At 48.4% G+C, this 142,779-nt stretch overlaps 3 protein-coding genes and 1 long non-coding RNA gene across 15 annotated transcripts; 1 reads left to right on the forward strand and 3 right to left on the reverse strand.

The window, feature by feature from the left end:
* Positions 1–12,344: 12,344 nt before the first annotated feature.
* On the reverse strand, positions 12,345–22,815 carry LOC134416524 (uncharacterized). Its single transcript, XR_010027294.1, has 4 exons — positions 22,451–22,815; positions 14,595–14,867; positions 13,633–13,742; positions 12,345–13,349 (listed from the first exon to the last, which is right to left on the reverse strand). It is a non-coding gene; the product is annotated as an uncharacterized LOC134416524 (long non-coding RNA).
* LOC134416523 (interferon-induced very large GTPase 1-like) lies at positions 21,616–85,572 on the forward strand. Of its 11 annotated transcripts, none has more exons than XM_063153236.1 (5): positions 21,616–21,755; positions 23,271–23,401; positions 24,087–24,213; positions 24,295–24,482; positions 50,631–59,503. In XM_063153236.1, exon 5 carries the CDS (start codon positions 50,633–50,635, stop codon positions 57,929–57,931), a length of 7,299 nt encoding a protein of 2,432 aa, XP_063009306.1. In that variant the 5' UTR covers positions 21,616–21,755; positions 23,271–23,401; positions 24,087–24,213; positions 24,295–24,482; positions 50,631–50,632; the 3' UTR covers positions 57,932–59,503. The 11 variants fall into 11 exon arrangements, 9 of the variants coding, with proteins under 9 accessions (XP_063009306.1, XP_063009308.1, XP_063009304.1 ...); XM_063153238.1 differs by having other exon boundaries at positions 24,090–24,213; XM_063153234.1 differs by lacking the exon at positions 23,271–23,401 and having other exon boundaries at positions 21,629–21,755.
* Positions 85,573–94,467: 8,895 nt separating this feature from the next.
* On the reverse strand, positions 94,468–124,283 carry SELENOI (selenoprotein I). 2 transcript variants are annotated; one of them, XM_063153244.1, is made up of 10 exons: positions 124,125–124,283; positions 109,603–109,671; positions 109,214–109,322; positions 106,941–107,015; positions 105,392–105,654; positions 103,477–103,585; positions 101,981–102,029; positions 101,410–101,590; positions 100,158–100,340; positions 94,468–98,474 (listed from the first exon to the last, which is right to left on the reverse strand). In XM_063153244.1, exons 1-10 carry the CDS (start codon positions 124,170–124,172, stop codon positions 98,358–98,360), a joined length of 1,203 nt encoding a protein of 400 aa, XP_063009314.1. In that variant the 5' UTR covers positions 124,173–124,283; the 3' UTR covers positions 94,468–98,357. The 2 variants fall into 2 exon arrangements, with proteins under 2 accessions (XP_063009314.1, XP_063009313.1); XM_063153243.1 differs by having other exon boundaries at positions 98,409–98,474; positions 124,125–124,274.
* A 6,998-nt stretch (positions 124,284–131,281) lies between these two features.
* LOC134416526 (interferon-induced very large GTPase 1-like) lies at positions 131,282–141,084 on the reverse strand. The gene is made up of 2 exons (XM_063153246.1): positions 140,901–141,084; positions 131,282–139,631 (listed from the first exon to the last, which is right to left on the reverse strand). Exon 2 carries the CDS (start codon positions 139,627–139,629, stop codon positions 132,337–132,339), a length of 7,293 nt encoding a protein of 2,430 aa, XP_063009316.1. The 5' UTR covers positions 139,630–139,631; positions 140,901–141,084; the 3' UTR covers positions 131,282–132,336.
* Positions 141,085–142,779: the final 1,695 nt, after the last annotated feature.

A 142,779-nucleotide genomic window follows, 5' to 3' on the forward strand; every position in this document is an offset into this window, starting at 1 on the left:
GTATCCAACTATCACAGTTTACAATATTATTACCAGCAGTCAGCACAAGAGTTAAGTGTCAGAGTCAACAAAAGTCACTCCTGCAACAGTGTTGACTCTGAGCCAACTCAAACCACAGCTGGTATGAAATTTGAACCATAGTTCAGTCATCTGACTCCAAAAGGATGGTATTACTTTCACCACTTTGCTACTGTAAAAAGCCTGATTTCTAGGAATTACCCCGCTGGCTCTGGAACAGAGATGTGAACCGGCCACCCAACGTAGAGCCAGGGCTGGATAAAAGGGGGCTGGGATGGGCTTCTTCCAGCCTGGGAGCTGCAGGGACCTGAGGGAGAAGGTAGGGGAAGGGGATGGGGATGGGGATGGGGATGGGGATGGGGATGGGGATGGGGATGGGGATGGGGATGGGGATGGGGATGGGGATGGGGATGGGGATGGGGATGGGGATGGGGATGGGGATGGGGATGAGCTGCAGGGCTGGGAGCCGGGAGCAGTCGGGAGCGGGATCTTGTTGCTCTCCTGCCTCCTGTTCCCTGTGCTTTGCCAGGGCTGGGGAGATGGCAGGGCAGGAGCAGAGGGGGCTGAGGGCAGCGGGTGGGCACTGTGCGCTCCGAGCGTGGGCTGCAGGAAGCCGCCTTTGCTGGCACCGCTTTGGGGAGCTCGGGGCAGCCGTGTGCGCTGCGGGGGCTGAGCTGGGAGGGCCCCGGGCTCAGAGCGGTGGGAGCGGAGTGGCGGGGGAAGGAGGAGGGATGCGGGGATGCAGGGGCACAGGGAAGGCTGCAGAGGCGCAGAGGCTGTCCCGAGAGCCGGCAGCGGGGCTGGCCGGGCACAGATGGCGAGCGCAGCCCCTTCCCTGCCGCCAGCCCGTGCCCGGCTGGGAAACGCTCCCCGCAGGCGGGGCTGACCCTGCCCGGCTCGGGCACCCCCAGCCCCGCGGTGGGGCCGAAAGGCTGCGTTTCCCTGAAGGCAGGAGCCGGGGGCAGCGTTCCTTTTCCTGCCCATGCAGGGAGGGTGGGATTCTCCTCTCTTACACTCTAAGCATCACCACCCCGAGCGCTCTGGTCCCTGGGACAGCCCCACAAAGGCAGCGGTTTTCCCAGAGCCCCTTTATTTGGTAGATAGGGACATGCGGTCGGAAGATTACATGATGTAACAGAAAGGCAGGACCCCCTGTTCCCCTAAGATAAGAAACCACCCTAGGAGGAATGTAGCCCCCCTAACAGTAGTAACTTTCCATTCCACCCCTGGTAACTTTCCACTCCTTACTAACCATAGATAGTAAAGGCAGACCGCCCTCTGACATAGAGAACCCCTTAGACTCTAAAACGAGAAGAGATAATAAACGCCTTTGACCATCCACCACATTGGTGTCTGTGTGCTTCATTGGCCCGAGCAACCCTGGAGAGTTTGGGTCGCTGTTCTGTTCCTCAGAACCAGGTCGCCTTGCCTTATATCAGAAGGCAACAACTGGTGCCGACACCCGGGACCCGATCAGCGCCCGGGGTTCGGGGAATGTGCCTGGACAGAGGACGGCGGCGGCCTCACAGCTGGCCTAGTGCAGCGGGAGGGACAACTCCGGACCAGCATGGACCATGGAAGCCATAGCGAAGGTCACAATCGAGATGCATGCACAATGGGGTATAGAATGTAAACTTAGAGATTTAACTCTCGCATTACCGAGACTGATTAAGCTTGGGGCTATAGAAAGCCCTATGGATATCCTACATGTGAAGGTTTGACACTGGCACAAGGCCAAATGCACCCATGAAAATACACTTTCTCTGGTGTCTGCTGTGAGATTTTTATCAGGAACAAACAAAGCAGGCTCTCACTTGAACAAAAGAAAAGTTTATTAACTAAACTACAAAAACAATTACTAAACTACACACAAAAGAAAAAGAAAACACAAGGAAAATGAAAACCTCACAAAAACACTCTCCTCCTCCTCTTCCCCCCGCTAAATTCCCAATACAATACATCTTCCAAAATCACCAATTGTGGGTCCAGCACCACCCTTTACAATGCTCAACTTTCAGTTCCTCAAGAGGAGAGGGAGCCCTTCTGTGTGTCATGGTGGCCTTTTCCGTCCTTGTTCTGGTGCTCTCACCACCGAACAAGAATCAGGGCTGCTTCCAGGGTTGTCTTTTTAAGGATGCTTTGTCCAGTTCCAGAAAAGCACAGTATCTCACCTTCTCACCTTTGGGACATCTGTCCCCCCCATATTTTTTATACCCCCTGGGGCCGAGGGGTACCCACACTGAATCTTCTTTGGCTCTGGGACATTTCTCCCCCTGGACTCAGTCTCTGTATCACACGGAAACATGGCTCTGTCCATGGCTACACAAAAGAGTCCAGCATAAAATGCCACTCCATCTTCTCCATTTTCCCAACATCTCTCACTCTCTCTCTCTCTGGTCCAGACCTTCATCACTCATCTAGGAAGGGTTAATGTTCTGTGAAGTTTTCATTGTCCATAAAGGGTTAAAAACTCCTCAAAGCAGCTGGACTCCTGGCTGCACGCCCCCCCCCCCCCCCGCCATCTCCTCAGCTGGGCTGCCTGCTGCACATATTTATTAAATTTCAAGGTAACGGCCACAAACACAGGCTGCATTCTCTCTCTCTCTGTCTGTCTACAACGGGGGGGAAACAGGCTGCCCATTGCTTCCCGGCATTTCTTTACTTCTTCCTTCCACCCTTGGGGGAGGGCCAGGCCTACCTCTCCCGGGCCGGGCCGCATGGCTTTTCCCCTCCCCCCGCCCAGCCAGCAACTGGGCCATGGGAGAGACCCAACTCCTACCTGCCGGAAATCCAAAGCCAGCCTGTCAGGGGGAGAGCCCTGCTTTTACCCTGTGTTCTCAGAGGTGGATCCAATGCCCAGGGGTTGGGCCAGATGGCAATATTCAAATCTGAGCACTCATTGGCCCTATCTACAGCATCCCAGAAATCCTGTTTCCAGGTCAAACCATGACACTACATTCAGGGGTGTGGGATAATTGTACAAAAGCTCTGGCTGAGGACACTATGTCCTCGGGCTCAGGGAAAGCCCTAAAATCGTGGGGCAGAGTTACCCAGGCTCTGCAAAAAGCTCGACAAGAGCAAGAAACCTGGAAAGCTGCGTGAACCTGCTTATTAGCCACGCCGCAGCTCGGGGTGGGCGCGGCGACACAAAATGCGGAGGGTTTTGATCTGGTCGGGCGCGCGGAGGTGCGATCGCCGGAACCCCCTCAGCGAGCGGACTCACCATCGGAGGGGGGAGAGCACGCACGGGCGTTCTGGCAGGGGCTCGCCGAGGAGACACGGAACGCGGCCAGATTGTAGGACCCCGTAGGGATCAGTAAAAACTCCCCCCCACCATATGCGTTTGAAAATGGCACCGAGCCACATGGTCAGGGCGGAAGGGAGGAGGTGGGGGGCGGAAATGCAGTCAGCCTGCTTAACAACGGGTGCGCGGGTGAGCAGGGAGAAGGGGCAGCCCCCACGGAGGAGCATAAGGCCAATCAGAGCGCTCTATTCAAATTAGGTCCTTATAGGGCAAGGACCTCTCCCAGCAGGAGGCGGGGGGACCCCAGGGGGAGAGAACGGCCCGACCCCCGCAGGAAGGGGCGGGGTCAGAGCCCGAGAAAAAGGCAGAGCAGCCCGGAAGTGTCAAGCCTGTTGACTTCCGGCTGGGATTCGGGCTCGAGCTCTGAGCTCGAGAGGGAATCGGAGGATTCCGATTCGGATTCTAGCTTTAACAGAGAGAGAGCAGCGGCATGTAAGGTCACTAGTCACAGTGCTCCGGCATGGGTGAAGGGGATATCAGAGAAAGACCGAACCCCGCTTACAAACTGGCGGAAAATAAAGATGGCTTGCGTGGAATGGGCCCCGTCTGCGACACTGGTGTTCCCAGTCCGTGGTGGGGGGGGCAGGTGGAAACCAAAGGACCGTTTCCCTAGTCAATCCAAATGATGTACAGGCAATTGTTAAAGCGATTGCGGATAAGGGAATTAATTCTGCCATGGTTTCCACACTCATTGACGGCCTTTTTGGTGGGGACGACATGCTTCCCTTTGATATTAAGCAGACGTGTAGAATGATTTTTGATGGGGCAGGGATGATAGTTTTTAAACAAGAGTGGGAAGACAATTGCACGAAGCAGCTAGCCTTGGTAACGGGAGCTGACCATCCACTGCACGGCTCCAGCATACAGAGGTTAATGGGAACAGACCCCACTATGATCACCCCCCAGGCGCAGGCTGAGGGCCTGCGGGCCCATGAGGTCATGACAACAGCCAGTGCTGCCCGAGAAGCCATCCGTGATGCTTCCAAAGTAGTAGCCAAACCCTCCCCATGGTCATCTATAAAACAGAGTGAGAGTGAGAGCTTCACTCAGTTTGTGGACAGGCTTCAGGCAGCTTTAGATTCCTCTGCATTACCCTCAGAGGCTAAGGGTCTGGTGCTGGCAGAGTGCCTACACCAGCAATGCAACTCAGCCACCAAGGACATTTTAAGATCACTGCCACAGGGGTCTAATATAGCTGCCATGATCAGACACGTTGCAAAGGAGGAACATCTAGCTCCCATCCAAGCAGCAGTTCACACTGCAATAACCAGTGTGATGGTATGCCTTAAGTGTGGCCAGGCAGGCCACTTGGCAGCAAACTGCCCCCAGCCAAGACACACACCAGCAGCTGCTCCACCACGCCAGGGGGGACTTAGGGAACCATGCTGGGCATGTGGAAGGAAGGGGCATTTAGCTAAGGAATGCAGATTCAGACCTCAGGGAAACGGGAGACGGAGGGGGCAGCCAGGCAGTATCCAGCCTCCTCCCACCTGGAACATGCAGCGGCCCAGCTACAACAACCCCTAGTGGGGCAGGGGACCCTCATACCCCATGCCCCCACAGGGAGCAGTCAATTTCGCATCCCTGCCTACAGTGCAATGGCAGAGCTATGCAGCACCGCCAGTAACACCTTCGCACCCCCCACCGCCACAAGCCGCACCCGTGTCACAGGGCCAGCAGGGGTTGCCCCAGAGCGGGACCCCTGGGTGGCCTTGGCCATGAAGATAGGGAAGGAACCCCTGATGGTGTGGGGGACATGCCGCCTTTACAGCAGTCAGGATCCCCATGTCATAGGGTTTTAGTTTTGGGCGGAGACGGGATCAGAATGCACAATTTTTCCCCAAGCACATTGGCCTGGACATTGGCAATTCAAAGAAGTCCCTCCAGTGAAATGAGTGGGAGGGCAGTCCCGGGCATGGAAAAGCACCCAGCTGGTGGCTATAAAACTCCACACAAAAAAGGGACCAGAACAGACAGTGGCAATCTATTCCTACATTTTGCAAAATTCTCCACCCCTGTTAGGAAGGGACGTCCTTTCCATGCTAGGATTCAGGATTACAAATTTATCATGAGGGCCACTGCTGTACACCCCCCGCTGCCAATCAAATTGACCTGGAAATCATCAGACCCCGTATGGGTCGAGCAGTGGCCCTTGACAGAGCCTTGAGCGGCAGCCTTGCTGGAACTGGTCGACCGCGAACTGCAAAAGGGTCACATAGAACCCTCCATCAGCCTATGGAACACCCCTGTATTTGTGATCCCCAAAAGGTCCGGAGAAGGCTATCGTCTCGTCCACGACCTGAGAGAAGTGAACAAGACGATCCAACCCATGGGTCCAGTTCAGACACTGCTACCCGCGAACTCAGCCATCCCCGAAGGGCAGCTATGCGCAGTGCTGGACATCAAGGACTGTTTCTTTTCGATACCCCTGCACCCTGAGGACAGAGAATGATTTGCCTTTTCCGTGGTGTTTCGAAACGGCGAGGGGCCCAACCTCCGCTTCCAATGGCAAGTATTACCACAGGGCCTTGTGGACAGTCCCACTCTATGCCAAATCACCGTGGACAAAGCACTGATGCCAGTCTGACGCTCCTATCCCACCGTGACCATCATTCAATACATGGACGACATCCTGGTCACAGCACCATCGGCAAGCCAAGTAGATCACCTGGTGTCCACAATCACGGAAATCCTTCAGGCCAACGGCTTCGAGATCGTGAGTGCAAAGATCAAGAGAGGACCCTGCGTGACCTTCTTGGGAGTAGGGATCACAAGCTCCTACGTGACCCCCCCCGAGGTGAAGGTCAGTCGAGACATCAAGATGCTCCACGACGTGCAACGCCTGGTGGGATCGCTGCAGTGGCTTCGCAACATCGTCCTGATTCCTCCCGAGGTCATGGGCCCTCTGTACGACCTCCTGAAAGGAAAGCACCCCTGGGAACCCAAGGAGCTGACGCCGCAAGCAACGAGCTCCCTCGACTTCATTGAAAGCCAGATGTCCACTGGCACACTTGCCAGGTGGAACCCAGCCGTGCCACTGGACCTATACGTCCACTTTACACAGAAGGGGGGAGTGGGAGCATTGGTCCAAGGACCTTCCGAGAAGGCCCGACCGATCCAATGGGTGGTCCTCGGAAGACCCGCTCGTGCATTCTCCCCAGGAATCGAATGCATCACAAACCTCATCATGAAAGGCAGGAAACTCGCCTTGGAAGACCTAGGAACTGAGCCGACAAGCATCCACCTTCCGTTTCCCAAGCAACCGACCACAGAGTCAGCCACAATATCGGAGTACCTGGCCCTTGCTCTCACCGGCTTCAGAGGAGAAATCTCCTATTCTGCCAGACCACCCTGGACTCAGCTGCTGACCATAGTCGACATGGACATGCCACCGAAGGTCAAGGACCGACCGCAGCCAGGACCAACGGTCTTCACAGACGCTTCCTCCATGACTTCAACCGCAGCAGCAGTGTGGCAGGCAGGAGAGCAATGGCACTGCGTCAGAGCGTGTGACCCCACACTGTCAGTGCAACAACTAGAGGCAGCAGCAGTGGTCTTGTCATGCGGACTCTTCCAAGACGAACACCTCAACATTGTAACGGACTCTATACTCATGGCAAGGCTCTGCCTAGCCATGGCAGGACCAGGAGTGTCAACATCAGCAGCAGCCCTAATGCTGGAAGAAGCGCTTTCCTCGCGACAGGGCACCGTGTCAGTCATCCACATCAACAGCCATGACCCAGCCAAAGGTTACTTCCAGATCGGCAACGACAAAGCAGACGCCGCAGCAAAAGGCGTATGGACGTTGCAGGAAGCTTGTCAACTGCATCATAGCCACACAGCACCCCAAAACTAACTCCAAGGCCACAATCCAGCACTGGCTGACAGCCATGGCTTGGCTTGGTATCCCCAAGCAGATCAAAACGGACAACGGTTCCAATTTCACCTCCAAACCAGTGCAAGAATTTGCCGCAAAATGGGGCATCACACTAGTGCAAGGTATCCTGTACAACAGTACCGGGCAGGCCATAGTAGAGAGAGAAAATCAGACCCTGAAAACCAAGCTAGAAGTGTTGGCAAAAGCAGAGGGCTTTGCCAATTCCATTCCCCCAGGAGATCAGGCACGTATGTTGGCAACCGCTTTGCTGGCACTGAATCAATTCCCTAGAGGAGATGAAACAAACAGTCCCGTTCAAAAACACTGGGCCAACCGAGCGCTAGAGGAGGCCCCGCAGGTGGTAATCAGAAATGAGCTAGGTGAATGGGAACAGGGCTGGAGGCTGATGCTCACGGGGCGAGGGTACGCAGCTGTCAAAAAGGACGGCAAAATCAGGTGGTGTCCACTTAAGTCAATCCAGCCCGACCTTCGCAACGAGCAGAATGAGACTGACAGGAATTGTGAGTTTCTGTTTACAGGACATGCTCGTGGGACGTCCTCGTGACGCGTACATCCCCATTCCAGAGGAAAGTGACAGACCACCAAGCCGTCAGGCAGCACCCGAGAGACCCGCACGGGTGAGGCCCAAGCATCAACGGTGTTTCTGTGTGATTTTGCTGTTGGGGCTTGTTGCCAGAGGGCAAGCCAGCCCAGACCACTACCTGCATCGGCCATTCAGGTGGGTCATGCAACACCTTAGTAGCGACAAGGTGCTCAAAGAAATCACCACACTGAACACCCCATCCTTCATGCTCCGCATCACCGACCTGTTTCCAGGACAACCAAAGGTAGACCCCAATTCCCCACATGCCACACACATGTACCTATCCTATTGGTGCCCAGCTTCAAACCCTGGGAAAAGCTACTGCAATCACCCAGGGTGGGGATATTGTGGGCACTGGGGCTGCGAAACCATTGTCACAGATGCCAGACTGTCGGGGCCTGGGTGGGATCCACAAGAGCCCGACAAATTCTGACAGTTCACCTATGCACCCAGCGGCTGCAAAACACCCGTCTTCCTCCAGGGAAGTTTTTATCAAAATCACCATAAAGTCCCAAAAATTTGGAAATGCACTGGTTACAACATGACGGTTTTGCAGCCAGATCACCCCAGCTGGGCCATAGGCAGAACGTGGACAGTAGTCCTTCAAGGGTCGAAAGAGAGGGTGAATGTGCCAATAATCAGGTTCCAACCGTCGGCACCCCGAGCGGTCGGACCCAACAAAGTGATTAAAAGTGTGCCGAAAGGGAGAAACGTAACCTACCCCAAAGCCTTACCCACAAGGGTCAGCAATGTCCCGACCGGCCATGCGGAAGCCTTTCAGATAGGCCGTTCAGCCGGGTTGGACTCAGACCCAGTCTTTCGTATGTTAGAAGTTACCTTTGTATCCCTGAACGAATCCAACCCTAACCTAACCGAATCCTGCTGGCTTTGTTATGATGTCAAACCCCCCTTTTACGAAGGAGTTGCTTTAAACACTCCCTTCAGTTACTCCACAGCCGACACCCCTCACCAGTGCAGATGGGATAGCCCTTGCAAAGGAATCACCCTGAGTCAAGTCACAGGCCGGGGCAGATGCTTTGGCAATGCAACCCTAGCTAGGCGGAGAGGCAACGTCTGCACCAAAGTAGTCAAGCCCAACAGGAAAAACAACAAGTGGGTAGTCCCATCCGCACCTGGGATGTGGGTTTGCCAGCGATCCGGAGTGAGTCCCTGTGTGTTCCCTGCCAAATTCGATGACTCTAATGACTTTTGTGTCCAAGTTCTGATTGTACCTAGGGTTCTGTACCATTCAGACGAAGAAGTGTACCACCTTTTCGAGGAACCCAGCCGGCTCCACAAAAGAGAAGTAATAACAGGTATAACTATCGCAATGCTGCTGGGCCTAGGAGCAGCCGGAACGGCCACGGGTGTCTCAGCCCTAGCAACCCAGCACCAAGGACTGTCCCAGCTGCAAATGACCATCGATGAGGACCTGCAAAGGATCTAGAAATCCATTTCCTTTCTAGAGAAGTCAGTCTCCTAACTCTCGGAAGTGGTCTTGCAGAACAGGCGAGGACTGGACCTCCTGTTCATGCAGCAAGGAGGCCTGTGTGCCGCCTTGAAAGAGGAGTGCTGCTTCTACGTGGACCACACGGGAGTCATAAGAGACTCCATGGCGGAACTCCGAAACAGACTGGCTCAGAGACAGAAAGACAGGGAAGCCCAACAGGGTTGGTTCAAGTCCTGGTTCAATCAATCACCATGGCTAACCACCCTGATTTGTACCCTAATAGGTCCATTGGCATTGCTGCTTCTAGCAGTTACCTTCGGACCATGCCTGCTGAACAAGCTAGGCTCATTCGTTCAGACCCGCCTAGAACGGACCAACATCCGGGTCATAGGCCGGCAACAAATGCTGTGAATTCAACCAGGGAACACTGCCAGTCACAAGGTCTTCTAAACTTGCCTGGCAAAAACTTACTCAGGTTTACCAAACCCCTTTCCCTTGTCAAACTACAACCTTATACCTCATTTCAGTGCCTATGTGTATGATTACCTCATTCATTTGTGAAAAAGGGTGGGGAAGATGTGGTAGATAGGGACAGGTGGTCGGAAGATTACGTGATGTAACGGAAAGGCAGGACCCCCTGTTCCCCTAAGATAAGAAACCACCCTAGGAGGAATGTAGCCCCCCTAACAGTAGTAACTTTCCATTCCACCCCTGGTAACTTTCCACTCCTTACTAACCATAGACAGTAAAGGCAGATCCCCTCTGACATAGAGAACCCCTTAGACTCTAAAACGAGAAGAGATAATAAACGCCTTTGACCGTCCACCACATTGGTGTCTGCCTGCTTCATTGGCCCGAGCGACCCTGGAGAGTTTGGGTCGCCGTGCTGTTCCTCAGAACCAGGTCGCCTTGCCTTATATCAGAAGGCAACACCTTTCCCTGAGGCAGGGCTGTGGAAAACACTCTCGGGGGGCTGTTCCTGTGAAACAGGGTGCAGGCATTCCCATGGCAGGTCCTGCTGCCAGCCTTGCTGCCTCCCTCCTTTGCTTATAAGGAGGAATTCGGTCCCGAGTTATACCCTGAATGTGCTCAGTGCCTCTCTGCAGGCACTGACACAGTCTCATGGGGAATTTTCCCTATTCCTGAAGCACTGGGAAGCCATGCAGGGAGTACCAAGGCTGCCTGGGGGCAGGTTCAGGGTGTGGCTGGGCTGGAGTTAATGTCGTCCAGGGCAGCCTCTGACTCCAGAGACTGAACCAGTCCTCGCTGTGCTCCAGTGGGAGAGAATCTGGAAAGGGAACAGGGCTGGGACAATGGTTCAAGTGGACAAGCTCCAGCAGTGACCCTGAGCCAGCATTTCCATCCTGAGCAGCCACCCTGCACTAAGGCTCGGCTGCCCAGGGAGCAGCTGGACATGTGCCCACAGAAAACAATTGGTGTCTGAAATCTTCCTGTGCTCTGCAAGCACACCCAGCTTTCCTCTGTTGCTGAACTGCCTTTATCTCGAGCCAGTGGATTTTCCTGTTTCTGCTGTCCTCATCCTGTCCCCATCCTGCTGGTGGGAGCACAGGAGCTGCTGGGGGGGCTCAGTGCCTGCTGGGATCCAAGTCCAGCGCTGCTTCTCCCCCTCTCCAGGGCCCTGAGCTCCCCCCCAGCAGCAGCTGCGTGCTGTGGGCAGGGGTGGGACAGGGCCCTGCTGCCCCATTAGCAGTGCTGTTCCCCTGGCTCTGCCCCCTCCTCACCTTGTCTGCTGCCTCCAGAGCACAGATGTTCCCTGCACAGCCTCTCACCCATCAGCACCTCCAAGCCCTTCTCCTCAGGGCTGCTCTCAATCCATTCTCTTCCCAGCTTGGGTCTGTGCCTGGAATTGCCCTGACCCAGGGGCAGCACCTGCACTTGGCCTTGGTGACTTTCAGGGGCTTTGCTCTGTCCCACCTCTCCAGCATGTCCAGCTTCCTTCTGGTGGGGGAACATGGATGTAGGTCCCAGGTGAATCCCTGCTCTGGTCACCTCCCCAGAAGAGCCCTGAGGAGTCTTTGCTGCCTGGGCAGTTGCCAGTGAAGGAAAAGGGTTGGCCTCCAGTGCTCCCTGGAATGAATCTGCCATGCTCATGGGTTGCTTTCTCCTGACTGCCTGCTCTTCTCCTTTAAGATTTTGGGGCCTTTCCTTCCTGCTGCTCTTCCTCCTGAGTTCTCAAGGGGTTCTCATCTTCTTCTCCACACCCTGCCGTGTACCCCAGGCCTGCCCCTGCTGCTGTGCTGTGTCCCCTGAGCTGGGGCCCTGAGCTGCCGGTGTCTGCTGAGAAGCCAAGGCTGGGATCAACAGGACCATCTGCTGTGAGGTGGGTGAGGGGAATCAGAGCCCACAGCCCTTGCACACATTGCCCAAATCTGCAGGGATTCCTGAGGGAAAGCTGCCCCTGAGGGCTCTGGAAGGGTGCAGGAGCCCTCAGATCTCTACCTGAGTCCAAGTCCCTGGGATTGATTCCTGTGCTGATAAGGGTCTTGTGGCCTTGGTGGAGTGGAAGCTGAATGCTCGGGAAGGGTTGGTGCATTAAATAAATCTCTCCAGTATCAAAGTGAATTGATACTGGCACAGTTCTCAGAGTTGTGTTACAGTGTTTTAAAGAAAATTGATTCACAAACACCAGAGGTTTATGTCCAAAATGAGACAGAGGAATCCTTTAACTTTATTCCAAGAAAGGGAGAGGCCATGGGGCATTTCTCCTGGGGTGTCTCAAAATTTCTAGGGGACACAGCCTCCTTTTTATCCTAATTTCCCAGCTACATTTCCTTCTCTTTCCACATTGGCTGAGGACCTTGAGACATACAGAATTCCCAAAACGCCTGATACCGACCCCCTTCTAATGTATACCCTCTCCTCCCTTCTTTTTTTCCTTGCATCTCTGTTCTTTTTCTCTAAATGCAGATATTTCACACAGTCTTGAGTGAATAATGGTCTGGGTCAATTAGTGGACTTCTATGGAATTCATGGTTCCCCCGCCATTGTCTCACAATCTGCTTTACGAGTAGGGAGTCATGATGGTTCATTTTACTGATCTCAGAGTGCAAAAACCAATACAGAAAGGGGATTTCAGCATCAATCAAAACAAATGCACCTTTATTGAATGAGCCCAGCAAATGCATTAAAGAAGTTAGGGACAGGAAAAGAATAGAAAAGAGAGGGGAGAAAGAGAGAGAGAGAGGAACATAGCTATCAAATGTAGAGATGAAGTCCTTTATACTCCAGCCAAAGGAATCCGGCTGTCACGTTGGGGAGATCACAAGAAATCTGGTTAACTCAAGGTTCTTTTATAGTCCATTGCTGAGAGGGGGGGAACAGATCTTATAACTGTTGAGGGGGAATAGATACAATAAAGAATAAGTCTATTGAAATCGCTGAGGGAGAAAGAAGGCATTGAAGATGGATACAGCCAGTCCATGTTCTCAGCAGTAGGCAAGAACCATTGTCTTCTTGGTCCAAAGGCCACACCTGCAGGCAACCATCTCACTTTAGTCAGGTGCGCTCCCCCACACACCTTCCCTGTGTTAGGGGTTTCAGTCTTGGTCATTGGGAGGGGGGATCTTCTCCATATAGGGGTTTCATGTCTCGGTCCTTGAGGGAGAGGCTTCTCCCATCTCAGTCCACCTGTCACAGTAGTTGAAAGGCAAATGAGGGGTCTTCCATGGAGAGACCACCAAAGGTTACCCCAGAAAAGTCCAAACAGGTCAAGAAGTAGGGAAATTCACAAGCTGTTTTCATGAAACATGTGCCAGCATATAGGGCGTGGTGTCCCCTAGGCAGGCCCTGCCAGAAGCAGTCACTGTAAACAAAGCTGAGAACAATCACTTGGCAGGCCAGAACTCTGCTCAGGGGTCTCGGGATTATTTGGCGTTCATCCACCACTGGCAGGCCAGAATTCTGAACAGGGTCCCAATGTCTGTCCTTGGGACGGTTGTGAGGCAAATGAGGGGAACTCCAGATCATCTCTATCACCAACCAGTGACTCACGACAGTTTTCAAGGGGTCTTCATGAGCAGGGTTCCATAGGGTCATTGCAAAGTCTTCAGGACTCGTTGAACATTGGTAGCATATCCTGGAAAACAGCGACAATATTTCAGAGAGAGAGAGAGAAAAGAAGAAAAAGAAAAGGTAGAAAAAGGGGGGAAAACCCCAAATATAATTAATTAAAACAATATTATTTTAAATTTTTTTTTTCAAATAATCAAAACAAATCACAAACAATCAAAAGCAATAAAGCCATAAACAAATACAATAAGTACTAATTAAAAATGAACAGTTACCAGGGTTTTCTGCCTGTTTTTCTTGATCTTTTCCAAAATTTCGATTAAGTCCTGATGGAGCAACAATTGTCTTACCAAAGTGAGGTTCATCCCAAGGGGAGTAGGCATCCGTTTGGGAATCAGTGCGTAGTTGGATTGTAAAAGGTAGTGAGAGGTAACTGGAGCTTCATAAGGAAAATCACATCCTGCAATTTTGGTAAAGTTACAAGCATAAAAATTTGAATGATTTTTAGTATCCACTACTATGTTTGCTACGAATGCAATATCACAAGCAGTTCTAAAGCATGCACACCCATTGCCTATGTATATCAGGACTGTTTCAGAAGTCTTGTTAGGATGAATTTCAAAGTGACAGATACTTTGCTCTGTGTCCAAACAAATGTCTTGAGCATTACTTTCTCAGATGAACCCTTGTTGTTTGTCACCGTTAGGTCGGACGTGACATACACGCGTAATCAGGGTCCAAGAAGAAAAATGTTTGTTATTCTGCGTGTTCTCCAGCTTATATACTTTTAACCAAGCATGATCTTAAGTCCATAGCTACATCACAATCACTTATAATATTCATTGGTGCAAAGACATTAACATCAATATAATTGGCAAAAGTTTTACAGAAATTTAAAAAGGCACGTACTCACATCTACTTATGCATGTAATCTAGTTTACAAAAATTTTCATGTATCTTTTCTAATCTGTTTCCATGCTGACGGCCTTGTCTTCTTCTTTGCTATGGATACACCCAAAAAATCATCAGTTGTTATTTCTTCTATTAACTTAGCTTTGCTTGCAGGCCAGCTGTCAAGCCCCTCCATACGACATGGATAATCTAGAAACCATTTTGGATTCCCAGTCCACACAGCAACCTCTAACTTCACCCTCTCAAAACGTGAAAACAACTAACTAAAAATAAGGGTCCAGGAGACTATCCCAAAGGACAGGGTATATTCCACAGCCAATTACACAATGTGGCTTTTAGGTTCCCCAAATCAAAATACCCATCCCTGCCTAAAGATCCCTCTCCACTGAGGGATACTCACCTTTAGTCTCCACCAGACAGAGGCACTGCAGATGAAGTTCCACTCCCTCAGACGGTCCTCAGTGCTTTAAGAATTCTCATCTCCACCCGCAGGAGCACTGCCAGGCAGAAACCAGCCTGCTACAACTTGGGTAGCTGATGGCCAAAGGGTTTAATTGTAATCCATAGACAAGCGCACAATCTCTTCATGGGGTCTGGTTTGCAAGAGGGGATCCTGAAAACACTTACGGATGATCAGCCTAGTGATAGCCTGGTGTTATTAGTGAAAGGGTGGCTGAAAAAGAAGAGACCAACCAACATTTCTATCCCACTATGGCTTCTCCCTTAGAAGATCCACAAAAAGTAAAGATGTAGGGAAACCCTGTTCTTCATCCCCAGTAGGTGAGCTGGAGGATGAAGGATGGCTTTTTTATCAGAAGGGTTACTAAAAACTCAAAAGGAGTTTTACTAATCACTTGTGCTATTGGTCTCTGTAAAGCCCCCACAACCGTTTTCACAGATATGGGGCACAAGTGTCCTCCCTCAAAGACGCTTTCTCAGGGGGCGTTGTACCCTTGAGTAAGAGTATATTTGTAGGGCATGCTTTGGGAGCACCCACAACTCCAAATGACAGCTAAAGAAACATGTTGGTTACTGGGGAAGGCAAAGCAATTGAAACCGCAAATTATTTTTGTCCTGAGTCTGAACATTAACGTGGGACATATGTAGTTGTTGGGGACACCCCTCAAATGGCCAGAAAAATCAAGGTGAGAGCTATAGCTCACATCTAATTAACCAGTGCAGGGAAGGGAATTGAGGGAGGTAAAGAATCATTTTCCCTCAGTTCATTATCATAAGGATCACACACTGTATTTTTAATAATTTCAAGGTGACCAGGACGGTTAGGCATACACAAAAATTGGTGGATTAGGCCCCTTTGTCCAAGTTTGAATTTTTATGGTTGGATTATCAGCCTTTTTTCCTTTTACTGCATCTCACCATCTACATTTGTCGTCTCTGACTAAGTTTTCCTTTGCATGTATTCAAAGGTGAATCTGTTGCTCCTGTATCTATCAAAAATCTTCACTCCCCAGCTTTTGTGCAACCCAGGGTTCAGCTGGGATTGTTCCTGGGTCCTCTTCATGCTACATCCCCATCAATTTGACCTCCTGCAGAGCTGGCTCTAACACTGAAGGATTCATTCTCTCTGCCTGAGGGCCTTCTTTATTCCTTGTATTTTGGTTTAGAGACAAATTTAGGAGAAAACATGTTGCAGCTGAGATAAACAGAGCATAGTTCGTGCAGCAACAGCAAATTTTATCAAGTGCAGTTCCTTTTTATAGGGTTTTCAAAAGTCCCATGGTTGATCCTGACTGGCTGAATTTGGATACCACCCAGCACACAGGCCAATGGCTGCTTGTGGGTATTGGCTGGCATCTGCTGTTTGAATTCTAACCCCCCCACACTTTTCTGTGCCTTCCTTCTAAGGATGTTTAGCTCTTTTCCCTAATGGCATAGACTTGTCAAGTTATAATTAGGGTTATCTCTAACTGTGAGGCCTCCAGGCCAGATGTTAGCCACCACATTTCCCCTGATTTTGTTTTTAAATACAAAGGCAGTGTCTGTCATTCCTCTGCAGAGCCCTTGCAGAAAGCATAACAAACATGGCATAAATTATAAGCCGAGTTATAATGAGCCTCTTCACCCAACTCAACAAGCCTAACCTTACCAGCCATTGGTCTATTCCACATATTTTCAAAAGATTTTACAAGCATGTCCAGGAGCTATCAAAAATGAGCGCAGTTTTGCAGGATGTACACCTGCTGCACACTGTTCACATATATGTTTGAACTGTTCAAACTTTAAAAAGCTACAAACAAGTTAACTCAAAAAACTATCAAAGGTAATATTCAAAATTGTAAGAGATAACATTCAAAAATCTGTCAGAAATAACACTTTGCTGTCTTGTTGCGGTTTGGTCTTACAGGTCATGTCCAGGTGTATAATTAAAAATTTACATGTCCTTTTGTTAGTAATGTCCTTAAATTAAATGACTCTTCAGGTTGAAGTGAAGAAATGGGTAGATTGTCTTACAATTGTTGACAGTATCCTACATCCGTTAACTGTCGGCCTGTTAGGTCATTTTGAATGCAATTGAAAATTTTAAGAACATCCAAGGCTTTCATGGGCCTTTCCCACACTCCCTCTTCTTTAACAACAATGACTTGAACATATTTCAACTCATTGAATTCTGAATAGTGTCCAACACAACATGCACTTTTTTCATTATGAACAGTAAAACAATAGATCTAATAAAACAAGAAGCACTACCGAACAAAAACCAACAGGAAATTTTACAAACAAATGTCTATTAATATCTGTTGAGAAAGTTTCTTAACATGAACAAATAACCAAAGGAATATGTATAATACACCTAAGAGACAAGGTGAAGTTCACATTCTAGATTTCAAATTTGTCACTTGTTACTAAATTTTGCAAGTGCACCATCAGTATACTTAGCATCATCGCTCAGTAGCAGTGGTACAAATAATGAACCTTTTCCTTTTGTTGAGAGTTTTGAAGTTCACTCTCTGGATGGGCTGATAGTCTTTTCAAAGGTAAGATGCACTGCTTTTGTAGTCAAATGTGCTCAAATCTTTTTTGGAAGAGCAGATTTTGGAAGATGTGAGCTATGAATAACCATATGTGCCTGTACCATTGTGTGTGAAATGACAGGCCAGTCAGCAACAATGAAAAAGGAAGGTGCTAATTTGCAGTGCACAAGGGCTAAATCAGTCATTCCAATTATTTCTAAACATGCTTATGGGTTGATTACACATCTTCAATCAATATGCTTTTTCAGAAAAAGTACATTGACATGACCTTAATGCTGCAGGACAAACCTTTTTGCTAATTAGGAGTTCCTGTTATTACCTGCCCATGCATAGTTTTTAACCTTTCTGTAATCTCCAGTGACCTCAGTTCTGTGATTATTGCATCTGCATACTTAGCTGCAAAAACCCAACATTAAAAATCCATGGTCATATTTTAATTCAAAAATAAGCAAACATGCAAATCAGTATTTCAGTGATAGACCTTGTAGGTTTAATCCTATTGCTGCCTTGTCCAGAAATCTGCTATTGACTTCAACAGGTGTTGGCATGAGTGCTTAGCCATGAATAAATATGAAGGGGAGTTGACAGGGATTTTTAGCATGAAAATGATTTTGCAGATATTGTAAACAGAAGTGACACTGTGGTGGCCAACACCTGGCCTGGAGGCCTCACAGTAATAGATCACCCTAATTATGTAACTCAACCAGTCTAAGCCATTAGGGAACCAGTCTAAGCTGTTAGGGACGCAGACAGCTATTGGCCAATAAGCTGGGTGGCACCTAAATTCAGCAATCAGGACCAACCATGCTGGGTTTTGAAAACTATATAAACTATATTCAATAAAAGTTGGCTGTTGCTGCATGAACCTTGTGTTTTGTGGCTGTCTCAACTGCAACATCAAGGTGGCAAGTACCCAGCCAGAATACTCTGAAACTGAAATTTGCTAATGAAACACCTTTCTTTCTACAAACCTAGCACTCAGACACCTCTCTAAGATCTTTGGAGTTCATGGAAACTTCTAGCACTTTCATTTATAATACCTTCAGTACTTTTATTGATATAACTCCCTGTTCATTATAACTTAAAGCTGTGAACACAAAGGCAATATTTAACTAGATGTGCTGTCTTTAGACACCACAATCAATGTTTTATAGTGGTCTACACTGCTCCAGTATATTTGGGAAAATAATATTTCCGCAAACCCGTGTGTCTGTTGTAGTTAATTACTGTGGTATCGTGTGAATGGATATATGTACAAAGCCTTGAGATAGAAAACATAAGTTCAGACTTTGTTAATTATTACTAGTAGATTAGGAGTGCTTTGATTGATCTGATTTTGTGGAGTTGTGGTATTTCTTATTTTACGGCAGTCTGTAAGATATAAACTCTCTCCCCACACATAATGCATGCTGTATTAGAAAATAGTTTGCCATGTCAGGTAGATGTACCATTAACAGCTTCCTCCTATTATTCACTCCACTTTCCTAACAACAGTATATGTAACCCTTAAAATCTTCAAACTGCCTCTCTTACTCAAAGGCTTGTTCCTGGGACATGTTCTTTCTCCAGCTGCAAATGGAGAGAATGCAAAACAGCTGATCATGCTTATGAGTGAAATACAGCAGACCACTTTTGTTATATATTTCATGATTTTGACATGGTCATTAGAGAAGACTGAAATCTAGTTAAACTAAATATGATATATGCATATAAATTCAACTGTAATATATAGAGCTGTATGTGACTGTTGATACTTACATGTTACTAAGATGTTATTAAATACAGTACATATTTTAAGGACAGCAGGTCTAGTAGAAGAGTTCACACATTTCCAGTATTCTCAGGGTGACAAATAAGGTATATACAACGTAGTTGTTGAAACCCTATGGACTAAGCAGTGTTACAGTAAGCCTTTGTTAAGGCTTCTTGCTGGTTTTAAAAGGTAGATTTTTCTTTAGGGAGATTGTCTAGTCGTATTGGTATGGTGGTGTTCACAGGGGTTCCAGGAAGAGGGAAGAGATGAGAATCTTACTCCAGGTTTCAGAATGCTTGATTTATTATTTGATGATATATATTATATTAAAACTATACTAAAAGAATAGAAGAGAGGATTTCATCAGAAGGCTTGCAAGCAAGGAGAAAGAAAGGAATGAATAACAAAATCCTATGTCTGACCAGAGAGAGACACAGCTGGACTGTGATTGGCCATTCATTAAAAACGACCACATGAGACCAATCACAGATGCACCTGTTGCATTCCACAACAGCAGATAATCATTGTTTACATTTTGTTCTGGAGGCCTCTCAGCTTCTCAGGAGAAAAAATCCTAGGGAAAAGATTTTTCATAAAACATGTCTGTGACATATTGGTTTCCCATTCCATTTGTGGAATCCACTTGCCTTCTTAATGTTGTAGAGCTGGGTAAGCATGCCAACGGCACAGTTTTTAAGTAAGGACGGTGAGCTTCTCCACCAGCTTCTGCTGGCTGGGCTGTAGAATGGACTGTGACACGCTGGCCCTCTACTGATCTCCAGGACAGTGGTTCTCAGCATGGCCGTGGTTGGCTCAGAGGGCTGTTTTGGCCTCCAACTGCAGACAGTGGTTGCTAGGTGATGTGGCGCCCATCCTGGGGCATCTCCTGGTGGGGTGCAGCTCTGCTCTGCTCTGCTGGTCCCCAGGGCTGCCCACAGTCAACAGGATCCCCAAGCCCCTCAGGGACTGGCTGCTGCAGCATCGCTCAGGCTTCTTGAGCCCTGGCTATGTATGGGCCATGGTGTGATGTCCTGCAGTCCCGGGTGCTGACAACCTCCCAACAGCACTTCTGGGTTCAGATGTTCTCAGCTCCACACTGATGCTTCCAATGCCAGGTACCACCTGACTTCCAGCTTTGACCTGCGCACTGAAGCTGTGAGTGGGCCTGCCAGGCAGTGGCTGGGCTGCCCAACCAGCCACAGGCACGGACGGGCCAAGTGAGTTAACAGCAACATGGGACGTGGAGTAAAGCAATGGCTCCTGCAGACACAGTGTGGGTGGTCCCAGGCACTGTACAGATGCACCCATGTGTGATGCAGACGCTGCCAGTGCTGGTGGCAGTGGGGGAGATCTGGCAGCAGCGCAGTGGGGTAGTGTCACAGGGATAAGGGGTTCTGAAAACTCATCCCTCAGCTTCTCACCTGTCCTCTCTACGCACACATCTGAGATGGCATTCATTCCCCCCGTGGCTTCACTTCATTCTCCATCCCTGCTGGATGTTCCAGCAGGCAGGGCCCGTGGCACCTCAGCTGTTGCTTTCATCTGTTTTAAGGTGGCCAGCACCAGCCACTGGGTCACTAAAAAGTGCTTATCAGTTGTGTCTAGTCCATGGCTCTTGCACCACACCAGCTTGCAGAGACACCTGACTAAAGTTACAGAAAATTTTGTACCATTTCCCACAGGAACACCCCATTCCTGGTGCTTGTCCTTTGATCCCTCCCACCCCAAATCCAGGGCATTTCCCTCCTGCCCTATGGCTTCTTGCTCCAGGGGGTACCGCAGCCTTGAGCCAGTGCTGAAGGAGAAAACACCCCACTGGGGCATCAGCATTTCTTCTATGCCAAAAGCAGAGGGATATTTTTGTAGCAGCCTGACCCCATGGCCTGGAACCCCAGATCCTGGATGCTGGCACCATCTGTGCCCTCTTCCTGAGCTGGAAAACATGATGGGAGCTGCTGGTGGCAACCCCTGTGCCATGGGACTTGCCCATGTTGTCCCCTCGGTATTAATAATGGATGCTCTGTGGGTTTGCCAGGATGGCTCTGGCTGCAGGAGCTGTGCTGGGGGTGCCGGTTTCCCATCTTCCTTCTTCTGGCCTTGCCCCAGCCCAGGGAATCTCCCTGGCCTGCATGAGCTCAGGGGCTGATGGCTTTGGACGTTGTCTCTGGTGTCCCTGGGCTGTTCCGAGCACAGAGCTGATGTGATGGCACCACCAAGCATCTCACCTGAACCCTCCTTTCCTCAGAGCTTGGGGTGTTCACCTGGAGAGGAGAAGGATCCAGGGAGAGCTCAGAGCCCCTTGCAGGGCCTGAAGGCACTCCAGGAGAGCTGCAGAGGGAATGGGGACGAGGCATGGAGGGACAGGACACAGGGAATGGCTTCCACTGCCAGAGGGCAGGGATGGATGGGATACTGGGAAAGAATTCCTCCCTGTAAGAGTGAATAGGCCTTGGCACAGGATGTCCAGTTCTGGGATTCCATAATCCAGGCTAAGGGGAGCAGGGTGGGTGGCTTCCAGCAAGGAGCTGAAGGCTCTGCCCAGCTCCTTCTGCCCTCCATGGAATCATAGAAACATTACGGACGGAAAAGACCTCCAACATGACCAAGTCCACCTCTTACAAGAAACATTTTCATCCCAAACCAGGCAGCAGCAGTGTACCTTTCCCATTGTTGCAGGAAAACACATGATTTCCTGGGAAGCAACTCCCTCACTGTTCCGATAAAAGGGGAAGCAGATTCCTCCTAAAGAGCTGGAGCTGTGTGAGCTGTGCGGGACTTCTACAAGCCTAGGAGCTGCAAGGCCCAGAGGGAGAAGGTAGGGGATGGGGATGGCCATGGGCATGGCCATGGGCATGGGCATGGGGATGAGCTGCGGGGCTGGGAGCCGGGAGCAGCCGGGAGCGGGATCTTGTTGCTCTCCTGCCTCCTGTTCCCTGTGCTTTGCCAGGGCTGGGGAGATGGCAGGGCAGGAGCAGAGGGGGCTGAGGGCAGCGGGCGGGCGCTGTGCGCTCCGAGCGTGGGCTGCAGGAAGCCGCCTTTGCTGGCACCGCTTTGGGCAGCTCGGGGGAGCCGTGTGCGCTGCGGGGGCTGAGCTGGGAGGGCCCCGGGCTCAGAGCGGAGGGAGCGGAGCGGCGGGGGAAGGAGGAGGGATGCGGGGATGGAGGGGCACAGGGAAGGCTGCAGAGGCGCACAGGCTGTCCCGAGAGCCGGCAGCGGGGCTGGCCGGGCACAGATGGCGAGCGGAGCCCCTTCCCTGCCGCCAGCCCGTGCCCGGCCGGGAAACGCTCCCCGCAGGCGGGGCCGACCCTGCCCGGCCCGGGCACCCCCAGCCCCGCGGTGGGGCCGGATGGCTGCGCTCCCCTGAAGGCAGGAGCCGGGGGGATCATTCCTTTTCTGCCCATGCAGGGAGGGTGGGATTTTCCTCTCTTAAAGTCTAAGCATCACCACCCCGAGCGCTCGGGTCCCTGGGACAGCCCCACAAAGGCAGCAGTGTTCCCAGAGCCCCTTTACCTGGGCCAGGGCTGCGGAAAACACTCCCGGGGGGCTGTTCCTGTGAAACGGGGTGCAGGCATTCCCATGGCAGGTCCTGCTGTCAGCCTTGCTGCCTCCCTCCTTTGCTTCCAAGGACGAATTCGGTTCCGAGTTACGCCCTGAACGTGTTTAGTGCCTCTCTGCAAGCACTGACACAGTCGCATGGGGCTCTTCCCCTTTTCCTGCAGCGCTGGGAAGCTGTGCGGGGAGTGCCAAGGCTGCCTGGGGGCAGGTTCAGGGTGTGGCTGGGCTGGAGTTGATGTTGTCCAGGGCAGCCTCTGGCTCCTGAGACTGAACCAGTCCTTGCAGTGCTCCATTTGGACAGAACTTGGGAGGGAACAGGGCTGGGACAAGTGGCTCAAGTAGACGAGCTCCAGCAGTGACCCTGAGCCAGCAGTTCCCATCCTGAGCAGCCATCCTGCACTGAGGTTCTGCTGCCCAGGGAGCAGTTGGACATGTGCCTGTGAAAAACGCCTATCACTTGTTTTTAGAATTTTAAAAATTTTAATAGTCATAAAAAGGTTATAAAATAGTAATATAATTAGAGTAATAAAAATTTTAACATTTGAGATTAGGACAATAAAAGACAATAAAAACAAAGCATTGCAGATGGTCCAGGTACCTTTTTCTGGGCAAAATAAGCCCAGAAAGGGACACATACTAACAGAGGGTTAACCCTTAAAAGTAATTGCGTGTTGCACATTCATACATCTCATTATGCCTCTCATGATGCATAAATTACATTCAAACCAAGAATTCTCTCTGATCAGTGTCAACTTCTTCCTCTTAATCCTGACAGCCTCTTCAGGACTGAGAGAGGCAGAAAGAAGTTAGTCTTCTGATAATGGAGCAATAAATTCTTTTTCTCTGAAAGATTTTGGTGTCTCATAGCTGCCATTTGGTGCGAGTACCTCATTCCTTTCTTAAAAGGTACATACATAGTTTCTATTTTAACTACAAAAGTTACATTTTAACTACAAAACTACATTTACCATACTATTAAAATGTTAATACAGCACTACTAATCAATACAACACAATACATGTAGTAAATATCTGTGTAGAGCCATATAATATGCATTTTTTACATTAACAAAGAAAACAATTGGTGTCTGAAATCCCTCCTGTGCTCTGCAAGCACACCCAGTTTCCTCTGCTGCTGAACTGCCTTTATCTCGAGCCAGTGGCTTTTCCTGTTTCTGCTGTCCCCATCCTGTCCCCATCCTGCTGGTGGGAGCACACGAGCTGCTGGGGGGGCTCAGTGCCTGCTGGGATCCAAGCCCAGCGCTGCTTCTCCCCCCTCTCCAGGGCCCTGAGCTTCCCCCCAGCAGCAGCTGCGTGATGTGGGCAGTGGTGGGACAGGGCCCTGCTGCCCCACTGGCAGTGCTGTTCCCCTGGCTCTGCCCCCTCCTCACCTTGTCTGCTGCCCCCAGAGCACAGATGTTCCCTGCACAGCCTCTCACCCATCAGCACCCCCAAGTCCTTCTCCTCAGGGCTGCTCTCAATCCATTCTCTTCCCAGCTTGTGTCTGGGCCTGGAATTGCCCTGACCCAGGGGCAGCACCTGCACTTGGCCTTGGTGACTTTCAGGGGCTTTGCTCTGTCCCACCTCTTCAGCAGGTCCAACTTCCTTCTGGTGGGAGAACATGGATGTAGGTCCCAGGTGAAACCCTGCTCTGATCACCTCCCCAGAAGAGCCCTGAGGAGTCTTTGCTGCCTGGGCAGTTGCCAGTGAAGGAAAAAGGTTGGCCTCCAGTGCTCCCTGGAATGAACCTGCCATGCTCATGGGTTGCTTTTTCCTGACTGCCTGCTCTTCTCCTTTAAGATTTTGGGGCCTCTCCTTCCTGCTGCTCTTCCTCCTGAGTTCTCAAGGGGTTCTCATCTTCTTCTCCACGCCCACCGTGTACCCCAGGCCAGCCCCTGCTGCTGTGCTGTGTCCCCTGAGCTGGGCCCTCGACTGCTGGTGTCTGCTGGGAAGCCAAGGCTGGGAGCAACGGGAGCATCTGCTGTGAGGTGGGTGAGGGGAATCAGAGCCCACAGCCTTTGCACACATTGCCCAAATCTGCAGGGATTCCTGAGGGAAAGCTGCCCCTGAAGGCTCTGGAAGGGTGCAGGAGCCCTCAGATCTATACCTGAATCTAAGCCCCTGGAACTGATTCCTGTGCTAGTAAGGGTCTTTGTGGCTTTGGTGGGATGGAAACTGAATGCTCGGGAAGGGTTGGTGCATTAAATAAATCTCCCCAGTATCCAAGTGAATTAATAGTGGCACAATTCTCAGAGTTGTGTTGCAGTGTTCTCAAGAAAATTGATTCACAAACGCCAGAGATTTATGTCCAGAATGAAACAAAGGAGCCCTGTAACTTCATTGCAATAAAGGGAGAGGCCATGGGGCATTTCCCCTGGGGTCTCTCAAAATTTCTAGGGGACACAGCCTTCTTTTTGTCCTTTTGAGCTGCATTTTCCTCTCTCTTTCCCCATTGACTGAGGAACTTGAGACATTCAGTCTTTCCAAAATGCCTGATACAGACCTCCTTCTAGTGTATACCCTCCTTCTTTTTTTTTCCTTGCATCCCTGTTATTTTTCTCTAAATGCAGATATTTCACACAGTCTTGAGTAACAATCTGTGTCAATTAGTGGACTGCCTGTGGAAATTGTGGTTCCCCCCATTGTGTCACAATCGGCTTTACGAGTAGGGAGTTATGATGGTTCATTTTACTGATCTCAGAGTGCAAAAACCAACACAGAAAGGGGATTGCAGCATCAATCAAAACAAATGCACCTTTATTGAATGAGCCCAGCAAATGCATTAAAATAGGGAAAGGAAAAGAATAGAAAAGAGGGGGAGGAAGAGAGAGAGAGAGAGGAATATAGCTACCAAACATAGAGACAAAGTCCTTTGTAGTCCAGCCGAAGGAATCTGCCTGTCACGTTGGGGAGATCACGAGAAATCTGGTTAACTCAAGGTTCTATTATAGTCCATTGCTGAGAGGGGGGGGAACAGATCTTATAACTGTTGAGGGGGAATAGATACAATAAAGAATAAGTCTATTGAAATCGCTGAGAGAGAAAGAAGGCATTGAAGATGGATACAGCCAGTCCATGTTCTCAGCAGTAGGCAAGAACCATTGTCTTCTTGGTCCAAAGGCCACACCTGCAGGCAACCATCTCACTTTAGTCAGGTGCGCTCCCCCACACACCTTCCCTGTGTTAGGGGTTTCAGTCTTGGTCATTGGGAGGGGGGATCTTCTCCATATAGGGGTTTCATGTCTCGGTCCTTGAGGGAGAGGCTTCTCCCATCTCAGTCCACCCGTCACAGTGGTTGAATGGCAGATGAGGGGTCTTCCATGGAGAGACCACCAAAAGTTACCCCAGAAAAGACCAAACAGTCCAAGAGGTGGGGAAATTAACAATTTTTTTTCACGAAACGGGTGCCAGCATACCCAGGGCGTGGTGTCCCCTTGGCAGGCCCTGCCAGAAGCAGTCACTGTAAACAAAGCTGTGAACAATCACTTGGCAGGCCAGAATTCTGCTCAGGGGCCTCGGGATTATTTGGCATTCATCCACCACTGGCAGGCCAGAATTTGGATCAGGGTCCTCAGGGTCCCGATGTCTGTCCTTGTGAATGTCATGAGGCAAATGAGGGGAACTCCAGACCATCTCTCTCACCAGCCGGTGACTCACGACTGTTTTCAAGGGGTCTTCATGAGCAGGGTTCTGCAGTGTCATTGCAAAGTCTTCAGGACTCGTTGTTGGTAGTACATCCCAGAAAAACCGCGATAGTATGTCAGAGAGAGAGAGAGAGAGAGAAAAGAAGGAAAACGTAGAAAAAGGGAAATAAAAAACAAATATAATTAATATTAATTAAAAAAATATTATTTTTTAAACAATTTTTCAAATAATCAAAAGCAAGAAAGCAATAAACAAATACAATAAGTATTAATTTAAAATATTTTTTTTCAAAACATTTCACTAAAAATCAAAAGTAATTTTCACAAATCATAAAAGAAAATAGAAGATTATTTCAAAACACACTCTAATTTATAATTGCCTTGAGTCAACAGTCTTGGGGATGTCCATATTGAAGAGGACATCAGCTAAGTTGTGTGCATTAATTATAGATGTTAATTTTGCTAACCATTTCATTGCTCTCCAATTCATAATGAATAAGATTGCCGATAAAATAAAACCAATCAAAACTAGAATCAAAAGGATAATGATGGGATAACACATATTGTTCAGGACACTTGTGGCAGTAGGCGACCACTCAAAAAGGGCATCCCACCACCTGTGCTTGACATCTTTCCTTACTCTTTCCATGGCACGGTGTATTTGTCTCACATTATGATGAACAGTTACCAGGGTCTTCTGTCTGTTTTTCTTGATCTTTTCCAAAATTTTGATTAAGTCCTTATGGAGCAACAATTGCTTTACCAAAGTGAGGCTCATCCCAATGGGAGTATCTCTGCTGGTCAGAGTGACACCAAGATAGGTTAGAAAGTCTCTTTTCCCAGCCCAGTGCTCGAAGAAGGAGTCAGAGCTCTTCAGTTCTCAGTCTGAAGGTTGTTTATTGTTTCTAATCTATAAAATTCTTTCTCCTGTCCTGCTGTGGTCTACTTAGCAGGACAGTCTGAGGCACTCTGCCCACCTCCGGGGTGGTGTTATCTTTTTATACTAAAAACTACCTATACACTATTTAGAATTACTTTCCAATACCTATCACCTCTGTTAGACAGTGAGCTCCTACTCTAAACCAATCTAAAAGTGCCAACATCACGGCAGAAGATGGCGGCCAAGAAGAAGAAAGAGAAAGGTTGGACATGCCGAGATTCCTCCATCTTGCCCCCTGAACTCCCATTCTAAAAACCCCACAAAATCTATTTTTCCACCTTGTAATAAATTCACTACCATTTCGTTTAAACTTTCATGGCTTGTACTTCTTCATATAAAGGTTTTTCATGGTTTGATGATGGCGCAATGTCAGTACCCCCATGAAAATACATTCTCCCTGGTGTCTGCTGTGAGATGTAACCAGAAATATAGAAAAGCATTGTCACAGACATTTTTTCATAAAATCCTCTCTTTGGGATTTTTCCTCTTCTGGGAAGCTGAGGCCTCAGAAGAAAAGTGTAAACAATTATTATCTGCTGATGTGAAATGCAATAGGTGCACCTGTGATTGGCTCATGTTCCATGTTTACAATTAAGGGCCAATCACAGGACCAAGCTCAGGGACAGATTCTCAGAGAGCTCTCTTGTTTTTAGATTTCTATTCTATTCTTAGCTTAGCAGCTTCTGCAACTTTTCTCTCTATTCTTTTTAGTATAGTCATAATGTATTATATATCATAAATTAATAAATCCAGCCTTCTGATCATGAAGCAAGATTCTTGTCTTCTCTCTCACCCTGAGGAGCCCTCATCAAGTCACTGCAATAGAGCAGGCTCCAACTTAGGAATAAAGAAGAGAAAACTTTATTAACTTACAACTATATGTAAAAAGAAACACACAGAAAGAATGAAAACCTTCCAAAAACAGTTCCTCCTCCCCCCCCCACCAAATTTCCAATACATCCATCCCTCAGATCACCAACCCTCAGTCCATCACCACCCTTTAGATAATCCATTCTCAGTTCATCAAGGGGTGAGGAGTCTCTCTTGCACCATAGGCTTCCCCTGGAAACAAAGTTGAGACCTCTTGTGTTTCCTGTCACTCATGGCATCGCCCAGTGATCATTGCCATCATGACATCTTCCTTCCATGTCCAGTGCTCTCATCACTGCACATGGACCAGGGCTACTTCTAGGGTTTTCCTTTTAAGGGTCCAGTTCCAAAAAAGAGCACAGGCTCTCACTTTCGGGACACCTGCCCCCCCAAATTTCACCCCCTGGGGCCGAGGGGTCTCAAAAACAGAGATCTTCTCTTCCACTGAAGATCAAGGGCACCAACCACCCTCCTCAACTGTTGTCTCTGTTCATGCACTCTCTCACCTAACATCACTGCACTCCCTTGGCTCCAAGTCATTGACTCACCCTAAATGCAGTCTCTGTGTCACAGGAAAAAAAATTGGTTCCATCCATGGCTATACAAGAAAGGTCCAGCCAAAGCCACTCCATCATCTCCTCCCACCTAAGATTCTTCTCCACTTCTCTCGTGGCCCATTTCCTCTTCTCTCATCTCTTATCTCTTCTCATTCAGCTCCAGGAGGATTAGCATTTGTAAGGTTTCCATTATGCAAGAAAAGGGTTAAAATCTCAGTCTCTGCTTGTCCAGAACTCCCATGTTGCCCTGTCAGGCACCTGCTCACCGTCCTTCTCCTTCTCAGCCAGCTGCTATCAAATTTCAAGGTGGCACAGGCACAGACACCAGCTCTCTCTCTCTCTCTCTCTCTCTCTCTCTCTCTCTCTCTCTCTCTCTCTCTCTCTCTCTCCTGGGGGGAGAGTGGCAGGGCGTATGGGGGGTGGCTGCCCGATGCCTCTCAGTGCTCCTCCACCCTTCTGTCCTCAAGGGCCTCTTCACCTCCTATCTCTGTCCAAGGCCCAGGACTACCTCACCCAGCTGCATGGCTTCCCCTCCCCTACCCAGCCGGCAGCAGCTGGGCAGGGGAGGTCTGACCTGTTTCCCCACCAGAACCCAAGAGAAAGTTTTCCTGGGAGTTCTCTTCTTTTAACCCCTGTGTTCTCAGAGGCGTATCCATGTCCCCAGTGGCCACACCAGGTGCCAATATTCAAATCTGAGCACCCATTGGTTAGACCACAGCATCCCAAAAAATTCACTTCCTCTCAAACCACGACAAGGTTGGTAATTTTTTTTTCCAAGGGCTACATCAAAGGCACAGGGGTCCTGGGCTCTGTGCCAAGGTCTCCAAGCCCCCTGACAGGGTCTTGCATCCTCCAGGGCAGCCAGAGGAATTTCCTGGGTTCCCACAAGAGTAGGCATTAGTTTGGGAATCAGTGTGTAGTTGGATTGTAAAAGGTAGTGAGAGGTAACTGGAGCTTCATAAAAAAAATCACATCCTGCAATTTCGGTAAAGTTACAAGCATAAAAATTTGAATGATTTTTAGTATCCACTACTATGTTTGCTACAAATACAATGTCACAAGCAGTTCTAAAGCATGCACACCCATTGCCTATGTATATCAGGACTGTTTCAGAAGTCTTGTTAGGATGAATTTCAAAGTGACAGATATTTTGCTCTGTGTCCAAACAAATGTCTTGAGCTATGACTTAATAACTTTCACAGATGAACCTTTGTTGTTTGTCACCGTTAGGTCAGACATGACATACACACATGGTCAGGGACCAAGAAGAAAAAAGTTTTTTATTCTGCATGTTCTCCAGCTTGTATACTCTTAACAAAGCATGATCTTAAGTCATTAACTACATCACAAGAACTGACTATATTCATTGGTGCAAAGCAATTAATGTCAATATAATTGGCAAAAGTTTTACAGAAATTTAAAAAGGCATGCATACACATCTACTTATGCATGTAGTGTAGCTTACAAAAATTTTCATGTATCTTTTCTAATCTGTTTCCATGCTGACGGCCTTGTCTTCTTCTTTGCTATGGATACACTCAGAAATCATCAATTGTTATTTCTTCTATTAACTCAGCTTTTCTTGCAGGCCAGCTGTCAATCCCCTCCATACTTCCCCCTTTTTGTATTTGAGTGACAAACACAGCTTACAAGGATTTTTGCAGGGCCTGATGCAAAAATCCAGGCAGACAAGAGAGACACAGAGCAATAATTACAATTCCAACAAAATTAACCATCCAGTCTTCAACAAGGCCTTAAGCCACCTAGTGATGCCTTAGCTTTTGAAAAAACTATTCAACTATCTGCATTTGTCATTTACTTTGAAGTGATTGACTCTCTTTCAAGTTTGCAATAGTTTTGTAGATTGATTTACTGTGATTTGATAAATTCATGCAACACATACTTTTAAAATTTTGGCATCCATGACCATGAGGTAACAATAAGAAATATACAGTTGCTTTGTTTTGCAATGTTGCATGTCTAATGTGGTTTACACCTAGCAGTAATCTACTTAAAGCCACAGATGTGTCATTGCTTTGCTTAGCAAGCCAACAACTAAGCTTATTTAAGGAAGATAGAGCATAAGCTGAAGCTACCCCAGGTGCAAAAATTGAAGCAGAAGTAATAGAAGCAGGTCTTCACAAAGCCCCTTAATCCTGGTATTGAGAAGCAAATTTATGCTGAAGCGATCGTTGCTTCTTGTTTTTTGATGCATTATTGCTATGTTGGGTGTCAATAGAGTTAACTGCTCCAAACTGCAGGGACTTTTTCTTATCTTTCTTGGAATACCAACTCAAGCACAATCACTACAGATTAAAAACACACTTTTTGATAGTTGCAAAGATACATCAAAGGCACATGATACATGATGTGAGGTATAGTTACACCACAAACTTGAATTTCTATGAATGTCTAGTGTTGTATTTACATCCTGAGACTGCCTTTCTGTTGTCTTGTCTTTTCCTTTGTAACTAAACATTGCACAAGCATCTATTTGCAATGATCTTAGTAATTCTAGCTCTTGTGGCTCAATGGAAACTTGAGGCAAGTGTACATAGATACTATCTTAGAAATTTATATTGTGTACAGGATTTATTGGTTTACAATTAAAAGCTTGTAAAGGATATACCTAGTTATTAAGAGGTACACTTACAAGACCACGTAGAGAATGGATTTTTAGGACTGGAAACTGACAGGCACAGCATGTCTTGATGTGTATCCTCAGCCAGTGTTACTCACACATTCCTTTTTCAGTTGTAGTGGAATCTTCCATTCTGTTCTATTGGAATAGGAATCCCAATATTACCAGTTATATTGTGCCTGGGCCAGTCTGACCCTTGCTGCTGGGCCAAAGGCAGCAAGTGCGGTGTATCACCCCAGAGATACCTTGGCTTGCTGGTGATTGCAGCTGGGCACTGAACAAGTCCAGGCTTGTTAGGAACCCCGTTTACCTCAGGAGGAAGATTTCAGACAATGGTGAAGAGAAAAAGGAGAGGATTCTGCTGGAGGGTTTAATGTCCAGAGGTTTATTCCATGGTTACAGAGGTCTGAACGTGAGGAGCTGCTCCAACAGAACCCCCGCATGGTCTGATCACCTTTTAAGCTCAGGGACAGGGGGAGGGGAGGTACAGGTGAGCCACCAACCAGGTGAGAGGGGCAGGGTCCCAGGGGAAGATGACACCCAGAAAGGCCAATGACCCCTGGGCCTGAGGGGCATCCTTTGAACTTGACCAACCACACAACGCCTTGCTGGAATGTTAGGCCTGATTGACAGGACTCCCTCAGCATGGGGGCAAGGGGGAAGGGAGAGAGATATAGGCACACCTGGGGAAGGGACCCGGAAGCTTAAGACACACCGCAACACTGTTCCCTCTGGTGCGTTCCAGATAAGGTTTAGCACAAGGAGTAGATATTTAATGTGGTCCATTTTTTGTAGAGACATAAGCATATCTCTTCTTCTAGGTTATTAAATTTACAGGACTGCTTCATTGACCACTAATTAGATTTCTCATTTGCACTTGAACAGGCTTTTGCAACTTAGATCTTTTTGAAATTAATGAGGAAAAATGAGAAAACAAAGGAAGAAGTTGTTTCTTTGTAGGATAAAAATTCAGCACATAAACTGCTTTGTTTAATTGTGCTTGGAGGGCTTTCTTTGCATTCTCTTTTTTTGTTTTTCAAGCTGATGCTTCAATGTGCCATGGGCACATTCCACAATAGCTTGTTTAGTGGAAGAATTAGGAATACTTGTACTATGTACAACATCTTAAGCAGCAAAAAAAAAAAAAAACAAACTTTGTTTTTTGAGAAGCATAACCAGATCTATTATTAGTCTTAATTTATTGAGGCACCCCTAAAACAGAAAAAGACTTTTGAAGTCACAAATAATATTTATAGCTTTTTCACTTGTATGTGCAGTTTCTACAATAGCATGAGAAAAGGTATCAATCGAAACACGTACATGTTTCAATCTCCCAAAATCTGCAATTTCAGTAATGTTTGTCTGCTAGAGTTGCAAAGCTTGCAACTTTCTGGGATTTGTTCTATAATACACAGGAACATGTGAACTTTCACAATCATGGCATGCAGTGATAATTGAATGAGCATTATTGTTACTAAGGCCAAATTGCAACTGCAGACTTTGAGCTCCTTGATGATAAAATTGATGAAACAAAATTGCTTGTTGTTTACGATTAGGAAATGTTAAAGCAGTATTGGCAACAAGAGCATTAGCTACAGTGTTCTTTTCAGTGAAAAATCTTGGTAAAGATGTGTGACTGTGAATGTGTACTACAAAATATAGTTTAGTGCATTTCTGGATTGTATTCTACAATTCCAGCAACACCTCAAATAAATGACAATGATTAACTTCAGATAAAACAACCTTATCTAACTTTTTGGTCAAATTTGTTACAAAAGCAGAATATGTGACAATGTTTACAGCTTGAGGGAACAACTGAAAAGCTGTTGTCATGGCTTGCAATTCAACAGTTTGAGGTGATCTTGTCTGAAATTTGATTACATGTTGCTAATTACTATTAACTTTCTAAGTTACTACAGCTTTTTTTGTTTTCCTAGGACCATCTGTAAAAACAGTTGGTCTATCCACAGGACTTTTCATGCTTCATTGCTTTTGACTAACAGGTACTTTTGGAAAATATTTTAACAAGGGATGACTTGGTAAATGATAAGACACCTGTCTTGTGAAAACAGCCATAGCTGCTTGCAACTGATAATTGTTGGAAAGATACCACTTAACATACTAATTCTGCACAGGCAAAACAATTTTTTTAGGATTTCAGCTTGACACATAATTTCTGAGCCTTAATAATAATTTCAGCAATCAATTCAAAAAGACTAGGAGCAGTTTTCACAGGTTTGGAAGGTATAAACAATCATTTTAAAATATGTAAAGGATATTTCTACTGATAATTTCATTGCACAAGAATTTCACAAGGAATTATCTTGTCAATCAGAATGAACACCTGCATTACTTGTGTCAGATCAATGCGAGAAATAAATTTCTTACACAGAGCTTTCTCAACCTTTTCAAGAACAGAAAGAGCTTCTGGGGTTAGCACATGGACATCAGTAGGATTGTCTGATTTCTTAAACATTTCAAAAAGAGGCTGTAATTGTGAATTAGTAATCTTAAATAAGGTTTTATTTAATTAATTAATTTTATTAATTTTTGCATATCAGTCAAATTTTTAACTTTGTTTTGTAATTGAATTTTTTCAGGTTTCATTTGTTTTTGAGACATAATGAGACCCAAATATTTCCAAGGTTTAACAGTTTGAATTTTCTTTGGAGTTAAACACAGGCAATAACTTTTTAAAGAAGTTATAGCAAAAGATTGCAAATCAGTTAACTGCTCTTGTTTTTTGGCTGCTAACAAAATATCATCTATGTAATGAAAACAATAGCAATTAGGAAATTTCTCTCTTACTGGAGACAATGTTTGTGTTACAAACTAATGACAGATAGTTGGAGAATTTTTCATTCTTTGGGAAAGAAATTTCCATTCATACCTTTGTGTTGGTTCACAATGTTTAATTGTGGGCACTGTAAATGCAAATTTTTCTTTGTCTTGTACAGCTAAGAGAATTGTGAAAAAACAATCTTTTAAATTCATCACAATAATTTTCTAGTTAATGGGAATCATAGTAGAGGATGGTAAACCAGGCTGTAAAGCTTTCATGGTAGCCATTACAGTATTATTTTGTCTCAAATCATGTACAAATCTCCACTTATCAGATTTTTTTTTTGTAACAAACACAGGAATGTTCCATGGATTGCATGAAGCTTCAATATGACTTACAATTAATTGTTCTTGAACCAAAGTTTGCAGAGAAATTAATTTTTCACCAGTCAGAGGCTACTGATTGACTCACACAGTGGACAACTAGGTTAAAGCAAGAGTGGGTTGCTGAACACTCTGTAACACAGTGAACTCTGTTAAAAATCCGTGGTAATGTTCACTTCCCATTGACTAAGACAATCCTGATTCCATATATTTGAAAGAGTAGAAGTAATAGATGGCTTTAAAGTTGCTTTTTGCTTTTCAGGATTTGTGATCAAAATATTGTTAAGTGAACTTCTACTGACTGTGGTGCCTTTTAGCTTAACAACCCCAGTGTCACTTGTTTGCACCGGCCACTGTGGTAGCCACGAGTGTAAAGACACAATTGTAATAGCAGCTTTCGTGTCCAGCAGACCATTCAATTTGAGGTCTTGCATTTTCAGAAGTCAAGGTGCACATTAATGTAGGTCGCTGAGCTTTCACTTGTTGTGCTTAGCAAACTTGGGGCGTCCTAGTAGATTTGAAGCTTCTAGTGGAATGTAGTTGATTTTCTGGTTTGGGAACACAATTTAAAAAAGGAACAATTTGAGCAAGACAAGTTCCTTTAGGTATAGTAACTGGTGGATAATTAGTTGAAATCATAGCACAAATTTGTCCTATGTAATTAGCATCAATTACTCCAATATGTGTATTAAGTCCTGTTAAAGTAGCACTTGATCTTCTAATTAAAAGAGCTCTGAGACTTTTACCAATAGGTCTCTATGTTTGCAAAGGTACTTTAACAACATCATGAGTATTAACAGTTATCATGTTGGTGGTGGGTATATCAATTCTTGCTGAGCTAATTGTTGCCTCTAAGCATTGTTCAGAAATGGATAACTTTGCAATGCTGGGAGGGCTTGTGGTTGCTGAGGTATTTGTGTCCATATGTGCCCCTTTGCGGTTTTTTTTCTTGATTTTTTGTAACAATTGTTCATTTGCATGGTATTTTGATTTACATCATTTAGCAAAGTGCTTATTTTTACTACATTGATTATAAGATTATAAGATTCATTTTAGACTTCACTTTTTGTTCAACATTTTTAGGATACTGTGATCGTAAATGACTTTGTTCTCTTCAGGAAAAATATTTTGGTGGAGGCCTTAGATCTGCTGCTAATGCAGTCATTTTAGGTTGAACTCTGCCAACTTTTGAATAGGCTGTGGCCATCTTAGGGACAGAGGGATGTCCTGGCAGCGCTTCAATAATTTTTTGGCAATCTTCATTTGCGTTATCTCTTGCCAACTGCTTATATAGAATTTGCCTTAAATTTTCACCTCTACTTGTTTTTTTAATTGCTGCAGCAATTTTTCAACAAATTGCAGAAAAGGCTCTTTAAGACTTTGTCCTATAGTGACATATTTTGCTTTTGGAGCTGCTATTTCCATTCTTTTAGTTATAGCACTCATACTTAATTGTTAAGCTTGTGTTAAAACTAGAGGATTTCACAGTGCTTATAAATCTGAATTAGAAGAAGGCCCTTGACTAAGCAAAATACCAACTCTTACAGCACGATGAGGGTTTTGCTGAGGTAGTTGCATATTATTTAAAGCTGTTTGCTCAGCTAATTGCTTTCAATTGTTTTGAAATACTCTATATTGTACTGGTTGAAACAAACTGTAGACAAATGAACAATATCATAAGGAGACAGCAAATCTGTATTATTAATACAAATTAATTGCATTACTTTAGTAGAATTAATACCAAATTTAGCTACTTTAGACTGAAGGTCTTGCACAATTTTCTATGCAAAAACCTCATTGTTATCATTTTGTCTTGATTAGGAATTGCTTTAAACACAGGAAAAGCTATTTTACAATGCATTATCAACATGAATATCAACAGCATCTGAGCCTTTTGGTGGGCTTATTTTTTTACTAAATTTCAGTCTCCTGTCTCAACTGCTTTCCTTTTAACACATTCCAAACACCGAAGACTGATGAACAATAATACAATAATTGTAACAACAAGTTACAATAATATGATCAGAAGGCAGAGTTTTTGAAACACTAAGCTTATTTGTATTACCAGTTTTACCAAGCTTATCTCTATTACCAGTTTTACAGCAAAGAGAAGTATATATTTATTCAGACTTTTTAATCTCTAGTTTTTTCTTCGTCACTATCAGAATCAGAAGACAAAGGAGGAGAAAGAGTTAATAGTTTCATTTGTTGGTGCAGTTCATAATTAGGAGCGAGCAAAGGAGGGGATGGCTCAATTTGTTTCTTTTTGAAGGTCATCTTAGCCAGTTGCTGTGCTGAAGACTCAGAGTTAGATTTAACATTAAGTTCAGCTAATTGCTGTGTAGCAGAAGGGTACGTGGATTTAAAGCCTTTTGAAGACGAGCACTAAGAAGCCTTATCAACTTTTTGCTCATTCCCTGTAGCACCAGACTTAGCAACAGTCTCTGCAAAAAAAAAAAAAAAAACAGCAGAACTCTCAGGCTGAGCTTCTCCCCTCTGCTGCTCCTCAGCAACTTCAAGTTCCTCCTCTGATTCTCCTTCTACTTCTTCCAAGTCTTTTTTATCTTGCTCCACTTTCCACTTCTTTAAGATGTTATAAAGCAAACTCCAAGTAGGAGATAGATCTGCAGTTGCTTTATCCCCATTCTGAATTATTTCCAAGAGTGTTTCTCCAACTTCTTTCTAAGCTCCAACACTAAAAGCAGTAGTTACATCAGTCTTAAAATTTTGAGACTTTGCCCAAATTAAAATACTACTCTGAGTGTAGTCCATTGTTTAAACTCTTTTTATTTTAAACAAAGATTTCCATGTAGATAAAACAATCTGTTAAATTTTCCTATTGTTCCTAGTGGCTCACCTTTTTTCCAAGTGTCAGAATCAGGTCTGGACTGGCAGCTGCACCCCTCTGCTCTCAGCTCGCTGGGTTCCGACCTCACTGCCCTGCGCCCAGCAGTTCCATCACATCGGGGTCACCAAAGGTCACAGTTAGGTTGGACGTGACATACACACATGATCAGGGTCCAAGAAGAAAAAAATTTTTTATTCTGCATGTTCTCCAGCTAATATACTCTTAACAAAGCATGATCTTAAGTTATTAACTACATCACAATAACTGATTATATTCATTGGTGCAAAGCAATTAATGTCAATATAATTGGCAAATTTTTACAGAAATTTAAAAAGCCATGCATACACGTCTACTTATGCACGTAGTGTAGCTTACAAAAATTTTCATGTATCTTTTCTAATCTGTTTCCATGCTGACGGTGTTGTCTTCTTCTTTGCTATGGATACACCCAAAAATCATCAATTGTTATTTCTTCTATTAACTCAGCTTTTCTTGCAGGCCAGCTCTCAAGCCCCTCCATATCACATAAATAACCTAGCACTCATTTTTCCAGTCCACAGAGCAACCTCTAACTTCACCCTCTCAAAACGTGAAAACATCTTACTAAAAATAAGGGTCCAGGAGACTGTCCCAAAGGTTAGGGTATATTCCACAGCCAACTACACAATGTGGCTTTTAGGTTCCCCAAGACAAAATACCCTTCTCTGCCTAAAGTTCCCTCTCCACTGAGGGATAATCACCTTTAGTCTCGACCAGACAGAGGCACTGCAGATGAAGTTCCGGTTCCAGAGACAGTCCTTGGTGCTTTAAGGATTCTCATCTTGCATTTGTCCAGGTTTAGAGCAAATCTGGGGGAAAATCCTCCAAAGGAGCTCCGGTGGGAAAAGCAGATCCAATTGGCCCCTCCGCCCCCAAACTGGTCCGGGAGGAAAAAATACTTCCTTGGAGAAAGGTGGAAAAAAACTGTTTATTAAACAATAAAACCAAAACAACATCAAACAATGAGACCCCTTGCCACTCTAAAAGAGATGACAAACTGAGAAAACCCCGGGCTGAAGCTCAGTTCACTCAGTCTCTGATCAATCCCTCCGGTGCTGGAATTGTCGCAGGCCAGGCCTGGCCAGGTAGGCCACAGTTGCAGCTGCCGGTGCTCTCCTGGGTGTTCAGTCCAGAGCAGTTTCAAGAGGTCCAAAGAAAAATGAAAAAAACAGTCCAAGGAACTTCTTTGCTTCAGCTAGCTAACACTAACTAAAAAGCAAAAGAAGAGCTCCGTCCCGCTGTCTGTCCATCCGCAGACAACGCAGTCAGGAGCAGAAATGTGGAGGAGTGAGTGCAGTGTCTGAAAACAAACTGCGCACATCTTCTCTCCCCACCCTTCACTCTCTGGAACACTCTTATGTCAACGGAAGGAGACCAGGACATCAATTAGATCATCACAGGCCTCATTTTATTGATCAGTACAGCAGGTTAAATACAGTTCATAATGAGCTTCATACATATTGCAAAAGTTGAGCTCAGGATTGGTTAGTTACATATCAGCAACTACGCTTACTTCTGCATTCTTATGGTTATACTTTTGATACTTTCTACATATTCTCAGGAAGAATCTCTCTTCCCTATCCTCATGTTGCGGCAAGGGCATTCTGTCCTTGCCTGTCAATGGTCACTGACTGCTGACTTCTCCCTTCAGCTTACTGACTGCTGACTTCCCTCTTTCAGCTTAACCAGCGGCATTATGTCAGCATGGCCTTTCTCAGCTAACCAATTATTAATAATACTCTCCACGCTCTTAAAGGTACAAAACTTATCATTCAACATTAACAGAATGAGACAATTGGGGATAAAAGCATCATGTAGTCCACCCAGGACATTCCACCCCTTATCCCCATATTGTCTGCTTACTGCTAAAACTAATATAAATTCTAACCCTACAAGTACATACATGATACATTATTATATACATTACATTATATACATCCATTATACAGCTATACACGGACAATGGTAATAACATTCAGCAAACAGTGATATTTACACAGGTTTTATCCAACAATCAGATCTCCCTGAGGTACACATCATGTTCTTCCATCTTTTTGCATTATCCACCATGTGCAACCTGGTCCCTGAGCAAAAACAACCCCATGAATGGGTTTGTCTGTATTCGAGGCAGGATTTATCCAAACTGTCTTCCCTAATAAACCTCTGACATGTACCACTGGGACTTTGTCTCCATCTACTCTCTGCAAAGGCTCAGATTCGGCAGGGCCCACTCGGTTAGTAGAGCCTCGGGTGTTAACTAACCAGGTGGCTTTTGCCAGATGCTGCTCCCAGTTTTTGAAAGATCCCCCACCTAATGCTTTCAATGTGGTTTTTAACAGTCCGTTGTACCTCTCCACTTTGCCTGCAGCTGGTGCATGGTAGGGGATAAGGTACACCCACTCAATGCCATGTTCCCTAGCCCAGGTGTTGAGAAGGCTGTTCTTGAAATGAATCCCATTGTCTGACTCGATCCTCTCAGGGGTACCATGTCTCCACAGGACTTGCTTTTCCAGGCCCAGGATGGTGTTCCGGGCCATAGCATGAGACACAGGGTAGGTTTCCAACCATCCAGTGGTGGCTTCCACAATGGTCAGCACATAGCGCTTGCCCTGGCGTGTCTGGGGCAGTGTGATGTAGTCAGTCTGCCAGGCCTCCCCATACTTGTACTTGGACCACCGCCCACCGTAACACAGGGGCTTCACTCGCTTGGCCTGCTTGATGGTAGCACATGTCTCACAGTCATGGATAACCTGAGAAATACTGTCCATGGTTAAATCCACCCCTCGGTCTCATGCCCACTTATAGGTGGCATCCCTGCCCTGATGGCCTGAGGCATCATGGGCCCATTGAGCTAGGAATAACTCTCCTTTCAGTTGCAAATCTAAGTCTATGTTTGACACCTCTATCTTTGCAGCCTGGTCTACTTGCTCATTGTTTTGGTGCTCCTCATTGGCTCTACTTTTGGGAACATGAGCATCCACATGGCAGACCTTCACAGGCAGCTTCCCTACCCTGGTAGCAATGTCTTTCCACTCTTCAGCAGCCCAAATTGGTTTTCCTCTATGCTGCCAGTTAGCCTCTTTCCACCTCTCCAGCCATCCCCACAGAGCATTGGCTGCCATCCATGAATCAGTGTAGAGGTAGAGCTTTGGCCACTTCTCTCTCTCAGCAATGTCTAGGGCCAGTTGAACAGCTTTCAATTCAGCAAGTTGGCTTGATCCACCTTCTCCTTCAGTGGCCTTGCCACCTGTCATGTGGGGCTCCATACGGCTGCTTTCCACTTCCGGTTCATCCCTACGATGTGGCAAGAACCATCAGTAAAGAGAGCGTATAATGTATCTTCTGCTGGCAGTTGGTTGTATGGTGGAGCTTCTTCAGCCCGTGTCACTTCTTGTTCCCCTTCATCAGCGAGACCAAAGTTTTCACCTTCTGGCCAGTTTGTATTTCCAGAATCCCAGGGCAATTCAGTTTTCCAACACGGGCGCACTGTGTGATAACAGCAATCCATTTGCTCCATGTAGCACTGGTGGCATGGTGCGTAGAGGGAACTTTTGCTTTGAACATCCACCCCAATACTGGTAGTCAGGGTGCCCGGAGTAGTTGTGCTTCAGTGCCTATTACCTCCGAGGCAGCCTGGACTCCTTCATAGGCAGTCAAGATTTCTTTCTCTGTTGGAGTATAATTGGCTTCAGACCCTCTGTAGCTACGACTCCAAAATCCCAGTGGTCGGCCTCAAGTCTCCCCAGGCACCTTCTGCCAAAGGCTCCAGGACAAGCCATGGTTCCTGGCTGCAGAGTAGAGCACGTTCTTCACCTCTGGTCCTGTCCTGACTGGGCCAAGGGCTACTGCATGAGCAATCTCCTGCTTGATCTGTGCAAAGGCTTGTTGCTGCTCAGGGCCCCAGTGGAAAGTGTTCTTCTTATGGGTGACCAGGTAGAGAGGGCTCACGATCTGACTGTATTCGGGAATATTCATCCTCTAAAAACCTATGGCACCTAGGAAAGCTTGTGTTTCTTTCTTGCTGGATGGTGGAGACATTGCTGTGATCTTGTTGATGACATTGGTGGGAATCTGACACCGTCCATCTTGCCACTTCACTCCCAGAAACTGGATCTCTTGAGCAGGTCCCTTGACTTTGCTCTTCTTGATGGCGAAGCCAGCTTTTAGGAGAATCTGGATGATTTCCTCCCCTTTCTCAAACACCTCTGCTGCTGTCTTCCCCCACACAATGATGTCATCAATATATTGCAGATGTTCTGGAGCCTCACCGTGTTCCAGTGCAGCCTGGATCAGTCCATGGCAGATGGTGGGGCTGTGCTTCCACCCCTGGGGCAGTCGGTTCCAGGTGTACTGCACGCCTCTCCAGGTGAAAGTAAACTGAGGCCTGCATTCTGCTGCCAGAGGAATGGAGAAAAATGCATTGGCAATATCTATAGTTGCGTACCACCTTGCTGCCTTGGACTCAAGCTCGTACTGGAGTTCCAGCATGTCCAGCACAGCAGCACTCAGTGGTGGAGTCACTTCCTTCAATGCATGATAGTCCACTGTCAATCTCCATTCTCCTTCAGATTTTCACACAGGCCAAATAGGACTGTTGAAGGGTGAGTGGGTCTTGCTGACCACCCCTTAGCTCTCCAGCTCACGGCTAATTTTGTGGATGGGGATCACAGCATCTTGATTTGTTTGGTACTGTCAGCGGTGCACTGTTGAGGTGACAATTGGTACTCGTTGTTCTTCCACCCTCAGGAGACCTACTGCAGATGGGCTTTCTGACAGTCCAGGGAAGCTGTTCAACTGCTTGAAACCCTCTGTCTCTACAGCAGCTATTCCAAATGCCCATCTGAGTCCCTTTGGGTCTCTGAAATACGCACTTCAGAGGAAGTCTATGCCTAAAATACATGGGGCCTCTGGGCCAGTCACAATAGGATGCTTCTTCCACTCATTTCCAGTCAGGCTCACCTCAGCTTCCACCACAGTAAAATCCTGTGATCTCCCTGTCACATCAGCAATAGAAACAGACTCTGTCCCCATATCTCGATGGGCTTAATGTACATTGTGCACCAGTGTCAACCAAAGCTTTGTGTTCTTGTGGTTCAGATGTGCCAGGCCAACAAATCCACACAGTCCAAAAAACACCGTTTTCCCCAGCTTCTACCTGGCTAGAGGCCGGGCCCCTCTAAGCCTGGTTATCCTTCTTTCCCTGGGCATATGCCTTGGCGGTTCCTTCAAGGGGAACAAAAATATTGTCATTATCATCATATGTGACATTTCGTTTTCTGGCCACTGGAAATGCTTCCCTTTTGGAACTTCCTCTCTGAGTCTTCAGTTCACGTACCCATTGTGCCAGAGTAGCGGTAGGTTTTCTATGCCATCTCTCCATGTCTTCTCCACAATCACGCAGGTAGAACCACAGCTCAGCTCGTGTACATTCTCTCGCCATCTGGGCAACATCTGCCTTGGGTACCAGAACCTCTGATCTGTACTGTCGAGACTTGGAGAAAGCCCTCTTTAATCTCCTCCCTCAGTTTCTTGTGACCCTCTTCCATCTTGTCTTCTAATTTTTGCAGATGTGTTTCCACCGCTGCAATTCTGGCATGTGTTGGGCCATGCATATGCTCGGAGCTTCTTTGCCATATCCAGCACAGTCTTCTCACCATCATCCCGCTTCATTATTGCTAAAGCAGAAGCGTATTCTCGTGGCCCAAGTCGTACAAATTTTCTCCACATCACAGGTGTGCATGGTACCAAGTCTGGATTTAGAGTGTTTCCATCATCTGAGAAGACAATCTCAGCCACTGCCATTTCCCTCAAGGGTTGAATCCCTTGTTCTATAGTTTTCTACTGGGTTTGCTGCATATAGAGATCGTCTGCACACAGGTATCTTTCTGCTACAATTCTCAGGACCCGTTCCCAGAGGCTGTGAGGGTTAGCCCCACTCATCATTTCTTGGTCAATGACAGGATCCTGTGACAGGATCCTGAATGCCTCGCTTCAGTGCCGTCCAGAATTGTAGCCTCGCCTGCAGCACCCCAGGGACGGACCAGCCAACTAATTATGGATTCATCAGGTCGTCGGGTGCGGCGAGGGTGTATCTGGCCTGGGTGGTCAGGGTCCGGCTAGCAGAGGGCAGGCCGACACCCCGCTGCAATCCAGTGCAAGCACCCCTTGGCGTCAGAGGGCCTCAGGCTGTGCTCGCCTGCAGACCGATCTCACCGCCAATGCAACTGGAAATAAGGAGCTGGACTCTCAATGGGGTTAAGTGTGGTTTAATGAACAACTCAAGACAGCATCCAGGGAGAAACCCCAGGGAGAGACCAAGAAATGGGGGTAAAACAAGGTTATAAAGGGGGTGGGTGTACAAAGGAGGGGTTTACATGGAACCAATCAGGAAGGGTGGAGGGACGAACTTAACATAACTGACATAAAGGGGAATCCAATGAATACAAAGTAGAGGAGGGGCCCCGGGACCACAGCCAAACACAACCCCCAGAGAGAAGACGACTCTGGAAAGTTGGGAGGACTGGGGGGTGATTGACTGGGCCCAGGGAGGGGAGAAAGTTTACTTATAAGGAGGAAAGGGGGAGGAGAAATTATATAACTTAGGTACCTGACACAATCAAGGGCAGGGGTAACCATAGTAACATAACTGACATTAGAGTTAATGGCGGGAAAACTGGGGAGGGCAGAACCATTTACATTGAACAGGGGGGACAATACATAAAATGAGGGAGTAATACAAGAAACTTAACAACATACTACAACCGTCGAGTGTAATCCTTCCTTAGGCCACGAAGGTACTTCACGGAATAAGACTCAATAGTTGTGTCTGATCTTGCACCTGCTGCTTTGACTCCTGATTTTATGGCAGGAGGCATCAAGGTTCCTTCTCCTGTATCACCCCCAGGAGCACTGCCATGCAGAAACCAGCCTGCTACAACTGGGGTAGCTAATGGCCAAAGGGTTTAATTGTAATCCACAGAGAAGCACACAATCTCTTCGTGGGGTCTGGGACCTGAGGGGAGGCTTCACATTGGGCTTCAACTGACACCGCACTGGAGTCCATGGCTAGCTCAGGAGCAATGCAGTGCCGTGAGTGGGGAATAGCTTCCCCTCAAAACAGAGAGGGCTGAACCTTAGAACCACCTCCTCTACCGCTCGAATGGTTGTCTGTGTCAGGGAGTGGACGAAAAAGGAGAGGTAGGCTTTTGGGAAATTCTAAGAAAAACTTATTCACCAAAGGGAACAGGAATTGAAGAGCCCCAAGCACCAGTGTGTTTGGGATTTTATACAGCACTAGAACTGGGGGTAGGTATGATCTCTAAACCAAAAGGGAATCCGAGAGGGAGGAGCAACAGGAGGGGAATACAATTCAGGGAATTGGGGGGTGGAATGGGAAGAAGGGGGTGGAGAGGGCAGGTCACATGGACCAATGGGGCATCGTACATTAGGGGAATTCCAGGGAGTAAAAACTGGCAGGGGAAGAGTTTGCAGGAGACTGACAGGAAAGGGTCCAGAACAGGGGGCAGAGTTTACAGTGATGGACAGGGAAGGCACTGGAATACTGGGTGGGGATTGCAATGATTGAAGGGTAAAAGGAGAGGGATATAACCTGGGAATAGGCCATCTTAGGGAAATACAAAATACAGGGGGTGAACTGGAACTGACTATTGACATGAACAATCTGTGAAATAAAAAGGCACCACAACAGCATCCCATTCTTTATTCTCTGATACTTTAAACATGCTCACCTTCAAGGTTGAAGCCTCTCTTTCCCAGCAGGCAGCATTGCTCTCTCTTCTTGGTTGCATGGTATGTTAGCACTTACATATATGTTTAATGGTCAACATAGCAATCCTTCTTCTGATCCGTATCTCAGCCAGTATACATGATGGTTCCTAATTTTCCTTCTGTTCCATTCTACTATGCAGTATTGAATTATTTTGAGCTTGTCCTCATTTCTGGTATTGGGGTCATTATTCTGCCAGGCTAGTTTCCTTCCCAGTGGGCTGTCTGGAGGTATATCTATTGGTACCTCCTCAATTTCTACTTCTCCCCTTGGGGATACCCTACTTACCCATAGTCCCATCCTGAAAGGCCAATCAAAGGTCTTCCCCCAACAGAGCCTTTCCAACCACAGGCTCTCCCAACAGAGCTCGTCTCCCCAGTCGGCTAACCACAAGCTCTCCCAGCAAGGCCCACCTTATTAAGATGAGAAAAGGAAAGGGGCGGGGTGTGGAAGGGAAACAAGGAAAGGATGCAAGACAAAGAAATAAAAGAGAGAAAAAATCTTTATCTCTCTTCCAAAAAGTGAATAAAACCTCGCCTATTAGGTCCAGGGGCCTCCATATCACTGGATTTTCCCTGCCGTTCCTCTCCTCCTCAGCTTGATGTTCTGGTCCCATGGACTTATCTCAGCAGGTATTACAGGGGAGTTGGTACAGCCCCGTGTCTGCCTTGATCCTCTCTCAGTGAGTGGTGGCCCTGGCCAGGTCCAGGCTCAGCAAGTGGCATCTTCGCCCTACTCCCCACTCAGCTCAGTCAGTGGCGGCTCCACCCTACTCCCCACTCAGCAAGCTGTGGCTCCGCTTCCAGCTCAGCAAGTGGTGTCTCTGCCCCACTCCCATTGCAGTGAGTGGCTGCTCCACCCCACTCCCCGCTCAGCAGCCATCCCACCATGACCCCAGCCTTGGCTGGCTCAGAAAATTATACATGAGTTGCACACCAAAGTCAGGCCCCACCCCAGGTGCTGCCTGAGCCGCCGCACTACATGGAGCCCTATATGGACTCCTATCACTTGCACAAGCGTGATCAGATGATCTCCAAATCCGGTAGCTCTCAACCTGGCCGCCCACGTGTTCTTGAGCACCCCTAAGTCTGGCAGCTCTCAACCTGGCTCCCCCAGGTGTTCTTGAGCACTCCTGAGTCCAGTAACTCTCAACCTAGCAACCCCCAGGTGTACTAAAGCCCCCCAAGTCCGGTGGCTCTCAACCTGGCACACCCCAGCTGTTCTCAAGCACTCCTGAGTCCGGTGACTCTCACACAGACTCCAAGCACACTCTCTGACTCTCACACGCATGCAAATACTCACAATTTCATCTGCCTTTTTGTCCCCTCCTTCTTTTTCATTATTTAGTCTTCTGCTGTCCCCAGGGGATACCTGCACTCACACTGGTCACAGTAGATCTCGACCAAGCTGCCAAAATTGTGGCAGGGTGCACTTCTCTTATCAAATCTCCTACAGCCACAGAGATGAAGTTTTTATTCCAGATAATAGACCATTTTGAGAAACAACTGCTTACTTTTAAAATTTCAAAGGTTTATTAAACCTTAATAAAAACTACAACAAAGGATGGATACGGAAAAGGTTTTCAACACTGGGAGCCCCCATGACTACCAGCCACGTGCTCCTCTTCAAAATGGATGCTCTCCCTTCTATATCTCTAGCCCCTCCTAGAGTCTTGTCAGTCAACTTCTTCCTTGCTGTCTAGTGGTAGAGATCATTTTCTTCCATCTTGACTGGAGGTCAGGTGTTACAATAGGAACAAGGCAACCCTCCCCAAATGCCCTGACTCCCAAGGCCATCCTGTGATACCACATGGGGGGTGGCAGTGGGACAGGATATATTACAGTAACATAATTATAACTAGACATATACATCTACAAAACTTCTCTTAGTATACACATAACGTACATCCCCTAATTGTGAGAGTCAACCATCTCATTACTCATCTATAACAAAAAGAAATTCAGTGTGACAAGAGGGACTTCCCCCTCGTGAGCCTGTGCTGGTTGTGACCCTGTGCTGGTTGTGACCCATGACTGACTCATCCTTCAGGGTTTTTTCAAACAAAAGGGACCAGCACTGATGAACCCCAGCAACTTCAGGACAGTTTTCCAGGGGCCCTGTGTAACTCACCCCTGAGAAGCCTGAAGTCTGCTCCCCACAAAGCCAGGGCTGAAGTTTTGCTATAATTTTTCCACCTGTCAGCAGAGATTTGATAGCTCCGTGGTGGCTGAAGCCAAGATGGCCACCAATGGGCACCAGCCTGATGAGACCTTCTGTGCTAATGAGCAGTAGATCACAAAGGGCACCTCTCTGAGTTGGCTCCCAAAGTCTCCAGTCTCTCCTGAAGGGACACCAGGATGTCCCAGGCACAGCTGTGGGCAGGGACAAGGTGGATTTTCCCCCTAGACTGGGGTGGCAGGAAGCAGCTCCTGGGAAGAGGCCAGAGAGGGGCGAGGGAGGGGCTGCGCTGGCAGCTGGAGCAGGAGTGTCGTGGCTTGACCGGAAATGGGACATCTGGGATATGTTGTTTTTGCTGTGGTTACCAATGGGTGTTCGGATTTTAAGATGAGCACCTGGTTTGACCAGTGGGGTATTGTAACCGCCTCTTGAGACTACAAACCCAAGGAGTTCAAAGCAGGGCTCTTGTCCTTCAGAGCCCTCTTGGGATTTCCGGCGTGAAGGGTTGGGCCTCCCTCCCCCAGCCCAGTTGCTGGCTGGGCTGGGGGAGGGGAAAGCCACGTGGCCCATTTACGGTAGGCCCGGATTCGGGGGAAGGGTGGGGGAGCATCGAGCGACCTGTTTATACCACCCCCCCCTTTTTTGGAGACAAAGAGAATGCAGCCTGTGCTGGAACTGTTATCTTGAATCTTGATATCATGTGCTGACAGCACGGCTGGGAGCAGAAGGGGGGGGCTGTGAGCAGCCCAGCTGCCTGGGAGAGCTTTTAACTCTTGTGGATAGTGAGAACGTCACTGAACATTACCTTTCCTAGGAAAGGGATAAGAGTGGAAGATGAAGGAAGAAACAGGCCAGTAAGGGGGTCTGGCAAAGAGAAAGAGAGATTTTGAAGGAATGGGGGAAGATGGAGTGGCAACTTTGCTGGACTCTTTTGTTGTAGATCCATGGACTGTTTCCTGGTGATACAGAGGCTGCATTGCAGGGGGAAGCGGAGGCTTGGAGCCAGGAGAGTTTGGTGTTGAGACCCCTCGGCCCCAGGGGGTATAGAAGAAATGGGGGGGACAAAGGTCCCAGAGATGAGACTGTGCTCTGCTTGGAACGAGACGAGGCATCCTTAAAATGGTCCACCCTGAAAGCAGGCCTCTGCCTCATCCCATGCCTGGTGGTGAGAGCACCTTGGCATGGAAAGGAGATGTCACGAGATAGCAGGACTCCGGGCGGTGCTAATTGTGATAAGAAGTCCGTGGTACAAGGAAGGACTCCGTCTACTCTTCATAAGCTGATGATTTGATTTTCTAAAGGGTGGTGCCAGACCGAATGTGGATAATTTTGGGAAATGAATTGTACTGGGATCTGGAGGAGGAGGGGGAAGTGTTTCTGTGTAGTTTTCATTCTCCTTGTGTTTTCTTTTTTTGTGTGTGTGTAGTTTAGTAATTGTGTGTAGTTTAGTTAATAAACTTTTCTTTATGTTTAAGCAGGAGCCTGCTTTGCTTATTCCTGCTCACATCTCATAGCGGATGTCAGGTAGAAGGTATACTCATGGGAGCTCTGGCTTTGCCAGGCCTAAACCATAACAAGGAGCACAGCTCAGAGACCCTGGGGGGCATGGGGGGGAGTGTGTCTGGGGAGTGTGGAGTGCCATGGGGGGAGTGTGTGAGCACTGCCTCCGGGTGCTGGGAGCAGCAGGCTGGGCCAGGCAGAGAGCAGGGCAGCCGTGGGCTGGGCAGAGGGTGCAGGATGCAGGCAGGGCTGTTGGATGGGCAGAGGGGCTGCGCCAGTGCTCCAGGGAGCCAGGAATGGCCCCGGCTGTCTGCCCTTGTGGATTGAGGAGTTCTGCGGCTGGAATGTGGGCAATGGTGAAGGCAGCACATTGTCCAGGGCAGGCTGTGTGGCTGAGTGAGTCTGTGTGTGTCTGTGTGTGTGCGTCTGTGTTTGTGTCTCTGTCTGTGTAGTCTCTGGAATACACACTCAGCTTCAGCATTGATCCTGCGAACAGGAAAGAAACAGGTACGTCCAGGGTGCTGGGAAGGAAACCCTGGCCCTTGTGCCATCCCAGGCCTGGCTCCAGCAGCCAACTGGGAGCAAGCCCCAGAGCCACAGCTGCTGCAGAGCCTCTGCCAGGAGCCCCTGACAACACCTTCACCTTGGGGTGAAGCAATACATGGAATACATAGACTCCACAACATGATGTAGTTATGACCTGGCTATGTACTGTCAGCGCCCGGCACAAGTGAGATACCTCTTGTGAAAAGTTGTGCCCCAAGCTGGTCTGAGCTACATTTTTATTCACAATGTGTTCCATATGCAATACATTACACAGCCTTTCCATGCATATTCACCCCTGGCCCTGCCTGTCCTCGCCTCCCATGATAGTTAGGTCCACACAATTCTGAGCATGCGTTGTTCACGATGGTGGTTGCACAGGGTTCTTTTGGTAGTCTCCGAGGCTGAAGGCTGTGGTCTTCCTCATGATTGAACTTTTGAACTTTTCTCCTTTGCACATGTCCTTTGGTCCCTTGGTGCTTATCCGAGTAAGTCTATTGATTTTGATCAGTTTGGACACAGAGGAGCTCTTTTATCTAGGTTTCTGGCATTTCTTGGTCTTCTCCTTGTCTTGGTTTGCAACAGGAGTCTGCTAAGGAAGGCGGGAGCCTCCCCTGAAATGGAGAATGTAAACCCTTCACAACCCTCCAAATTGCTATAAATTTTAAATTAAGGGGGCTCTCAGGCAAAAATATGCAGGCAGGAAATAACAGTTCTTTAATAGGGAAGAAAACATAAAAGAATAAAATAAACAAGGCAGTACACTAAAACAACACTGACAGAGTCAGAAATCAACCTGACACCCTGTGGGGTGTTGGTAGTAGTCCAAATGGAAATGTGGCTGCAGTCCTCCTGAAGTGTCAGGTGTGGCTCCACTGGAGCAAGGGGGTCGTCTAGAGAAGGATGTATTCTTCCTCCGAAGATCCAGTGGAAGAAGAGACAGCTGCTGTTCCTCTGGGGAATCCCATGGAGAAAGCTGTGCTGGTGTTTCAAAAACCTCTGGATGACATCTGGGTAGCAATGCTTGGCTCCTCCCTCTGGGTGGAGCATCTCACAAGGGGGTGCAGTCATGCAGTGAAATTCAATAGTCGGTTATCAGCAGATGTCCCCTCCAGAGGGAGGTGTGAATGTTGTCACTCAAAGAGAGAGATAAAGCAAGCTGCCACTTGACAAAAGATAATCTGCCATAAAGATGGTAATGGAAAACATCTTGCATTGCAATCTTCAACACTCCCAAAAGAGTTCTCTATTGCAAGAAGCTTCAGAAATTTGCATTTTCTCTGCCCTTTGTACCATGACAGATGTTTCTTAAGTAAAAGGCTAAAATTTTACAAGCTAAAATTTAAATGCTTAATTCATATTGCTAACTTAAGCAAACTCCTAAAACCTCCATTTCAAGGGAAAGTATCTGTTCTTCCTCCACAGTCATGGCTTCACAGGAGGACACACAGGAGGGGGATGCAATGACACAGCTCCTGGCAGAGGCATTCCAGAAGGAAGGACTGGATGCTGGATACTGGCTGCCCAAAGTGACACAGATCCTGGGAATCAAGTGCAGAGAAGCTCTGCAGCATCTTGAATATAAAGACTACCTCAGGCTGGAGTGTGAGGTACAGCACCCCTGGGAGAAAAAGGCACTCCAGAAACTCCTGAACATAACAGATGACAAAACATATAAGGAGATGCAGAGCCATAACTCAGAGAAGACAAAGCAGAGACAAGATGAAGCCAAACAAGCTCTGAAGGATCTGACAGAAATGCTCAACAGCCACAGCCACAGCCATCATGCTCTGAGGGAGAAAGCAGAGACTCTGTGGCGAGCCATGGATATTCCCAAAGAGTTCTGGCCACCACCAAAGAAACCCTTGGCAGATATGCTGGAGAGCATCCAGAAGCAGCTGGAGCAGCAGGAGCAGTCAGCAGGCAGTGGGAAGAACATCCCTGACACGGAAGTGCTGAGGCGGGCATCAGGGGGACTGGCCCTGCAGGGCATCTACAGAACCAGCAGACCTGAAGATGTGCTGGCAAAGCGAGAGCAGCTCCTCAGGGTTCCTGAGGGATTCCAACTTGCTGGTCCAGAGCAAGGATCGCTGCTTGAGAGGAAGGAGTTCTCCTCCTCTGCAGCAGAATCCACTTTCACCAAGTCCATGGAGCAGCTGGGGTTCAGCATGAGCATTTCTGCCAAATCCTCATTCTGGGGGATTAATCTGGGAGGGAGTGTAGATGACAGCAGCTCCTCGCAGTCACAGGACACCCACCAGTCCCACTCTGAGCAGAGCTACTTTTGCATCACCAAGTACCAGTACACCCCTCTGGCCTCCTGCTACTTCCAAAGGCATCAGCTTCGCCTCTCCGATGCGGCTCTGCGGGAGCTGCAAGACATGGAGCAGCTTTTGAGCTTCAGCTGGGAAGAAGACAACCCCACCTTTGTGAAGATGTGTGAGAGCTTCTTCAGGAGGTTTGGCTCCCACATAAACCAGGGTCCCCTCCACTTTGGGGGGATATTCTGGTGGAAGGCATCTACAGAAGGATTCCGAGCTGAGCAGCAGGAAGAGGTGAAACGACAAACATCTGAAGCACTGAACAGCTTTGTAGGGGCCAGCTGGGGTGACTTTGGGGCCAGTGTGGAAGGGAACCTGAATGTTTCCAAATCCATCTCCCAGCATTCTGTTTTGGGAAGAGCTGGAAAGAGTTCTCATACAGCAATTCAGCTCTATGTGGTCAACACAGGGGGCCCAGCAGACACAGCTTCCCTTCCTCTGTGGAAAATGGGGCTCGTGTCTGATAACACAACATGGTGCGTTATCGACCGTGGCTTTCAGCTGGTCCCAGTGTGGGACATTATCCTGTACAATCACTGCAGGGATTTTAGGTCTGTTGGTCAGATGAGCAGGGCCCTCAGGGCTGGGTACAAAGAGCTGACGAATCAGAGCATTGGCACTGTTTTTGGGGAGGAACTGGGCAGTGCAGTGCAAGAGGCCAGAGATTTCATGGCAGCTGTGAAGGCCTGGGAGGTGACAAAAGTGGATGAAAGGAAACTGCTAAGGCTGATGGAGCTAAAAGATGATCTGAGTGCAAAAACCAGGAGCCCCAGTGTGTGGATTAACGTGTGCCTGTCAGACAAAGCCCTGCAGGATTTCCTGGTGAACACTGTGCGGAGCTGCCAGAAGTCATCTCCAGAAAACACCACCTCTATCAAGGTAATGTTGAGGAGTCTCCTGAATCCTCATATCTACTCTGTCAAGGACTTCCCTGAGGCTTCCTTCATTAGGCAATGGGTCTTCCAGACTGAGCACCCACTTCCCAGATCTCCCAAAGTCTCTGAGCTTCAAGAGCTCATCAAAACACTGCAGCAAATGCAGGAGCACATCCATGCTGTCACCTATGCACCAGGAAGCTCTGCTTCTGCAGTTCGTGAAGCAAAGAGAGAAGCCACCCAGACCAGCAGCCTGGCAATTTATTCCTTACTCCAGTCTCTCCAGGAACAAGATCAGAAGCACATGGAACTGTTGGTGCTCTTGATTGTGACCAGCACAGGATACCAGGTGGAAAGCAGCACTTTTCAGCACCTCCTTGGACACCCAGAAATTCAGTACATGGCCAAGGAAATGGAAGAGGCACATGAGGAGTATGTGAACCTGAAGGAGCAAGATGCCGACAGAGCTGAGGCCTTCCTCCTGCTGACAGGTCTGACTGTGACACCCGAAAGTCAAAAGCTGTCCCCTGAGCAGAAGAGGGAGCGTTTGGTTTTCATGGAAGATCACATGAAAGGCTCGTGGTCCACACGGATAAAGAATCTCCTCCAAAAGCACAGTGGAGATGAAGACTGGGAGAGGCTGGAACACGACTTGGACTCTTTGATCAGTGGGGACTTGGATGACAAATGGGATGAACAGCGCATGCAGACCATATTCAGAGACCTAGAAGACACTTTTCCAACATCTGAGGTTTCCAGTCAGTCCCAATCCAGGTCAGACAGCAGCAAATCCAAAGAAACTGAAGCCATTGCAAACCAGGAGTTCCTCCAGCTGCTCAAGCGCCTTGAACTGGAAAGTCACTATCCAAGGAAAATGGGGATGGGAGATTTCCACACCATCTCCAAGATATCTCTGCAGGACAGCCAGCCCAGCCAGGACAAAGAACTGCCACTATACTTCATGCAAAAGCTGTTAACCATGGATTACCGGGTGAGGTACCTGACTTGCTGGGAAAGGAGCAACCCCAGCCTTCCACCCGTGCCACAAACCACAGAGCAAGAGAACCAACAATCAGACACCTTTGAAAACTTTCTTGATAAGCTGATGGACGCAGCTCCTATATGTGCAAGCAGGGACAGCCATGTGCACCCCATGGACCTGCAGATGGCCATTTTCCATTGTGCTGATGACTTCCTGAGACAGACCCTGGCAACCAAGCTGGCATTCTGCCAACTGGCGCTGCCTCTGCTGGTGCCCAACCCGAGCACTTCACGCATTGAGTTCCTGCTCTACACTCTCAGCCAAATCCAAAGGAGCTGGAAAGAGGTGGACAAGTCAGGAAAGCAGGCCCAAACAAAGAGTTTCAGCAACAAACTCATCTTTCAGGCAGAGACACCCATTGTGTCCTTCATCCGCATTGGCAGCTCGGAATCCTCTTCCAAGTCCCAGCTCCTCAATGCTCTGCTCAGCACACGCAAACACGACACTTTCTTCCACCGCCACTGCAGAGGCAGCACCAGAAAGCGTTTGCTGGTGGAAGGGGTGGTGGAGATCGCCTGGTACTGCCCCCGTGGAAGCTCTGATGACACCTTTGAACGCTGCGTGGCTTTCTGTAACCTGCATGGAGACGCCAGGGATCACGGAGCACAGATGCAGTTCCTGCAGGAGATATCTGCTGTCAGCGTGGCTCTTGTGTCTGACTGGGAGCACATGGACAACAGGGGGAAAAAGCTTCTGCAGGACCTGTGGCAGTCACAAAGGTCTTTTGTTTGTCTTCTCACAGAAAAAGAGAACATTGCAGCTGGACAAGCAAGCAAAAACATAACAATAGGGATTAAAAACAGAAATGCAGCAGAACTGGTGGAGCAGCTCACCAAGACAATTGCGAATCTCCTGGAAGGTTCTAATCCATGTTTCAGCCTGGATGCCTGTGTGGACAAAGCCCGTCAGCACGAATTTGTATTGGACGCAGATCAACCTGCGTGTGTGACAGCCAAAGAAAAGGCAAAGGAACTGATGGAGATTCTGAAGAAAGAGGAGCTGTCTGAGATCAAATCCCGGCTGCTGCCGCTTCAAGGAAAACTGTGGTACCAGTGGTGTCAAAAGGACAAAGAACTCACTCGCTTGCAGGAGAAGGGGAACAAGAGCATTGAGCATCATCGTAGCCAAATTGAAAATTACAAGAAAGCACTAAGAAGAAAGCAAGTTGAGCGGGCTTTCCCTCTCAACACACTGATGAAATCATTCCTTGGCTTTCTCCAGATCCAGCCAGCAGATACCAAGAAATACTTCCTGCACTGGATGAAGGTCTTTATGGACAAGCTGTCCTGTGGCCACATTGAAGAACTGAGGAGAGACTATCACAAGTTATGGTCTGAAATCCGTTCAAGAAAGAAAAGCAAGAAAAAAGCCAGGCTGAGTGATGAGTTCACCAGGGCCTTGGATGCCCTCTCTGATGAAATCAACAATTCATCCATTGGTCTGGAGCACTTTCTGAGGGAGGTAGGGCAGATTTATGAAGCTCTGCAATTTTTGAACACCACAAATGAGAGTTTTGTCAAATTGCCAGAAATTGCAGCAGATCTAATGGTTTCAGGGTATCCTGTGGAGCTGATGGATGGGGACACTTCTTACCTGCCCTTGCGCTGGGTGGGAGCAATCTTTGACAGCTTAATTGAGAGGCTGGGGGACAAACGAGTGTTTGTGCTCTCCGTGCTCGGCATCCAGAGCACAGGCAAGTCCACCCTGCTGAATGTCATGTTTGGTCTGCAGTTCAACGTCAGCGCAGGGAGATGCACCCGTGGGGCCTTCATGCAGCTCATCCCAGTGGGCGAGGAGCTGCAGCAAGACTTGGGCTTTGATTTTGTGCTGGTGGTTGACACAGAGGGACTTCGTGCCACCGAGATAGCCAATAAACACTCTCTGAACCATGACAACAAGCTGGCCACCTTTGTCATTGGTGTTGGCAACATGACTGTGATCAATATCTTTGGAGAAAATCCATCAGAAATGCAAGATGTTCTCCAGATTGCTGTTCAGGCTTTCCTGAGGATGAAGAAAGTCAATCTTTCCCCAAGCTGCCTCTTTGTCCACCAAAATGTGGGGGAAGCAACTGCCAAGGAGCGGAACATGGAAGGACAAAGGCGCTTACAGGAAAAGCTGGATGAAATGACTGTGGTAGCTGCTCAGCAGGAATTCTGCAATGTCTCCTCCTTCAGTGATGTCATTGGCTTTGATGTGAACACCCACATTCACTACTTTGCTCACCTGTGGGAAGGAGACCCCCCAATGGCACCACCCAACCCCACCTACAGCCAGAACGTCCAGCAACTCAAGAGCAAAATCCTCCAGGCTTCCAAGAAGCAGTCGCAGCACAACATTTTGAGGCTCTCGAGCCTGAAAGATCGTATTGGTGACCTCTGGAATGCTTTGCTGAATGAAAACTTTGTGTTCAGCTTCAAGAATTCCCTGGAGATTGCTGTGTACAGGAGACTGGAAAGTGCCTTTAGTCAGTGGACCTGGAGGCTGAGGAGTCACATCTTAGATGTACAGATGAGACTGGACAACAAAATTCGGAATGTGGATTTGCAGAATGTCACCAGAGAACACCTTGAAGGGTTGGTGCAAGAGACAAGTGATGCCATTGAGAAAGAAGTGGAAAAGTATTTCACGGAAGACACAGACTGTGAAACACTGGTCCAGTGGAAATCAAGCACAGAGCTGAAGCTGAAAGAACTAAAACAGACTCTTCTTCTTGAAACAAAAAAGAAATGTGAGAATCTCATTGAGCTACAGAAGGAGCAGAGGAAACTGGATGCAAGGAAGTTGGAATATGAAGATGAGCTCCTGAGAAGGAGTCGGGAGCTGGCTGTGAGTCTGAAAGGGAAGAGCCTCAGTGAGAGAGAACTGAAGGACAACTTTACTCATGTCTGGAACCAGTGGATTGCCCAAGTCTCCCCTGATGCTCCTCCTCCAGAAGAGGTGGATATTGATGCACAAATTGAAGATGTCCTTGTAGAGCATTTTAAGGAGCCACAGTTCCATGAACGGCTTAGGTCACTTCCCAGAGGATTTTCTTTTGACATGGAGAAGCATATCATGAAGATACGGCATTCAGGCTATATCCCAAATCCCAGGTGCACTCCTAGTTCAGGTGTTATCAACTTTCAGCACATCACGGACAACATCATTGCATGTGTGAAGACAAACATTGCTCAGAAGGAAGAGAAAAAATGCGATTACAGTCAAAATTTTATTCATGAAATACTCAATGAAGTACAGAAAGGTGTCAACTCTGTTCCCAGCAATGCATCCTGTACTTTTAACAGAGAGTACTGCATCGATTTGTCTCTATATCTGTGCACAATGGCAGCAGAAAGGTTTAAAGCCATGCACAAAGCATTCCGAAAGGCAAATGACCCAGTTGTGTACCTGAACAGCAAGAGAGAAGATTTCTTCCAATGTTTCCAAATTTCCTGCCAAGGAGCCACTTCTGTCACAACTTTTGCTGCCTCCCTTTGTGACAAGATTTACCCAGCTCTTTGCCGGGCAGTCTATGAGAGGACAGCTAAAGACATTGCTGAGGACATGCGGAACAATTTCCCAGATTTCCAGGGTAACAGAGCCAATCTGGAAGTTTGCATCCTGAGATACCTGGCAGAGCAAGAAAATTTTGAGCATTTCAAGCAGTACCTTCGCTCTCCACAAAAGTATTATGAGAGTTACATTGAGACACGAGTTAGAAGTCACTGTTTAGATGGGAGTAGGAGGCTGGGGAAATTTCTAGTTTTCTCACTTAAACATCCCTATCAAAACATCCGGTCAGCTGTTTCTTTATCAACCCAAATTGTCAAGGACAGAAAAGACAGAGGAGACAAAGTCTCTCTCTGGTTGGATGAATTTTGCAGGGAAATGACAGAGGTGATCAACTTGCCCAGAAGTGACCTGAAGGGCATTGAGCACCTGGAGGTCACAGACATTGAGTTCCTGAGCAGGGCCATGGCAGAAGCTCTGGATGACCTGAAGGAAAGGCTCAAGAAAGAATTTGCTGGTGCTGACCTGAGCTCATTTCCAAGGCAGCCTCACACCATCCTGACAGAGCATTTTTCAGGGTGCTGGGAGCAGTGTCCCTTTTGTGGGGCTGTCTGCACAAACACAATGCAGAATCACGATGGAGACCATCAGGTGGTCTTCCATCGCCCACAAGCTTTGAAGGGACACAAGTGGCATGGGAGAGACCAGCTGATCATTGATATTTGTTCCAGCGATGTTGCAAGTGATGGCTTATTCAGAGTTTATAGCAATAAATGGATCCCATACAAGAGATACCGTGATGCTGGACCCCCTTATTCCACTTGGAAAATTCTTCCTGACTCATCCATGCAGGCGTACTGGAAATGGTTTGTGTCTCATTTCAGGACACAGCTGGAAGCTCTGTACAAAGGGAAATTTAAGGGCAAAGGAGAAATCCCTGAGGGTTGGCTGAGAGTTACCAAGCAGGAAGCTCTGTCTGAGCTGGAGAAGCGTTAGGCCACATCCATGGGGAGGAAGAACTACAACAGCTTTGCAGTTTAGGAGAACTTTGTACCAGTCTCTCCACAAAATGCAATTACAATGATGACACTCTCAAGCCTTGTTTAGATAACGGCATCTAACTTTTCCCAAATTTGGTGAAATTATGTTACTGTGGCCGTCGCTCAGCATTGCCTCACTTCATGAGAAAGCCAGAATCCTCTTGCCTTCTTGTCTGATCTTCTTAAAGCGCCTTCTGAACCTCAAGAATTAGAAATTCTTGGTTCATTAGCAATGGAATTTTATGCTGAGTTTCAGTACCAGGGAGATCCAGAATTAAATGTTACTCCCCATCATCCTGTGTACAGAAACTCAAGCTTGTGGTGCAATTGTACAACCCCAGTGCCTCCTGAGGGTGAAATTGCTGACCTAGATGAGTCCCCACAGCAATTGCCAAAAAGATATTAGCTCATTTCTAGAGATAGAGCCTGGCAAGGCATCCCCTCTAAAATTAAAAGTGGCCCATGTAGCATTGGACATCTCACTGTGATAGCAGGTAATGTTAAAAAAAGCCATCAAGAGCAAACATAGAGGAAAAAGATTTGCCCAGCATTATGAAGAAAACTGTTATCGCAATTTCAAACCCTAGAGCCCTGCAAAATAACTTACATCAGCTTTATTTCTACCTCAACTTCCCTCAGGTGAGGCATTAGAACATTAGACCAATTGGGGTCTTGGCTCAGCAAAGTCAATACTGCTTCCATTGTAATTAGTAACATGATGACAGATGTTAGTGCTGTCAAAATGCAAACTTACAGAACAGAGCCGCCATCGATTTTCCTTTACTGGCACATAAACATAGTTGTGAGGATTTTGAAGGACTGTGTTTTATGAACTTGTCTGACTATTCAATGTCCATCCACAAATAATTTCAAAAACTGAGAGATTTTACAAATCAAATTAAAACAAGCAATAGATCATTGTTAGAAAACTGATTTCAGTTTTACACCTTAGCTAAAAGAACTTTGCAAAATAGGTTTATAGATATTGATTGCAATCATAGCAATGTTAGTAATAGTGCATTGTGTACTTCACTGTGCATGAAAAATTATGAACAAGGCCATCAAAAAAGTTTTTCTATCCAAGAGAGAGAGGAAATCTAAGGAATAGATTTGAGGAGAGTTCTCAAGACCTGACAAACGGCCCACATAGTATGCATCCATATGCAAACTTTGAGATAAAAATGCTAACTTAGAAATGCCATAGAATAAGACAGATATTGTTGGGAGAGAAATAGAGCTAGAAAAAAGTTTTGAAAGATTGCTTGCAAATAAGATTAGACACTTTAGAGAAACAGGATGATAAAAAATGCATTTTAAGAGCACCTACAAGGAGCAGTTTTAAATAATTGGCTTTAAGGAATCTACGGCATAATGCAGCAAAAAACTAATAAGCCGAGATATGCCTATAATGTTTTGTAATCAAGAAATAAATAGTCAGCTTCTAATTGTGATGGCGTGAATTGGAACCTCTGTATTGTCTCATCCTTCATATGAGAATAAAAAATGAATAAAATGTTTTTAAAAAGCCTCTCAGTTGCCCCATTTCTGAGTGAGAAAATGGCTAAAATCCAACACCTCAGAGGCAGTTTTCCTGCAGCAAGGAGGTGTGCTGCTTGCAGAAAGTGTTGCAGGGCCTGAGGCCAGCTCCACGCTGGCTGCAAGCTGGGCTGCTTGGCTTTTGGGTGCCATCCTTCCCTCCCTCATTGCAGCCTCCTGCATCAACTGAGGCCGTTCTCCCAGCAGGAGCTGTTGTGCCTGTGGCCTCAGGAGAGCAGTGACACGACCGCCCCAGGCTCAGGCAGTGCTTTCACTCCCTGTCTCAGGGGTGCTGTGTCTCTGTCCAGGGCAGCCGCTCCTGCTCAGGTGCCTGGGGCTGCTGCCCTTCCCTCCAGCCCTCAGCCCCAGCAGGAGCTGCTCCTGCCCTTGGCCCCTCTGCTGAACAAAAGCCTTTGGAGTCCCCCATGTGGAGAATCCTGTCTGCCAGCACCTTCTGCAGCAGCCCTTGGGGCAGTGCTGGTGCTGCCCAGGCAGGCTGGTGGCACCAGAGCCGTGCTCTGGAGAAGGTGGCACCAGCTGGCTCTGCCACAGGGAGCTGTGGGGGCTTTTGCTGTGCATGTGCTGCAACCCCGCTGGCAATGGGAGGGCCAAGCCCTTCCTGGAGAGCTGATGGAGGGCTGCTTCAGCCTTGTCCCCTGCAGGCTCTGCTAATAAAGGCGTTGATTTGGACTGCTCTGTGTCTCCTTTGTGTTCAAGGGAGCCACAGCTGGGGGTGACTCCAGCTCTGTGGACAGGCAGGGGACAGGGGGGTGGCACTGGGGGAGGGCGTGTGGCAGCAGAAGCTCTGTTCCATTCAGGGTCTCTGCTCCAGTAGTGGCTTTACTGTTGTGTCTTGATACCGTGAGATGTTTTGGGGTGGATTCCAGGATTCTGTCTGGGGTGTGGGAGCTGGTTTATGGCCACTTTTTTGGCTCCACATTTGAGGATAGCAGTTGTGTGTGTTACAGACAGCATTTGGCTCCTGCAGGGACATTGGTACAGTTTAGCTTGCCACCCTAGGTATGCCCAACTCCACTGCTCCAGCCCACTGCTCCGGGGATCCCCCCAGACTTTAGCCTCCTTGACCCATCTTAGGTGTGAAAAATATATATTATATGATTGGCTCTTCACAAATTTTAAAATTAATACTGTATCTGTTATGTTGAAAAGTTATATTGTATTAATTTCTTTTAAGTAGTGCTGTATTAATCTCAAGTAATGTAGTAAATATCGCTTTTAAGCTATAGCATATTATTAAAATAGAACCTATATGAGATAAGATACTTTTTGCAACTAACTCAGAAATTAAAAAAGATAACCATAAAATTCTTCACATTATCCTATCTAGATAAAAATAACAATGACACCAAAATCCCACTAAAATAATTATTACCTGCTTATTGAGAAAAGTCAAAAAAAGTTCAAAAATCCAAAAAAGTGAATTTACAAGACTGGGGGGGGGAGCTAAAATAAACAAAAACACCCTAATTTGAAAAGAATGTTTAAAACATATATAAGATATATGAATATACAATAAACTATTACTTCTAGAGAGTAATCCTTTATTAGCACAGTGTGCCTTTCACCAAAATACCATACACGCAGACATCCATAATTCTTTACTTTTTATTCTCTTGTCTTTTATGATTCTGATTTTTATTATCCTATTTTTTTTGTCCCAATTTTTATTTTCATTACTATTCAACTTTTAAAATTTTAACAAAAGTAAATAGCATTTTTCACATTAGGAAAGACAGACACCCGATGCCCACACCACACACAACCATCTGCCATCTTTTCCTCTTGCTTGAGCTCCCCATCACCATCTCCCAGCCACCACCTCTGGAGTTCTCCAAGCCCACTCCAAGCACTCCTTGACCCGCAGGGGAGCCATTGTGGCCCCTCCGCCTCGCTGGGAGCCAGCAGCGCCCCCTGGAGCCGCAGGGGAGTAACTGCAGCCTCTCTGCCTCGACTGAGCCAACAGCGCTCCCTGCTGGTTGTGGGTGTAACTACACCAAAGGGAAATTACTTGATGGGTGAGATAAGTCTGGTTTTGGTTGTTGGTTTTTTTGTTCCTGTTGTTGCTGTTGTTGTTGTTGTCTATTATCAATGCCTTCCAGAAGGGATGGGACTACTGTCAGGCTAAAAACAATTTATTACTCAGATAAACATCAGCCTCAAAGGTCGTCAGATTTTAAAGGAGTAAACAGTCAGCCATAGCTCAAAGTAGTCACAAGTTTCTTCGTTACTAGGCAATACATAACATTCTAATCCAATGGAAAGTTACCACAAAGTTTATTTTGTTTTTCTAACCTATCACCTTTCCTTAATTCTGCTGCACTGTGGATACTTTTATCCAATGGGCTACTATTACACGTACAAAGTTATGCTTCTATTAAAACATCTAAACTCTTAGCTTACTCTATACAAATATATTACTACACTATAGAACCCTTCATCATTTTCCCCAATATAGTTTCTCACTTAATTAAGGCATAGTCTTACTTACAACTATAGAAACATAAGTTTATAGGTTTATAATTTTTCTGTTTAATGTCTCTGTATTTTTATTTTTATATCAATCCAAGCTCCTTCCAAGGCTGTAAATCAAACCCTTCAGTGTCTATGGTAGTTTCTATCTTTCCATTTCCTACAGCTGTTGTTTGTCTTGTTACACCTATATCTATATCTAAATCTACATATCTGTATCTGTAGCTGAGGGCCAATGGGAACTGAGTACAATTGGTGCAGAGGAGAAGCAGCCAAATGGGGAACCTATGAGGCAACAGGGGTGGAGTACTGCAGTAATCCAGAACCAATAGAAGACAAGAGAAGGGGACCATTCCAGTGGGAGTACATATAAGGAAAAACAGCAGTTGAACTGGGTGAGCCTGCATTTGAGCCTGCAAATGCTTATGGGTGAGACCATTGTATTCAGAGGAGTGTGGCTCTTTGTCCCTGGTCACCTTTGCCCTGAGGTATTGCAGTTCCAAAGGAAGGCCCCTGGGCCCCCATAACTCCCCCCTTTTTGTTTTCTAAAAAGAAGGTTTCTGCCATAGAATTTTGCAGACATTTAGCAAAAATTGATTAAATTACCAACACAATAAACCAAGTCCACAGAACAGCCTTAATCAGAGATGAAGGGCAGCCATTCATCCCCCAGTCTTTGAAAAGTCCAGTGAGCCAGTTGTTGTTGTCTTCCATCTGGATCTTGTTTATTTGGTTTTTTAGCAGCTGGCTGCTGTGGTCTATTGACTCACTATGCAACAACAGGTTGAAACAACACATGCCTTCAAATGCCTGACAGCCATGGCCATGGCCAAGAAATTGAGGCTTGTCGGTGGAACCACTCGGCTGAAGGCATGAGGCATAGTGAGGAGCATCCAGATTTCTGCTGCAACAGCAACAAACAATGGCATCCTTTGTCTTTACCTAATTTAGTATCTGAAGGGTTGGGTGGCCTTAAAGAAAACAGATAAAGAGATTAAAAGGTTAGACTTAAATTCTGCTCCCACTAAACTTTCTACACTGTAAGCTAAGGATTTTAACATAGCCTATTAGAAGAAATATCTATCAGCGCTAAAATATAGTTTTTACAAATGTTTAGTCATATATCCTGGTTAGTGGTGTCTGATCTATCTTGGTCTTGGTCTGTGTGGTCAATGCTGCTTAGGAGACCTTCTGTCCTTCTCCTTCTTCTTTTCCAGGCTGCTGCTGTCTCTCTTAGGCTTTTATTCTGTTCTTCTGATGGTTGCTCTGGTGTTTGCCTTGCCATTTCCAGAAATGGTTTTATGTTTTTTGCTAGGATCCATCTTGGGCCTGCTGCTGTAGACACACAAGAATATCATCTCCCCCAAGTAATTAATGGGAAAGGTCCCATAATTTTTTTAGATTCAGAGTCTGTGATCAGCTAAGGTGCCTTTTCTTTTAATTGGGCTGCTGTCGAATTAGTAAAATGTCTGATGGCTGGGGGAGTTGTCTCCATAAATTAATTGTTCAAAAAGTTGAACACATAAAGGGCCTTCACCAATCTCGCAATGGGAGATGTTATCTGGACCCCCTCTCTATCTTGATCAAGGATCCTTTTGATGGAATTGTGGGCCCTGTCAACTATGGACTGGCCCGTGGTAGAGTGTGGTATGCCTGTGACATGTTTTATACCCTACTGGTCAGAAAACTGCTGGAATCAGTGCAAGCTATAAGGAGGACCATTACCCGTTTTAATAATCCTGTGGAACTCCTAAGGTGGAAAAAGGCTATAAAGTAACATTTTACCACATCTTTTGATTTTTCACCAGCATGGACAGATGTGAAAACCATACCAGAAAAGGTGTCAATTGAGACATGGATGTATTTTAGTCTCCCAAAAGGGGCAGAGTGTGTGATGTCTGACTGCCAGACCTGGAGACTCTGTAGTCCTCTTGCATTGACTCTAGCTCTGACAGAAGGAAGGGCATGTTCCTGACAATTTGGTCAGGTGGCTACAATGGATCTCGCCTGGTCTCAGGTAATTTTAAACATCCTGTCCAGTGAAGGAATGTCTTGATAGTAGAATTGGTGGCTGATCCTAGCCTGTTCGAAAACATTAGGTAGGATGTTTTGGACAACCACTGCTAGGGCATCTGCTCTAGCATTCCCTTCTGCTATAAATCCAGGAAGGGTAGTATGAGAGGTTGTGTGCGTGATATAGTGCAGGTGTTGTCTGTGAGACAAAAGATAAATGGGAAAGCAAATCATATAGCTGGGGATTACAAATGTCTTTTAAAATTGAATTCTCAGCCTGCTCACTACGCCATAGACATGTGCCAAACCAGTGATCAAATTAATAGGTTCTTTGAATTTGGAGAAGGTCCTAATGACTGCAGGCAATTCAGCAATTTTGGTAGACTTCTGAACGAATTCAATATCTGAGTCCCATTGATGGGTGTGGAGTCTTTCCACAGATTTGTGAGAGCTCCCAGAGCCTTCTGTGAAAACAGGGCCTTCAACAGTGTTTGGCTTTTTAGAAGTTTGGGGACCAAATTGAGAGCCAAAACAAACAGTTTGTGGTTTGGAAAATGACTAGAAATTTGTCCTGAGTAACTATCTAAGGCATATTGCAGTGGTTCAGATGCTTGAAGTAGCCAATTGAGGTGCTCTTGAATGAAAGGTAAGTATATATTATCAAGGTCTGTTCCTGCAAGGGAACATAGATGCTCTCTAGCTGTATTGATAAGTTGTACAATAACTTCTTGTGGGGTTGTTATCATTTTATTAGGTTGGTGTGATCTGAAAACCCATTCAATTATTATCAGGGGATCTGAGATAGTTGAGTCCCACTGAAACAATAATACATGGAATTTTGGATTTACACCAAGGATCGCCAGGGAGAAAGGTAAGTTAGGGTGGTATCTCTGTGCCTGTTTAGTTTGAATTGCCTGAGCTACATTTTATACAACTGCTTCAGCCTCCAGTGTAATGATCATAGGGAATGGAGTTCTTCACTGCCTTTAAGAAGCAGGAACAGTGGCACAAGATCTTCTGTGGTGATTCCCAGCAGCGAAAGTACCCAGCTGATGTTTCCGCAGAGTTGGTGGAGCTCTCACAGAGTCTTTGGGTTGTCCTTGAATTGCAGTGGTTGGGGTGTGATGGTTCTCTCTGTGATTTTTAGGCCGAGGTACTTCCAGGGGGCTGTCTTTTGGACTTTATCTTCTGCAATCTCAAAACCTTTCTCCTGGACCACAGTGATTAGTACTGCAGTGTCCAAAATAATTTGATCTTCTGCAGAAACTAATATATCGTCCATGTAATGAAAAATTATAGTATTAGGATGGCTTTTCTGGATGGGTCAGAGAATTTGGGCTCCAAGCACTGACAAATAGTCAGGCTTTTCTTCTTCATTCCTTGAGGCAATACGGTCCACTGTTATCCCTGTAAAGGGGCTTGTCAGTATAAAGAGGGCATGGAAAAGGCAAACCAGGAGACCGTCATCAGGGTGCAAGGGAATGTTATAAAAGCAGTCTGTTAGGTCTATAACAGCCATCTTCCAATCTTGAGGTAACATGGAGGCTGAGGGCAGGCCAGGCTGGAGGAGACCCATGTCCTTGATGACCTCATTGGTTTTCCTGAGTTCCTGCAGGAGCCACCACTTCTTTTTGCCTGGCTTTTGTATGACAAAGACAGGCGTATTCCAGGGGCTAGTAGATGGTACAGTGTGGCCCACAGGCAGCTGCTCCTGCATGAGGGACTGCAGAGCCTTTGACTTTCTGCCTGGGAGGGGCCACTGATCCACACATATGGGGTCGTTGGTCTTCCACATTAACTTAAGGGTGGCACACTTCTCAGTGGCCCCAGCTAGAAAAACTGTGGTGTTGATAGGACCTCTAGCCTTGTCCCCCACTGGGACAAGATGTCCCTTCCCCAAAGTGTTACTGGTGCCTGGGTGACAAATGGTCTTACTGTAGCGATTCTGCCCTCAGTACTTTCCACATAAATGGTACCTTGACTCTGAAAGCTGGTATTGGCTCCCCTAATGCTGGAAATCACCCCAGCAGCTGGAACCAGGGGCCATTCTTTTGGCCAATCAGAGCAGGAAATTATGGTGGTGTCAGCTCCTGTATCTAATAGTCCTGAAAGACATCTTTCTCCCTTTAGATGACAAAGCACACTTTAAAAAGGGGTTTTTTTGGCCCATGATCTGTGCCCACATCACCATTGGATCAACTGGTGTGGTGATCATGTCCAGTAGGAGGTAGGCTCTGGCTGTATCTACTGTTTTTGGAATGAAAAGGGGACAGTCTGAGCATAGAGCCTGGAGAGTTATCTCCTGCAAAGATGCCAAGGTGACTACCTCAGGTAGTATGGCAAGTCCCTCCATTCCTTCCTTGGTGTCACTTAAAATCAAAATGTCTCTGGGCTGTTCATCAGGGCCCATATTTGCCTGTTGGAATATGGTGAACATAAACATTGATTTGAACTGAAAAGGCGCTTGCCAGCTGCCTTCGGGTTCCAGGGCAGACCTGTCATTCATCAGTTCTGTGGTGATCAAGCCATCCCAATGGATATGAGAAGGTTGATGTGCTGGTTCTCCACGATGGTCAGGAGAGTAGGGTGTAGCAGGTTCGCATTTGGTGTCATCACGTGGGGCCTTTCTGCACTCTGTGTGGAATTTCCCGAAGGCCACCAGTTTTGCTGGTGTTGGAGAGTGTGTCGATGAGGGGGAAGTCAGGACAGTGGTTGTGACACCTAGAAGGTCTGTGGTTATAGCCTTTATTTTTACAGTTCTGTTGAAAATGTCCCATCTCTCCACATTTAAAACAAGGGCCTTTTCAATGTGTATGTCAGGGAATAACTTGGGATGCTACCAGCGCCTCTACTACACCCTGACTGGTAATCTTAGCTAGGCTGGCATCACAGTGTAAGGATGCCTTAAGGGTGCATGCCTCGACCATTTGTGCAATGGTAGGTTTTGGGTCAAGGGGTAGAGAGCATAAAATGTCTTTATAGGTGTTGCTAGCACTTGTTTCAGCAAGTTTAATAAGCAGTTCCTCCCTGACTTTTGGATGTCCAACTTGCTTCTCTATTGCTTGTGTAAGGTGGTCAATAAATTTTATAAAGGATTCCCAGGTCCCTGCCAAATGTCTGTGAATTCTAGAGTAGGTGTTGTTCCATAGGTGTCTACATGATAGCTGTCTTCTAACACAGCTCGGGGAAGGTCTATTGCTTGATCCTCAGGTTTAGTGAAATTCCCAGCCAGATGGTCTAGTGTTAGGTGTGCCGGCCCATCTTCTCTAGCATAGTCTTTTAATAGTTGTTGTAGTAAATTTTTTCCACATTCCTCCCCACAGAATAAATTCAGTGGGAGAGAGTAGGATGTGCATAAAATGGCACAGATCGTGAGGCATGAAAACATGTGTGGCAAAGACGGCATTTAACACATTATTAAAATATGGCGAGCCCCTCCCATGATCTTTTGCTGCTTTACAAAGATCTTTCATCTCCCTATGTGTGATAGCTTTCCACTGGGGATTAGCCCTGCTCTGGTACTGCACTGGTGCTGCTTGTATTTTTGCTACCAATTCCCAGTCCCCCTCTTCAGCTGCTAGCCTCCTCATCCTATGAGAAGAACCCTCAGGCTCATCCTCAAGGTTGGAGGAACTTTCACTCTCCTTTTCAGAAGAGAGAATTTGGTCTTTTGCTGAGAAGTGGGGCCTTTAGGTGACTGGCAAGGCCCAGTGTTGTGGGCCTTTGGTAGCCAAGATGGCTACCTTCCCTTTAACTTCCACTTTTGATGGTATGGGATCCAGAAGGGGCTGAGTTGGATGGGGCAGGGACAGCAGAATTAGACAAGGAAGCGGTGGATCCCTGTTGCAGAATGAGCCATTTGTCGGGTGCAGGGAAAACTTGGGGCTCAATATGAGTCATCAGCAAGCTCCATTTATTGAAGAGAGCATCAGACACTTATATAGCAAGTAATAAGCTCATGAATATTCTGTAATTTACACTGTCCATTGGCCACACCACAACATCACCTCTTCCCCACTCCTTAGGGGTTACATCTCTCTTTTCTCATGTCTCTTTCACTATTTGTTATCATACCACAACTAGGCCCAAGGGTACGCTATCTTGCAGGTGCAGGACTTGGAATTAGCCACAGCCTTGTACTTTTCCAACCTCTAGTCAGCTAAAATCCCAACAGATCCCAATGCAGGGGCAGTACCCAACACAGAGGCGGGACCCAACACAGGCGGACGACCCAATGAGAGAGCCAGGGGTGGAAGGGATCTTGACATGGCATCCGCCCCCCCGCAGGGGCTGGACTCCATTTTGTGAGCTATCAGAGGGGAATACAGGGAGGAGAGGTACTGGAGAATAGGTTAGAGTAGAATGCAAGCCTGTGTGATCAGTACAGACCTGGGTAGGGGGTAGAGAAGGAGGGGACATGGCAGATGGCAGGTGACTCATCTATGCTTTCCAGCAGTTTCCATCTCTCATCCTAACCTTGGGGTCAGTGGGTTTAGGAATGCAGAGGGCCGAGCACAAAAACTGGGATTGAATATTACTAGTTTGAATCCTTGAAAAACTCCATAAATCATATGAAAAATAGTGTAAAATTTTGTGACTCTTCTCACTCCCTGTATTGCAAAAAATGGACTGGGACTCTTTCCCTGAGTCCCAGAATGCTATTTGACGAACTGAACCAACAGAAGTGTCTGGGAACTCCTTAAACAGCCAATGAAAAAAAGGCTTCAAACTTCCCTTAGTAAAACTCTTCCCCTCTGAAATGAGAACTTCCCTAACCCAAACATATGCATCCCTCTCAGCTTTGGATACTTTATTCTCCATATCTGCCCCTGATGTAAAGGGTCACCCACCCACAAGACTAAAAAATCATGGAAGGATCCTGCACTCCAGGCAACTATCCCCCAACTCACTGGTCTGGTGGGTCTGGATGCCAGTGTTTCAAAATATCCCATGGGGTTTGTCAGTTGAGCCAGACCTCTTGCTGCTGGAGGGTGCCCTCTTTCCCTTCAGCAAGCCCCGATAAATCTCAGGTCCCACTTCAGGGTGGTGACTAACCTAAGGTGTCCTCTGTCCAGTGACGGTGGACGAGCTGGATCGTCACTGGAGTTGCACTTATAGACTTCTCAAAGAAGGTCCCTGTTCGGGTGGCCACTTGTTGCAGCGTGTCCACAAAGAGCCTCTGTGAGCAACCTGCACTCCCAGAGCCTGGAGCACGCTTGCTTAAACTGCTGACGAATGAGGCGAGAGATGGGTCTTTGTGTGGAACTCCAGACGTGGTTTATTGCGATGAAGAGGGTCCAGGGACAGAGACAAAATGGTCTGAGGACACAAGGTTTTATATGGGGGGAAAAGGGGTGGATCTGAGGGTCAAAGGCCAATGGGAACTGAGTAAAAGTGGCACAGAGGAGGGGCAGCCAAATGGGAACCAATGAGGCAACAGGTGCAGAGTATTGCAGTAAGCCAGAATCAACACGGGTCAGGAGAGGGGAGAATGTTCTAGGAAGAGTACATATAAGGAAAAAATGTCAGTTGAACTAGGTGATTGCAATAAAACCTGTTGCATTAACATGAGCTTGCAAATGCTTATGGGTGAGACGATTGTATTCAGAAGAATGTCTCTCTTTGACCCTGGTCAGCTTTGCCCTGAGGTATTACAGTTCTCATGGTAGGTCCCTGGGCCTCCACAGACTTATCTTTCTGTTCCTGGGTCCTTGACATCATTTCTTGTCCTTTTGTAGCCATTTCTTGATCTGTAGGCATGGCTGCTACCTGCATCCCCTTGATCTCCTGAATAAGTTGCACTAAGCAAGGGATCACACTTGGTAAAAAGACGAGAGTTGCTGCAGCACATAACAGGAAAGAAAGCATTTGGTAATTACAAATTAAAAGAAAGCCACCAGGTAATTACAAAAGCATGTCCATTCCCATCCTTTCCATATTTGGACTGGTACCTGAGCTAACTTTCTTATTCCCTTTGTTATTGGTTTCAACACTTTTCCATTGTCATCTATTTGCAAACAGCAGTTTGAGTCATTTAATTTGCCACACACTCCCCCTTCTTCTGCTAATAGATAATGTAACACCATCGGATGCTGAAATTTTGCATTCCTCATCTGAGTGGATTGGCCAGTAATATCAAGTATCAGCAATGGACAGAGGCGAGGAGACTGAGTGGTGGTCTGAACCCGAATTTATTGTGGACTACATATGCTTATATACTATTCTAGGAATGCCAGTAATTTTCTACTACAACGACTGGGGTAATCATCGTATAAAAAAAGTTATCCATTTTGCAACACTTCTTGCTTGTAGAAGTTGATTCAATCTTCTTTCTTGATTCAATCTTCTTGAAATCTTCAAAGCGCTGTTTGTCCTTGCCATGGCACCCTGATTACCAAATCTTTAATGCTAATCAGGTCCAAAGTACAACAGTCAAGGGCTGTAGCTGTCTGGTTGGTTATTATTTCAAAGGCAGCTTGTAACCTAATTATACAATCTAAATTATAAATGGGTTCTCTGGCACCCAATATTAATTCATTAGGATTCCATGTGCCTGGTCCATTGTGTTGTTTGATTCACTCAGGAGGCCATTCATCTTTTCCCCACTTTTGGGTGCTCCCTTCAGCCAGGGCTTCATCAATTGACTCCTTTTCTCTAATTAGATCATTATATACCTTGATTCTTAACTGATTTCCCCGAAGTTGGGGTATCAGAAAGAACAATGGTTTAATATACACTACATAGCATATTCCTACATAACATATTCCTGACCACTTTGGAGATAATCTGCGAGAGGCATGTGAAGTGGTTTTGGTTCACCTATCCAAGTTTCCTGGACAATGCACCAATTCAATGTAGTGGGTTTAGTACTGGCCAAACACCAGTACACCCACTAGGATTATTTACTCATTTTCTGCTGTGAGATAAGGATTAGGAGGAGAGCAAAGCAGGCTCAAAACTTTAAAGGGTATAAAAAATTTTATTAACAGAACTAAAACAAGAAATGAGAAGAAATCAGAATAAACCTTCAGAATACCTCTTTTCCCCCCACCTCCTCTTTTCTTTCCCACTCACAATGTAGAGATAAAACCTGGGATATTCAGTCAGTTTACCATCTCTAAAATAGTCTTTTTTCAGTTCTCTTAGGGAGAGGAGTCTCTCTTGCCATGCCACGGAGACTCCTCCATAAGAAACAGCTCTTTGTGGCTTCAGTGCTACAGCAAATCAGCCACCTGGGAAAGAAAAATCTGTTTCCAGTGTGAAAGTCCCTCCCAATGCCTTGCAGCTTTCCCACAGCTGCTTTGACAGGCCATGTCAACTTATGGGGTCCTGTTTTAAGGATGAGCTGTTCTAGCATAAAAGCAAAAGCTCTTGTGAGAAGAGATGCTCACTTTTAAAAATTTAAAAGGTTTATTAAGGCCTTATCAAAATACAACAGAAGACTGAATAAGGAAAACTACAGTGCTGGGAACAAAAGATTCAACCACCATGCGCTTGCCTACAAAATGCATGCTCCGCCTTTTATACCTCTAGCTCCTCCCAAATGCTTGTCAATGACTCCTTCTTCCCTGTCTAGTGGTGGAGATCACTTTCTTACATCTTGATTGGAGGTCAAGTGTTGCCATAGTAACAAGCCAACCCTTCCAAATGCCCTGACTACTAAGGCATCCCATGATAACAACACAAGGGAGAGGGGAAACATAACTGTACCTCTACAAAACTCCTCTTAACATATACATAGTATTCACTCCTTAACTGTGAGAGTCAACTATCACATTACTCATCTATAACATTCTCTTCCTCCATCTCTGGGAAACAGAGGCTTTCTTCTTCTGTTCCTGGGGCAAGGTTTCTCATGTCTCTCATTTCTCTCTGTTTAAGCTTCTCATTGGATCACAGCTGCTTCAACATCTACTTGGTTCAACACGAATGCCTCTGTTCATGGCTGTAGTTAGAATGCTACATCCCCCCAATACATTACATAAGCTACAGGGGGAAAATAAGTGTGATATATCAGTCATATAGGCTTCACCATAGACTTACAGGAGAATTTCAGCCCAAGATTAAGGCATCTCTTCATTCTTCTCCTGTCTGGAATTTGACCCCTCTTAACTGACCATACTGGTGTCTCTATGTCATTCTCTCCATATGCCTTCACCATTCCTTTCCTCTGACTCAGGAGAAGATTGGCACCTGCAGGTGTATCTCTTCTTAAATGGGATTCTACGGCACTGGAACAATTAATCTTACCTGGGCCTTGCATTAGGAAATGGCCTTTTGCTGTTGGTCACATTATCTCTGCCGGGCAGTGGCCAGAGCTGTTCACAGTGGAGGATTTTTTTTGATGGCTGCACTGTAGGGGGAAGTGGCTAAGAGTTCAACAGCCAGGCTATGGCTCAGTGGCAGCGTGCCACAGGCTGATGGCTTCCCCTGCCTGGTACTTGTGGATGAAACTCAGCAGCAGCAGAATTTCAGCAAGTACCTGGGCTGGGGCTTAGGAGAGCCAGCCTGACCTGGCCAGCACTGCAGAAAAGCAGGGCCTGGCCCAGCCCCGACAGCCCTCCAAAGCAAAACCAGCATGCCTAGGTAGGGTCCAGGTGTCTGCTCAAAGGCTGGAAAGTAGGAGAGCTTTTCGCCAGGTTTGTTTGTTTTTAAATGCGATTTCACAGAGGCATGTCCGGACTTCTTAAGTGGTTTAACAAGGTGTCAATATTCAAAACTAACCAGGTGATTAGTTCTGTTGAGTCAGGAGTCAGCAGTCTTCAGAGAGAATCACTTCTGAAACTGATGGATTTTCTCTTTAACTAAAAACCAAGCAATGTTAAACCATGATAACATGTTGGCCACAAATCCAAAAATGCCCTTTCAGAGCCAGGTCCCATTGGCAAAGGGGCCTTCCCAATTTTCATCATTAATTGGTGGGTCAAAAGACTTGCTTGCTTTCTGGGCCGAGTGGTTCCCCAACAATAGTTGCCCCACCATAAGAATCACAGTATTTGCATTTCCAAGCTCCCACATGAAGTTTCCACCTGCAGTTACATCCCATATCTGTTCTGCTGGATCTGGACCAGAACTTATTAAAAAGAGTTCAAGTTCCATTCCAGTGTTGCCCCTTCCACTGACAGTCGCACACAACATGTGTCCTACTTGTGGAATTATCCTGGGGACAGCTTAAAAACAAGTGGTAAAAAATTATCTTTCCCCACTGCTTTGTAGCCTTCAAAATCCCTTCAGTAATTATGGTGGGAACACCTTACCCAGCTACCATTAGTGAGCTTAACATGCATTTGATTCCAGTTGCCTCAATATTTAGAACAATTGTAAGGAGGGTACTGGGGATCCAACGGTCTAAACCCAAAGATAAAGTCCAGTCACAAACACTTTTTCTGACATACACGTCTCCTGTTCTATTTAGATGATAAATGCCTCTTTCAGAAAAATTAAGCTGCCATGGACTTTCTTCCTCATCCCAAAATCCCATTCCATCATGGACGGCACTCAGGGTGCTGACCCACCATGTAGGCTCTACTGGGCTGGCCACCCATGGCCACTCTTCATATCCTCCTTGCCCTCTACAGACCCAACAATTATCCTTTAAGGGTAAAGGATTTTGCTACTTCTTCTTCTTCTTCTGGGACTAAAAAACTATTCTCCCATCTCTGGCTCAAACCTAACTGACAATATAAAGGTAAAATCATTAAGAAAAACATTCTAATGGTGTAATCTCATTTCCTAATCTAAATCTCATGTTGTCTTCCACACCATCTGCAGTGAGTGAAAGCACAGAAAGAACTCAACATAAAGAAAACAATGACAGTGAGGATTGGCCCCCAATGACTGGAGATCCGAGAGGAGGGATGCCCACACATCTATTTAAGCACGCACTCTGTGGGTAGTCACACAGGGTTTCCCCTGATGTCGACCTACTGGCTACGGCTCCAGTCAACTCCTGTGGAGTGCCAGTCACAGCCTCCCATCCCTCTCTTCCAGATGAGATGTCCAAACTTCTGGGGTTTTAGAGACCCTGATGCAAATGTGATGGGTCTATCTGAGTTCAGGTGTCTTGACAGCTGTTTCTGTAGTCAACAACACTTGGAAAGGTCCAAACCACTTTGCCATAAGTGGTGCTTCTTTCCACTCCTTAACTGCAACCTAGTCTCCTGGCTGGATGTTATGAGCAGTGGATGGCTTTGCACCGTTTTAGTTACACAAAAACCTTTTTCTACATCCTGGGTTTTGCAAAGGTCTATAATACAAAACATTCATCATACTATTATTTCAATGAGTGATAGATAGATGTTATATTCATTACTCTACCATTCCTATGAGCAATACAGTGCATCCTTAAACTGATAGATTATATTAACAAGCAGCTAAAAATAGTTGTAATTTGTACTATTTTTATATATTTATCATCACTAATGTGAAAAACACATATTATATTATATTATATTATATTATAGGCTTTTCACAAATAATAAAATTAATAATATATATGTTATGTTAGAAAGTTATCCTGTATTCACCTTTTTAAGTAATGTAGTAAATATAGTTTTTAAGTTATACCATAATATTAAAATAAACACTATGTGATATAAAATACTTTTTATACTAACTCAAAGAATAAATAAAATAACTAAGAAATTCTTCACATTAAAATAATGACAACAAAACACTAAAATCTCAAAAAAAATTGTTACTTCCTAATCAAGACAGTTCAAACTTCTTCCAGAATTCAAGGGGCCAAAAGATTAATTTACAAGATGAGGAGGGGAAGTTATTAATAAACAAAAAAATCTACTTTTTAAAAAGAATATTTAAATCATGTATGAAATATATGAATATACAATGAGCTATTGCTTTTAAAAATTAATCCTTTGTTAACAACGCATATTCTGGAGCAGAACAAAACACCCAGATCCACAATTCTTTACTTTTTATTGTCCTTTATTATCCTAAATGTAATTATCCAAATTCTTATTGCCCTAGTTGTTATTACTATTTTTATAACTATTTTATTACTGTTATTTTTTTAAAATTTTAACACAAGTGAATAATGTTTTTCATAACTAATAACATGCAAAAGCTAATACATAAATGCAAAAGCCAATATTATGCAATCATTTTTCACATCCAGTCACTCATTAAAGCGCACCAGGATGTCCCAGGCACAGCTGTGGACAGGGACAAGGTGGATTTTCCCCCTGCACTGGGGTGGGCCCCTGAGGGTGCCAGGAAGCAGCTCCTGGGAAGAGGCCGGAGAGGGGCGAGGGAGGGGCTGTGCTGGCAGCTGGAGCAGGAGCACAGCTCAGACCCCATGGGGGGCATGGGGGGAGTGTGTCTGGGGAGTGTGGGGTGCCATGGGGGGAGTGTGTGAGCGCTGCCTCCGGGTGCTGGGAGCAGCAGGCTGGGCCAGGCAGCGAGCAGGGCACCCGTGGGCTGGGCAGAGGGTGCAGGATGCAGGCAGGGCTGTTGGATGGGCAGAGGGGCTGTGCCAGTGCTCCAGGGAGCCAGGAATGGCCCCGGCTGTCTGCACTTGTGGATTGAGGAGTTCTGCTGGGAGGATGTGGGCGATGGTGAAGGCAGCACCTTGTCCAGGGCAGGTTGTGTGGCTGGGTGAATCTGTGTGCGTTTCTCTGTGTGTGTGCGCGTCTGTGTGTGTCTGCATGTGTATCTTCAAGACTTTGTCTCTGTGTCTGCATGTGTGTGCCTGTGTCTGTGTCTCTGTATTGTCTCTAGGATACACACTCAGCTACAGGGTTGATGCTGCAAACAGGAAAGCAACAGGCACATCCAGGGTGCTGGGAAGGAGACCCTGGTGAAGCAATATGCAGAATAAATAGACTCCACAACCTGATGTAGTTATGAAGTGGGTATATATTGTCAATGCCTGCCAAAAGCAAGATACATCTTTTGAAAACTTGTGCCCTGAGCCTCAGTCTGACCCATACCTTTATTCACAAAGGTGTTCCATATGGAATACATTACACAACCTTTCCATGCATATTCAACCCCTGGCCGTGCCTGTTCTCGCCTCACATGGTAATTGGATGCACGCCCTTCTGAGCATGCATTGTTTGCTCTAGTGGTCACATGGGGGTCTCTCGGTGGTCTCTGAGGCTGAAGATTGTGGTCTTCCTCATGACTGAACTTTTGAACTTTTCTCCTTCACGTGTGCACATTTGGTCCCTTGGTGATTATCTGAGTACATCTGTTGACCTTCATCAGCTTGGAGACAGAGGAGTCCCTTTATCTGGGTTCTTTGCATCCCTTAGTCTCCTCTGGTATTGTTCTTTCTGCAAGAAGCTTCAGAAATTTGCATTTTCCTATGCCCTGTACCATGGAAGAGGTTTCTATTTAAGAAACCTCTTCCATGGTACAGGGCATAGGTTAAAATTCAACACATAGTTCAACACTATAAACTTTAAATCCTTAATTCATAATGCTAACTCAAGCGAACTCCAAAAATCTCTGTTTCACTGCCACTTGTGCCATCCAAGGCCTGGCTCCAGCAGCCTGGTGGGAGCAATCCCCAGGGCTGTAGCTGCTGCAGAGCCTCTGCCAGTAGCCTGGGGCCTCTGAAAACACCTTAGGCAATGTCTCTGTTCTTCCTCCACAGCCATGGCTACACAGAAGGAGGATGCAAAGGCCCAGCTCCTGGCAGAGGCATTCCAGAAGGAAGGAACGGATGCTGAATACTTGCTGCCCAAACTGACACAGATCCTGGGAATCAACTGCAGAGAATCCCTGCAACATCAGGAATGTAAAGACTACTTCAGGCTAGAGTGTAAGTCAAGGCACCCCTGGGAGAAAAAGGCCTTCGAGAAACTCCTGAACGAAACGTGCAGGGAGATGCAAAAGCATAACTCAGAGATAACAAAGCAGAGACAAGATAAGGTCAAAAAAGCTCTGAAGTATCGGACAGAAATGCTCAACATCCATAGCCAGGATGCTCTGAGTAAGAAAGCAGAGACTCGGTGGCGAGCCATGGATATTCCCAAAGAGTTCTGGCCAGCACCAAAGAAACCCTTGACAGATATGCTGGAGAGCATCCAGAAGCAGCTGGAGCAGCAGGAGCAGTCAGCAGGCAGGAGGCAGAACATCCCTGACAAGGAGGTGCTGAGGAGGGCGTCAGGGGGACTGGCCCTGCAGGGCATCTACAGAACCAGCAGACCTGAAGATGTGCTGGCAAAGCGAGAGCAGCTCCTCAGGGTTCCTGAGGGGTTCCAGCTCACTGGTCCAAAGCACGGATCGCTGCTTGAGAGGAAGGAGTTCTCCTCCTCTGCGGAAGAATCCACTTTCACCAAGTCCATGGAGCAGCTGGGCTTCAGCATGAGCGGTTCTGTCTGGGGGATTAATCTGGGAGGGAGTGTAGATAAGAGCAGCTCCTCGCAATCAGAGGACACCCTCCAGTCCCACTCTGAGCAGAGCTACTTTTGCATCACCAAGTACCAGTACATCCCTCTGGCCTCCTGCTACTTCCAAAGGCATCAGCTTTGCCTCTCGGATGCAGCTCTGCAGGAGCTGCAAGGCATGGAGGAGCAAGTTTTGAGCTTCAGCTGGGAAGAAGACAAACCCACCTTGGTGAAGATGTGTGAGAGCTTCTTCAGCAGGTTTGGCTCCCACATAAACCAGGGTCCCATCCACTTTGGGGGGATATTCTGGTGGAAGGCATCTACAGAAGGATTCCAACCTGAGCAGCGGGAAGAGGTGAAGCGACAAACATCTGAAGCACTGAACAGCTTTGATGGGTCCAGATGGGGTGGCTTCAGGGCCAATGTAGAAGGGACCCAGGATGTTTCCAAATCCAACTCAAAGGCTTCTGTCCTGAGGAGAGCTGGAAAGAGTTCTCATACAGCAATTCAGCTCTATGTGGCCAACACAGGGGGCCCAGCAGACACAGCTTCCCTTCCTCAATGGAAAACGGGGCTCGTGTCTGATAACACAACGTGGTGCGTTATCGACCGTGGCTTTGAGCTGATCCCAGTGTGGGACATCATCCTGTACAATCACTGTGGGGATTTTAAGTCTATTCTTCAGATGAGAAGAACCCTCAGGGCTGGGTACGAAGCGCTGACGAATCAGAGTATTGGCACCGTTTTTGGAGAGAAACAGGGCAGTGTAGTGCAAGAGGCCAGAGATTTCATGGCAGCTGTGAAGGCCTGGGAGGTGACAAAAGTGGATGAAAGGAAGCTGCTCATGCTGATGGAGCTAAAAGATGATCTGAGTGCAAAAACCAAAAACCCCAGTGTGTGGATCAACGTGTGCCTGTCAGACAAAGCCCTGCAGAACTTCCTGGTGAACACTGTGCGGAGATGCCAGGAGTCACCTCCAGAAAACACCACCACTATCAAGGTAATGTTGAGGAGTCTCCTGGATCCTCATGTCTATTCTGTCAAGGACTTCCCTGAGGCTTCCTTCATTATGAAATGGATCATCAAGACTGAGCACCCGCTTCCCAGATCTCCCAAAGTCTCTGAGCTTCAAGAACTCATCAAAACACTGCAGCAAATGCAGGAGCATATCCATGCTGTCACCTGCGCACCAAGAAGCTCTGCTTCTGACGTTCATGAAGCAAAGATAGAAGCCACCCTGACCAGCAGCCTGGCAATTTATTCCTTACTCCAGTCTCTCCAGGAACAGGCTCAGAAGGACATGGAACTGTTGGTGCTCTTGATTGTGACGAGCACAGGATACCAGGTGGAAAGCAGCACTTTTCAGCACCTCCTTGGACACCCAGAAATTCACTACATGGCCAAGGAAATGGAAGTGGCACATGCAGAGTACATGAACCTGAAGGAGCAAGATCCCAACAGAGCTGAGGCCTTCCTCCTGCTGACGGGTCTGACTGTGACACCTGAAAGTCAAGAGCTGTCCCCTGAGCAGAAGAGGGAGCGTTTGGTTTTCATGGAAGATCACATGAAAGGCTTGTGGTCCACACGGATAAAGAATCTCCTCCAAAAGCACAGTGGAGACGAAGACTGGGATAGGCTGGAACAGGACTTGGACTCCTTGATCAATGGCTGCTTGGATGACAAATGGGATGAACAGAGGATGCAGAACATACTCAGCGACCTAGAAGACACTTTTTCAACACCCGAGGTTTCAAGTCAGTCCCAATCCAAGTCCGAGAGCTGTGAATTCAAAGAAAATGAAGCCATTGCAAACCAGGAGTTCCTCCAGCTGCTCCAGCACCTTGGATTGGAAAGTCACTATCCAAGGAAAATGGGGATGGGAGATTTCCACACCATCTCCAAGACATCTCTGCAAGACAGCCAGCCCAGCCAGGACACAGAACTGCCATTATACTTCTTGCAAAAGCTGTTAACCATGGATTACCGGGTGAGGTACCTGACTTGCTGGGAAAGGAGCAATCCCGGCCTTGTACCCATGCCACAAACCACAGAGCAAGAGAGACAACAATCAGACTCCTTTGAAAACTTTCTTAATAAGCTGATGGAAGCAGCTCCTGAATGTGCAAGCAGGGACAGCCATGTGCACCCCATGGACCTGCAGATGGCCATTTTCCATTGTGCTGATGACTTCCTGAGACAGACCCTGGCAACCAAGCTGGCGTTCTGCCAACTGGCGCTGCCTCTGCTGGTGCCCAACCCAAGCACTTCACGCATTGAGTTCCCACTCTACGCCCTCAGCCAAATCCAAAGGAGCTGGAAAGAGGTGGACAAGTCAGGAAAGCAGGCCCAAACTAAGACTTACAGCAACAAACTCATCGTTCAAGCACAGACACCCATCGTGTCCTTCATCCGCATTGGCAGCTCGGCCTCCTCTTCCAAGTCCCAGCTCCTGAATGCTCTGCTCAGCAAACACAAACACGACACTTTCTTCCACCGCCACTGCAGAGGCAGCACCAGAGAGCGTTTGCTGGTGGAAGGGCTGGTGGAGATTGCCTGGTACTGCCCCCGTGGAAGCTCTGATGACACCTTTGAGTGCTGCGTGGCTTTCTGTAACCTGCATGGAGATGCCAGGGATCACGGAGCACAGCTGCAGTTCCTGCAGGAGATATCTGCTGTCAACGTGGCTCTTGTGTCTGATTGGGAGCACATGGACAACAGGGGGAAAAAGCTTCTGGAGGACCTGTGGCAGTCACAAAGGCCTTTGGTTTTTCTTCTCACGGAAAAAGAGAACATTGCAGCTGGACAAGCCAGCAAAAACATAACAATAGGGATTAAAAACAGAAATGCAGCAGAACTGGTGGAGCAGCTCACCAACACAATTGCAAATCTCCTGGAAGGTTCTAATCCATGTTTCAGCCTGGATGCCTGTGTGGACAAAGCTCGCCAGCATGGATTCATAGTGGATGCAGATCAACCTGCGTGCGTGACAGCCAAAGCAAAGGCAAAGGAGCTGGTGGAGCTTCTGAAGAAAGAGAAGCTGTCTGAGATCAAATCCCGGCTGCTGCCACTTCAAGGAAAACTGTGGTACCAGTGGTGCCAAAAGGACAAAGAACTCACTCGCTTGCAAGAGAAGAGGAACAAGAGCATTGAGCATCATCACAGCCAAATTGAACATGAGAAGAAAGCAATAAGAAGAAAGCAGCTTGAACAAGCTTTCCCTCTCAACGCACTGATGAAATCATTCCTTGGATTTCTCCAGGCCCAGCCAGCAAACACCAAGAAATACTTCCTGCACTGGATGAAGGTCTTCATGCATGACCTGTCTTTTGGCTTGCTTGAAGAACTGAGGAGAGACTATCACAAGTTATGGTCTGAAATCCGTTCAAGAAAGAAAAGCAAGAAAAAAGCCATGCTGAATGCGGAGTTGCTGAGTCGCTTGGATGCCCTCTCTGATGAAATCAATGATTCATCCATCGGCCTGGAGCACCTCTTGAGAGAAGTAGGGCAGATTTTTGAAGCTCTGCAATTAATGAACTCCACTAATGACAATTTCGTCAAACTTCCAGAACTTGCAGTAGATCTCATGGTCTCAGGATACCCTGTGGAGTTGATGGATGGGGACGCTTCTTACCTGCCCTTGCGCTGGGTGGGAGCAATCTTTGACAGCTTAATTGAGAGGCTGGGGGACAAACGAGTGTTTGTGCTCTCCGTGCTCGGCATCCAGAGCACAGGCAAGTCCACCCTGCTGAATGCCATGTTTGGTCTGCAGTTCAACGTCAGCGCAGGGAGATGCACCCGCGGAGCCTTCATGCAGCTCATCCCAGTGGCAGAGGAGCTGCAGCAAGACTTGGGCTTTGATTTTGTGCTGGTGGTTGACACTGAGGGACTTCGTGCCATCGAGATGGCCAATAAACAGTCCCTGAACCATGATAACGAGTTGGCCACCTTTGTCATTGGTATTGGCAACATGACTGTGATCAATATCTTTGGAGAAAATCCATCAGAAATGCAAGATGTTCTCCAGACAGCTATGCAGGCTTTCCTGAGGATGAAGCAAGTCAATCTTTCCCCAAGCTGCCTCTTTGTCCACCAAAATGTGGGGGAAGCAACTGCCAAGGTGCAGAACAAGGAAGGACAAAGGCGTTTGCAAGAAAAGCTGGATGAAATGACTGTGGTAGCTGCTCAGCAGGAATTCTGTGATGTCTCCTCCTTCAGTGATGTCATCAACTTTGATGTGAACACCCACATTCACTACTTTGCTCACCTGTGGGAAGGAGACCCCCCAATGGCACCACCCAACCCCACCTACAGCCACAATGTCCGGCAACTCAAGAGCAAAATCCTCCAGGCTGCCAAGAAGCAGTCACAGCGCAGCATTTTGAGGCTCTCAAGTCTGAAAGATCGTATTGGTGACCTCTGGAATGCTTTGCTGAATGAAAACTTTGTGTTCAGCTTCAAGAATTCCCTGGAGATTGCTGTATACAGGAGACTGGAAAGTGCCTTTAGTCAGTGGACCTGGAGGCTGAGGAGTCACATCTTAGATGTACAGATGAGACTGGACAACAAAATTCGGAATGGGGACTTGCAGAATGTAACCACAGAACACCTTGAAGGGTTGGTGCAAGAGACAAGTGATGCCATTGAGAAAGAAGTGGAAAAGTATTTCAGGGAGGACAAAGACTGTGAAACACTGGTCCAGTGGAAATCAAGCACAGAGCTGAAGCTGAAAGAACTAAAAGAGACTCTTCTTCTTGAAACAAAAAAGAAATGTGAGAATCTCATTGAGCTACAGAAGGAGCAGAGGAAACTGGATGCAAGGAAGTTGGAATATGAAGATGAGCTCCTGAGAAGGAGTCGGGACCTGGCTGTGACTCTGAAAGGGAAGAGCCTCAGTGAGAGAGAACTGAAGGACAACTTTACTCTTGTCTGGAACCAGTGGATTGCTGAAGTCTCCTGTGCTGCTTGTCCTCTGGAACAGGTGGATATTGATGCAGAAATTGAAGATGTCCTTCTAGAGCACTTTAAGGAGCCGGGTATCCATGCACAGATCATGTCATTTCCCAGAGGCAAAGGATTTTCTTTTGATCCAGAGAAACACATCATGAAGAAAAAGATTTTTGGTGTTATCCCAGCTCCCAGGAGCATTTCCACTGCTGATATGTTCAACTTTCAGCACATCACGGACAGCATCATAACATGTGTGAAGGCAAACATTGCTAAGAAGGAAGAGGAAAAAAGAGATTACAGTCAAAATTATATTCATGAAATACTCAATGAAGTACAGAAAGGTGTCAACTCTGTTCCCAGCAATGCAACCTGTACTTTTAACAGAGAGTACTGCATCGATTTGTCTCTGTATCTGTGCACAATGGCAGCAGAAAGGTTTAAAGCCATGCACAAAGCATTCCAAAAGGCAAATGACCCAGTTGTGTACCTGAACAGCAAGAGAGAAGATTTCTTCCAATGTTTCCAAATTTCCTGCCAAGGAGCCACTTCTGTCACAACTTTTGCTGCCTCCCTTTGTGACAAGATTGAACGAGCTCTTAGCCAGGCAGTCTATGAGAGGACAGCCAAAGCCATAGCTGAGGACATGCAGGGCAAATTCCCAGATTTCCAGGGCAGCAGAGCCAATCTGGAAGTTTGTATCCTCAGATACCTGGCAGAACAGGAAAATTTTGAGTATTTTAAATGTTACATTATGCATCCGAAGGAATGTTTTCAGAAATACATTGCGATACAAGTTCAGCGTTACTGTTCAGACGAGAACAGGAGGCTGAAGAAGTTTTTAGATTACTCCCTTAATTATATCTATCAAAACATCCTGTCAGCTGTTTCTTTATCAACCCAAACTGTCAAAGACAGAAAAGACAGAGAAGACAAAGTCTCTCTTTGGCTGGATGAATTTTGTAGGCAACTGACAGAGGTGATCAACTTGCCCAGAAGTGACCTGAAGGCCATCGAGCACCAGGAGGTCACAGACATTGAGTTCCTGAGCAGTGCCATGGCAGAAGCTCTGGATGACCTGAGGGAAAGGCTCATGAAAGAACTGGCTGGTGCTGACCTGAGCTCATTTCCAAGGCAGCCTCACACCATCCTGGCAGAGCATTTTTCAGGGTGCTGGGAGCAGTGTCCCTTTTGTGGGGCTGTCTGCACAAACACAATGCAGAATCACGATGGAGACCATCAGGTGGTCTTCCATCGCCCACGAGCTTTGATGGGAACCATGTGGCATGGCACAGACCAGCTGGCCATTGATATTTGTTCCAGCCTTGTTACAACTAATCTCAAATTTGTGTTTGATAACAGCAAATGGATCCCCTACAAGAGATACCGGGATGCTGGACCTCCTTTTTCCACTTGGAATATTCTTCCTGATTCATCCATGCAGGCGTACTGGAAATGGTTTGTGTCTCATTTCAGGACACAGCTGGAAGCTTTGTATAATGGGAAATTTCAGGGCAAAGGAGAAATCCCTGAGGTGTGGCGGAGAATTACCAAGGAGGAAGCTCTGTCTGAGCTGGAGAAACGTTAGGCCACATCCTTGGGTAGGAAGAACTACAACAGCTTTGAGTTTAGGAGAACTTTGTACAAGGCTCTCAACATAATGCAGTTACAATGATGATGCTCTCAAACCACGTTCAGATAATAGCATCTAATTTTTCCCAAATTTGGTGAAATAAGGCACATTATTGCGGTCTTCACTCAGCAATTCCTTCGCTTCATGAAAAAGCCAGAATCCTCCTGCCTTCTTGCCATAAATATGTCCCTTGTCTTTGTCCTAGAGCCAAACCAAATCCGCTCCTTGGGACAATCGGCCTTGTGGCCAAGGCTGAGCCCAAGGGCAGGGATGGGGAAAGGCAGCACTCAAAGCACCCCTTGGATCAGCTTCGGTGAGACAAGAAGGGACAGTGCCCCAAAGGCAGTTTTCCTGCAGCAAGGACCTGTCCTGCTCAGAGAAATGGCCTGCAGAACCTGACACCAGTTCCACGCTGGCTGCAAGCTGGGCTGCTTGGCTTTTGGGTGTCATCCTTCCCTCCCTCATTGCAGCCTCCTGCATCAACTGAGGCTGTTCTCCCAACAGGAGCTGTTGTGCCTGTGGCCTCAGGAGAGCAGTGACACGACCGCCCCAGGCTCAGGCAGTGCTTTCACTCCCTGTCTCAGGGGTGCTGTGTCTCTGTCCAGGGGAGCTGCTCCTGCTCGGGTGCCTGGGGCTGCTGCCCTTCCCTCCAGCCCTCAGCCCCAGCAGGAGCTGCTCCTGCCCTTGGCCCCTCTGCTGAACAAAAGCCTTTGGAGTGCCCCATGTGGAGAATCCTGTCTTCCAGCACCTTCCGCAGCAGCCCTCAGGGCAGTGCTGGTGCTGCCCAGGCAGGCTGGTGGCACCAGAGCCGTGCTCTGGAGAAGGTGGCACCAGCTGGCTCTGCCCCAGGGAGCTGTGGGGGCTTTTGCTGTGCAGGTGCTGAAACCCCGCTGGCAATGGGAGGGCCAAGGCCTTCCTGGAGAGCTGCTGAAGGGCTGCTTCAGCCTCATCCCCTGCAGGCTCTGTGTGAAAAATGCATATTATGTCATTGGCTCTTTGCAAATATTAAAATGAACACTATATGTGTTATGTTGGAAAGTTATGTTGTATTAATCTCTTTTAAGTAGTGTGGTAAGTATAAATTTTAGGCTATAACATAATATAAAATAGAAACGATGTGATGGAAGATGCTTTTCTGACTATCTCAAGGAATGGTTAAAGCATCAAGAAATTCTTTATGTAGAGATAACAGTAACACGACACCAAAAGCTCCAAGAGAAGAATTATTGCCTCCTTATTGGGAAGAACCAGACTTTGAGCGACCAAGATGATTGATTTACAAGATGAGTGGGGGAGTTGACAATAACCAGAAAAGACCCTTTGTTTGAAAATTATTTTTGCATCATGTATGAGATACATGAATATGCAACAGGCTAATGCTTTTAAGGATTGATCCTTTGTTAGCGAGGTGTGGTTTTGCTTGGCAGAAAGAGTAAAATGCACCCAGATGTCTGTAACTCTTTACTTTTTATTGTCTTCTATTGTCCTACTCTGATTATCCAAATGCTTATTGCTCTAATTTGTTATTACTATTTTCATAGGTATTTTATTACTATTAAACTTGGAAAATTTTAAAACAAGTGATTGGCGTTTTTCACACTCTGCTAATAAAGGAGTTGATTTGGACTGCTCTGTGTCTCCTTTGTGTTCAGGGGAGCCGCAGCTGGAAGTGACTCCAGCTCTGTGTGCCACAGACAGGCAGGGGACAGGGGGGTGAAAAATACATATTATATGTATTGGCTTTTCGCAAATATTGAAATGAATACTATATGTGTTATGTTGCAAAGTTATACTATATTAATCTCTTTTAAGTAGTCCTGTGTTAATCTCTTTTAAGCAGTGTAGTAAATACAGCTTTTACGCTGTAGAATAATATTAAAATAGAAACTATATAAGATACTTTTTGTAACTAACTCAAATATTTAAAAATATAGCAAAGAAATTCTTCACATAATCCTATCTAGATAAAAACAACGACACCAAAATCCCAAGAAAATTATTATTACCTGCTTATCGAGAAAAATCAAACTTCCAAAAACCAAATAACTGAATTTACAAGAAGGGGTCGGGGGCAAGCTAAAATAAACAAAACCACTCTAATTTGAAAAGAATATTTAAATCATATATAAGATAAATGAATATACCATAAACTATTACTTTTAGAGAGTAATCCTTTATTAGAAAAGTGTGCCTTTTAGCAAAATACCAAACATCCAGACATCCATAATTCTTTTCTTTTTTTGTCTCTTATTCTCTTTTTTATCCCAATTTTTATTATCCTAATTTTTATTGTCCCAATTTTAATTTCTATTTTAATTACTAATACATTTTTAAAATTTTAACAAAAGTAAATAGCATTTTTTGCATTAGGAAAGACAGGCACCCGATGCCCACACCACACGTGACCATCTCCCATCTTTTCCCCTTATTTGAGATCCCAATCACCATCCACCATCTCCAGAGGTTTGTGAGCCCACTCCAAGCACCCCTGGAGCCGCAGGGGAGCCATTGTGGCCGCTCCACCTCGCTGGGAACCAGCAGCGCCCCCTGGAGCCACGGGGGCGTCACTGCAGCCTCTCTGCCTCGACTGAGCCAACAGCGCTCCCTGCTGGTTGTGGGTGTAACTACACCAAAGGGAAATTACTTGATGGGTGAGAAAAGGCTGGTTTTGGTTGGTGGTTTTTTGTTCCTCTTGTTGCTCTTTATTATCGATGCCTTACAGAAGGGATGGGACTACTGTCAGGCAAAAAACAGTTTTATTACACAGATAAACATCAGCCTCAAAATTCAACAGATTTTAATGGAGTAAACCGTCGGCCATTGGTCAAAGTAGTCACAAGTTTCTTCATTGCAAGGCAAAACATGACTTTCTCATCCAATGGAAAGTTGTCACAAAGTTTATTTTGTTTTTCTAACCTATCACCTTTACTTCATTCTGCTGCACTGTGGATACTTTTATCCAATGGGCAACTATTACACATACGCAGTTATACTCCTATTATAACATCTAAACTCTTAGCTTACTCTATACAAATGCATTACTACATTATAAAACCCTTCACCATTTTACCCAATGCAGTTTCTCACTTACTTAAGGCATATTCTTACTTACAACTATAGAAACATGAGTTTATAATTTTTCTGTTTCATGTCTGTGTACTTTTGTTTTTACATCAATTCAAGCTTCTTCCAAGGCTCCAAATCAAACCCTTCAGTGTCTGTGGTAGTTTCTATCTTTCCATTTCGTACAGCTGTAGTTGCTTGTCTTGTTATCTATATTTATGCCTATGTCTATGTGTGTGTATATATATATATATATATATATATATATATGTATATATATATATATATATATATATATATATATATATATATACACATATCTATATCCCTATCTGTAGATCTCCTAGTAAAGAACATATATTCCTTTTCCCACATCTTTGCCTAGAAGCCCAGTAATTCCAAAGTTATAATAATCTGGAGTGAGGGGTTCATCTTTCCATTCCAGGAAGTTTCTCACCTCCCTTGGTACACATCTCTGTTAAACTAGGACACTCCTATTTTTCCAGCTTCAAGACAACACTCTCATGTAGATCAGGCTGCATAAAATCTTTCAGGCTTTTTCCTCCCTGATAACCGCATGACATTTTTAGGTACTACACCACCATCCTTCTGCTGTACTGGATGATGGTGCTGTGAGAAATAAATTGACATACAATACTCCATCCCATTTTCCTACCCAGTGACAAAACAACATTAATTATAATAAAGTGTTATATATGAAACCATCATTTGGTTATTTTTCTTCATTGTCTAATGCATAAATTGGCTATCAATGTTTACAGTATTCAACCAATTGCTTTCCTGCCAAGGAATCTCCACCCACCCCCTTTCCCCAGTGTTTCAATTTACAGCACAAAGGGAAGTTCTTTAGAATTCCCCCTTCAACGGATTGACCTGATCCCATGATACAAAACTACAGCAATATAAAATTTACCATTCACACACCACAGAGCTTGAAACAGGCACCTGTGTAAGCTCCCTACACAACAGCCAGCACAGTTTTCTGCACCTTGGGAGGGAAGACTACTGCAACTCAAAATGTGCCTTCCCTTTACTCTTCCTTTTAATCCAATCCTGTGAGGATTTTCCACCATGATTCTGGACAAGTGCACCCTTCATCCCGTTTAGTAATGCTGTAAAATTCCAGGGGCCTTGCCCTGAACTCACCAGATCTAGAGAATGGAGGATCTCCCCAAAAAAGTATTTGGTAAGTGCCGGAGTCCTTTCAATCCTGTGAGACCACAGAGTGTCAGAAGCACTGTCCTGTCTGATTCACCAGAAACTGTCACCAAAAGAAGCCCTCCAAACCCCAGTGTGCATTAAGAAGCAGCATCACTTCATTGCAGCACTGGTTGCAGGGGGATAACCCCACCTAAAGTACCTACCTGCCTCAAGGGGTTACAGGTGCTTATTAACCTGAAATATCCATACTCATTACATAGGTGGTTAGAGGAGATTCCAGGATCTTCCTTATACGTTTGCAGTTTTTTATTTTGCCTTGGTGTCTTCTTGGGGGGTCCTTGGGGTTCCTTGGTGATTTTCCATAGATGATGTTTTTTGCCCAGGTTATGTAAAGCTGCCAAAGGTGTTCCTGAACCAAATGGGTTGGGGTGGTTTGACTTGTTCCAGAGCTCTCAGCATTCCACCACGATTACATAACTTTCCATTGGTCCTGAGTTCTGCATAAGTGATTTACAAGAAGGTTGGACATCAGAAGGAAATTCTTCCTGGAAAGGGTGGTCAGGCCTTGGAAGGGGTTGCCCAGGGAGTTTTGGAGTGAGTGTCCATCCGTGGAGGTGTCCTAGGAAGGACCGGCTATGGCATTCAGTGCTCTGGGCTGGTGACAAGGTGTGCATCAGTCACGGGTTGGACTTGGTCTCAGAGGTCTTTTCCAACCTAAATAATTCTGTAATTCTGTGATCCTGTATATGCAGATTTCATTCAAGCTGATCTGTTCCATGGCTTTTCTGGGCACCAACATCAGGGTGACAAATCTGTACTTTCCTGGATCCTTCTTTCAGCCCTCTTGTTGATGGGTGTTGCACTGCCCCACCTCCAGTTTTCTGGGACCTCACTAGTGAGCCAGGATGGATAATAAATGATGGAGCATGGCTTGGGGAGCTCTTCTATCAGCTCCCTCAGCTTCCTGGGATGAATTTGATCCAGCCCTGTAGACTTTTAAGTGTCTCAGCAGGTCACCAATTGCCTCCTTCTGGATTACAGGGGATCTGTTCTGCTCCCCATCCCTTGCTGCCTGCTCAGAGACCCATTACAGGATTGTTGGTCTTAATATTAAAGACTGAGGCAAAAAAGGCATTAAGTACCTCACCCTTTTCCTCTTCTTTGGTGAGAATGATCCCTTCTGCGTCCCAAAAAAAAGGATGGAAATTTTCCTTGGCTCTCGTTTAGTTGTTGATATATTTATAAAATTGCTCCTTGTTACTGCGAAAAACGCTAATCACTTGTTTTAAAGTTTTAAAAGTTTAATAGAAATAAAATGGTTACAAAAACAGTAATTAAAATTGGAGCAATAAGAATTTCACAATCAGACTTAGGACAATAAAGATCAAATATGGACATCTGGATGCTTCCTGGGCAATTAAACCCCAAAAGCCCACTCATTAACAAAGGAATAACCCTTAAAAGCAATAGCCTGTTGCATATTCATATGTCACACATTATGCATAAATTCTTTTTAAACAAAGGGTCTTCTCTGGTTATTGTCAACTTCTCCTCCTTAATCCTATTGGCGCCTCAGAAACGAGGAGGTGTAAGAAAGTTTGTCTTTTCCAATAAGGAGGCAATAATTCTTCTATTGGTGATTTAGGTGTTTTGTTGCTGTTATCTCTGTGTGAAGAATTTCTTTATCTTATAGTTAGTTTAAAAACATATCTCACAATGCATAATTTCTGTTTTAACATTATGTTATAACCTGAAACTATATTTACCACACTATTTAAAAAAGGTCAATACAGTAACATCAATTATTACAACATAATATCTGCAAAGAGCCAACCATATAATATGGACTTTTCACATTACCTTTCCCAGCAGTGCCCAGGCTGATCTTTCGCCTTTTAAATTTTCTCTCTGCATGACCTAAGAAGATTCTTGCACTCTTCCCATGCTCTCTGTCCCTTCTTCTGAAACAGTTCTCCTGAGTTCCAAGCTCCATGTTCAGCCAGGCTGGTCTCCTCCCCCTCTTGCTCATCTTTTGATGAGCAGCTCCTGTGCCTTGAAGTTTTCCTTCTTAAAGCACATCCAGCCCTCCTGAACCCTTCTGAGGTGTCACACTACAACAAGTCCCGGAGAGCAATTGGTGTTTTCAGGGTCTGGAGCACACCTGTTAAAAGGAGCTAAGAAAGAAAGATGAAGGACAAGTCTCTGTTTGGAGAACCAAGGGCTGTCGACCACTTTGAAGCGGGTCCAGAAAAGACCCAGAAGAGCCGAGGGCAGAGGGCTAAATATGGGGGAAAGGGGGTGGATCTGATGGAGAAGGGCCAATGGAAACAGGGAAAAATGGTGCAGGGGAGGGGCAGCAAATAGAAGAACCAATGAGATGATGGGGAGGAGCACTGCAGCAAACTGGGGCCAATAGGGATTGAGAAAGGGGAGAAGATTCTAGGGGATATACATATAGGGTGAATGGGGGGCTGGGCTGGGCTGGGCTGGAACAACTGGGAGAACCAATGAAACTTGAAATATTAACGTGTCCCTGCAGAGGCCCACGGGGGGGGAAGCTGTTCTCACCCAGCCTTGGAGGGAGGTTTCTCCTAGCCTTTTTCTGCTCCTCAAGGACTGAGGTGTTGTAGCCTTTGTGGTAGGCTTTTGAGCCCCCACTCCTCAATTAAAGATTATTTCCCAAGGGACTTTCTGAATCAGTATCCTAAACAAGACAAAGCCCATCCCCTGGAAGTTGAGGGTTTTGTTGAAGTTCAAGGTTTTGTTAAAGCTTCTCCTTATTTCATGGAGAATTGAAAACTTCAGTCAATTCATGGTCACTGTGCCCAGTGTGAAAAGTGTGTATTTTATGATTGGCATTTTGCAAATAATCAAATTAGTATTATATGTGTTATGTTAGAAAGTTACGCTGTATTAATTTTTTTCAGTAGTGTGTTAAATGTAGTTTTAAGTTATAATGTTAAAATAGAAACTATGCCATGTAAGATATTTTTTAAAGAGAGGAATGAGGTACTCTCACTGAGATAGCAGCTGCAAACACCTAAGTCTTTCAGAGAAAAAGAATTTATTGCTCCATTATCAGAAGAAACAAACTTCTTCCTCCCTTGCTCAGCCCTGAAGATGCAGTTAGAATTAAGAGGAAGAAGTTGACACTGACCAGACAGAATCCTTTGTTTGAATGGAACTTATGCATCATGTATGAGATGTATGAATATGCAACAGGTTATTGTTTTTAAGGTATCCTCTGTTAATGGATGTCCTTTTTCTGGCTTATTTTGCCCAGAAGAAGGTACCAGGGCTGACCATAGCTCTTTGTTTTTATTGTCTCCTATTGTCCTAATCATAATTGTCCAAATTTTTATTACTCTAATTTTATTACTATTTTATAACCATTTTATAACTATTAAACTTTTAAAATGTTAAAAACAAGTGATTGGTGTTTTTCACAATGGCCTTCCCCTGATTCTTACCTGTAGCCACTGGACCTTATGGAGCATCCAAGGCCAGATTGGACAGGGCTTGGAGCCCCCTGGGATGGTGGAAGGTGTCCCTGCCCGTGCAGGGGTGGGATGAGATGAGCTTTCAGCTCCCTTTTCACCCCACCCATTGTATCAATTGATGATTCAGTGACAGTCAGGAGGTGCTAACACAGGATCGCCCTCCTGCCTCTCCCAGAGCTGCAAACATCCCTGCGCAGGCAGGGCTGGAATCCGTCCCTCATCTTCGGGTACCTCGATTCCTACAGCAGGAATCCTGCAGTGCTCCTGCAGCCCTAGGGCTGTCACCAGGAGGGTGGGAGCATCCCCGGGAAGGTGGGAGCAGCCCCGGGAAGGTGGGAACAGCCCCTGGGAGGGTGGGAGCTGTCCTGGGAAGATGGGAGCAGCTCCGGAAGGGTGAGAGCAGCTCCGGGAAGAATGGTAGCAATCCTGAGAGAGTGGGAGCATTCCCGAGAGGGTGGGAGCTGCCCTATGAAGATGGGAGCAGCCTCGGGAAGGTAGGAGCAGTCCCAGGAGGGTGTGAGTAGCTCCATGAAGGTGGAAACAGCCCTGGAAAGGTGGGACCAACCCCCGGAAAGTGGGAGCATTCCTGAGAGAGTGGGAGCAGCCCCGGGAAGAATGGGAGCAATCCCGAGAAGGTGGGAGCATTCCTGGGAAGGTGGGAGGAGCCTCGGATAGGTGGGAGCAATCCCGAGAAGGTGAAAGCAGCCCTGAGAAGGTGGGAGCATTTCTGAGAGGGTGAGAGCAGCCCCGGGAAGGTGGGAGCAGTCCCAGAAGGGTGTGAGTAGCCCCATGAAGGTGGGAACAGCCTTGGGAAGGTGGAAGCATCCCCGGGAAGGTGTGAGCATCCCCAAGAGGGTGGGAGCAATCTCAGGAGGTTGGGAGATGTCCTGGGAGGGTGGGAGCAGCCCCATGAAAGTGGGAGCTTTCCCGACAGGGTAGGAGCGTTCCCGAGAGAATGGGAGATTCTTGAGAGGGTGGGAGCAGCCTCGGGAAGGTGGGAGCATTCCCAGGAAGGTGGGAGCTGGTCTGGGAAGGTGGGAGCAGCCTCGGGAAGGAGGGAGCAACCCCGGGAGAGTGGGAGCAGCCCCAGCAAGATGGGAGCAGCCTCGGGAACGTGGGAGCAGCCTCGGGAAGGTGGGAGCAGCCGCAGGAGGTTGGGAGATGTCCTGGGAGAGTGCGAGCAGCCCTGGGAAGGTGGGAGCAGCCCCATGAAGATGGAAGCAGCCTCGGGAACGTGGGAGCAGCCTCGGGAAGGTGGAAGCATTCCTGAGAGGGTGGGAGCATCCCCGGGAGAGTGGGAGCAGCCCCGAGAGGGTGGGAGCAGACCTGGGAAGGTGGGAGCAGCCCGCGCTGCCGGCGCCCGGTGCGCTGCCGAAACCTATTGTCAGTCGCAATCCCTTAATTCCATTACACCTACCGCAGCAATCCGCTTAGGGGAAGCCGTGGAGAGGATGAGGAAGGAGGAGGCATGGTTTAAATACACCTAGGCTTTATCCCGGGGGGAAGCGCACGGCCCAGGGCACGGGAGAGGCCGCAGGGCTCCTGGGCTCTGCTCAGGGCTGGCTGAGTCAAGGGGTTAAATTAGAAATATAATTAGTAAAAATCATATACTGTGATTAGAGCTTAACAAGGAAATCAGTCAATACCAGGTGGGGATAACGGAAACAAGGTTGGGAATGACAGGTGAAGCATTCCAAGTGTGCAGGAGCCATAAGTACCACTGGCTTCTAAGAATGAGAGGAGGTTTGGAGCAGCAAGTCAAGAAGCCCTGCCAACTTGAAAAGGGTGAAGAGTTTACCATGAGGAAGATGTCTTACTTCCTCCCCAGAAGCCCACTGACCCAATTAAAGAGGACAATTGCACAGCCATAATGGATATTCAGCTAATTATATTACAAAGCATAATGATTATGTATTATGCATCCTTAGAAACACCTTGGATGTGTAAAACCTTTTCTGTAGAGAGAGCAGGAGTCTGCAACTCCTCATGCATGGGTTTGGAAACGATTCCACATGCATCCAGCACTGTAATAAATACAATGTATTATTTCTTTTATTACTAATAATACTATTAATTAATAACTAATAATAATACTATTTATCACTATTTATTACTTCTTTTCAACTTTAATTAGTTGAAGAGTTGTCTGTGCTTCACTGGCCCCCAGCCTGCAGCCTGCTCTGCTGCTCTTGGGACCTTCACACCCTGTCACTGCTGTCACCTGTGTCCCTTCTGCTGCTCCCCAGCCTGGCTGTTCCCTCACATCCTGCAGATGTGTTCTGAGAACTGGAGCCCCTCTGCTCTGGAGCCAGGCTGGGAGAGCTGGGGGTGCTCACCTGGACGGGAGAAGGATCCAGGGAGAGCTCAGAGCCCCTGGCAGGGCCTGAAGGGGCTCCAGGAGAGCTGCAGAGGGACTGGGGACAAGGATGGAGGGACAGGAGCCAGGGAATGGCTCCCACTGCAGAGGGCAGGGCTGGATGGGATCTTGTGAATTGTTCCCTGTGAGGGTGGGCAGGGGCTGGCACAGGGTGCCCAGAGCAGCGGGGGCCACCCCTGGATCCCTGGCAGTGCCCAGGCCAGGTTGGACAGAGCTGGGAGCAGCCTAGGACAGTGGAAGGTGTCCCTGCCCATGGAATGAGCTGGCCCTGAGCATCCCTTCCCACCCAAATCACTCTGCCACTTGCTGAATCCATCTCTGCTCACTGCCCTCCAGCCCATTCCCCGCTCCACCTTTTCCTCTTCACCACGTTCAGCAGAAAAAAAAGACAAACACCAGTAAAAGGTGTGGAAAATTTTATTCTTTACTGAACTTTATTAGTTTTCTGTTTGGCTTAAACACAATAAATATTTCAGCAGTAGCATTGAACAGACTGGAATTCACACCCACTGCAGTACCTGAACCCCCAGACTCTGGACTCTGGGAAAGCCATCGGGGCCCCTGGGATCACAGCACCTCACTGGGGGCCACTGCCAGCACAGTGTCCCCTTCAGCCCAAGGGACAGGAGCAGGAGCGTGTCCCTGCTGGCAGGGAGGGATGGGGGCAGATTTTGAGGTCTCCAACCAGCTCTGACCAAATGGGCTCTGTGGGTGCTGTGGGCTGAGGCAAATTACCCCAAAAACTTCTGCTCCTGGGGCAGGGATGGATGACCCAGCCACTTCCTTGGAGATCAGTCTGGGGACTTCTCCAGCCAGGTCTGACCACACCTGGATGGGCCAGAGGGTCTTTTCCACAAGCAAAGAGGTCAGCATAGCTCCCATTGTCACCATGGAATCACTGGGGTTGGAAAAGCCCTCTGAGCCCATCAAGTCCAGCCATTCCCAGCACAACCAAGGCCAAAGTGCTGTCCCATGTCCCCAAGTGCCACATCCACAGGGCTTTTAAATCCCTCCACAGCTGTGCCAGGGATGGACAGCCCTTTCCATGAAGGAATTGTTCCCAATATCCAACCTGAACCTCCCCTGGCACAGCTTGAGGCCATTTCCCCTTGTCCTGTCCTTGTCCCACCAAGAGCAGCCTCTGTGTCACCTCAGCCACTGCTTTGACACAGCTCACAGGTAGAGGTGGGTAAAACCAGGAGGAGCCAAGGCTGGTTTCCCAAAAGCACCTCTTCCCTAAGGACTTTCCAGCTCTGTCAGAAATAGGCATGGATGCTCTCAGGGAAGAGTTCAGGGCCCTCACTGGATCAAACCAGCTCTGTCTGACTGCCAGCTGCAGATCCTTGACAGGCCAGAAGGTGACACCAGGCCAGCTCTGTTTAAGGAGCTTAAAGATGTTCCCAGAGCCTCGGGAGCTCCCACTTCCAGTGCACTGCTCCCAGCTCTGGCAAAGCCTTGGGGCAGGGGGATATGAGGAGAGGCAGCTGTGACCAACAAGAGGAGAGCTGGAGAGAGCCTGGAGGGACAGGACCCAGGGAATGGCTCCCACTGCCAGAGGGCAGGGCTGGATGGGATATTGGGAATGAGGAATTGTGCCCTGGCAGGGTGGGCAGGCCCTGGCACAGGGTGCCCAGAGCAGCTGGGGCTGCCCCTGGATCCCTGGAAGGGTTCCAGGCTTGGAGCAACCTCTCCCTGGAAGAAGAGACAACACAGCTCAGCTCTGGGGCACCAGGCAGGAGGAGCTGAGGAGCCAGGGCCTGCCCTCCCCATCCCCAGGAGCACACCCCATGGGAAGGACAGAGCCCAGCCAGTGACCACCAGCACAGAACATCCCCCTCAGGGGCTGTTACCCAGGAACACTTTAATACTTAACACCCAAACCCATGGTGGGCAATAGAAGGGCTGGTTCTCAGCTGCCACACAAGGTTTGGTCTCTATTTTTTTTCTATTCCTCTCTCAGAATCCAGGGGCAAAAATCACTGGATTTCTAAGAGCAAAGGAGAACTCCCCTCCCCAGCAGTTGCCTGGGCACTGGGATGGGCTCTGCCCCATCCCTGTCCCCACCAGGTACAAGCCAGGCCAAACCCCAGTGCTGATTTAAGGAGATTTTTTTCTACTTTCAAGGTGCAATAAATTAAGGCACCAAAGAGCCAGAACTCCCCCAAGATAAAGCCTGTGCAGAGGAAGCAGTTCCAGTTTTGGAGAGGGATGTTCTTCCTATACACCAAGACTTAAGCTCAGACAACTCCTCCCAGCCTCAGCAGCATCCCAGTCCCCAGGGGCCAGTGATGGCCATGGGAAGAGACAGGACAAGGCAAGTGCCAGGTTTGGGAGCCCAGAGTTCAGCTGGAAGCCTGAGGGAACAGCTCAGTTCTTCCCTGCTTGGGCAAACACAAAACTAGACAGAAAATCATCCAACATACACATTTTTCAGTGTTGCCAGCCCAGCTCTGCTATCTGAACAAGTCCCACAGGAAGCTGTGTCCCAGCTGAAGATTCCCTCTAATTCCTGTGCGAGCAGGATTTAAATTTATCTCCATAATTCTATTTCATTAAATAGCAGGATTCAAAAACTCAGGTGCAGCCCAAGTCATTTATCCATGGAGGGTTTGTTTTTTTTTTTTTTTTTGTACAACATCAGTAAAATGGATTGGAGGAAGCTACTTTATTAAATAAACTCCAAAAACCATCAGCCCCCTCTCCCAGCCCCGCTGCAGCCACAGGGACACGTGAGATCCAGAGCCTCCCACGAGGGATGGCAGCCCTGGGAAGGGCCCAGTTTGCTCCTCACAGGCTGCACTGTGACCAGGGGCTGACCAGGGGTGACCAAGACTGACCAAGGGCTGACCAGGGGCTGCCCAAGCAACCCGTGAACTCACGAGCTCAACCTCAGGGCTTCCAGTCTTGGCATGACAGTGATTCCATTTCCAAAAGAAAAAGCATTAAATAGCAGTTACACGTTGAAGGCTTCCCAGAGCAGGAAGAGGCTTCCCCTGCAGAAGGAAATTGCTCTGACCAAGCTGTCAGATGCCCCACGTTGCACAACAATCAGTGTCTGAAGGAATTTGTTCCCATGGTAGTTCCACCTGCACGATTGGCTGTGCTTGTTCTCTTCCGGATGCAGCCTTTCCAGAGCCTGGGTTTAAGCTACACTCTTCATTCAAGCACAGGTCTTCATTGAATCAAGCCAACAGGAAAGAAAATCAGCATTCAGTCTTCACCACCCCACTCGAAGAAGTCAATTATAAAAACAAATTAAAAAATAGAATCAACGCAAACACATCTCTGACAAGTGGACAGTAAACGAAGAGATGCCTGGATGAGACACGCGGGTGCTGGGGACAAAGAGAGGGAGATCTGAAAGGTTCCCCACCCCTGGGAGCACCCTGAAGGTGCACACACAATCAACACCGGGCTTCAGGTGCTTCTCCCAGCGGAGGAATTGCAGTTGGGAAGGGCCAGGCTGTTCCTGGCTGTGGAAAAGGGGCTCAGGCAGCAGGAAAGGACCCATAGAGCCGACCCATGACAGCAAATCCATGATGGCAGGAATGGCGAGAGCTTGGCTCTGTAGTCTCACCCCCAGACCCCATTCCCAGACTGGGAACACACATGGACACTCAGGAACGTGTCAAATGTGGTCCCAGGTACCACACAATGTGCAGAAGCCACATTCCCACTCCTATGGGAAACTGAGCCCTGATTTTCCAAGCCCCCCATTTAGGATTGAACCACAAGCTTTGAGTGTCTTTTTTCCTCCCCTTAAAAAAAAAAAAGAAAAAGACAACAAAGGTACTAGCAAGTGTTTGCCCAAAAGCAGGAAGGCAGGACAGAATGTGGGAGAACTGTCACCATCTGCTCCCAAAGTACCAGCCCAGCACAGGGGCTGCCCAGACAGCAGCACAGGGGACAGCCAGGAACTACTCCCACCACCAGGATGTCCCCCTGCCCTCGGAAGAATCAGCTGCGTTGCTTTTGGTGTCAGGCCAAGGTGCTTTGCTCAGGTAAAGCCTTTGCATCCCCAAGCAGCTTTCCCTGAGCAAGGGCCGGAGTCAGAGGCTTCTCTGGGAACATTCAGCTGGTCTAAGGTACAGTAACAGCGACCTGGAAAGGCTCCTCCTCCTCCAGCTCCACCCAAAACCCGAAGCTTGCAGGGATGGAAGAGCAGCAGGAGCCGCCCCGGCCCGGCCCCGCCCCGGCTGCAGCGGATCCCGCGTGTCCTTGGCCCTGTCCAGAGGATAGTTTGATCTGTGGTGATGGCTGAAGTATTTACAGGTATTTGCAGCAGGTATTTACAGTCCTTCTGCAGCCCGCAGGCCGATTTTCTCCTCCTCTGCTCCCAGTCAGTCCGGAGTGGGCTTGCGTAGGGAGAAGGGCCGGATGTTGAAGTGCCTGCTCAGCTGGCTCACCTGGGGAAGGCAGACACGGGATTGGGTTATCCTGGATCCCGGGGGTTTACCCCGGCTCCCAGGCATGAGCAGCAGAGCAGGCAGAGCCCCAGACCTTTGTTCCCACCAAGGCCCTGCCAGCCACTGTGCCCAGCCCACCCCTGCCCAGCTTCATCCCTATCCCAGGCACTGCTTCCTCAGGGAACAGCCCTGCTCCCTTCCCAACCTTCCCAAACAACATCTGGGAGCAGTGCTCATCCTCTGCTTTTCCCCTCCACAGGGGCAGGAGTTGGGAATGCTGAGCCCAGACCTGCAGGATTTTACCCTCCTCCTTCATTACTCTGTTTAAATTCATTTGATCATCTCAGATATCTCTATAAAATATTCCTGAATCCATTCAAAGTCAGAGCTGGATAATTTACTTCCTGCAAAAGGAGGCTGAGCTTGACACAGTCAGGGCAGAGGCTTTAATCCTAATCATTCTCCCCAAATTCAGAGCAGGGATTAAGCCCCAATCCCAAAGCCTTTAAAGGCTCTTCAGCTCAAAGTGAAGAGGAGCTGGCACAGATGGGCCCTTGGAAAGGCAGAGGGAGGGAAAGAGGGAGCAGAGAGGAGCAGAGCACTGGGAATCTCCCAGGAGGGCATGGGCAGGAGGATTACACCACCAGCTCAGCCCCATCTCCAGCTGTGATTCCAAGACCAAATTTATTTAAGCTTCTTAGTAATTCAAATCCTTCTTGCCCAGAAGCCTCATTACACTAATTGGAAAGACAAGGCAACCTGGCTATTACTCCTTGGCTGTAATTACAGCTGGGACACGACTCCACGGGCTCTGGGGTGGAACTGGGGCTCCCAGGGGAAGGGGCTTCCCAAGGAGGGTGTCCCCACTTCAGCTGGGACACGTGGCCCCTTGTCCTCCTTCCTCAGCAGCTTCCCAGCGGGACTATGGGCTTCTCCAAGTTTGTTCTGTTAATCCAAACTCAGAGCATGAGGAGGAAACCAATCCCTGGATCTGTGCACAGATGGACAGGAGGAAGGGAGGCCCTGGAGCTGCTGTGCTCCCACTTCCCCCAGCAGAAAATCCCCACTGCAGCCTGGCTCTCTCAGCACCTTGGAGACCTCAGTGGGAGATTCAGAGCCCCTTGCAGGGCCTGAAGGGGCTCCAGGAGGGCTGCAGGGGGACTGGGGACAAGGCATGGAGGGACAGGACCCAGGGAATGGCTCCCAGTGCCAGAGAGCAGGGCTGGATGGGATCTTGGGAATGAGGAATTGTGCCCTGGCAGGGTGGGGAGGGGCTGGGATGGAATTCCCAGAGCAGCTGTGGCTGTCCCTGGACCCCTGGCAGTGTCCCAGGCCAGGTTGGACACTGGGGTTGGAGCACCCTGGGACAGTGGAATGTGTCCCTGCCACGGCAGGGGTGGCACTGGATGGGCTCTGAGGTCACTCCCAACCCAAATTCCTGGATTTTGTGCTTGGTTTCCCACTCATCTGACACACCCCAGAGGAAGGACAGCCCTTGCCACATCCTGTGCAGTCCCCTTCAATCCCATACAACCTCCCCAAGCCTCCCACAAGGAATCCACCCCAAATCCCACAGGGTTCACAGAACCATTCCCAGCCATATTCCCAGTTTCACACAGAGCACTCCCTGCCCCAAGCAGCAGCACTCCCAGCCACAGCCCAGCCCCAGGAGGTGCCACCTACCACGACCACTCCGTAGTGGATGTGTGCCAGGGTGAGGAAGGCTGTCAGCAGGTACAGCAGGAGCGTTTCACTGCCTGGAGCCAGCCCAGACACCACCAGGAGCAGCACGGCCGCGATGGGCAGCAGCATCCAGTTGAGGGGCTGGCACCGTGTGCTGCTCATCTGGCACACGATCAGCTGGCACTGGGGGGACAGGGACAGAGCCTGAGCCTGCTGTGGGCTCTGGGAGCAACAGATGTTTGTCCCCAGAGCAGAGGGGATGGTCACTTGTGTGATCTGTGACACTGTCCCCTGTGCTGGCACTGCTGGGGCACCTCCAGTGCTGGGGGCAGCTCTGGGCCCCTCCTGCCAGGAGAGACCTGGAGGGGCTGGAGCGTGTCCAGGGAAGGGAACGGAGCTGGGAAGGGAATGGAGCCCCAGGAGAGGCTGAGGGAGCTGGGAAGGGAATGGAGCCCCAGGAGAGGCTGAGGGAGCTGGGAAGGGAATGGAGCCCCAGGAGAGGCTGAGGGAGCTGGGAAGGGAATGGAGCCCCAGGAGAGGCTGAGGGAGCTGGGAAGGGAATGGAGCCCCAGGAGAGACCTGGAGGGGCTGGAGCTGGGAAGGGAATGGAGCCCCAGGAGGGGCTGAGGGAGCTGGGAAGGGAATGGAGCCCCAGGAGAGGCTGAGGGAGCTGGGAAGGGAATGGAGCCCCAGGAGGGGCTGAGGGAGCTGGGAAGGGGCTCAGCCTGGAGAAAAGGAGGCTCAGGGGGGACCTTGTGGCTCTGCACAAGTCCCTGACAGGAGGGGACAGCCAGGGGGGGTCAGGCTCTGCTCCCAGGGAACAGGGACAGGATAAGGGGAAATGGCCCAGGCTGGGCCAGGGCAGGCTCAGGGTGGACATCAGGAGGAATTTCCCCATGGAAAGGGTTGTTAAACATTGGAAAAGGCCCAAGGGGCAGTGGTGGAGTCCCATCTCTAGAGGGGTTTCAAAACCCCCTGGATGTGGCACCTGGAGCAGGGGTGACCTTGGCAGTGCTGGGGGACAATTGGACTCAGTGGTCTCAGAGGGTTTCTCCAACCTTAACATTCCCATTATTCTACCACTAGGCAGCTAAATTAAATTTTGACCAAAAATGTAGCCCTCCCATTTTAAGTTTATCCCCAAAAGGAGGCAGGAACTCCTTTCCCATGAGCACTTTGCTGCTCACAGCACATGTGGAAACTCAATTTAACCAATTCTGCAGTCCCTCAAGCATAAAGCAGAAGCTCTTACAGAGATGTTGGCAAAGGCTGTTCCAACCATGAAATAGAAGAGCCTGGGCTGAACCTCCAGGATGTCAGTGGGGGACAGGAAGATCCAGGTGGTGCAGAGCAGGAACAGCAACACCGGGGACACCAGGGGCAGCAGGATTTCATACACTGAGTGGTGCTTCAAGGTGTTATTTTTATAGGCCCTGAAACACAAGCAAAGAAATGAAAATGCATGGAATGACTGAGAAATCCCTGGTGCTGCCTGCAGTAAGTACCTGAAGGAGCTCCAGGAGCTGCAGAGGGACTGGAGTGATAGGACAAGGGGGAATAATTTCCCACTGACAAAGGGTAGAGATGGATGGGATGTTGGGAATTAGGAATTCTTGGTTGTGCGGGTGGTGAGACCCTGGCACAGGGTGCCCAGAGCAGCTGTGGCTGCCCCTGGATCCCTGGCAGTGCCCAAGGCCAGGCTGGACAGAGCCTGAAGCACCCTGGGACAGTGGGAGCTGTCCCTGCCCATGGCAGGGGGTGGCACAGGATGAATTTTCCACCCCCTTCCCACCCAAACCCTGCTGGGATTCTACAAAACTCACTTGTAGAAGTTGTACAGGCTCATGGGCAGGGTCACAGTGAGGGCACAGGCTGGAAGAGAAAAGTGCCACGTTAGTGCCCCGGGGCACAGGGGACACCCCATGCACCCCGAACAGGAGGCTCTGGCTGGGCTCTGCTTTAAATTCCCTGCACCAAAAATAGCTCCTGGTGCCCCAGGAATAGCTCAGCACATTTGGAAGAAGCTGCTCTCAAGTCTGGCCCAAGAGCAGTAATTAAAAGTTAAAGTCTGCTGTAAGTTGAAGACATTTCCATTTGAAAGGGCTGCATTAAGGAGCTCGGGTTTTGTGCTTTTAAACAGTGACAAAGCTTAATTATAATACAACTCTAATGACACAGGAGTGCACACTCCTCAAATGACATGGCTGGGCACAAAAGTTTTCACAAGAAAGACAATTTGCTGTTTCTCTGGCTGTGTGCAGACATTTCCAGTGGCCACGTTGCCAAAAAGTTGTCATTTAACTGGATAAATGATACAAAGCACCCAAATAACTGAAAAATCCTGACCTAAATCAGAACCATCAACATTATCCATGATATTCCAGCACAACTCCTTCCCTGTTTATCCAGCAGAAGGTATGTGAACAGAGCTGGAAATATTCCTGCTTTAATAACCCAGCTCCTCTCCCCCGTGTGGGAACTGGGCTCAATTTCTCATATAGGAAAAGCACATTCATTATTCATGTCAAGTCACAGCTGTCAAAGGAAAGCTGGGAACATCTACCTGATAAAAGTGCAAGTACATTTAACACACCAATTAACTCAAAATTAAGCAATTACAAAGAACACCTGAAGGGAAACAGAAAATAAACGGAGCAGAACTTGTGATTTAGGCAATGGCATTGAACAACATCAGCTCAGCTCTACCCTTTGCAGTGGCTTATTTTGACTGACCACACTCAGAGAGTGAGGCTGGGCCTTTATTTCAAATTTTTTATAATTATTATTATAATGATGTAATGTTCAGGTGGGTGGATGGAGGGCAGGATCCCCAAACAGCAGAGCTCCCACCCACCTCCATGGCTGCAACCTCCCTCCCACGCTGTGTTTGGGCTCTGGGGTGAGGGGGAGCCCCAGAGCAGCAAAACAAAAGTGTCCTGACCCCTCCAAACCAGCCCAAGGCTGGGGAGGCTCCACTGACAGCCAGGTCCCACCACCCCCTGCACATTGGGCTTTATCCCCTGGAAACTCTGGGTTTACCACACTGGTTTTACCCCCAGGCTCTCACTGAGGACAAACTAAGCTTGTCTGGAGTGAAGTCAGCCCAGGCAGAGCAGAGTTAAGTTCTCCAAAATAACTCTGCAGGAGACAACCCTGTTTTGAAATCCTGGGAAAGGTTTTCAGGCTGTGAGAACACCCTCAATTAGTCACTTCAACAACAGCCCGGGGGCAGCAAACAGAGCAGTGTTAGCAGGTCATTAGCAGGGGTTTGGGAAAAAGGTGAAGTTTAAAAGACAGGCTTCAACATGGAGTTTCTTACCAATAATCATTGCAGTGAATAGGTCTCTATATAAGAAATTAAACAGGAAAGGTGCATACCAGGCCTCAACTCCCACAAAGGCTGTCACTATGTAGACAATTGAAATGGTCTGAAAGAAAGCACAGGACAAGCAGGGGTGAGAAATGAGATGGGCAAGTCTGGCAGCACCTGGCTCCAGGGAAAGGCAGCTCTAAGCTATGACATGTTCAGTCCTACCCACCAGCAGGAAGGAGAAAAATAAAGCAAATCCACAAATACCCCACGTTACCAGGTGTAGGAAGGAAGATCTGCTGAGAAGGGATTGGATTGGGCAGTGCCCGTCCCCTGTGCTGGCACTGCTGGGGCACCTCCAGTGATGGGGGCAGCTCTGGGCCCCTCCTGCCAGGAGAGACCTGGAGGGGCTGGAGCTGGGAAGGGAACGGAGCTGGGAAGGGAATGGAGCCCCAGGAGGGGCTGAGGGAGCTGGGAAGGGAATGGAGCCCCAGGAGGGGCTGAGGGAGCTGGGAAGGGGCTCAGCCTGGAGAAAAGGAGGCTCAGGGGGGAACTTGTGGCTCTGCACAAGTCCCTGACAGGAGGGGACAGCCAGGGAACAGGGACAGGCCAAGGGGAAATGGCCTCAGGCTGGGCCAGGGTTGGACATCAGGAGGAATTTCTGCATGGAAAGGGTGCTCAGGCCTGGCAGGGGCTGCCCAGGGACATGGTGGAGTCACATCCCTGGAGGAATATAAAAACCACGTGGAAGTGGCACTTGGGGCCATGGGCCAGCGGTGGCCTTGGCAGTGCTGAGGACAAGGCTGGACTCGATGGTCTCAGAGGGTTTTTCCAACCTCACTGATTCCATGAGGAGGACATGAGCAGGAGCTGCAGGAGAGATGCCCCAGCACAGCCTTGAACTCTCGAGGTGACCACAGCACAGGTTTTACACAAGTTGCAGTGACCCTGGAGGGGTCATTCAGGGACTCTTCCTTATCCATCAGCTGCTGGATTACAGGGAGAAGCTCACCAGGGCTATTTCAGCTTTAATAGTCCCCTGAAGCTGGGTGGAACACGCTGCTCTGCCCTCCACCCCTGCCTTTCTCCAGCAGGCAGCTCAAAGACCTGGGTTAAGCAACATTTTGGGAGAAAGGATCAGAGTACAGTCAGGGCCCAGCTCTGGTCTGCTTGTAGTAGGAGAAATGATTATTCCAATTAACGCAGCTGCATTAATTGAACTCTCCTTCCAACTCGTTGCATTTCCCACCCAGCATCTGACAAACCAGAGGATAAATAAATGGACATAAGATAATCAGGTAAAAGGAAGAAGCTTTTTTACAATGAGGGTGGTTGCCCAGAGAAGCTGTGGCTCCCTCATCCCTGGAAATGTCCAAGGCCAGGCTGGACAAAGCTTGGAGCAGCCTGGGCTGGAGGAAGGCACTGCCAGGTGAGCTGCCTCATCCCCAGGTCCCAGTTCTCTTCAGGAAGAGCTTCCTGCAGAGAATTCCTTAAGGAGGGATGGACACACCAACACCCCACGGGTCCATCACCATCAGTCTCCACACCCACTGCCCAGGGACCATGGTCTGGAGGGGCACCTCCCCAGGGATCTTTGCTACAGGAACAGCAATTAACAAGCCAATTACCTCTGCTGAATTTTTGAGCAAGATCCTGCCAGTGCCAAAAGGCATCCCAAACTTCCAGGCTTTACCCACACTGGTACCACGTGGGGAACTACATAAAGCAACCATTCTAGTGGGCAAAACATGCAGGAAGCAGGGAGAGGAGAGCCAAGACCATGTCCATCCTTCAAGCCTTGTTTGTCATGGAGAGTCCCTGTCCATGGACTGACTCCATGACTGACAATGCTTTGGATCCACAGCAGGACACACCCCTCAGTGGGCAGCACTGCACCCAGCAGCTTCTCAGGGCGTCAACTCACCACCTGGCTGACGTCATATCCCCAGGGCAGGAAGAGAATCCCTGTGTTATACTTCTCCCAGTGGGAGAGGATGAAGGAAAACAAGACCACCCACAGCAGGAGGTAGAGCACGAAGACGCTGACGCCGGTGGAGCCCCGGCCGAAGGTGGAGTACACGGTGACCACAAAGTACACGCAGGCCCAGCTGTCCAGGCCGTGGTCAAAGAGCTCTCCCAGGGGGGTGCTGGAGTTGGTCCGGCGTGCCTGCTTCCCATCAACACCATCTGGGAAGAGGGAGAGAAAAATGGATGATGTGTTAGTCTTTGAGCCAGGGCTTAGGAGCTCTCAGAGAAATACATCACACCTGAGATAGCTCAGATACCCAGAACGGCATAAAATTAGCAGGATGGCTTCTGAGGTAGTGTTGGAAACAGAAAAAGGTTTAATAAAAGGCAAAATAACAAAGCTCTTATGGAGAAAAAATGAGCCAGGGGCAAGAGGTTCTTGCTCCTGCTAAAACACCCCACATCCTTTGTTTTCTTCTTTATCTAGTGAATTACCTAGGTGGGACTTCTTGGCCTCTGTCTAATCAGACAGTCCCAGGTTTGAGTGGAAGTCCAAAAGGTCCTATGAGGTGTCTTTTGTACCAAATTGGGAGAGAAACTTCTGGGCTTTTTGCATTTTTAGGCAGACAAAGGATAATTTAGTTACTCCATCAACAGGGGGCACATTCCTACACATGGAGCTCTCCTGGACACTCCACACAAAGCAGTGGGCCAGGGAAGAGCAGCTTTCCCCACCTCCACCCTCAATAAGTGAGTGGACTTCCCACTCCTGCTCCATGGGAGGCTGGAAATGGAACAGTCAATTGAGATTATATTTATTTCGTTGTATTTCCTTTATATTCCTTAGAGCAGCCTCTTCCTGTGCCTAAAGGAGGTCCAAGAGAGCTGGAGAGGGACTTGAGACAAGGGATGGAGGAACAGGACACAGGGAATGGCTTCAAAGTGGAAAAGGGGAAATTTGGGTGGGATATTGGGAAGGAATTGTTGGCTGTGAGGCCTTGGCACAGGTTGGCCAGAAAAGCTGTGGCTGCCCCTGGATCCCTGGAAGTGTCCAAGGCCAGGTTGGATGGAGGTTGGAGCAACCTGGTGTTGGATTAGGCATGTTTACACAGGCATGTTTTGTTTGTTTACAAACAAATACATACTATGTGAACCTTTATCAGACTTTAAGAATTCTCTACAAATTCATTTCCCACATTTGGGATAGTGGAAAGTGTCCCTGCCCATAGCAGGGGGTAGAACCAGAGGATTTTGCAGGTCCTTTCCAACCCAAACCATTCTGTGATTCTATGATTATTTAGAGCAGACCCAAGACAGAGTTTCAAAGTTCATCTCAAAGTCAGTTCCAGTTTCCTCCTTTCCCATCAGATGCCCAGGGACAACTTCCTTGTCTCCACATTGCAAAGCAGCTCCCAGAAACTGCTGGGAGCACACAATATAACACTTCCCATGGGGAGAGAGGGAACACAATCACAGCATGAGTGGGTGACCCTGAAAACTCTTACCTAACGTGTAGGCCATGAAGTTGAGGAGCCCCACCACGATCCACACACCATTTGGAACATGCTGGTGATCAGGAGCTGCAGGGATCAGACAGACCAGAGTCAGGACAGTTCAGGATGTGCTTCCTGAGGGTTTATTTTGGCCCAAAAAGCACAGCCACGAGGACTCAAACAGTGAATCCGGGATGTGAGCTTTGCATGATGTGATGGCAGAGCTGCCCCATATCAGCTCATGTAACCAGGTCAGTGAGGACTTTGCCTTTCAGGATATATTATCTGTCCTTTGCTCCCAGCTCTCTGAAATCATGGGATCTGAGAACTGGGGCCAGTTCTGCAGTGCCACTGCAGGCTGTGTGGAAGTGTGTGCAGAGGACACTCCTCAGTCAGTCACTGGCTCACAGAGCATCAAGTGGAGCCTCTTTGATGTGGCAACTCCCTGCCCCCGCAGGAACATGCCAGGATTCCCCGCCCAGTCTCCAGTCCCATCCTGCCAATGGAAACCGAGCTCTTCCCTAACAGCACCTCCACCTCCTCCAGCACGGCTCAGGCAGGGAGCCAGCAGAGCTGGCTGCACCTCACCCCATGCCCACACTCGTGCAGCAAGGCTTTGTGAATTTCCTCGGATCACACCTTCAATTTCTCCTCTGATGGACAATGTTATATTTTGTATCATGAGAAAAATGGAATGAATGTGAACATGATCCAGATTCAAGCTACTACCCAAAATAAAACCCAATCTGGGACTTTCAGCATGCTGATTAATACCCACACTGTGTTGGTTGTGGTAGAAGCAGAGTAACAATTCATTCTTCTTGTCCAGCACCTTTCTCCCCTGTTAATATTTATTTCCTAATGGATATCGTGGTAGACTGCAATCAGGGAGCCCAAAGAGAAGGGCAGAAGAGGCATGGATCCTTGGCAGCAGGAGGGCACAGGGAGGTCTCTGGGGGAACAGTGAAATGCCACCTCCTGTTTCCTCAGGGCAGCAGGATGGTGCCCTTCAGCAGCAAAGGGAAGGAGGGTACCACATCTGCAAAGCCATCCAAGGAGGAGGGAAGGCACAAAATTCTGGAGCAGCACTAGGAGAAGTTCTCTCTCCGAGCAGGACATGCAAAACATGTATGTGAAAGGGTCCCATGCTATCAGCTTCTCCATCCTTCCAAAGCCAATTTTTGAGAGGCTGGGAGAGTTGGGGATGTCCAGCCTGGAGAACAGAAGGCTCCAGAGAATTCTCAGAGTCCCTTCCAGGGCCTAAAGAGCATCCAGGAGGGCTAGAGAGGGTGGAACAAGGGGGAATAGATTCGCACTGCCAGAGGGCAGGGATGGATGGGACACTGGGGCTTGGAGCAACCTGGGATAGTGGAAGGTGTCCCTGCCCCTGGCAGGAGGTGGGACTAGATGGGCTTTAAGGTTCCTTCAACCCAAACCATTCTGGGATTCCATGATTCTGGATGTCTGATGCCCTGGGGGTTTTCACCTTGAGCTACTGACAGCTTTTGCTCCCATGGCTCATGGATCTTTACAACCCAAACCCTGGCCAACAGCCACCTGAACCTTCAACAGCTTTGACTTATCTACCAATAAAGGCAATCCCAAGAAAGCAAGATTTCTGCCATGTAACTGTGTTTTGATGATGGGTCCAGTTTAGAACTCCACAAACTCTCCTGAGCAACTGAAACCAGACCTGGCAGTGTCTAAGAGAGAGAAAAACACAGAGGAGAAGCTCCTGAGAATTATCACACTGCATTAATGCTTTCCCTGGGACTCCTCCATGTGCAAAGGAACATGACTGAACTATTGGATTCGCAGACAGATGAACATGGGGACTGTTAAAAAGTTTAAAGCTGTGAATGGTGAAGCTCAGAAAGAGGATTTGGCCTTGTTAGTCTGATGTGCTGGTGGTTTTGCCAAGAGGGGAACGAGCCGGGAGGTGAAAAACAAGGCTCTACCAGCTGATTTCAGGGAAGCAGCACTTCCTAACATTTTCCTGTTAGATTTTCAAACAAGGGCACTGGGTTGTTTGCTCTGCAGGCAGAGCCAATTCCAACCCAAGATTCCAGCTGTCTCCTCCTCCCTGTCCCACTCACTGCCAGCCAGGAGCACCTTTCCCTGGCAGCCAGAGGGAAGGTGTCACACTCTGACAAGTCCTTGTCACAAAACCCAGAGAGTTCAATCCCCTCCTCTGTCCCAGTCATTTTGGGAAGGCCCAGACCCAGAGGGCTCACCAGTTCCCAGCAGAGGAGATTTCCCACCTGACCAGGAACATGCAGCCTTACCAGAAGCATAAAAGTCAGGGTCGAAGTATGCCATGAGGAAGAAGTTGAAGACAAGCAGCAGGAAGCCAGAAAACGTTATCAAATTTGGGGCCAGCCAGGTAGGGAAGATCTATGGGAAAGCAGCAAAAGAACAGATGAACTCATTAAAACATGGACTGAGGAGCAGGTGCTGCTCCAGCCATGGTCAACACTGTCTGGGTGTTAGACAACACTGCCAGGAGCATCCTGGGGCAGCAGGAAGCATGGGGCTGGGATGCAGGCATTCAGGGATTGGGGGCAGGCTGCAGGCAGCCCCTCACTCATTAGTGGCACCACAAACGAAGCAGCTGATGGTGTTACAGAGCTGACCTGGGCTGTGCTGTCCTGCCCAGGGTGGGACAGGGACTCACCTTCACGATGGCGTTCCAGAAGGGATGCATGACATACAGGGACAGGGGGTTGCTGTCCACGGCGCTGTACTGGGAAAGGGAAACAAAAACCAACAGTTAGGGCTCCAGCAACCTGCAGAAACAGCCAGACATCTGGAATCTTCTGAGCCACATCTGTGTGGAACCCCCACAGGACTCCTGATGTACTCCCCAGCCTCTGGAAATGCCAGCTCCAGCTCTCTGAGTGAACACAAGCAAGGAGCAAAATGCTGATCCTTTCAACTGTTTCCAACTGCTCTGCCCCACCTGGATGAGGAGAAATGCTGTGGGTCCCCCCAACAGGGCCATCTGTCACCTGCTGTGCTGTGACCCCTTTGTTCCCTTGCTGGTCCCGGTCTCCATCCTCACTTCCAGCAGTGGGACTGGGAGCCCCTTGAGCAGGATGGGTCTCAGAGGGCCCCTCTCCACTGAGGAGCTGAGATTTCACCAGAGGCAGCTTTGGGAATGGGGAGGGAGAGCTCGTACCTCTCATCCCATCATTTGAGGTGCTCAGGGTGTGTTTGTGGTAGGGGAAATAGAAATAGAAATAAAAATCAATGATCTAGACAAGGCATGAAACAACTTCCAGATAGAAAGTTAAAATTTGACATCATTTGGCTCTCAAGAGCAGCACGAGCCATTATCTGCTCTCACAGCCCCTTCCAAACACAGATTACCCTGGCTAAAGTCCTCTTCTCCCAGGAACACTTTGATAAGAATGCCAAGAACAATCCCATAGGCTACCAAACTCCTGGGCTCACATGCTCAGTGCTGGGCTGGGCAGAACCTGCTGCTCACCCACCTGCTTGGGACAGCACCCCCAGCTCCAGCACAGCATCTGCCTGAGTCCAGTCCCAACCACAGAATCCCAGAGTGGTTTGTGTGGGAAGGAACCTTCCAGAAACTCCAGTGCCAGCCCCTGCCATGGGTAGGGACACCTTCCACTGTCTCAGGGTGCTCCCAGCCCCATCCATCCTAGCCTTGGGCAGTGCCAGGCATCCAGGGACAGCCACAGCTGTACTGGGCACTCTGTGCCAGGGCCTCACCCCCCCACAGCCAAGAATTCCTTCCCAATATCCCACCTAACTCCCTTTTTTCACTTTGAAGCCATTTCGTGTGTCCTGTCCCTCCATCCCCAGTCCCTCTCCAGCCCTCCTGGAGCCCCTTCATTCCCTGCCAGGGGCTCTGAGCTCTCCCTGGATCCTTCTCCCATCCAGGTGAGCACCCCCAGCTCTCCCAGCCTGGCTCCAGAGTAGAGTAGAGGGACCCCAGCCCATGGAGCAGCTCTGTGGCCTCCTTTGGACTCATTCCAACAGGTACCACATTTGGTGTGGTTGGTAAAAGGAAACCCCTCAGCAAAGAGCAGCTCCAAGTGATCCCCCCAGCCCATGGCCTTGAACCAGCCCCTGTCACTGCACCCATGGATTCCTCCTACCTGTTCCTCTCCTTGTCTGCATTCCCCACTTTTCCCTGGAAGCCCAGAAGTGGTGGGAAAGGGCAAAGCAAAACCCCCCCAAGAAACACAGCAGGACCAAGAAGGGATAAGGGACCAAGATGGGTCTTGCTGGGGTCCCATTTCACAGCATTTGCTCCCTCCTGGGTGAATCCCATCCTTGGCAAGGATTTCTGTACCTCCTCCCTGTGCAGGGCCAGTCCATCTCCCTGGGATTCAGCCCCAGAGGCTGTGTCCCCACAGGAGCTGCAGAGCAAGAAGCAACAAACCCCAAAGCCGTATGGAGGCAACTCTAAGCCGCAAGGAATTTCCAATCTCAGCTTAATGCAATTTTGGGGGGCAGAATTCCAAATGCTTTACAAAATAATAGGATTTTGAAGCACCAGTTAGGGGAGGAGGAGAGACTGATTTAATCTCATTATCCCCAAAACAGCCTGGAACAAGAAAACAGATGCAAGGCTTGGAGTGAGGCAGGGGAAGAGCTCCAGAGCCTCCATGCTCATGCTTGGAAGGTACCTCAGGGAAATTTCACCAGGCTCATGGCTTGAGAAGTTTCCCTTTCTCCCTGCAAGAGCTGAGGATAATATTCAATAAACAGCTTTTCCCCATGGCCACACATGTCCCCACCTTGCTTGCAGAACTCAAAGAGCTGGCAAGAGCAGTTTCTTGGAGAAAGGGCAGCTGCTCTGCAGAGGTTTGCTGATGCAACCATGGAATATCCTGGGTTGGAAAGGACCCACAGGGATGCTAGAGTTCAACCTCTGTCCCTGCCCAGACCCCCAACAATCCCACCCTGCACATCCCTGAGAGCATTGTCCAAATGCTCCTGGAGCTCTGGCAGCCTCGGGGCTGTGCCCATTCCCTGGGGAGCCTGGGCAGTGCCCAGCTCTCTCTGGGGGAAGAACCTTTCACAATATCCAACCTAAACCTCCCTGGCACAGCTCCAGCAGTTCCCTTAGATCCTAACCCTGTCACAGAGAGCAGAGATCAGAGCAGCCCCTCAGGAGGAAGCTGATGACATCCATGAGCTTCCTCTCAGTCTCTTCTCCAGCTGAACAAGCCAAGTGCCCACTGTGTGCCCCCTCCAGACCCTTCCCCATTGGGTCTGTGCCCCTCTGGATTCTCTGCCACAGCTTTAGATCCTTTCTATGCCCCCCCAGCTCCTGCCAGCTCCAGCCAGGGCACTCCTCTGTGTGCTGAGCAAGGCCAGCCATGCTGTGCCCATTCTGGGGACACCCTCGGGCACAGGGACAGAACCAGGGCAGCTCTGGTGCCAGGCTGGCTGCCACCCTTGGGGACAGGGCTCTGGACAGCCAGGACACGGCTGCCTGCCCAGGACAGCTGCTCCCAGAATACCCATGAGCTGCCACGCACCTTCAAGGTCAGATCCCAAGACATCCTGGCCATGCTCAGCCTCCTCCAGCTGCTTTTCCTGTCAGGGTCTTCCTTATAAACTACTAAAGTTGTCCTTTCCACCTCTTCACTTGTCAACCCCAAAGCCTGGCACTGGCTCCATCATTCCCTCACCTCATCCTCACTGGAAATCAGTGTCACCTTCTGTATTTTGGACCTCCACACACTGGTCTAGTGACTCACATCCCTCTATAAATCGTTCTTCTATCACGACCAGTGATTCCCACCAGCCTGGACTCTGGATTTCTGCCCCTTTGCCCCTTTTTCAGGGAAAGAAGGTTAAAGGAAAAGGAGAAGTGCCCAGAAGGAATTTCAAACACCCCAGAGCCTCCTTCCCAAAGCAGCCAGGCATTTGTAAATGGCCCTGCTCTAAAATAGCTCCGTGCTCACAGACACAGCTTCTCCTCACGGCTGCAGGGAGGAGCCAACCAGCCCAGACAGCTCCCTTGGGACTGGGGTCAGAACTCCTCAGGGAAAGAGCAAAACCAGCAGCAACAATCCCTGGCAGCACACAGGAGCCTCCTGTCCATGCCAGGATGGCTCCAGGGAGCCACAGGCACCCCAAGGGTTGGGGACAGGCCCGGTGGCTGTGGTGCCATCGCAGACGAGCTGGCTGGCGTCGTTACGGGATTTACAGACACAAATGGCTTGTATGGCTTCAACCCAACATTAATCCTGCAACCAGGACACCTCTGGGAGATCCAATTATGTGTCCAAAGAGGAAAAAAAATACAGATTTATAGCCCAGATTCTTCTAATGGTCTTCCTGTCCCGGAAAAAACAATTCTGCTTTGAAGTAATCTGGTTACCCAGAGCCAGCAGCAGAACAAACATTGCCACAGAATCCTGGAGAATCCTGAGTTGGGAGGGACCCACATGGGGTCACCAGGTCCAGCTCCTGGCCCTGCAGAGGACATGCCAAGAATCCCACCATGTGCCTGGTGTGATTCACACCATCACCATCACCATCTGTCTGGGCCCAGAGGTGTTGGGGTGTGACACCCAGGTGGGCTGGGGCAGCACAGCACTGGTGGCACCCAGGCTGAGGACAGAACAAAGATGGATTTGCACATCCCATCTTGCTCCAGGCAGGATCAGGGCACTCAGCAGAGCAGCTCCAGCCAGTCCACAAGGCTGCTCCCTACAAATCTCCTTAAATACAAAGAGGGCACAAGGCTAAGAACCTTCTCCCCTCAGGCTCAAGATAAGGCAGGAGGCAGAAAACTCCACCAACCCCAGCAAATGGAAGCGAGCAGAGCCGTGCCAGGTAAAACAAGGCACGTTTGCCCTATGCCCACCCTTGGCCAGCGTGTGAGGAGTCACCTCACCCTTTAATGGTACTGATTAACTCGAGCCCTGTTTGCCTTTTCCAAGGTCACTTCTCAGCTGGCAGCAGAAGGGAGAGTGTTGGCAGTGCAGAGCTGCACCCACCACATGAACCCGTGGGTTTGGAAGCTGCAGGAAGGATGTGGATGTCCTGGCTCTGTGTCCCAGCTGCAGCCTGTGTTTCCTGCCTGGGCTTTACTGTGCAGGGTTCAGACATCCAGCAATGAAAGATGCTCCAAAATAAAGCATAAAGTCACAGAATCACTGAGGCTGGAGAAGTTCTCTTCAAACATTGAGTTAAACCATGTTCTGGCACTGCCAAGGCCACCACTGTCCAATATCCCCTGGTGCCACATCCACAGGGCTTTTAAATCCCTCCAGGGATGGAGACTTCAGCCCTATCCTGGGCAGCTGTGCCAGGGATGGACAGCCCTTTCCAGGTGGGAATTGTTCCCAACATCCAACCTGAGCCTGCCCTGGCCCAGCTTGGGGACATTTCCCCTTGTCCTGTCCCTGTTCCCGGGCTGACCCCTCCTGTCAGGGACTTGTGCAGAGCCACAAGGTCCCCTCTGAGCCTCCTTTTCTCCAGGCTGAGCCCCTTCCCAGCTCCCTCAGCCCCTCCTGGGGCTCCATTCCCTTCCCAGCTCCGTTCCCTTCCCTGGACACGCTCCAGCCCCACCAGGACTCTCTTGTTGGCAGGAGCCCAGGAGTGAACACCTGCAGGGTCCCAGCAAGGCCAGAGCCCCATTCCTCAATAAGGAACTGCCACACTCAGCAGAAGCCCCCCCAGCTACCACAGCACGTGCTAATTCATTGGGAAAAGCACATTCCTGCCCTGCCAACACACTCTGATATTCACAGCCTTGCTTCTCAGACATCAGCTGGGAGATTCATGGAATCTCAGATTGCTTTGGATTGAATGGAGCTTAAAGCCCATCCAGTGCCACCCCTGCCATGGGCAGGGACACTTCCACTGTCCCAGGTCACTCCAAGCCCCATCCAACCTGGCCTGGAACACTTCCAGGGATGAAACAGCCACAGCTGCTCTGGGCAAACTGTGCCAGGGCCTGCCCACCCTGCCAGGGCAGAATTCAGGGCAGTCTCTCCCTCCAGCAGGCTGTGGCTCTGTCCTGGCACTGGAATCACGCCAGGGTGGGAAGGAGCTGACCAAGTCCTGACCCCATCCCACTGTTGTGTTGGTGCAGGGGAACTCATTTCCCCATGGATACATCAACACTTGATGTTGATGGCAGGCTCTGGCGAGCAGCCTTCCAATTCCAGCTGCATCCAGCAGCTCCCTGTGCTTGGGAGCAGTAAATATCCATGAATATGGGTCAGCACCGCTTCTGCTGCAGTGGGAGGTGATCAGCTGCACAGGGCTGCACAGATGGTGAGCTCAGGGCTGGGAGTGATGAACCTTCAGGGGTGCAGGTAGGACAGGATCAGCCAGCAATGAACCTCTGGAGTGGCAATCCAGGGATCAGAGCAGCGACTTGGGGGAGGGGGAAAAAAGGGCAGAGTCAAAAATGCAGGAAAAGGAAACTTGTTACAATAACACTGGGACAGCCAGAAGAGTTTCCTATGTTGCCAGAGCTGGTCTGGGCTTCAAAAAAATAGGGAGGACGTACCTGAGAGGGGATCAGACCATCTCTGTGTGCCCAAAGAGAACAGGAGGGACCAGGAGAGCAAGGCAGTGACAGCAGAGAAGGCAGCAGCCTCGCACCACCCCCAAACTTCCACAGCCCTGTGCTCTCCCCAAGGGCATATCCCAAAACCTGCTGCCTGCAGGGTCAGTGAGCTGCTGTGGCACCTCCAGGCTGGGATGCCCCTCACAGAGGCCATGAGCCTCCAGGGAGATTAGGCCTTAGGAAGGAATTATTCACTTTGAGGGTGGGCAGACCTGGCACAGGGTGCCCCGAGAAGCTGTGGCTACCCCTGGATTCCTGGCAGTGCCCAAGGCCAGGCTGGATGGGGCTTGGAGCATCCTGGGATAGTGGAAGGTGTCCCTGCCCATGGTAAGGGGTTGGAATTAAATTATCTTTAAGTCACTTCCCATCCAAACCAGTCTGGGATTCTGTGTCAATGCACAAGGCAGTGGAATAAAAGAGAATTTCTTACAATCCCTAGAAAAAGAAATCAAGTTTAACTTTTCTATTCAAGGAAGCCAAAAGCCCAGACACATCAGGAGATGATTCCAGGTAAAGCAAGGCACTGCAGGGAAGAAGGGGCAATGCTACCCCCATGTTTCAACATTTTATAAAGGTTTTAATCTTTTTTTTCCAAAGCACATTTCTGCCTCTCTCTCATCCTGCCTCTCCACAAAGAAGAAATTCACAATAACAGGAAAAACCCCACACTTGACACCCAGCTTTGTGCAAGATGTGAGGCAGAGTGGGTCAGGTCACTGACACAAACCCTTGTAATGTGGCCACTCTTGGAGCCAGCCACGGGAAGTGATACTTGAATTTCCACAATGCCCTCCCAGTTCTCTTCCAAACCCTCTGGACAGCCAAAGACTCGCTGTTCATTAGCAATGAGTAACTTTTCTGATGGAATTCCCTGCAGCCAAGACTCAACAGACACCAGTAAACATTGCAGCAAAATTTCAGTGCAATTAAAGAGCCCCAAGATGGGCTGACAAGCAGCCCACGCTCTGTTTAAGTGAGAGTTATGCACACCTTGCAACACTCAAGGCATAAACTGGGACCCAGATCTGCTTTGCATGCCAAGGAGAGAGTGCTGGAAAAGCCACCCAGCCAAAGGCACCGGCAGGCTTAGCACTTGTCACCACTTCAACTGCTCCTTCCTCTCCACAGGCCTGTGGCTGCTCATCACGGCACCTCCGTGCCCACACTGACAGCTGGGGTTGGCAATGCAGCTTCCTGCTGCTCCCCTGGGCTCACATCCATGACAAATCTGCTTTTAGCAGATGGCCCTCGTGGCAGATGGCAGAGGAGCCACCAGAGCTGCTCCAGGGCTGGAGCCAGGCTGGCAGAGCTGGGGGTGCTCACCTGGATGGGAGAAGGATCCAGGGAGAGCTCAGAGGCCCTGGCAGGGCTTGAAGGGGCTCCAGGAGAGCTGCAGAGGGACTGGGGACAAGGATGGAGGGTCAGGACACAGGGAATGGCTCCCACTGCCAGAGGGCAGGGCTGGATGGGATACTGGGAAGGAATACTCCCTGGGAGGATGGTGAGGCCCTAGCACAGAGAAGCTGTGGCTGTTCCACCCCTGCAAGTGTCCAGGGGAGGTGTGGCAGTCAACACAACCACAAGCTGCCTGTGCCTGGGCGAGTCATTGTCTCATACAAAAACCCACAAAGGTTTGAAGTTCCTCTTGAAAACCCTGCAGGACCCACTGGGGACTGAAGGTGCAGTAGGTCCTGACCACAAAGAGCTTCATCACCACCACTGTGTGGCTAAAACAGGCGAGTTTGGGAATCCCCCACCAAAACATGGTTCAGTACCTTTGACACCTTGTAGAGCAAAGGCCACTGCTCAGAAACCAGCAGCACCTCAGCAGCAAGTTCAGGGCTGCTCTGGCTGAAGAGATGCAAACACAGCCAGAGCAAGTCCCAGGAGTGGCACCAGCTCATCACTCATCAAAACCCTCCAGCACGTCAGAAGTGTCCCTAGAAAGCAGCACAAATCCCTTCCCCTCATCTCATTGCTTAGCACAGGGGAGAAGCTCAGCCAAGGCTCGTGAGCTGAGTCGCTCCCAGTTAATCCACGAGCACTGCTGCTGTCTCCTCCAACCACGGCACTGTTCAGACCACGAGAGCTGCAAGGGACATGCTAAGCTGGGCAGTGGTTCAAACCCCTGAATTAAATCACAGAAAAGGAGAAGAAAGAATAAAACCAGCTCTAACTTGGAAATTACACAGTCTAGGAGGTGCTCAGCAGGTGCCAGGCAGCACCTTGGGAAGCTGCATGTGTTTAATGGCAGGCACACACCCCGCTGTCTCAGAGCAATTAGAAGAGCCCTTGGGGAAGGAGTTAAGTGATTCCAGAGCTGGGCTCAAAGGCTTCCCCTCCTTCTCATCCTTCCTGCTATGGAAAAGCCGAGCTGGAAGGCTGGGGGGTGGCCTTTAATCGCTGAGGCCTTGAGCCTCAGGGCCACGGCCCAGCAGCAAAACACTTCCCTTTCCTGCTTCCCTTGCTCCTGGTGTTGATGTTCCATCGGTCTGAGCTGCCATCGGTGTTTCTGAACACCCTGCAGGGATCTCTTCAGGGCTCCTGTCTGCAGAGCAGCCTAGAGAATCCTGCCAGGAACAGCTCCCAGCCATCTGCTTCCCACAGCCCAGCATCTGCACAGCCCGGTTCCCTGTGGCTCTCCAAGTCTGGAGGAATGGGATTTCTGGTTGAGGAGCAGAGCACCCTCTTCTTCAGGGCACAGATGGGACCAGCAGCTGGGCTCCCACCTGGAAGAGGGGTGCAGGGAAGGGAAGAGAGCATCCAGAAGGAAAATGCTTTCCACAATAAATTGCAATCCCTGAAGCCTGACCCTTGGGTGCATTCAGTGCCCCAGGTCTCCAAGCTCTCCTCTGAACATCCTTTCCATCTAACACTGGAAATGAGGAATAGAGTGGTTTCCCTGTAAGAAAACTCTTTAAGAATTTGAATAATCAAATGTGGGAAGGACTTTCTGCAGATGAGGCCTGCCAATACCATGGATCACAGGCCCATTTGCTGCTCCCTCACCCAGGATTCCCACTATCCAAATGGATATAGTATCCATACTTTTCCCTCCTTAGAGTGTCAGCTCTAATAAACAGCATTTCAAAGGGCATCTTTAGGTCCCTTAAGGCCACCACCAGCTCCTGCTCAGACACAAGGACACTGAATGGAAGGGTTTGAGGGTTTTTGGAGCAGCAGCTTTGCTATAAAAGGTCCTTCCCAAGCTTCATTTCAGTTTCCTCTTGCTGAACTCATGCTGGTTCCAGAAGCTTCTGGAGTGAGCCACCAGCATGGTCCACCTTTGGACTCAAACATGACATGTGTCATCACCTTCCCTCTCCATTCCTCCTGTGCCTCAGGTAAGGAGTGGCATTCCCACCTCCTCCTCTGCTGGCATTTACCCCAGATCAAGATCCCTGAGGATAAGATCCCAGGAATGCCTGAGGCCCAGGTGGCATCAGGACAAAGCCTTGTACTTGTGCTTCACAGGGAGGAAAGCAGGGCAGCAGACACTCATGTGCAGCCAGAGCCTCCTGCACAACACTTGTCACGCCAACACCTTCCCTGATCCTACAGGACCTGGATCAAAGAGCCACAAAGGGATCACAGCCCCTGGAATTGTCACCTGCGGCTCCATCACACCAGAGACACCAGCAGAGGACAGGATCCCTTGGGGCAGAGCTGGACAACGTGGAATCACAAGCAGCTCAGACAAGGTTGGGAGAGAAAAGGCTACAGAGGAGGCAGGGCACGTGACTGGAATACAGAGAGACAGGGACAAACCATCAGAGCTGGCTGCAACTGCCAAGGACACGTGAAGCTGCAGAGCTGTGTCCTCACTTAGAATCATCAAATCCCAGAATGGTTTGGATGGGAAGGGACCTTAAAGCCCATCCAGTGCCACCCCTGCCATGGCAGGGACATCTCCCACTGTCCCAGGTTGCTCCAAGCCCCAATGTCCAGCCTGGCCTTGGGCACTGCCAGGGATCCAGGGGCAGCCACAGCTGCTCTGGGCACCCTGTGCCAGGGCCTGCCCACCCTGTGCCAGGGAACAATTCCTCATTCCCAGGATCCCATCCAGCCCTGCCCTCTGGCACTGGGAGCCATTTCCTGGCTCCTGTCCCTGCAGACCCATGTCCAAAGTCCCTCTCCAGCAGAGGAAGCAAAGCAGAGCAGTCACCTCTGTGAACACTCCCGAGGGCCCCATTTCACACTCGCCCATACATTTACAGAAGGAGGTTGCCCAGAAGCTGCCCACAAGGCCATCTGCAGACAGCTGTTAAGAACTTGACCTCTGGCATCCAACTGCAAGTTTCCACTCAGAAATAGCAGGGCCTGGCTGCAGCTTTCTTGGCAAGGGACACCCCACACCTGACAGTAACAGTGTTGGGGTTTGGCAGAGGACATTCAACACCCAACCAGAGCAGGGTGCCTGGATTGCTTTTCCCTTGGCATGTGGACACACAAATCCTGCTCCATGGCATCAAAACAAGCACTGCAGTTTGGATAATGAGACCTCCAGCCTGCCAGGACCAGCCATCACCTGCCCCAGGCTGACAAGTCACAAGTGCTGGAGCAGACACTGCTGGCATTTGTCCGGCCTCAGGGGAAGCCTCAGCAGCTGCCAGGCAGGGCTGGGACACATCACCTACAGAGCATGGATTTGGTCCCTCTGTTCCCAGCTTGGCTGAGCCTGTCTCCAGAGGGATATTTCCTCTAGCCAAAGAATTCCCTGCTGCAGGAGTGTCACAGGCACAGAACCCCAGGATCGCTGAGGTTGGATAAACCCAGACCATCAAGTCCAGCCTGTGAGTGATCCCCACCTTGTCACCAGCCCAGAGCACTCAGTGCCGCATCCAGGCATTCCTTGGACACCTGCAGGGATGGGCACTGCCAGCCTCCCTGGGCAGCCCCTGCCAAGGCCTGAGCACCCTTTCCATGCAGAAATTCCTCCTGATGTCCACCCTGAGCCTACCCTGGCCCAGCCTGAGGCCATTTCCCCTTGTCCTGTCCCCGTTCCCTAGCAGCAGAGCCCAACCACCCATGGCTGTCCCTCCTGTCAGGGACTTGTGCAGAGCCACAAGGGCCCCCCTGAGCCTCCTTTTCTCCAGGCTGAGCCCCTTCCCAGCTCCCTCAGCCCCTCCTGGGGCTCCATTCCCTTCCCAGCTCCCTCAGCCTCTCCTGGGGCTCCATTCCCTTCCCAGCTCCCTCAGCCTCTCCTGGGGCTCCATTCCCTTCCCAGCTCCCTCAGCCTCTCCTGGGGCTCCATTCCCTTCCCAGCTCCCTCAGCCCCTCCTGGGGCTCCATTCCCTTCCCAGCTCCATTCCCTTCCCTGGACACGCTCCAGCCCCTCCAGGTCTCTCCTGTCAGGAGGGGCCCAGAGCTGCCCCCAGCACTGGAGGTGCCCCAGCAGTGCCAGCACAGGGGACGGGCACTGCCCTGGCCCTGCTGCCACCCCAGAGCTGGCACAGCCCAGGGGCCATTGGCCTCTGGCACACCTGGGCTCGGGCCCAGCTACTGACACCAGCAGACCCAGGAAATCTCCAGCACCATTAAACCATGACCCCCTCTCTGCCAGCTCTGCACCTTGTGCTGCCCAGCTTCCTCAGGCTCAGGAGCTCCTCAGTTTCCCTTCAGGAGCAGCCAGAGAACCGTTCCCTCTCTGCCCCTGCCAGCCTGGCACAACAGGAGCACACTTCTGCCTCACCCCAGGCAGCAGGAACGTGCACACTGCAAACTGAAACCATCTGCACTCCTGACTCCATGGCAGCAGTGACCCAGCCAGGGCTGGAGAGGGCTGGGGATCATCCTGCATGAAGCTCCTCTGCTCCTGCTCTGTCAGTTCTAGGGACACCAGCTCCTCTCCAAGGACAGGCTCCTTCTCTGTTGGGGACACGCTGCCTCCTGCACACCCCCTCAAATCCACTGTCTCTTCTCCAAATCGATGGTGTGTGGCCAGAGAGCTTCTGCCAGGCACAGCTCAGAGGCTGAGGCATTGCCAGGGACTGGCACGGGGTGCCCAGAGCAGCTGTGGCTGCCCCTGGATCCCTGGAAGTGTTCCAGACCAGGCTGGACTGGGTTTGGAGCAACCTGGGATAGTGAGATGTGTCCCTGCCCGTTACAGGGGGTGGCACTGGATGAGATTTAAGGTCCCTCCCAGCCCCATTTGTGAGTCTGACAAGGTAACCCAGCTTTGGAAGCTGCAAAGGGCAGAGCATGCCAAGCCTCAGTGCCTCAATCAAGGCTGGAATAGGTGACCCAGTACTGAGATTTGTGCTGGATCAGCCACTTTCCCAAGGTTAAAATAGCCAGGAACAAAGCTCCCCAAGGAAACAAGACACGGAGCAAGCAAGGAAGGCAGCAGGGCAGAGACACGAGTGGGGCACAGATGCTGCCCTTGGAGCACTCAGTGAACCCACCCACTCCTGACCAAGCCTCTGCTGACTCAGTAAAGCCCCAGGCTCTGGGGCAAAGCTCCTCCTGTCCTCGGGCACAGCTGCATCAGAGCCCTGCTCCCACATTCCAGCCCTGAGCCCAAAAAGCAAGGCCAGGGAGCACCCCAGCAGTGCCTAACTGGGTCAGGGAGTGGCTGAGGCTTTTGTGCTGTGTGGGACTTGCCTCCTCACCCCAGGTGCCTTTCAGGGCTCTGCTCCCACATTCAACTGCAGCAGCATTTCTATCTGAGGTGCCTTCAGGAAATAACCTGGCAGCAGTTCTGGTCTCTGCCACACGATCCAGAAGGGTGGTGAAGTTGGGACCCCCTTGTCCCTGTACAGGTGCTGAGAGGGACAACAGCAACCCCACCAATCCCTCCAGCAGGACTGGAAACTGGCTGAACATCCAACAGTCTCCCTCTTGGAGCAAAAGAGTTGTCTTTGCAGGAGCACAACCAGTCCCTTTGGGAGGCCTGGCTCACAGCTGAGTGTTTTGATTACCTTTCCCCAGCACCCACAGAAACCCACAGTCGTTCCCCGCCTTTCTAAACACGCAGACATTTTCCTGATGAATCCCCACACAGCCAGCCTTCCACAGCACCCTGACACATCATCCCAAGTCCATTTCTCTCCACCTCACCAGGGTGCAAGAGGAGTGTGAGCAAGCCCTGGCCACCTCGGCCCCCACGGATGGCTCCAGGAGGAGCTGTGCTCCATGAAGGCTTCAGACATGTCCTGATTGTCCCACACTCTTAAGTGACACTCCACAAGCCACCCTGGAAGGATGACTGGAACATGACGGGTCCCAAAAGAGCAAAACAAAGAAGGTGACGTGAAGACTTTTTACTTCACAAAAGCAGAGTGTGGGAGAAGAAAAAAATATGGAAAATATGGAAAACCCTCCTCTCCACATAAACACAGGATCCAGCATTCCCCCGTGTTCAGGATGTCGCCTACTTTGGCCCAAAATCAGGCCCCAGGGATTTAAATGCCACGGCAGAGCCTGCTGGCACTTCCAGCAATTCCTTCCAAGGTTCCCAGCACTTTGAACAAGACACAGCTCGGCACAAGGAGATGGGAATGATGTGGGTTCCATGGGTGTGACTGCAGGGAGCACCCACGGGGCAGGAGCATGGTGGTTCTGAGCTCCATGGGGGCAGTTCCTGGGCTGGCCCTGCTCCCGGGAAACCCCCAGTCCCATCTGCAGTCTCTTCATTGCGGGAACAGCACCTGAGCTGGCTGTGGGCAGGTACAGGTCACCACTGCCTCCCCGGACCCCAGCCCAGGCGGAGGAGAAGCTCCCAGTCACACCCTGAACATTCCAGCAAGGGGGATCCCATGTCACACACGGTCCCACCTTTACCACACTGGTCCTCCCTGCACCCACAGCCCCCCAAATCCCAGCTCTCACTCACTGCAATTCCTCTGCCACACAACCCCGGGTGTCTCTGCAGCCTCCCAACACACAAACCTCGGGTTTCACTGCAGCCATCCCTCCAAACCCTGTGTTTCCCTGCCACCACCCCCAAACCGGGGTCTCACTGCAGAGCTCTCTGTAACCCCAATGTCTCACTGGAGCCTCACCCCAAAACCCAGATTTCACTGCAACACCCTGTCCCCAAACTCCAGGTTCCCCTGCAGCCTCCTGCCACCATCCCAGGTATCATTACAGCACAAACCCCCTGTACCCAAGCCCCTGGGTGCCACTGCAAAGCCACCATACCCTGGGGCTCACTGCAGCACCAACCCCCTGTCCCCAAGCCCCTGGGTGCCACTGCAAAGCCACCAAACCCTGCGGCTCACTGCACTTCCCACCCCTTCCACACCCGGGTTTCAGGTCTCACTGCAGTCCCCCAAAACCCCGCACACCTCTGCAAACCCCTCACCCCAAAACCCCACATCTCACTGCAGACCCTCCCAACACTCGGACCGCCCTACACTTCCCCATCGCTCCCTTTAAATCTCAGGTTTCACTGCGGCCCCTCCCTACGCCCCAAACCCCCGGACTCCCTCCACATCCCCTCCCCACACCCCGGCTGTCCCTATAGCCCCTCCGGAGATCCCACCACGGCTCCAGGCCCCGCTGGAACCTCCCCTCCTCCGTGCACCCCAGCCTTGCCCAACCTTCCCTCCCAGCCCCGGCCGCCCCTCAGCGCCCCCCTCACAGCGCCAGGCCCCGAGCCCGGCCCCCGTCAGCGCCGCTACCTTGTACTTGCTGAAGCCGGCCAGCTGCTCGGGGCTCACGTACTCCATGCTGGCGCTCCCGCTGTTGCCGCTGCCGCCGTTCGCAGTGCTACCGGCGCTCCCGGTGCCGCTGTTCCCGCTGTTCCCGGCGCCGTTCCCGCTGCTCCCGGTGCCGCCGCCGCCGCATCGGCCCACCCGGCGTGGCAGTGACGTCACCGCACCCCGCCCCGCCGCGATGGCGCCGCCTGGCGGCCGGGAGGGCCCCATGCGTGAGGGGAGCCAGGAAAGCGGGAAAAAGAGATCCCAAAAAACACATCCAGGCCTGGCCTGCGTCAGTGTGGAGAGATTCTCCGTGTCCTGGCACTCCAGCCCTGCTAAAAAGTCTCTCTTGGATCCCCTTTAGGGACAAGAAAGGGCTCAAAGGTATCCCTGTACCAGTCTCATCTCCCTAAGTCCTCATGGATTCTATGTGGGAAGAGACCCTAAAGCCCATCCAGTGCCACCCTCTGCCATGGACAGGGACAATTCCCCTGTCCCAGGGTGCTGCAAGTCCTGTCCAGAACGGCCTTGGACACTGCCAGGGGTGGGGCAGCCACAGCTTCTCTGGAGTGGGAGGGAGAACATGGGGAGGAAGAGAAACTAAGAGCAAGACTGGTCTTCTTAGGCCTCCCCTGTGAAAAATGCCAATCTCTTCTTTTAAAAGCTTTAAAAGTTTAATAGTAATAAACTGTTTCTTAAAATAGTAATACAAATTAGAGCAATACAAATTTGGACAGTCAGAATTGGGACAATAAAGGATAATAAAAGCAAAGAATTATGAATATTCAGACATTTTCCTCTTGAAAGCATGGCTCACTCACAAAGGATTAGCCCATAAAAGCAACAGCCTGTTGCATATTCATATATCTCATACATGATGCATACATTACTTTCAAACTAGGGATTCCTCTGGTTATTCTCATCTTTCCTCCCTAATCCTCTTGGCTCCTCAAAGATGTGAAGGAGGTGGAATAAAGTTTGTCTTTTCCAATAAGGTGTCCTCTTGGGGATTTTGGTGTCTTGTTGCTGTTATCTCTGTGTGACGAATTTCTTAAGCTAGTTAGAAAAAGTATCTTACATATATTATATTTTTTATCTTATATTTTTTATTTTTATATTATGTTGTAGCCTACAACTATATTTAACACACTACTAAACATTATTAATACAATATAACTTTTTAACATAACACATATAATATTCATTTTAATATTTGTGAAAAGCCAGTCATAAAATATGCACATTTCACACCAGCCCTGCTAAGAGAAGTCTCTCTTGGATCTAGTTTAGGGACCAGAGAGGGCTCAAAGGTATCCCTGTACCATTCTCATCTCCCTAAGTCCTCATGGATTCCGTGTGGGAAGAGACCCTAAAGCAAATCCAGTGCCATCCCCTGCCATGGACAGGGACAAATTCCACTGTCCCAGGGTGCTCCAAGTCCCATCCAACCTGGCCTTGGACACTGCCAGGGATGGGGCAGCCACAGCTTCTCTGGGGAAGGAAGGAGTTGAAGAGGAGGAAGGGAACCTAAGAGCAAAACTGGTCTTCTCAGACCTCCCCACCTGCCCTTCCATCTCCATGTTATAAATGAAGTCCCATGTGTCTAATTTAATAAACCACAAACTTAAAATTTACCAGCAGTTTTAACTGGGATAGAATAATACAATCAAATAGAATTCAGTTGTTGCAAAAAGAAATTTGGCAGTGGTTCAGAAAAAGCATAAGGAAAAAACGATTGATTGGCGTACAGGGAGGGCTTCCCACCCTGCTTCATGTACAAAGGCAAAAGGATCCAAACACAACTTATATACTGCATGCTAATACATATTCATTGTGAAAAACACCAATCACTTCTTTTTAAAATTTTAAAAAGTTTAATAAGAATAAAATGGTTATAAAACTAGCAATATAATTAGAGTAATAAAAATTCTGGATATTTCAATTAGAACAATATAAGACAATAAATACAAAGATCTACGGACAATTGGGTACCTTTTCTAGGCAAAATAAGCCAGAAAAAGGACACACATTAACAGAGGATTAACCCTTAAAAACAATAACCCGTTGCATATTCATACACCTCATCCATGATGCATAAATTCCATTCAAACACAGGACTCTGTCTGGTCAGTGTCAGCTTCTTCCTCTTAATTCTAACTGCATCTTCAGGGCTGAGCAAGGCAGGAAGAAGTTCATTTCTTCTGATAAGGGAGCAATAAATTCTCTTTCTCTGAAAGATTTAGGTGTCCTGTGGCTGCTATCTCAGTGAGAATACCTCATTCCTCTCTTTAAAAAAAGTATCTTACATAGCATAGTTTCGATTTTAACATTATGTTATAACTTAAAATTAGATTTAACACACTACTTAAGAGAATTAATACAGCATAACTTTCTAACATAACACATAAAAAATTCATTTTAATATTTGCAAAAAGACAATCCTAAAATACACATTTTTCACAGCATGCTAATACATATTCATCAATATTTTCCCATAAATCTCCTCCTATTTTTGATTCTTGAAATCTACATCACCATCCTACAGCCCGTGCTCCACTTGTCTCCAAGGGGTCTTCTGGCTCTTTGGTGGTCTTTTCAGAGGAATGCTCATTGTCTTCCTTACTGTCCTGTGAATAACCTGGCACGAGGCCCAAGCCTTGTGTTACAGAAGCCAGCATTATATTCCAAAAATAAGGCTTATTATTTCATAGACACCTGGAATCATTTCAGTTCTGTCCATTTCAAGGCCGATTTTGCTTTGGGATTCATAACTTCTGCCAACTATGTGTAGGGAATTTTTCCTCCTCAAGGCCATTTCTACTTTTGAATATTCTGCTTACATCCTATATCCTGTTTCTCACAAGAATCATCTGTAAGAGAACCCTCCTGCTCTTTAATACTAATCATCTATACTTTTTCTTATTATTGGAATACCATTATTTTGTAAAAATTATTTTCTAATATGAAAAATGTTACAACTTATTTAGCACGAATCATGTCCATTTTTTACACCCATCTCAGTTCCTCCCAGCCAGGCACCCCAGGCCTGTCCCCCTCCTTCTCCAGCCCTGTCCTTCTCAGCATGTGCAGCAGACAGACCCCACTGGAAAGCTCCTGCTTTGCTTTACAGTCATACCTGTTGGGAAAACCAATTCACAAACATCAGAGGTTTATGTCCAAAATTTTTTCTGAAGAATGCATGTTATCTTATTGGTTTTCCGCAAATATTAAAATGAATACTGGATGTGTTATGTTGGAAAGTTATGCTGTATTAATCCTTTTTAAGTGGTGCTATACTAATATTTTTAAGTAGTGTGGTGAATATCGTTTTAGGCTACAGAAACTATGTGATTGAAGATACTTTTTCTAACTAGCTCAAGGAGAGATAACAGTAACAAGACACCAAAAATCCCAAGAGAAGAATTATTGCCTCGCTATCGGGAAGAACCAGACTTTGAGGGACCAAGACAATTGATTACAAGATGGGGGGGGGTTGACAATAGAAAACACCCTTTGATTGAAAATAATTTTTGCACCATGTATGAAATAAATGAATATGCAACAGGCTATTACTTTTAAGGGTTAATCCTTTGTTAGCAAAATGTGTTCTGTAGCACAGCATAGCACCAACTTCTGTAATTCTTTGCTTTTGTATTGTCCTTTCTTGTCCTAAATCTAATTGTCCAAATTCTTATTACTCTAATTTTTATTAATGTTTTTATAACTATTTTATTACTGTTAAACTTTTAAAATTTTAAAACAAGTGGCTGGCATTTTTCTGGCTTTATTCGAATAAAGGGAGTGGCCATGGGTCATTCCCCTGGGGTCTCTCCAATTTTTGGAGGACACAGCCTCCTTTTTATTCCAATTTCCCGGCCACATTTCCCTTCTCTCTTTCCCCATTGGCTGAGATACTTGAGAGGCACAGACTTCCCAAAACACCTGATACCAGAGATATTCCCTTTAATGTATAAGCCTTCCTTTTAATTTTTAATTCTTACGGAATTTAGGAGTTTTCCCCATTGTTTCTTTCATCTTTCAACATCCAATTTAATTTATCAGAAAACCCCAAAGTTTATTTGTAAATCTTTTTCCATTCATCAATCAGTGGAGTCCTTCCCATTGTTTCATCTCCCAGTGCTAGTTTTACATACCAGCAGACCCACAGTTTGTTTGTAAAGACAAATCCACCATTCCTTTAACACCCCATCACCATCAGCTCTCCTCGGGACCCAGGCAGGCTGTCATAGACTGGAAAAAGTTGACCAAATTCCTTGATTTTCTATCTTTTGCCACCAAAGCTCTTTATAATTTTGATCGCTTGAGAATATCTGCTTGGTATTTTTTCTGTGTGACAAGCCAGAGTAAAGAAACCCCAATTTAGCCCCTTACATTTCAATGTTTTAAGTTGTTACACAGGGTAACCTGACCCTTAGTCCCTGCTGGTGCAGCCTGGGAGAGCTGCTGCATCCCAGGGTGAAAAACGCCATTCACTTTTGGTAAAATTTTAGAAGTTTAATACTAATGAAAATAGTAATGAAAAAAGTAATAAAACTTAGGACAATAAGAGACAATAAAAACCAAAGAGTTACGGATGTCCTGGTGCCTGGCACTCTGCCAAAAAGCACACCTTGCTAAAAAAGGGCTACCCTTTAAATGCAATAATTTATTGCCTATTAATACATTTCACATATGATTTAAATATTTTTTTAACTAAGGGTGTTTCTGCTTAATTTCATCTTCGCCCCCCATCTTGTGAATCAATGTTCTTGGTTCCTCGGAGTCTGAGCTTTCCCAACAAGGAGGCAATAATTCTTCTCTTGGAAGCTTGGTCTCTCTTGCTGTTATCTCTATCCAGAGTGGATCATGAGAAGAATTTCTTGATTATCTCTTCCATTCCATGAGCTAGTTACAAAAAGTATCTTAACATCACATAGTTTCTATTTTAATATTGTGCTATTGACTAAAAACTGTATTTACCGCACTACTTAATTTAATACAGCACTACTTAAAAGAGATTAACACAGCAGAATGTTCCAACATAACACATATGGTATACATTTTAATATTTGCCAAGCACCAATTATATAATACGTATTTTTCATACCAGTGTCAATGGAAGGCACAGCATCCAAGAATTGTTGAGGTTGGAAAAGACCTTTGATCTGTTTGTGCTCCTCCCCACAGCAGGGCCTGCAAGGAAGGAGGTGCCAGACGATGCCACTGAGGGAGACTTTGGCCAAGGAGTCCTGGCAGAGACAGGGAAAGGTGCAGAGAATGGTCTGGCTGTACTGGAGAGGGAGCTGGGACAGCTGGCACTGGTGAGGGACCCTGCACCCTCCTGATACCCCAGCCCAGGCCTGAGGCCACCCCCCCTTGCTGCACTGGGTCCTCTCCACTGCCCCCCTTGTGGCACTGGGAACCCCCAGTCACTCCAGTGGCCGCACTGGGACATTCCCCACACAGCCCAAGAGGTGACACCATGGCCAGGGGCACCTCCACTCCCAGTTTGGCTCCTGGATCCCAAAAGCACACCAGTTAACGGAAGACAATTTTCATATATACTTTTTCATTATATTGCTCAAATGCATATTCATGAGGATTATACATATTCAAACATTCCTTTGAGTTTACATGTTCCAGGAATTCTTTTGCTTGGTTCAGCACTTGACACGTCTTCTTAAAGAATGTGCCACTCTGCAGATGAAATTTTTATTTTATTTCCTCACCAGACCCCCTTTTCCATGGTTTGACAGTTCTTGATAGCCTGTTTTTTTTCAATGTTATCTTATCATATAGATAAGGTACTCCAAGAGTACAGGAAATCAATATTAGCTATTTCACACAATTATCTGAGTTATTCTCACCACTGCCAGTTAGTTACACCAAAAAAATAAAAACCAGTCGCTACTTCAGTGTCACCGACATCTTTTCATAAAAATCCTTTCTTTGGGATTTTTCCCCCTTCTGACAAGCTGTGGCCTCAGCAACAAAATGTAAACAACGCTTATATGTTGGTGTGGAATGCAACAGGTGGATCCGTGATTGATCTCTGGTGGATGTTTGGATTTACTGGCCACTAACAGCAGAGCTGGGTCTCAATCTCTGCTGGGACACAGACCTTTGTTCTTGATTCCTTTCCTATTCTTAGCTTAGCTAGCCTTCTGAGAACTTTTCCCTCTATTCTTTTTAGTATAGTCATAATGTAATATATATCATAAAATAATAAATCAAGCCTTCTGAACATTAGGTCAACATTCTCGCCTCTCTCTTCATACTGCAACCCTTGTGACCACTGTGACACTTCTGCAACTGTTAATGTGATAATAAACAGCAAATAGTCTCTATTTTAGTGTTTTGCAGGAGCCTTAACTATATTTATCACACAAAAATATATAATCTACACCGGGATTATGGTAAAAAGGCTGACAAATTAGACTGTACAAAAAGCAGTTAAAAAGTGATTACAAACTGTACTATACCAAAATAATTTCGAAAAGCCAATATGACAGTGAAGGGCAATGACGACATCATTATTTCTTACAGACCATGGCAGCAACACAGCAAGGCCAGGTGTCCCCTGTCCCTGGCACTCACCTGTGCAGCACACACTCACATGGCCCAGCTCTGGCTCCTGTCACTGGCTCTGGGTCTGCTTGGCCAGGGCTGGGCTTGGCAAGGTTTGGGCCCATTCCCCGTTGGTCCTGCAGGTTCCCAGCTGAGCAGCTCCAGAGCACAGAACCTCGCTGGGATCCACCTTCTCAGCACTCCCTGTGTGAGACAGGCCAGGCTTGGTTCCCAGCCCTGCCTCCCTTGGCACCTGCCACCGACATTGGTTTCCCTGGACGTTGTGGTTTGGGGCTTCCTACCCTCTCACTGTCCCTGCAGACAGTGAAGCTGCTCCTGGAGCAGACCCTGAATGGAGCAGAGCCTCTGCTGTCCCACCCCCTTCCCCAGTGCCACCCCCTGTCCCCTGCCTGTCTGCAGCACACAGAGGTGGAGTCACCCCCAGCTGTGGCTCCCCTGAACACAAAGGAGACACAGAGCAGTCCAAATCAACTCCTTTATTAGCAGGGTAGGAAAACCTGCAATCACTTGTTTTAAAATTGTAAAGGTTTATTAGTAATAAAATTGCTATGAAAATTATTATAAAAAACTAGAGCAACAAGCATTTGGACAATCAGAATAGGACAATAGAAGACAATAAAAAGGAAAGAGTTACAGACATCTGGGTGCGTTTTACTCCTTTTGCCAAGCAAAAGCCCACCTTGCTAACAAAGGATTATTCCTTAAAAGCAATAGCCTATTGCATATTCATATATCTCATACATGATGCAAAAATTATTTTCAAACAAAGGGTCTTTTCTGGTTATTGTCAATTCTCCTCTCCATCTGCAGAAGATGCTGGCAGACAGGATTCTCCACATGGGCCATGCCAAAGGCTTTTGTTCAGCAGAGAGGCCAAGGTTAGGAGCAGCTCCTGCTGGGGCTGAGGGCTGGAGGGAAGGGCAGCAGCCCCAGGCACCTGAGCAGGAGCAGCTGCCCTGGACAGAGACACAGCACCTCTGAGACAGGGAGTGAAAGCACTGCCTGAGGCTGGGACAGTCGTGTCACTGCTCTCCTGAGCCTGCAGGCACAACAGCTCCTGCTGGAAGAGCAGCCTCAGTTGATCCTGAAGGCTGCAGTTAGGGAGGGAAGGATGACATTCAAAAGCCAAGCAGCCCAGCTTGCAGCCAGCGTGGAGCTCCCCTCAGACCCTGCAGGCCTTTCTCCGAGCAGGACACCTCCTTGGTGCAGGAAAACTGCCTTTGGGGCACTGTCCCTTCTTGTCTCACAGCAGCTGATCCAAGAGGTGCTTTGAGTGCTGCCCTTTGCCCCATCCCTGCCCCTGGGCTCAGGATGGCCACGAGGTGATTGTCCCAAGGAGTGGGTTTGGTTTGCCTCTAGGACAAAGCCAAGGGAGATGTTTATGGCAAACAGACAAGAGGATTCTGGCTTTTTCATGAAGCAAGGGAGTTGCTGAGTGGTGGATGCAATAATGCACCTTATTTCACCAAATTTGGGAGCAATTGGATACCATTGTCTTTGCTGGACTTCAGAATATCATCATTGTAACTGCATTTTCTGGAGAGCCTGGTACAAAGTTCTCATAAATTGCAAAGCTTCTGTGGTTTTTCCTGGCCAAGGATGTGGCCTAATGCTTCTCCAGCTCAGACAGAGCTTCCTGCTTGGTAATTCTCCCCCATGCCTCAGGGATTTCTCCTTTGCCCTGAAATTTCCCATCATACAAAGCTTCCAGCTGTGTCCTGAAATGAGACACAAACCATTTCCAGTACGCCTGCATGGATGAATCAGGAAGAATGTTCCAAGTGGAAATAGGAGGTCCAGCAGTACGGTATCTCTTGTAGGGGATCCATTTGCCATTATCAAACCTGAATTTGAGATTACTTGTAACAAGGCTGGAACAAATATCAATGACCAGGTCATTTGTGCCATGCCACGTGGTTCCCATCAAAGCTCGTGGGCGATGGAAGACCACCTGATGGTCTCCATCGTGATTCCGCATTGTGTTTGTGCAGACAGCCCCACAAAAGGGACACTGTGCCCAGCACCCTGAAAAATGCTCTGCCAGGATGGTGTGAGGCTGCCATGAAAATGAGCTCAGGTCAGCATCATCAAACTCTTCCATGAGCCTGTCCCTCAGGTAATTAAGACGTTGTGCCATGGCACTGCTCAGGAACTCAATGTCTGTGACCTCCTGGTGCTCGATGCCCTTCAGGTCACTTCTGGGCAAGTTGATCACCTCTGTCAGTTCCCTGCAAAATTCATCCAGCCAAAGACAGACTTTGTCTTGTCTGTCTTTTCTGTCTTTGACAGCTTGAGTTGATGAAGAAATAGCTGACAGGATATTTCGATAGAGATTATTAAAGGAGTCCTCTAAAAACTTCCTCAGCCTTCTGCTCCCATCTAAACAGTAACTCTGAACTTGTATTCCAATGTATTTCTGAAAAAATTCCTCTGGACGCTTAAGGTAACATTTGAAATACTCAAAATTTTCCTGTTCTGCCAGGTATCTCAGGATGCAAACTTCCAGATTGGCTCTGCTGCCCTGGAAATCTGGGAATTTGCCCTTCATGTAATCAGCGATGCCTATAGCTGTCCTGTCATAGGCTGCCCTGCTAAGAGCTGGTTCAATCTTGTCACAAAGAGAGGCAGCAAAAGTTGTGACAGAAGTGGCTCCTTGGCAGGAAATCTGGAAACATTGGAAGAAATCTTCTCTCTTGCTGCTCAGGTACACAGCTGGGTCATTTGCCATTTGGAATGCTTCATGCATGGCTTTAAACCTTTCTGCTGCCATTGTACACAGATACAGAGACAAATCCATGCTATAATCTCTGTTAAAAGTACGAGTTGCATTGCTGGAGGCAGAGGTGACACCTTTCTGTACTTCATTGAGTATTTCATGAATAAAATTTCTATTGTAATCGCGTTTCTCCTCTTCCTTCTTAGCAATGTTTGCCTTCACACATGCTATGATGTTGCCAGTGATGTGCTGAAAGTTGATCACATCAGCATTGGAAATGCTCCTGGGATCTGAGATATAGCCCAAATACTTTTTCTTCATGATGTGTTTCTCAGGATCAAAAGAAAACCCTCTGCCTCTGGGAAATGACCTGATCCGTGCATGGAAACCTGGCTCCTTAAAGTGCTCTAGAAGGACATCTTCAATTTCTTTCTCGATATTCACCTGTTCTGGAGGACGAGCAGCACGGGAGACTTCCGTAATCCACTGGGTCCAGACAAGAGTGAAGTTGTCCTTCAGTTCTCTCTCACTGAGGCTCTTCCCTTTCAGACTCACAGCCAGCTCCCGACTCCTTCTCAGGAGCTCATCTTCATAGTGCAACTTCCTGGCATCCAGTTTCCTCTGCTCCTTCTGTAGCTCAATGAGATTCTCACATTTCTTTTTTGTTTCATGAAGAAGAGTCTCTTTCAGTTCTTTCAGCTTCAGCTCTGTGTTTGATTTCCACTGGACCAGTGTCGCACGGTCTTTGTCTTCCCTGAAATACTTTTCCACTTCTTTCTCAATGGCATCACTTGTCTTTTGCACTTCCCCTTCAAGGTGCTGTCTGGTGACATTCTGCATCTCCCCATTCCGAATTTTTTTGTCCAGTCTCATCTGTACATCTAAGATGTGACTTCTAAGCTTCCAGGTCCACTGACTGTAGGCACTTTCCAGTTTCCTGTACACAGCAATCTCCAGGGAATTCTTGAAGCTGAACACAAAGTTTTCATTCAGCAAAGCATTCCAAAGGTCACCAATACGACCTTTCAGGCTCGAGAGCCTCAAAATGCTGCCCTGTGACTGCTTCTTGGCAGACTGGAGGATTTTGCTCTTGAGTTGCTGGACATTGTGGCTATAGGTGGGGTTGGGTGGTGCCATTGGGGGGTCTCCTACCCACAGGTGAGCAAAGTAGTGAATGTGGGTGTTCACATCAAAGCCAATGACATCGCTGAAGGAGGAGACATCGCAGAATTCCTGCTGAGCAGCTACCACAGTCATTTCATCCAGCTTTTCCTGGAAATGCCTTTGTGCTTCCTTGTTCTGCTCCTTGGCAGTTGCTTCTCCCACATTTTGGTGGACAAAGAGGCAGCTTGGGGAAAGATTGACTTGCTTCATCCTCAGGAAAGCCTGCACAGCGATCTGGAGAACATCTTGCATTTCTGATGGATTTTCTCCAAAGATATTGATCATTGTCATGTTGCCAACACCAATGACAAAGGTGGCCAGCTCGTTGTCATGGTTCAGGGACTGCTTATTTGCCGTCTGGATGGCACGAAGTCCCTCTGTGTCAACCACCAGCACAAAATCAAAGCCCAAGTCTTGCTGCAGCTCCTCGCCCACTGGGATGAGCTGCATGAAGGCTCCGCGGGTGCATCTCCCTGCGCTGACGTTGAACTGCAGACCAAACATGGCATTCAGCAGGGTGGACTTGCCTGTGCTCTGGATGCCGAGCACGGAGAGCACAAACACTCGTTTGTCCCCCAGCCTCTCAATTAAGCTGTCAAAGATTGCTCCCACCCAGTGCAAGGGCAGGTAAGAAGCATCCCCATCCATCAGCTCCATGGGATAACCTGAAACCATCAGCTCTGCTGCAATTTCTGGCAGTTTGACAAAATTGTCTTTCTTGGATTTTATTAATTGCAGAGCTTCATAAATCTGCCCTGCTTCCCTCAGAAGGTGCTCCAGGCCGATGGATGAATTGTTGAGTACATCAGAAATGGAATCCAGCTGATTCATCAAATTCTTCACACGAGTTTGTTCCTGGTTTTTTTTTTCGGTCAGGTTTTCAGACCATAACTTGTGATAGTCTCTCCTCAGTTCTTCAAGGCGACCACAAGACAGCTCATCCATAAAGACCTTCATCCAGTGCAGGAAGTATTTCTTGGTATCTGCTGGCTGAGCCTGGAGAAAGCCAAGGAACGAATTCATCAGTGTGTTGAGGGGGAAAGCTTGCTCAAGTTGCTTCCTTCTTAGTTCTGACTTCTCATATTCAATTTGGCTCCGATGATGCTCAACACTCTTGTTCCCCTTCTCCTGCAAGCGAGTGAGTTCTTTGTCCTTTTGGCACCACTGGTGCCACAGTTTTCCTTGAAGTGGCAGCAGCTGGGATTTGATCTCAGACAGCTTCTCTTTCTTCAGAAGCTCCACCAGCTCCTTTGCCTTTCCTTTAGCTGTCACACATGCATCTTGATCTGCATCCACTATGAATCCGAGCTGGCGAGCTTTGTCCACGCAGGCCTCCAGGCTAAAACATGGATTAGAACCTTCCAGGAGATTTCCAATTGTCTTGGTCAGTTGATCCATCAGTTCTGCTTCATTTCTGTTCTTGATCCCTATTTTTATGTTTTTGCTGGCTTGTCCAGCTGCAACGTTCTCTTTTTCCGTGAGAAGACAAAGCAAAGGCCTTTGTGACTGCCACAGGTCCTCCAGAAGCTTTTTACCCCTGTTGTCCATGTGCTCCCAATTGGGCACAAGAGCCACATTGACAGCAGATATCTCCTTCAGGAACTGCAGCTGTGCTCCGTGATCCCTGGCGTCTCCATGCAGGTTACAGAAAGCCACACAGCGCTCAAAGGTGTCATCCGGGTTTCCACGGGGGCAGTACCAGGCAATCTCCACCACCCCTTCCATCAGCGAACGCTCTCTGGTGCTGCCTCTGCAGTGGCGATGGAAGAAAGTGTCGTGTTTGTGTTTGCTCAGCAGACCATTCAGGAGCTGGGACTTGGAAGAGGAGGCCGAGCTGCCAATGCGGATGAAGGACACAATGGGTGTGTGTGCCTGAAAGATGAGTTTGTTGTTGTAACTCTTTGTGTGGGCCTGATTTCCTGACTTCTCCACCTCTTTCCAGCTCCTTTGGATTTGGCTGAGGGCGTAGAGTGGGAACTCAATGTGTGAAGTGCTTGGGTTGGGCACCAGCAGAGGCAGCGCCAGTTGGCAGAATGCCAGCTTGGTTGCCAGGGTCTGTCTCAGGAAGTCATCAGCACAATGGAAAATGGCCATCTGCAGGTCCATAGGGTGCACATGGCTGTCCTTCCTTTCAGGTTCAGGGGAGGCTCCATCCGAATCACCTAAAAACTGCTCAATGGAATATGACTGTCGGTTCTCTTGCTCTCTGCTTTGTGGCATGGTTGCAAGGCAAGGGTTGCTGTCATCCCAGCAAGTCAAGCACCTCACCTGGTAATCCACAGTTAACAGCTTTTGCAAGAAGTAAAATGGCAGTTCCTTGTCCTGGCTGGGTTGGCTGTCCTGCAGAGATGTCTTGCAGATGGTGAGGAAATCTCCCATCCCCATTTTCCTTGGATAGTGACTTTCCAGTCCAAGGCGCTTGAGCAGCTGGAGGAACTCCTGGTTTGAAATGGCTTCATTTTCTTTGGACTTGCTGCTGTCTGACTTGGACTGGGACTGACTGGGGGCTTCAGGTGTTGGAAAAGTGTCTTCCACATTTCTGAGTATGTTCTGCATCCTCTGTTCATCCCATTTCTCATCCAAGCAACCACTGATCAAGGAGTTCAAGTCCTGTTCCAGCCTCTCCCAGTCTTCATCTCCACTGTGCTTTTGGAGGAGATTCTTTATCCGTGGGGACCACAAGCCTTTCATGTGATCTTCCATGAAAACTAAACGCTCCCTCTTCTGCTCAAGGGACAGCTTTTGACTTTCGGGTGTCACAGTCAGACCTGTCAGCAGGAGGAAGGCCTCAGCTCTGTCGGCATCTTGCTCCTTCAAGTTCACGTACTCCGCATGTGCCATTTCCATTTCCTTGGCCATGTACTGAATTTCTGCGTGTCCAAGGAGGTGCTGAAAAGTGCTGCTTTCCACCTGGTACCCTATGCTGGTCACAATCAAGAGCACCAACAGCTCCATGTCCTTCTGAGCCTGTTCCTGGAGAGACTGGAGTAAGGAATAAATAGCCAGGCTGCTGGTCTGGGTGGCTTCTATCTTTGCTACATGAACATCAGAAGCAGAGCTTCCTGGTGCATGGATATGCTCCTGCATTTGCTGCAGTGTTTTGATGAGCTCTTGAAGCTCAGAGACTTTAGGAGATCTGAGAAGCGGGTGCTCAGTCTGGAAGACCCATTGCATAATGAAGGAAGCCTCAGGGAAGTCCTTGACATAGTGGATATGAGGATTCAGGAGATTCCCTAACAGCACCTTGACAAAGGTGGTGTTTTCTAGAGGTGATTCCTGGCAGCTCTGCACGGTGTTCACCAGGAAGTCCTGCAGGGCTTTGTCCGACAGGCACACGTTGATCCACACACTGGAATTCCTGGTTTTTGCACTCAGATCATCTTTTAGCTCCATCAGCATGAGCAGCTTCTTTTCATCCACTTTTGTCACCTCCCAGGCCTTCACAGTCCCCATGAAATCTCTGGCCTCTTGCACTGCACTGCTCAATTCATCTCTAAAAATGGTGCCAACGCTCTCATTTGTGAGCACTTTGTATGCAGCTTTGAGGGCTCTGCTCATCTGATCTACGGATTTAAAATCCCCACAGTGATTGCACAGGATGACATCCCACACTGGGATCAGCTGAAAGCCACGGTCGATAACGCACCACGTTGTGTTATCAGACACGAGCCCCGTTTTCCACTGGGGAAGGGAAGATGTGTCTGCTGGGCCCCCTGTGTTGGCCACGTAGAGCTGAATTTCTGAATGGGAACTCTCTCTGGCTCTTCCTTTGACAGAAGCTTGTGAGCTGGATTTGGTAACATCCAGGGCCCCTGCAGCACTTACCAGGAAGTCACCATAGCTCTTCCTGACAAAGCTGTTCAGTGCTTTAGAGGTTTGTTTTTTTACCTCTTCCCGCTGCTCGGCTTGGAATCCTTCTGTAGACGCCTTCCACCAGAATATCCCCCCAAAGTGGAGGGGACCCTGGTTTATGTGGGACCCAAACCTCCTGAAGAAGCTCTCACACATCTTCACCAAGGTGGGGTTGTCTTCTTCCCAGCTGAAGCTCAAAAGCTGTTCCATGTCTTGCAGCTCCCGCAGAGCCGCATCCGAGAGGCAAAGCTGATGCGTTTGGAAGTAGCAGGAGGCCAGAGGGATGTACTGGTACTTGGTGATGCAAAAGTAGCTCTGCTCAGAGCGGGACTGTTGGGTGTCCTGTGATTGTGAGGAGTTGCTGTGATCTATACTTCCTATTGGAAGGAGCCTCCAGAAGAGAGCTTTGGCAGAAATACTCATGCTGAAGCCCAGCTGCTCCATGGACTTGGTGAACGTGGATTCTGCTGCAGAGGAGGAGAACTCCTTTGTCTCAAGCAGCGATCCTTGCACTGGACCGGCGAGCTGGAATCCATCAGGAACCCTGAGGAGCTGCTCTCGCATTGCCAGCACATCTTCAGGTCTGCTGGTTCTGTAGATGCCCTGCAGGGCCAGTCCCCCTGATGCCCGCCTCAGCATCTCCGTGTCAGGGATGTTCCCCTTCCTGCCTGCTGACAGCTCCTGCTGCTCCAGCTGCTTCTGGATGCTCTCCAGCATATCTGCCAAGGGTTTCTTTGGTGCTGGCCAGAACTCTTTGGGAATCTCCATGGCTTGCCACAGAGTCTCTGCTTTCTCCCTCAGAGCATCCTGGCTGTGCCTGCAGCTGTTGAGCATTTCTGTCAAATCATTCAGGGCTTGTTTGGCCACTTCTTGGCTTTGCTTTTTTTCCTCCAAGTACTCCTTCTGCACCTCTTTAATGGTTATTTTGTCATTTGTTATTTTCAAGAATTTAAGAAGTGCCTTTTTCTCCCAGGGATGCTGAACTTTGCACTCCAGCTTGAGGTAGTCTTCGTATTCCACATGTTGCAGGGCTTCTCTGCACTTGATTCCCAGGATCTGGGTCACTTTGGGCAGCCAGTATTGAGTATCCAGCCCTTCCTTCTGGAGTGCCACTGCCAGGAGCTGTGTCTTTTCATCTCTCTCCTGTGTGTCCTCCTGTGAAGCCATGGCTGTGGAGGAAGAACAGAGACTTTCCCTAAGGTGTTGTCAGAGGTCCTGGGCTCCTGACAGAGGCTCTGCAGCACCTGCAGCCCTGGGGAATGCTCTCACCCAGCTACTGGTGCCCAGCCTGGGATGGCACAAGAGCCAGGGTCTCCTTCCCATCACCCTGGATGTGCCTGTTGCTTTCCTGTTTGCAGGATCAACCCTGAAGCTGAGTCTGTATCGCAGAGACTGCACCGACACACTGACACACATAGATCAGCCCACACACAGACAAAAACATAGGCACAGAGACCCACTCAGCCACACAACCTACCCTGGACAAGGTGCTGCCTTCACCATCACCCACATCCTCCCAGCACAACTCCTCCATCCACAAGTGCCGACAGCCGGGGCCATTCCTGGCTCCCTGGAGCACTGGCACAGCCCCTCTGCCCATCCAACAGCCCTGCCTGCATCCTGCACCCTCTGCCCAGCCCACGGCTGCCCTGCTCGCTGCCTGGCCCAGCCTGCTGCTCCCAGCACCCGGAGGCAGCGCTCACACACTCCCCCCATGGCACCCCACACTCCCCAGACACACTCCCCCCATGCCCCCCAGGGGCTCTGAGCTGTGCTCCTGCTCCAGCTGCCAGCGCAGCCCCTCCCTCGCCCCTCTCTGGCCTCTTCCCAGGAGCTGCTTCCTGGCACCCTCAGGGGCCCACCCCAGTGCAGGGGGAAATCCACCTTGTCCCTGCCCACAGCTGTGCCTGGGACATCCTGGTGGCTCATCAGGAGAGACTGGAGATGCTGGGACCCAGCTCAGAGAGGTGCCCTCTGTGATCTGCTGCTCATTAGCACAGAGAGTCTCATCAGGCAGGTGCCCTTTGGTGGCAGTCTTGGCTTTAGCCACCACAGAGCCACCAAGTTCAAAATGTCTGGTGACAGGAGGAAAAGTGCCTGCAAACCTTCAACTGGGCACCTGCCTTTAAACTTTTGGGGTTTTGACTTATTCACACAACTCCAAGAATTGTCCCAGTCTCAGTTCATTTGGATACTGGACAGATTTATTCCTTGCAAAAAATCTGTCTGAGTATTCAGCTTGTCCCACCAAGGCCACAACATTGACATCAGCACAGGAACTGATCTAGGGGGATTAGACTCAGGTCCAATACATCCAAAGGCTCCTGCACCTTCCAGCTCCTTCCAGAGCCTTCAGAGGCAGCTTTCCCTGTGCAGGGAATCCCTGCAGATGTGGGCAACGTGAGCAAGGGCTATAGGCTCTGATTCCCCTCACCCACCTCACAGCAGATGCTCCCGTTGCTCCCAGCCTTGGCTTCCCAGCAGACACCGGCAGCCGAGGGCCCAGCTCAGGGGACACAGCACAGCAGCAGGGGCAGGCCTGGGGTACACGGTGGGTGTGGAGAAGAAGATGGGAACCCCTTGAGAACTCAGGAGGAAGAGCCGCAGGAAGGAATGGCCCGAAATCCTAAAGGAGAAGAACAGGAGAAGGCAACCAATGAGCATGGCAGATTCATTCCAGGGAGCACTGGAGGCCAAACCTTCGCCTCCACTGGCAACTGCCCAGGCAACAAAGACTCCTCAGGGCTCTTCTGGGGAGGTGACCAGAGCAGGGTTTCACCTGGGACCTACATCCATGTTCCCCCACCAGAAGGAAGCTGGACATGCTGGAGAGGTGGGACAGAGCAAAGGCCCTGAAGGTCACCAAGGCCAAGTGCAGGTGCTTCCCCTGGGTCGGGGCAATTCCAGGCCCAGACACAAGCTGGGAAGAGAAGGGATTGAGAGCAGACCTGAGGAGAAGGGCTTGGGGCTGCTGATGGGTGAGAGGCTGTGCAGGGAACATCTGTGCTCTGGGGGCAGCAGACAAGGTGAGGAGGGGGCAGAGCCAGGGGAACAGCACTGCCAGTGGGGCAGCAGGGCCCTGTCCCACCCCTGCCCACATCACGCAGTTGCTGCTGAGGGGAAGCTCAGGGCCCCGGAGAGGGGGGAGAAGCAGTGCTGGGCTTGGATTCCAGCAGGCACTGAGCCCCCCCAGCAGCTCGTGTGCTCCCACCAGCAGGATGGGGACAGGATGGGGACAGCAGAAACAGGAAAAGCTGCTGTCTTGAGATAAGGGCAGTTCAGCAGCAGAGGAAACTGGGTGTGCTGGCAGAGCACAGGTGGGATTTCAGACACCAATTGTTTTCTGTGGGAACATGTCCTGCTGCTCCCTGGGCAGCAGAGCCTCAGTGCAGGACGGCTGCTCAGGAATGGAACTCCTGGGTCAGAGTCACTGCTGGAGCTTGTCCACTTGAGCCACTTGTCCCAGCCCTGTCGTCTCCCACATTCTCTCCCATTGGAGCACTGCAAAGACTGGTTCGCTCTCAGGAGCCAGAGGCTGCTCTGGACAACATTAACTCCATCTCAGTCACACCCTGAACCTGTCCCCAGGCACCCTTGGCAGTCCCTGCACGGCTTCCCAGTGCTGCAGGAATAGGGAAAAGCCCCATGCGACCTTGTCAGTGCTTGCAGAGAGACACTGAGCACATTCAGGGCATAACTCGGGACCAAGTTCCTCCTTGGAAGCAAAGGAGGGAAGCAGCAAGGCTGGCAGCAGGACCTGTCATGGGAATGCCTGCACCCCGTTTCACAGGAACAGCCCCCCGAGAGTGTTTTCCGCAGCCATGGCCCAGGGAAAGGGGCTCTGGGAACACTGCTGACTTTGTGGGGCTGTCCCCAGGACCAGAGTGCTCGGGGTGGTGATGCTTAGAGTGTAAGAGAGGAGAATTCCACCCTCCCTGCATGGGGAAGAAAAGGGACCTCCTGGGCTTGGGCACAGAGCTGGATGTCCCATGCCTTCCCCTCATCACAACGGAACTGCCCTGGTACTGAAGGACCAGCACGGGGCCAGGAACCCCCCCAGAATCAGTCCCATTGCTCCTGCCTTTAGGGGAGCACAGGCATCCACCCCCACCTCTGGCCTCTGCTCCCTCCCAGCTCAGCCCCCGCAGCGCACACGGCTCCCCCGAGCTGCCCAAAGCGGTGCCAGCAAAGGCGGCTCCCTGCAGCCCACGCTCGGAGCGCACAGCGCTCGCCCGCTGCCCTCAGCCCCCTCTGCTCCTGCCCTGCCATCTCCCCAGCCCTGGCAAAGCACAGGGAACAGGAGGCAGGAGAGCAACA

The sequence above is a fragment of the Melospiza melodia genome, chromosome 3 (genome assembly GCF_035770615.1).
Source record: "Melospiza melodia melodia isolate bMelMel2 chromosome 3, bMelMel2.pri, whole genome shotgun sequence".
NCBI classification, from domain to species: domain Eukaryota; kingdom Metazoa; phylum Chordata; class Aves; order Passeriformes; family Passerellidae; genus Melospiza; species Melospiza melodia.

What these genes read in the sequence shown, in the direction of transcription:
- LOC134416523 (XM_063153236.1), top strand. Translation starts at nt 50,633, where the DNA reads ATGGCTTCACAGGAGGACACACAGGAGGGGGATGCAATGACACAGCTC.
- LOC134416526 (XM_063153246.1), bottom strand. Translation starts at nt 139,629, where the DNA reads ATGGCTTCACAGGAGGACACACAGGAGAGAGATGAAAAGACACAGCTC.
- SELENOI (XM_063153243.1), bottom strand. Translation starts at nt 124,172, where the DNA reads ATGGAGTACGTGAGCCCCGAGCAGCTGGCCGGCTTCAGCAAGTACAAG. An exon ending in CCCTGACTTTTATGCTTCTG is followed by an intron (nt 107,016 to 109,213) that starts GTAAGGCTGCAT and finishes TGATCCCTGCAG; the next exon opens with CTCCTGATCACCAGCATGTT. An exon ending in CTTCATGGCCTACACGTTAG is followed by an intron (nt 105,655 to 106,940) that starts GTAAGAGTTTTC and finishes CCCTCTTCCCAG; the next exon opens with ATGGTGTTGATGGGAAGCAG.